Genomic DNA, 125034 nt, shown 5'->3' on the forward strand with positions numbered 1-125034 from the left:
GAACAGATGATGGAACCAGTTGCCCAGCAGGCGACTGGCGGGAGACTTTGTGTTGGGCACACTTTGGGCAAGAGGCAATAAACTCCATGACGTCCTTATTCAGAGTTGGCCACCAATAGGACCTAGAGATAAACTCAAGGGTTTTCTGGATGCCTGTATGTCCGGAAAAACGGGAAGCATGGGCCCAATGCATGAGCTTCTTCCTTAACACCGGTTTTACAAAACTTTTCCCTGGTGGAGGCGTAGAGTCCATCCCTACCGTGGAGAATGCCAACGGATTAATAATAGGATGCTTGTCCGAAGACTCTGACTCATTTTCTTGCTCCCATGAGCGGGAAAGGGCATCGGCCTTGCGATTCTGAGAACCCGGACAGAACTGGAGTTTAAAGTCAAACCTGGAAAAGAAAAGTGCCCATCTGGCCTGACGAGGGTTAAGACATTGTGCGCTTTTCATATATAAAATATTTTTGTGGTCGGTAAGTATAGTGACTGAATGGGAAGCTCCCTCTAACAGATATCTCCATTCTTCCAGAGCGAGCTTGATGGCTAGCAACTCCTGGTCGCCAATGGCATAGTTGCGCTCAGCTGGGGAGAACTTCCGGGAGAAGAAACTGCAAGGATGTAGATGACCATCTTTAGCCCTCTGGGATAACACCGCTCCTACTCCAACGGAGGAGGCATCTACCTCAAGGATGAAAGGAGAGTCGATGTCGGGCTGTTTCAGGACTGGTGCAGTGATGAAGCGTTGCTTTAATAGATAAAAAGCTTGCGTAGCTTCTTCAGACCACTTAGACGGGTTAGCACCCTTCTTGGTAAAAGCAGTGATAGGCGCCACAATGGTGGAAAAGTCTCGTATAAACTTTCTGTAGTAATTGGCGAACCCTAAGAACCTCTGGACCCCTTTGAGGGTTAGGGGAATCGGCCAATTCTGGATTGCTTGTAGTTTCTCAGGATCCATCTCTAGTCCGGAACCGGACACAATGTAACCTAGAAACGGAATGGATTTGACTTCAAAAACACATTTCTCTAATTTGCAATAGAGATGATTGACACGGAGACGGGACAGAACCTCCTTTACCCAGAAGCGATGTTCCTCTAGATTATTGGCAAAAATAAGGATATCATCTAGATAAACCACGACATGGAGGTACAGGATGTCTCTGAAGATTTCATTTACGAAATGCTGGAAAACAGCTGGAGCGTTGCTCAATCCGAAGGGCATGACGAGGTACTCATAGTGTCCATCCCGGGTGTTGAAGGCGGTCTTCCACTCGTCACCCTCACGGATCCGGATGAGATTGTAGGCACCCCTCAAATCCAACTTTGTAAAGATGGTAGCTCCGCTAACTCTATCGAAGAGCTCTGTAATCAAGGTTAAAGGATAACGGTTCTTAACGGTAATGTCGTTCAAACCTCTGTAATCGATGCACGGCCGCAGGCAACCATCTTTCTTTTTAACAAAAAAGAAGCCTGCGCCAGCTGGAGAAGAGGAAGGTCGAATAAAACCCTTCGCCAGGTTCTCTTTGATGTACTCCTCCATGGAATGCGTCTCTGGAAGGGACAACGGATAAGTTCGGCCTCGAGGTGGAACCTTCTCTGGGATGAGATCAATTGGACAGTCCCATTCTCTATGAGGAGGAAGGATATCAGCGGAGGCTTTACTGAACACATCTGTGTAGTCTTGATATGGAGGAGGTGGAACATCAGACGACCTGGGGGAAGAAGAACAAACAGGAAGCACTTTGGACAAACAGGTCTCAGCACAGGAGGGACCCCATGCTAGTATCTGCGTAGTCGTCCAGTCAATCGATGGATTGTGAAGACGGAGCCATGGAAGGCCCAAAACCACTGGATGTGTGGCTCTTGGAATCACTAGAAAGGAAATAAATTCTGAGTGAAGAACTGCTACTCTCAGACGAACTGGTAGAGTCCTTAAAGAAATAACTGCGTCAAAAATCTTACTGCCATCCACGGCAGTCAAGAAAATAGACGTAGAAAGTCTCTCGGTGGGTAGGGACCACCGTTTAACATAAGCTTCGGTTATGAAATTCCCAGCTGCTCCGGAATCAAGCAGGGCAATGACGTTCCTATAACGTTGAGCAATTTGAAGCGAGACTGGGAGATTACAATCATGAGGAGATGGAGAGGAGATCATTACTCCTAGCCGGCCCTCTCCTTGGCGTGCTAGGATTTGGAGTTTCCCGGACGTTTGGGACAAGCATTGATAGCGTGAGACGGAGCTGCACAGTAGAGACAGAGAGACTCAGAGAGACGTCTTCGGCGCTCAGCGGGAGATAGACGGGAACGGCCAATTTGCATGGGCTCATCCTTGGGTGGAGACGGTTGACAAGGAGGAGGAGCGGAAGACTTTGGAATAGATGATCTTCCTCGCTCAGTTGCTCTTTCTCTAAAACGAAGATCAACCTTTGTGCTTAGTGAAATTAGCTCATCCAACTTAGAAGGCAAGTCTCTGGTAGCTAATTCATCCTTGATGCGTTCTGATAAGCCATGCCAGAATGCAGCATACAGGGCCTCGTCGTTCCATGCCAGTTCGGATGCCAGGATTTTGAACTGTATAAGATACTGTCCCACAGTACGTGTTCCCTGGCGTAAACAGAGAATCTCAGATGAAGCAGAGGTTACCCGGCCTGGCTCGTCGAAGATGTGCCTGAATGTAGCTATAAAATCAGTATAGGAAGACAACAGGGTATCATACTTCTCCCATAAAGGTGATGCCCAGTCAAGGGCTGAGCCACAGAGAAGGGAAATAATATAGGCAATTTTAGTACGGTCACTGGGGAAATTGCCAGGTTGTAGCTCAAAATGGATTTCACATTGGTTGAGAAATCCCCTGCAGAGTCTTGGAGATCCGTCAAATTTTGCTGGCGTTGGAAGATGAAGACGTGGAGTAGAAATGGGTAAGGTGGGTGGGGTTACAGCTGGTGTCACTGTGGTGGACGCACCGGACGTGCCAGGTCCACGGAGGGTCGTTTGAATCCCATCCAGTCGGGTAGAGAGATCCTGGAGACAGCGGATGATGTGGCCTTGTGCAGCCTCCTGATGTTCGAGTCTGGCTGCCAGTTCTTGCATCGGCCTGGCCGCTTGATCCTGGTCTCCGACTGGATTCATATGGTCAGTGCTTACTGTCACAACTGAGGGTTTAGGCTGACAGGAGGAAGCCTCAGTTGTAGGGGGTGAAATGAAATTAAACTTGGGAGCTTTAATCAGACCCCTGGACATGTAAGTGTAGAAGGATTACCCGAAGGTGTGACCATGACAACCAGGTTAAAAGTCAATAAAAGTTTTATTAACAGACTCCGTGTAGAAACAACAGTATTCACAGTTGATAAAAGCAAATGGCAAATAATACAGTTCCTGGATCACTTATAACCATGGGAGGTATCACAGAGCACTGGTAGGTTAAGGAATAGGTGTTAAAGTCCTTTGATGGAATAACCTTACTAGGCCTGGCTGTAGTAGTGGAGATAGCCGAGGAACACGCCAGTAGAAGTGTGGCGGCACACCTGGAGACTGCTCGGGGCACACTAGTGTGTATCAGTGAGGTGCAGTGAGGTCGATGGCTAGGGAGGCACTGGCCAGTATCACACCCATGTCACGATCCGGGTAGACTGAGGAGTAGGAGAGGCACTCGCTGCGCTCTCCGGCCCTCGCTGCAAGCAATGTGGTCGGCCCGCAAAAGGACCCCTGCCCGTGGGCCGCAAAAGGATGCGGTAGGGTCGCGAGTTTGACACCCCTGCCCTAGAGTATCAGAATTTGTTTCGCGGCACCCCTAGACCAAAGTTTCTTAATGAGAAATTCAGGAAAAAATATAAAATGAAGTAAATTGTGTTTATAATATGTCATCCTTAGGTTCAGTTATGTGGTGAGGGACTGGTTTTGTCAATTAAATTAAGTATAAATAATTGTAATTGGTCGTGGACCACCAAACTACAGCACCACTGCAAGGCCCCCCTTACCCCCCCCCTCCTTTCCCGAGGCACCCCAGGGTGTCACAGCCCCCACTTTGGAAACTACTGCCATAAAATAATTTCCATATAATACACCTTAGATCTCAGTTCCTATAAGGTTTTAAATCATTGTATACAGTAAACTACACATATTTGAAAAATCCTACACAGGCACAAGTAGTCATTCAGATGTGTTGGGTATGGTTGACCGGCGCCCGGGATCCTGGCGGTCAGCATACCGATATCGGGATCCCGGCCGCCAGAATGCTGACAGGGGGGCGAGCGAAACAAAGCCCCTTGCAGGCTCACAGCATTCTCCACGCTGCATGCTCGGTGGCTTGCTGCACTTGCCACAGGTTCTATTCCCACTCTATGGGTGTCATGGACACCAACTAGTGGGAATAGTCCTCGGCCCCCTGCCGGCATTCTGGTGGCCGGGATTCTGGTGGTGGTATGTTGACCGCCGGGATGGTGACTACATTCCATTTAGATGACTATGTGGGAGTTTTATCATTTTTATCCTATTTGTATGTAAAAAGTGTTGAAAGGGGAGAGCGCTACTGCGCAGATTCCATACTGTTCCTTCAGGGAGGTACCAAGATGGCTGCTGACCTAAATACTGCACATAAGTGCGGTGCCATCTTGTCAATGTCTTAGAGCATCACAGTGGGAGACAGTCGTTTTTAACTTAACTCACTTAACCTGAGATTATCAGAGATCCACAACACTTCCAGTGATCCTGCACTGCTACCTGTTGCATACACCCATCAGCTGGGGAGCCGAATGAAACCCCTCTCGTCTCAACCTCCGCTCAGTGAGAACCAGTGTATAACAGTGATTAAGTGGGATTCATATAAATATTTTATGTAATTCACAATATGAGCTTACCATCTTCAGAGTGTTGGAGAATTATTATACATTTTTCTTTTTTGGACAGATATATATATATATATTTTTATTATTTCAAAATGTAACTAGACCCTCTTTTGTTATTTTCCCCTCAGCTCACTTTAAAATAGTTATAAAAGGGAAAATTATCTAAAAGCAATTATAGAGTAAGACCATTTTCCTTACTGTGTAAGCTGCAAACTAGGTGTCCTGTTAGTTGCTTTTCATTTTACCCTTGTATGCCTTACTGCCATGTTTTACTTATCGCATAGTGTAATCTATGTAGTGCACCCAACATGGCTGCCTCGCCTGGTACTCTCTTGTGTAGAATAAACAATGCAAGGTTCTGAACTCTCCTAATATATGTGTCTCCCCAAATACTGTATGTGTCATATCTTCACCTTTTGAGAGAATGTATTAATAAAGACAACTTCAAGCAAAATATATTTAAAAATTAAATGTCTATTTTTATTTTAAGCAAAATTTAGCCTGTTTTTGTACTTCTTCTTCTTCTTTGTCTTCTTATAATGATGATGATGATGATTATGATGATGATGATGATTATTATTATTTTGTAATTCTTAATATTAATATTTACTCTGCATTCTAAAATAGGGAATTTCAGACTAAGATTGGTCCAGTCATCTTTCAAACTTGTCCTATAAGAGGAACAAGATGGCGGGAGCCTCATGACTCATGAAGAGTCATCCTTCAGCACTCAGGAGAGGAAAAACCCCCTTGTGGAGGAAACCTCTGGGGACCCATGGCTGAAGGACTGTCCGTCCCTCTAGGCATTAAGAGACTATGCAGAGTTTGCCCAGACCACCCGCCCACCAACTAACCTTGCCTAACCCAGTCATCCCTTCTGTCACCTCAAATCTGCTATTTTGACCTATTTACCCGGCCGGAGAAAAACGCACCTGTACATCAATGGTGAGAGAGTGAAAAAAGAGAGCAAGAGATGAGTGGGGGGGGGGGGGGGGGGGGGCAGTCATAACCACCATAGCATTCATTTCTGATGCTAACAGGGATTACAACCGTACAAATGTAGCAGTGACGTGCGGTGAGGTCAGTGGCTGGGGAGGCACTGGCAGCTAACGCCCCCCCCACCCCACCCCATAGAGGGAGGAGAGAAAAAAAAATTCAGTCCCCCACAGGCACCTGTAGTCTACCTGTAAAGAAAATATTAAAATAAAACACCACACTGTCTCAAAAATAAGTTTTATTAGACAGGGTCTTCACCTGGGGGCAGTGGCCTTTAAGCTCTTTTGCATGGCTGCCGCCTTCCCAGGGCTTCCGGCGCCTTCACCTAGAGGGCCGCCGTCTCCCCAGGGTTTCGGGCGTCTTCCTCTGGCGTCTTCACCTGGTGGGCGGCGGCCTTTAAGCTCTTTTGCATGGCCGCCGCCTCCCCAGGGCTTCCGGCGTTTCTTCACCTGTTGGGTGGCACTGTTAAGCTCTTTTGCATAGCTGCCACCCATCCAGGACTTCCTCGGCGTCTTCTTTCTTCAGGAGCTCTTCACTGCTCCACCGCCGTCGGACTGACGCCACTGCCTCGTGCTGACTTGTATAAGTCAGCCGGAGGGGGTGGGGTGATGACGCGGTGAGCAGTGATTGGCTCGTAGTGATTGGCTCGCAGCGGCCATCTTGAATTTAAAAAATGGCGCAGAGGCGCCATTTTTTAAACTGGTACTGCTCCGCTGCCAAACTCTGCAGAAACCAGGTAATACTATTGCGTCCCGCACCTCCGCCGCATCCCGCCGCCCACACCTCCGGCGCATCCCGCCACCCGCACCTCCGCCACACGCACCTCCGCCACGCCCACACAGTGATGACAGCGGATCCAGTGACGGATCTACTGGCCAATTACTGTGGCCTCACTGACAGGGGCATGCTTTTATGGATCCCTGTATGAAAGCGACACCTGAAATGGTGCCGCATTCCAATGCATTTTCAATGGGCTTCTACTGCCCATGGCTTGGCCCCGCCCGTGCCCGCCCATCGCTCCCATACCTTTCCCATTGACAACGGTTGGCACCACGATCGGTGCCTCCCAACCTCATTTACAGAGTAATGATTAACTTAATATAAAGGAGATACGTATGACACAGAATCTGTGTCATAAGTATCTTCTTTGTATTATTTTATTAATTAATGACAGAGGAGGCACTGCCTCCCCTGCCTGCACGTCCCTGAAATGTAGCCATTCTCGTTGTGGCTACATTTTACCACGATTGCGCCCCGTTAGACGCCACCACACCGCGTATGTCTGTACGTCTAAGACGTGTGTGTGCCCCATTCGCATGGATGGGAGCGGCAAATGCCGCAGCTCGGCACGGCTAGGCACAGGTGCGCATAGCAGCGTCGACGGTGCACGTTTCCCTCAGATGTAGCTATGATCAGCATGGCTACATCTGTATATAGTATTAGATAAAAACAAAAGTAATGATTAAAGCACAATATAATTCTCTTACATCTCTGCACATTAATAAAAATGTATCAGCCTGCAACACTGGCACACTGGGATTTAGGCAGGCAGAGAGAGAGGGAGAGAGAGAGAGAGAGTAAAGGATTTAATTTACAACATTATAGGCTCACCAAACAACTCCAAGGAGATGTCATAGAATAGGTGCAGCCACACATAAAGGATTTCATTAGGAACATTATAGGCCCATCTAGACAGCGCGCTTCAAATATCTCCAGTGGCCCATGTGCAGTTGCTTCTGGATGCTAACTAACGGCACTGTCCCAGTAGGTGTGAGATTTTGTTTTTATCCAATACTATGCTATCCCCAGGGTCATAAGTCATATATTATAATACAGGTTGAGTATCCCTTATCCAAAATGCTTGGGACCAGAAGTATTTTGGATATCGGATTTTTCCGTATTTTGGAATAATTGCATACCATAATGAGATATCATGGTGATGGGACCTAAGTCTAAGCACAGAATACATTTATGTTTCATATATACCTTATACAAACAGCCTGAAGGTCATTTAATACAATATTTTTTATAACTTTGTGTATTAGACAAAGTTTGTGTACATTGAGATAACAAAGGTTTCACTATCTCACTCTCACTCAAAAAAATCTGTATTTCGGAATATTTGGATATGGGATACGCAACCTGTAGTCATGCTAAAAGCCTGTCAACGATTGGAACTAAGCTGCTGGTATCTTTGTCCAGTCACTAACCTTCTACCAGTGTGCTATGCCGTGCCAGGCCTCTGGAGACATATGCAAGAGACAGCAGCAGCACAGCCCTGATATAGGCAGTTTCCATTATGACATCACAGCATGACCTCACACACCCCACCAGACCGGCTAAGACTGGTTAATTCTTGGTTGAGGCCCTTTTTTTCTTTTACATGACTGACCTAAGGGAAATGTGATTTCACTTATTATTTAAAACTATTACATTCAGATGAGAACATTGTTATTACTACCATTTGCCCGCAGTGTTGCCCGCTTAGTGGCATCTAATATTGTGATGTATGTTTTATATTGTACACATAGGGCCTGACTCAGGTTGGATCGCAATCGCAATAAGCAATCCAACGGCAAAAATTGATAAGAGGATGCAGGCTCATGCGTAGGGCCCGTCCTGCACATGCGCCCGCATTTTCTGCAGCACCCCGCAGAAAATGCGACCGCCTCTGCCTGACAATAAAGCAGAGACAGTTGCGGTGCGGGGGCGGCGGCAACGTTCCATTTCCAAGGTGGAGACGGAGCATTGCGAGGACGAGGTTTCAAAACAGGGGTGGCATCGGAGAAACAGGGGGCGTAGGCGGGGCAGCTGCGTGACATCACAAGCAGCCGATGCGATCACAAAAATGGCTGCGGGCCTCCTGCAGACTATACCTGTGCTGGGCGTCCCCCCGCATGTCAGAGAATCTGATCGTAGATATGTAAATTCAGCACATTTACGATCAGGTCTGACTCACCCCATGAAACAAAAAAAAGGCCCAAATTATGTGATTTTAGTTGTGTTTGTCAACTTTTGAAAACAAAAAAACAAAACCAGTCACGGCAGTTTGGCAAAAACCAAATACAAAGCCGGATGAGGAATCAGGGCCAAATCCAAATCCAGCAAAAATGGTCCTGTGCACATCTCTAGTAATATTCTAGTATCACATTGAGTTTGCTAGCATTGTATGCCTAGGTATGTGCTGATATGAGACATTCCCTTTTACTCCTGTTTGGAGTATTCAGGGGCAGATGTATTAAGCCTGGAGAGGTGATAAAGCAGTGATAAGTGTAGGTGATAACGCACCAGCCAATCAGCTCCTAACTGTGAACTTACATGTTGAAGCTGATTGGCTGGTGCGTTATCACCTTGCTCTTATCACTGCTTTATCACCTCTCCAGGCTTAATACATCTGCCCCTCAGAGTTTAATGAATTATTCCTGTAGTTTAGCTGGTCATTCAAAACTTGGGATCAGTGCAACCATATGGTCCCTACTGGTCTGCACATGTGCACTGATGTTACTTGCTAACTGGTGGCTGCATTAGAAGTTGTTGCATTCCACAGGAGGATCTAGCTGCATATATCCAGATTTGCGTTCCACATGAGGTGCACAGTTCGGGAGAACCAGTGCCACGTTTTACACATGGTACCCTGAGGTTACCAGCAGAGAGGTACATCTCTGCCTGACCGATTACGTGACTTAAGTGTTGAACAGTGTAATGTTTTTTGCTTTTTTGTTGCACTTTGACCTTTGGGACCTTGTGTTAATATTGTTGCTATAGGAAGTGATACCACTACCAGGCAGGCCATGTGCTCCAAATGTTGGTATAAACATACTTGCCTACGCTCCCTCATTGCACCTTAACCCCATTGTGCAGCTGTTACATTCTCATACCTGCCAACTTTGTCCTGGCCCAAGGAGGGACACATGCGCAGTGAAGCCGCGCGCACGCCCGGAAAAGGGGTGTGGTCTATGCAAAGGGGCGATGCTTTGCAGGAGGACCCATGATCGCAAGCCACGCCCCCGTTTTAGTCACTGAGGGGGCATGCCCAGCGCTCTGTGAGCCGCTGGCATGCCCCCTCTCCTCCTGTCTCCACTTATTTCTGTCGCGAAAATCGGGACAGTTGGGAGGTATGCATAAACCTCACACGTCAGATGCATCCACGCGCCACTCACGCAACTTATATTATAAAATAACGACACCACAACTGTAAATGGCGTGAAAGGGGGTCAGCTTTTATTTTCTGACTGAGAGTAAGGCCTATTAAATACTAACACTAAAATGCAGACTTCCCTCTCTAACTAAGGTGGCGGGGAGAAGAACGGTTAAACATGATAAACATAACATGGGTGAAAAAACATTATAATATGGAAAAAATCAAGCAATAAAAAACATATGTGTGAGGGAGCCTTCTGCCCCCGATGTTCCGGGATCGGCCTCCTGCCTCCATCCCGAACATTGAAAATCAAAAATCCAAGGACAGGGGTCGACCTTCTGCCACTACCCCTGCCCACCAACCGTTGTAGGGACGGAGGTAAGCTCCACCCCTACGGGGTAAAAAATTGGGCCACCGGCCCCGCCATCCACATAATGTTTAGACCAATTATATGGACCCCACTTGGTAAAGTGATGCCCGTAAACTAATTCAACGACTATGAAATTTTCCTAAAAGTACACCCAAACTTCTAACCTTGAACTCATAATTTAAAAATTAATTAACCGTTCCGAAACCAGCCAACTGCCAGGTTACTAACCTGCCACCGCCACCGAACCAAAAAACTAACTAAAAGGACCTAAAAGCAGACAAAAACTAACTAAAGCGACCGGAACCTACCCTAATACGAAGAAAAAAACCCAAAAACGACCATCAAAAGAGAATAACTACCTAAGGGGACCGCAGAACGTGAATGACGTCATCCAAGAATATCACCATGCCAGCTGGCGACAAATGCACCCCGTCAGACCGGTATAGAGTGGGATCCCGGAAGGAGATACCACCATGTGGCATGACCAGGCCGCCATGCTGAAGGACAGCACGACCGACAACCGAATTTACCCGCCTCCGAACTAGGTCAATCGCCCCGGGGTTAAAGGCTCCACGCCAAGACCGCCGAGGGACGATGTCTGACCAGAGGATCAGGCAAAACAGCCAGTCAGCCATGAGTTCCAACAGCTGACGTCAGATCTCGAGGCGAATGTCAAGCCCCGTGCGGCGCACCAAATCATTGCCACCGAGATGCAGGACCAAAAACAGTGGATATCCAAATCGGCCAACTGCCGCCCGAAGCCAGTCCCGCAGGCCGTCCTAGCGGAGGCCTCTATGCCCCAACCAGCGCACAGCCTGCAGCTCCGGAAACCGGGTTGTGTCGCAGGCCAAAGCCGACACGGACAGCCAATAGATGTATGAATGGCCGACAAACCATATAAAGTGCGGATCTAACTGCCGTCCTGCAAAAGAAGGGTGTGACGAAGGTTAATAAAATGAGAGAAAGATGGCATATGTAATTGGACAACCTAACTGCGACCCTAACGGGGAGTGGAGGGGGGGGGGGCACCCAATTTGACTAGAGGCAAAAACAAAACTTCGTTAGCCGGCAAAAGCCGTAAGTAAAACCAATGATAAAACAAAAATTCCTCAAGGCCCCAGCAGTCGCAAAATGCAACTGCGACGAGCGGCTAGTCCTCAAATGGGCGCACTGGGAGGAAAAGGCCCTATATAGCGTCTGACTGCAACAGACCTCCACCTACCCAGTGCCCGGACTTCGACTTCGGACCAACCCGCCGCCGCGGCAGCTGAAGCAGCGCCGATGCGGAAAGAGTGAGTCCCATAGTCGGCCTGGAGAGTGACCCAGGTACAAAAGACAACGTCCCAAAACCGACCGGAATTGATATCTGGTCAACGGGGAACCGTCACAATGGACGAGCCACCCGGGGGCGTTGGAGAGGGACGAATAAGCCAGGGCCGCGGCAACCGGACAAATGTCCTGCGCACGAGCCCGACCCATTCGAACCCACTGCCCCCTGCCGACTACGTCAGTCTTGGAGCGCTGAATCCTGCACCACAAACCGTCGGGGCGTACGACGACGTGGGCTGCCAGCATGGGCGAGGCAGAAGTCCGAAAGACGGCCACCAGCTCGCCCACCCTGAACGCAAAGTGGAAGGCCATCGTAAAGGCCGCCATGAAGAGGCGAACTTCGTATCCCGAGGAGCAAATACTCCGTAGGGATCCCAAAATCCGCCTCAGCAAAGCACCCGTGATCGGCAGGCGAGTATCCGGGAGGGGTGGGAACGCCCAAGCCCAACCTTTCAACACCCGCCGGAGGAAAAAGGACTTCGTAAAATCCGCTTCCCCCCGCAGCTGCAGAAAGTATGAAATACCCGCCAGAATCCTGCTAACAGACGCCCGCAAAATCCCGTCGGAGTACAACATCCAGATGTATTCTAAGAGTAAATCGTGAGAGGTCTTACCATGCTAACCTCTCTCCAGGAGGAAGCGACTCCACCGCTCCCAGGCGGCCCGATAGGCCGTAAAAGTAGCAGGGGCCAACGACCTGTGCGCTAACTCCTCCAATCCGGGTGGATGACCTGCCACACATAAGCAGGACAGGATTCCCCATGGATTAGCGCTGTAGGAGTCAAGCGCCTAAACCGCTGCCAATCCCCCCGAGACAGGGCATCCGCAATTTCAATACGCACGGCAGGGACATGTTTGGCTCGCAACGTAATGTTGTTCACCAAACATAGCAAGACTATCTGCGCAAGGACCCGCAGGACCGCCAAGGACGTGGATTTTTGGCGGTTTATGGCAAAAACCACGCCCAAATTGTCGCACCAGAAGATAACCTGTTTGTTACGCAGGGCATCGCACCACAATTCCAGAGCGACCAAAATGGGAAATATTTCCAGCAACAGCATGTTTGTCGTGAGGCCCTTGCAAAGCCAGGCACGAGGCCAGGGACACGCGCACCAACGGCCTGCGAAATAAGCTCCGAACCCGTAAGCGCCAGAGGCGTCCGTGAAAAGCTCTAGGGATGGGCTAGACACAGGCGCCTCCTGCCAAATACAGATGCCGTTGAAACGAACAAGAAATTCGTCCCAAATCCGCAAATCCCGTCGGATTTCGAGGGACAACCTAATAAAATGATGCGGCCGTCTAACCCCCACGGTAGCCCGTTCCAATTTTCTACAGAAAACCCTGCCCATGGGAATCACCTTGTAAGCAAAGTTAAACAGGCCCAACAGGGATTGAGCCTGTTTGAGGGTAAGCTTGCCCGCAGCCAGCGCATATAGGATACTGTCGTGTAAACGCAACACCTTGTCCGCCGGGAGCCTACACAGACCACCGAACGTATCAATCTGAATCCCGAGGTAAACCAAGGAGGCGGAGGGACCCTCCGTCTTCTCAGGTGCCACCGGAACCCCGAAGTGTGCGAAGAGGGCCAGAGCCCCCTGCAGCAAGAGGAGACAGCGATCCGAGTCTGATGGGCCGATAAAAAGAAAATCATCCAGGTAGTGCGAAATTCCCCATTCGCCCGTCGCCTGCTCGAGACACCAGTGGAGAAAAGAACTGAATCTCTTGAAGTAGGCGCAAGAGATAGAACAGCCCATAGGGAGGCAACGATCGATGTAATAGCCATATCTAGCTTAAAACCCATACACCGAAAGGCGGACGGGTGCAGTGGCAGGAGGCGGAACGCTGACTGGATGTCCAGTTTACACATAACAGCCCCAGGGCCGAAAGCCCGGATGGCGTCTATAGCCGAATCGAAGGATAGGTAAACCACCCTACACTGATCAGAAGGGATGGCATCATTAACCGATGACCCCAAAGGACAGGAAAGATGTTGGATAAGCCGAAATTTTCCCACGGTCTTTTTGGGAACGATGCCTACTGGGGACAAGACCAAATCAGGCAAGGGGGGTTCCCGGAAAGGGCCTATCATTCTCCCTAACGCCACCTCCGCCGCCACCTTCTGCCGGAGCACGTACGGGAACTCCCGGGCCGAACGCAGGTTCGAACCCACCCCGGGACCAACCCAGCCATGTATCGGCAAGGGGAAGCCCGACGCGAAACCCGAGCGTAAGAATTGGGCGTCCGCCGGCCGCGGGTACCGGCGCAGCCAGGGAATGAGCGCCCGGAGTCTAATTGGGGTGGGGGCTGTGGCCAACGCCAGGGGCCGAGAGAGTGCGACTCTGACGGCACTGTGGGCCGGGACCCCCTCCGGTCGCAGGACTGGAACAGTCCTTAATCCCGTGGCCCCCGCCACATCGGATACAGGAGTGACGAAAACGACAGCGGGCGCCCAAGTCGCATTGGGCATTATTAAAAGCGAAGCATTTGCCATGCCCCGCGCGTCCCGAACCGCCGCAAAAGCCGGCAGAATGAGAGGCAGGACGTTTTGTCCAACACCTCGCAGTGCCGCCCTCCTCAGCGCCGGCAGAACCCTGGGTCAGTTCCGAGCACAATTCCACATCTTTCTTACCGAAGTTATAGATCTGCCGCCCGTTGTGCTTCCGCCGAAAATCCTCATCATAACGTTGCCAGGCCGACCCTTTGTACTTATGGTACAGAACATGGATGAGGAATTGATATCGAACTATGTTCATGTGCTCGTCCGACCGGGTCGCTAGGTAACATGCAGCAAAGATCAGCATACAGTGCACCCAATTCGTGTAGGAGCGCAAAGCGTCCTCGCTGCCCTGCCCCTTTTTCTTAGCTGAAAGTAAGGCTTTCCGATCGTCGCTAGTAAGAGCGAAGATATTCACATATTGGCCCTTGCGGATACGGTCCCGAACCCGGGGCCTGAGTCCACGTTGCACGGCCGTATTAGCGCAGTGCACGGTGTCCGATTCCACCGAGACCTGGGAGGCGGACGAGGTTGAATACCGACATTCACGCCGTCTGCGACGCCTAACCCTGTGCAAGCCACCGTCAGAGGAGGACAGCCCCTCCGAGGATGTGGAGGCAAGGGAAGAGTCCGTGCCCCGACGCCTGCGTCTGCGCTTGCTGGAAAGCCTACGCGCACTGCTGCCTGCGCTAGAGGAGCCGGATTGAGTACCCGATCCCAAGCCACTACGGGGTGTAACCGCGCTCCCACGAGACCAGTCGGGGTACCAATGAAGACTCACCAGCACGCGAGGGAACACCGTCTGTCCCAACAGCCACCGGACGACTCGAGGAAGCACCGACAGACTCCATTCCTGGCTCGACGTCCGCGGCTGGAGAAAGAAAAGAGACATGGTTCCCCTGCTCCCCCATCGGACCAACAGCCGCCGGGAGCGGGGCAGGCGTGGAAACCGTCGAGCCAGAGGACAGAAGCGGGGTAAGAGATCGCACAATGCTATCCGCCAAAGAAGCAGCGGGCCGCCCCAGTCCCCCGGGTACGGAGGGACAAGGGCGCCACTGCCGACACCACAGCTGCACAAATGGCGGACAGAACGTTGGTGTCCACCAAGGGAGCCGCCGCAGGGGCAGGCGGAGGGAGATCAGAGCCGCCAAGCGAGTCGTGCGCCCCACGGGAGGTTGGTAAACCTCCCATCGGGAGCAAGGACCCGGATGATCCCTCACTGTCAGGCCTAACGATACCGCTGACCACCTGCGCTGAATCCCGCGCCAACCGCCAGCGCCGTGACCTTCTCCGATCCCGAGCATTGGCCACGGGATTCGAAACCAGTGAGTCCTCACTGCTGGACGGAGGCAGTCCGGCGTCGGAATGAAAGCCGTCCGCAGCGACGGTGGCAGGAGACGACAGGACACGGGGAGGGGCAGAACGGTCGCTCACCGACGGCGCACGTCGCCCACCGATGGGGTGAGTGACCCTGGGAGGACACGCACGGCCACGGGTGGCGGCCGCAGCGCCACACGCCATGCGAGGCAACCGTGAAGGGGCCGGCGCTCCAGGGCCGTCCACGGCAGGAGAGGGCAGGTGGGCCGTCCCGCCGCGGGCGGACGCAGAACGCCCTCGCCCAACAGGCCCTGCCCTTTTCGCAAGCGGCAGAGGGGGACACGCGGTAGTGGAGCGGGGACGACGCCCCGCCCTGTTGGGGTAGGGTGCAGGCTGAACCCGACTGGGTGACAGGGCAGCCAGTGTAGAGGGGTCTGGCCTCATATGGGCCCCCAAGCTGGCAGGGAGAACTGTGGCACGCGCGCGCTGCGGAGACTGAACGGGTCTGGCAGGCGCACGACCCCCCACCCGCCCATCAAAACCCGAAACAGCAGGGGTAGAGGAGGCAAGCCGCTGATCAGCGGGGCGGGAACTCCGTCCCGACCCCACGTGATTGGAGCGGCCACGGTTAGCCACAAGCGGCGGCCTCAGGGACGGCAGGACACCGTCCCCGGCAAGCCGCCGCGTGCGCCCGACATCCCCCTGCACTCCGTCACCCGCAGCGGCTAGCGGCGGTGAAGGAGAGTGCAATCGCGGGGAAGCACGGGCACCTCGAGTCTCCCGCACGGCAGCCGCAGTAGGCCTTCCCCATGCCGGCAGGACTTCAGAGGCGTCCAGGAGCCGGGTGGGGAGGCCAGCAGTGCGGCTGGGGCGGCTTCTAACAGCCATAGAGAGGTAACTGGGGGAGAACAAAGGAAAAGAAGGAAACGAGGAGAGGAGATAAAAAGGGGCAAGGAACAGAGGAGGAGAGAGGAAGAATTAAAAAAAGGGGGGGGGGTGAAGGAGAAATATGAGTGAAAAATAAGGATAGGCAATATAATAAATGAGCAGTACTTGCAGGTCTCACGAAAAAGATCTGGAAGAGAGGCAGGAAGTATCCGATCAGCTGCCTATATACATGACAGGCCAGCCCACTCTCCATGATCCAGCCAATATTCACCCAGGCCTCTCTATACGTTCCTCCCACCACAAAAACATTAACCCCCTCCAGGCCAAGGTGATGCATCGAGCGGCGATGTGGAAGCCCAAACGGTGCGTTTATGCCGCTATGGCAGGCTTGCCTACCCTCCCGCATTTAGCGGGAGGCTCCCGTTTTTTAATAAAGCCTCCCGCTGCCCCGCAAACTCTGCTTGTCCTCCCGGATTTTGCGGTCTCACCGTGAAAAATCAGCACTGCGCATACGTGAGCGCGAAAATGTCAGAGGGTGACATGATGTCATGACGCTTGACATCATGTTACCTAAACGCCGGCCACCGCGGGTTGTCAGTAGCGGTGGCCGTTCTGCAGAGAGAGCCGGGGGCGGGGCAGTCTGTGGAGGAGGAGACAACAGCAGCGGCGGGGTCTGGCTCTGCATGTAGCAGAAGGCAGTAAGAGGAAGGATGTCCCTGCCTCCCTCAAGGAAGTTCCCTGGAGCCCTGCACCTGAGCCCTGACATTCCCCAGTGGGTAAGGAGAGGAGGGGGGTGTCTGTACTCACAGGACAGCCTTTCCTTCGGCTGCCAGAGCAGGGACAGCCTCCAGGCTTCCTCCGTGCAGCCCCAGGAATCAGGACCTCATAGCTGCAGTGCTGTGTCTGCTCTTCTCTCACATTCCGGCTTGTAGCCCCGCCCCCTCCAGCTCCAAGTCGTTCAGAGCTGGACTCTGGCAGAGAGAGGGTAAGGGGACTGGGGCAGGGGTATATATGTGCCAGGGAGCTTAGGTTACTGGGTGCCAGGCTGGGTCATATGGGTGTGAGGGAGGTTGCTAGGTGCAGTACTGGGGCATATTGGTTTAAGGGAGATTGCTGGGCTGGGGCATAATGGGTGTGAGGGAGGTTAGTGGGTGCAGGGCTGGGTCATGTGTGTGAGGGAGGCTGCTGGGTCAGACTTGCCTATCCTCCCAAACTGAAGTGCAGCTCCTGGATTCCACAGTGTGCCCCCCCTCCCCCCAAAGAATATGCATTGAGCATCCGCGAGTACAGAATTAACTGGGTCAGGGCTGGTAGGACTGTGGGAAGGAACGCGGCATGTGGCCCCTCTCCTGTAATAATCACTCACCATGTAGCGCACCAGCAGCTACAGAGATTCCGCAGCTTGGAGTAGCCTGTCCTTCTGATCTGGAACCAGAAGCTCCTCGAGCCACCACTGTGACAGCATGCCCAGCACAACAGTCACACGTAGCAGAGCCACAGCGGTCCCATTATCCAACAGGGCAGGCTCTGTTTGCATAGTGGCTGTTTCCTTAGGCTTTCGCTTTCTCCCCTCACAGCTGTAAACTTCCCCCTTCCCTATCTGCGGCACCTCCGACCCCCTCTCCCCCACACAGATTCCCCACCTGTTCGCTCTCTCCTTACATCCACCACCCCCATGCACAGCGCCCCTAACCCCCCTCCCCACACAGGTTCCCCTCTGCTGCTCACTCTCTCCACACAACCCCCCATCTCATCCACGGCCCCCCCTGACCCCTCCCCCCACACAAGTTCCTCACTCCTGCTCACTTTCTCATCACATCCCCCTCCACGGCACCCCAACCCCCTCTCCCCTCTCCACCCCACCCCACCCCACACAGGTTCCCTTCTCCTGCTCACTCTCTCCTCACATCCCCCCCTCCCATTCACAGCACCACCAACGCCCCCTCCCCTCCTCACACAGGTTCTCCTCTCATGCTCTCTGTCTCTACTCACATCCCCCTCCCCCATCCACGGCACCCCCAATGCCCCCTCCCCTCCCCACACAGGTTCCCCTCTCATGCTCTCTCTCTCTCTCTCTCCTCACAGGGTCCCGACTCCGGCGGTGTCAATTAGGTGAGGGCTGCTGGCAGGAGTGTGGAAGCAGTACACTCATTGCTGTCTCCTCTCCCAGCAAGTGACTCCAGCATGGGCGTGACCTAGCTGCTGAAGTCTGACGCCGGCAACTCCCCACAGCCACCGCCGTGCTGCCTGGTTAGTGTTCTCAGCTGCAGGACCTGATTCCTGTTGGAGTTGGGGGGGGGGGGTTTGAAAGAAGATCTGCCTTCAGATCTCTCTCTGTCTGACACCCCCTCTCTCTCTATCCCTGACACCCTCTCTCTCTTCCCTCTCTATCCCTGACACCCTGTCTCTATTCCCCCTCTCTCTACCTCTGACACCGTCTCTATCTCTCACCCCCCTTTCTCTCTTCCCTCTCTATCCCTGACACCCTCTCTCTCACACCACATTCTCTCTCTTCACTCTCTTTCCCTCTATCCCTGACACCATCTCTCACCCCCTCTCTCTCTATTCCTGTCACCCTCTCTGCCTCAGTCTCTTTATTCCTGACAACATCTCTCATCCCTTTTTCTTTTCCTTCTCTCTCTCATCCCCCTCTTTCTATCCCTGACACCCTCTCACCCCTTCTCTCTCTTCCCTCATACCCCCCTTCCCCCTCTCTCTATCCCTGACACCCTCTCACCCCCTTCTCTCTTTTCCCTCATACCCCCCCTTCTCCCTCTCTCTATCCCTGACACCCTCTCACCCCCTTCTCTCTCTTCCCTCTCACCCCCCTTCCCCCACTCTCTATCCCGGGCAACCTCTCTCTCACACCCTGCTCTCTTTCTATCACTGACACCCTCTCTCTCTAATCACCCTCTCTATCAATGACACCCTCTCTCACCCCCCCTCTCTCTATCCCTGACACCCTCTCTCTCTCTCCCTCTTCTCTCTCTATCAATGACACCCTCTCTCTCACCCCTCTCTCCCTCTATCCCAGACACTCTCGCTCTCTCCTCTCACTTTCTGTCATTCCCTCACTTTCCCTGACATCCCCTCTCATGCTCTCACCCCTCTCTTTCACCCTGACACTTTCTCCTTCTCATTTCCTCACTTTCTCTTACCCACCCTCTCCCTGACACTGGAAAAGATCTCCAACACTTCCATCTCCCCCCCTCCCTTCCCAATGTGGCATGTAAACAATGTAAGAACATTAAAATTTAAACTTAGTAGTTACCACCAGGGCTGGATTAAAGTCTCTCAAATGTATATGTCACATATACTGTATGTGTATGATGATGTGTGATGTCAGTATTATGCTCTGCTGTGTAATTGTGTAAAGTAGGTGCGATGTCAGTATTATGCTCTGCTGTGTATTGTAGGTGCGATGTCAGTATTATGCTCTGCTGTGTAATGTAGGTGCGATGTCAGTATTATGCTCTGCTGTGTAATGTAGGTGCGATGTCAGTATTATGCTCTGCTGTGTACTGTAGGTGTGATGTCAGTATTATGCTCTGCTGTGTAATGTAGGTGTGATGTCAATGTGTAGCTCTGCTGTGTAATGTAGGGGTGATGTCAATGTGTAGCTCTGCTGTGTAATGTAGGGGTGATGTCAATGTGTAGCTCTGCTGTGTAATGTAGGGGTGATGTCAATGTGTAGCCCTCTTGTGTAATGTTGATATGATGTCAGTGTGTAGCCATGTAATGTAGCTGTGATGTCATTGTGCAGCCCTGTTGTGTAACGTTAGTGTGATGTCAGTATGTAGCCCTGCTGTGTAATGTAGCTGCGATGTCAGTGTGTAGCCAGTACTGAGCTTTGTAGTTTGGTTTTCACCTGACACTGCAGGACACACCCCTGATTGACAGCAGATACGCCCATAGGTGGAGATAGACACGCCCCTTGGGTGCAATGTGACACGCCCCCTCAATGGTGCGCCACGCGGCGCATTAGAGTGCGATCTGTAATCTCCCTGAAACTACTTTTCAAAAGTAGGCAAGTATGCGCTATGGTCACATTATGTTCCCGACGCGGTCTTTCTTGGGGGGAGAAAATAAATCACTGATACATACATTCAAATTGGATCATCGGTGCAATTTCCCTGCATTGGTTATAAGACACAATGATCCCTATGGCTACATGCAGTTTAAATAAAGTTTCTCATGGCCACTTACAGTATATGGAACCTCTTGTAAAGCACAATACACGAACAAATTCTGCAAAATATAAGAGTCTTTTCTTCAACAAGTAGAACTTACTAACTATGGAGCTCATTTACATTTGGATGTAAGTCATTTCTATGACACGCCTCTCAGGTGTAGCAGTACACGTCCGCACTGATAGGTGTTTCTTTCACATCTCCCCGAAATGCTTTAATTAGGGTTCTGTTGTATAACCTGGGCAGAGTCACGTTCCGCAGAAGCATGACCGGAACACCAACTGTCAGTGCAGTGCTATACGCTGGAAGTCCAGCTGCACTAAGTGAGTGTAATAATTCCACTCATACTGTATAGTCATTTTGGACGGGTTGGTATTAGGTGACCGGTGGTTGGGAGACTGGCGGTCACCATACCGACGTCGGGATCTCGTCTGTCAGATGGCCAGCGGGGAAGGGGGGTATGGGTGTCAGCCAGCGCAACAAAGCCCCTTGCGGGCTCACTGCGCTTGCCACAGGTTCTATTCCCACTCTATGGGAATAGTCCCTGTTTCTCAGCATGCCAACCGGCGGGCTAGTCAGTGTTCCAGATGCCGGCGCTGGTATTGTGACCGCCGGTCACATAACCGCATCCCTTTTGGTCTTGAGGAGCCTGCACACTGCAAGCGTCTGGTTGTTCATTTATTGGTGGTCATTCCGAGTTGATCGCTCGTTATTTTTTTTCGCAACGGAGCGATTAGTCGCTAATGCGCATGCGCAATGTCCGCAGTGCGACTGCGCCAAGTAAATTTGCTATTAAGTTAGGTATTTTACTCACGGCATTACGAGGATTTTTCTTCGTTCTGGTGATCGGAGTGTGATTGACAGGAAGTGGGTGTTTCTGGGCGGAAACTGGCCGTTTTATGGGTGTGTGTGAAAAAACGCTGCCGTTTCTGGGAAAAACGCGGGAGTGTCTGAAGAAACGGGGGAGTACTGTCTGGGCGAACGCTGGGTGTGTTTGTGACGTCAAACCAGGAACGAAACTGACTGAACTGATCGCAGTGGCAGAGTAAGTCTGGAGCTACTCAGAAACTGCTAAGAAGTGTCTATTCGCAATTCTGCTAATCTTTCGTTCGCAAATCTACTATGCTAAGAATCACTCCCAGTAGGCGGCGGCTTAGCGTGTGCAAAGCTGCTAAAAGCAGCTTGCGAGCGAACAACTCGGAATGAGGGCCATTGTTCATCTCCCTGTGGTTAGATGGAGACCATACATACATACCTCAGTCCTTTTCTAGGTCACTAAGCTATACAATAGTGAAAATGTGATATAAATTCATACAGTCGTTCTTGTGTGATGCCAGAACGTACAGACAGACAGACAGACTGAATTTCACTTTTTTGTTGTCTCAATTGTCCATAAACAGTCCCTAGAAGTATAATTCTCAACAAAAAAAAAGTCTATGTACAGACACAATCCTTACAGTTTTATTATATGTATAGATTTTTTTGTAGGGTTTCCCTATTAATCTTTGGCTATGTAAGGCTTTGTGTGAACCCAATTTCCACTGCACAAACATTATCCGATTGGTCTGATTCCGCATATGCTACAGCAGTGTTTTTCAACCACTGTGCCGTGGTACACTAGTGTGCCCTGAGCAGTCTCCAGGTGTGCCGCCATAGAAGCACAGCCAGGCCCGTCATTGTTTTGCTGCTACTGTAGCCCTGGAACGATCATTACTGGTGGGTTTATGGTTGCAGAGCCAGTTCTAATTTTGGGCCCGGGCAGTGTTGGGCTCTTCTGGCTTTCTCAGATGTGGCTCAGGCGTTACCTATGGAGAAGCTGCGACATGACATCCTAGGACACGCAACTGCATCATGCATCACCATTATATTTGAGTGTGACTTGGCAATATTTAAATCTTGTTCAGTGTGCCGCGAGTTGTAAAAGGTTGAAAATCTCTGCACTAGGGTTACATTTTAACTGCCTAGACCTGGTTTACAGAGAGCATTTTGTCACAAGTGAGTCACTCCATGTAGCAGTAGTGTATAGCCCCACCTACTGTCTAGAAAATGTTTCGGCACTGAATACTAACACAATGCTTACAAAAGCAGGACTAGTTTTCAATACACTGCACAACTTGTGTCAGTAATAATGATCCAGCAATAGCAGATTTTTTTCAGTTCCTAACTCAATTTATAAACCTCTAGCGACTGCACACCTGCCCTGATTTGGTGAGCCCAGGAAAATATGTTTTCATCGACATAGCTCCCGGTATTTTTTTTTCTCTGACGTCCTAAGTGGATGCTGGGACTCCGTAAGGACCATGGGGAATAGCGGCTCCGCAGGAGACTGGGCACAACTAAAGAAAGCTTTAGGACTACCTGGTGTGCACTGGCTCCTCCCACCATGACCCTCCTCCAGACCTCAGTTAGAATCTTGTGCCCGGCTGAGCTGGATGCACACTAGGGGCTCTCCTGAGCTCCTAGAAAAGAAAGTATATTTTAGGTTTTTTATTTTCAGTGAGATCTGCTGGCAACAGACTCACTGCTACGAGGGACTAAGGGGAGAAGAAGCGAACCTACCTGCTTGCAGCTAGTTTGGGCTTCTTAGGCTACTGGACACCATTAGCTCCAGAGGGATCGAACACAGGGCCCGACCTCGATCGTCCGTTCCTGGAGCCGCGCCGCCGTCCCCCTTACAGAGCCAGAAGCATGAAGATGGTCCTGAAAATCGGCGGCAGAAGACTTCGGTCTTCAACAAGGTAGCGCACAGCACTGCAGCTGTGCGCCATTGCTCCCCATGCACACCTCACACTCCGGTCACTGATGGGTGCAGGGCGCTGGGGGGGGCGCGCCCTGAGCAGCAATATTAACACCTTGGCTGGCAAAATAATCACAATATATAGTCCTAGAGGCTATATATGCGAAAAATACCCCTGCCAGGATCCATAAAAAAGCGGGAGAAAGTCCGCTGAAAAAGGGGCGGGGCTATCTCCCTCAGCACACTGGCGCCATTTTTCCCTCACAGCTCCGCTGGAAGGATCGCTCCCAGGCTCTCCCCTGCAGTTTCCAGACTACAAAGGGTAAAAAAGAGAGGGGGGGCACTAAATTTAGGCGCAGCAGTATATATAAGCAGCTATAAGGGAAAATCACTCAGTTATAGTGTTCATCCTTGTGTTATATAGCGCTCTGGTGTGTGCTGGCATACTCTCTCTCTGTCTCCCCAAAGGGCTTTGTGGGGTCCTGTCCTCTGTCAGAGCATTCCCTGTGTGTGTGCGGTGTGTCGGTACGGCTGTGTCGACATGTTTGAGGAGAAGGCTTATGTGGAGGCGGAGCAGATGCCGATATATGTGATGTCACCCCCTGCGGGGTCGACACCTGAGTGGATGGACTTGTGGAAGGAATTACGCGACAGTGTCGACTCCTTACATAAAAGGTTTGACGACATACCAAATATGGGACAGCCGGCTTCTCAGCCTGCGCCTGCCCAGGCGTCTCAAAAGCCATCAGGGGCTCTAAAACGCCCGCTACCTCAGATGGCAGACACAGATGTCGACACGGATACTGACTCCAGTGTCGACGACGATGAGACTAATGTAACTTCCAATAGGGCCACACGTTACATGATTGAGGCAATGAAAAATGTGTTGCACATTTCTGATGTTACCCCAGGAACCACAAAAAAGGGTATTATGTTTGGAGAGAGAAAACTACCAGTAGTTTTTCCTCCATCTGAGGAATTAAATGAAGTGTGTGAAGAAGCGTGGGCTTCCCCCGATAAGAAACTGGTAATTTCTAAAAGGTTACTAATGACGTACCCTTTCCCGCCAGAGGATAGGTCACGTTGGGAAACATACCCTAGGGTGGATAAAGCGCTCACACGCTTGTCAAAAAAGGTGGCACTACCGTCTCCGGATATGGCCGCCCTAAAGGAGCCTGCTGATAGGAAGCAGGAGGCTATCCTGAAGTCTGTATATACACACACAGGTATTATACTGAGACCAGCTATTGCTTCAGCATGGATGTGCAGTGCTGCAGCTGCGTGGTCAGATTCCCTGTCGGAAAATATTGATACCCTAGACAGGGACACTATATTGCTAACCGTAGAGCATATTAAAGACGCAGTCTTATACATGAGAGATGCACAGAGGGACATTTGCCGGCTGGCATCTAAAATAAGTGCAATGTCCATTTCTGCCAGGAGAGGGTTATGGACTCGGCAGTGGACAGGTGATGCAGATTCTAAAAGGCACATGGAAGTTTTGCCTTATAAGGGTGAGGAGTTGTTCGGGGATGGTCTCTCGGACCTCGTTTCCACAGCAACAGCTGGGAAGTCAGCATTTTTACCCCATGTTCCCTCACAGCCAAAGAAAGCACCGTATTATCAGGTACAGTCCTTTCGGCCCCATAAGGGCAAGCGGGTTAAAGGCGCGTCCTTTCTGCCCAGAGGCAGAGGTAGAGGGAAAAAGCTGCAGCATACAGCCAGTTCCCAGGAGCAAAAGTCCTCCCCCGCTTCCTCCAAGTCCACCGCATGACGCTGGGGCTCCACAGGCGGAGCCAGGTACGGTGGGGGCCCGTCTCAAAAGCTTCAGCAATCAGTGGGCTCGCTCACGGGTGGATCCCTGGATCCTTCAAGTGGTATCTCAGGGGTACAAGCTGGAATTCGAGACGTCTCCCCCCCGCCGTTTCCTCAAATCTGCCTTGCCAACAACTCCCTCAGGCAGGGAGGCAGTGCTAGAGGCAATTCACAAGCTGTATTCCCAGCAGGTGATAGTCAAGGTGCCCCTTCTTCAACAAGGACGGGGTTACTATTCCACAATGTTTGTGGTACCGAAACCGGACGGTTCGGTGAGACCCATTTTAAATTTGAAATCCTTGAACACATATATAAAAAAATTCAAGTTCAAGATGGAATCGCTCAGGGCGGTTATTGCAAGCCTGGACGAGGGGGATTACATGGTATCACTGGACATCAAGGATTACCAATTCCAGACGTTGCCGTTTGGTCTGTCCACGGCACCGAGGGTATTTACCAAGGTAATGGCCGAAATGATGATACTCCTTCGAAAAAAGGGAGTTTTAATTATCCCGTACTTGGACGATCTCCTGATAAAGGCGAGGTCCAGGGAGCAGTTGTTGGTCGGGGTAGCACTATCTCGGGAGGTGCTACAACAGCACGGTTGGATTCTAAATATTCCAAAGTCACAGCTGGTCCCTACGACACGTCTACTGTTCCTGGGGATGGTTCTGGACACAGAACAGAAAAAAGTGTTTCTCCCGGAGGAGAAGGCCAAAGAGCTGTCATCTCTAGTCAGAGGCCTCCTAAAACCAAAACAGGTGTCGGTGCATGACTGCAGGCGAGTCCTGGGAAAAATGGTAGCTTCCTACGAAGCAATTCCATTCGGCAGGTTCCATGCAAGGACTTTTCAGTGGGACCTGTTGGACAAGTGGTCCGGATCACATCTTCAGATGCATCGGCTGATGACCCTGTCTCCAAGGACCAGAGTGTCTCTGCTGTGGTGGCTGCAAAGTGCTCATCTTCAAGAGGGCCGCAGATTCGGCATACAGGACTGGGTCCTGGTGACCACGGATGCCAGCCTTCAAAGCTGGGGGGCAGTCACACAGGGAAGAAACTTCCAAGGACTATGGTCAAGTCAGGAGACTTCCCTACACATAAATATTCTGGAACTGAGGGCCATTTTCAAGGCCCTAAGTCAGGCAAAACCCCTGCTTCAAAACCAGCCGGTACTGATCCAGTCAGACAACATCACGGCAGTCACCCATGTAAACCGACAGGGCTGCACAAGAAGCAGGACGGCGATGGCAGAAGCCACAAGGATTCTCCGATGGGCGGAAAATCGCGTGTTAGCACTGTCAGCAGTGTTCATTCCGGGAGTGGACAACTGGGAAGCAGACTTCCTCAGCAGGCACGATCTCCACCCGGGATAGTGGGGACTTCATCCAGAAGTCTTCCAACTGATTGTAAACCGTTGGGAAAGGCCACAGGTGGACATGATGGCGTCCCGCCTAAACAAAAAGCTAGAAAGATATTGCGCCAGGTCAAGAGGCCCTCAGGCGATAGCTGTGGACGCTCTAGTGACACCGTGGGTGTACCGGTCGGTTTATGTGTTCCCTCCTCTTCCTCTCATACCCAAGGTACTGAGGATAATAAGGAGAAGAGGAGTAAGAACTATACTCATTGTTCCGGATTGGCCAAGAAGAGCTTGGTACCCGGAACTTCAAGAAATTATCTCAGAGGACCCATGGCCTCTGCCGCTCAGACAGGACCTGCTGCAGCAGGGGCCCTGTCTGTTCCAAGACTTACCGCGGCTGCGTTTGACGGCATGGCGGTTGAACACCGGATCCTGAAGGAAAAGGGCATTCCGGAGGAAGTCATTCCTACGCTGATTAAAGCTAGGAAAGAAGTTACCGCAAACCATTATCACCGCATTTGGCGAAAATATGTTGCGTGGTGTGAGGCCAGGAAGGCCCCAACGGAGGAATTTCAGCTGGGCCGTTTTCTGCACTTCCTACAGTCAGGGGTGACTATGGGCCTAAAATTGGGTTCCATTAAGGTCCAGATTTCGTCTCTATCGATTTTCTTCCAGAGAGAACTGGCTTCACTACCTGAAGTTCAGACTTTTGTTAAGGGAGTGCTGCATATTCAGCCCCCTTTTGTGCCTCCAGTGGCACCTTGGGATCTCAACGTGGTGTTGGATTTCTTAAAGTCACATTGGTTTGAGCCACTTAAAACCGTGGAATTAAAATATCTCACGTGGAAAGTGGTCATGCTGTTGGCCTTGGCTTCGGCCAGGCGTGTGTCAGAATTGGCGGCTTTGTCATGTAAAAGCCCTTATCTAATTTTCCATATGGATAGGGCAGAATTGAGGACTCGTCCCCAGTTTCTCCCTAAGGTGGTATCAGCCTTTCATTTGAACCAACCTATCGTGGTGCCTGCGGCTACTAAAGACTTGGAGGCTTCCAAGTTGTTGGACGTAGTCAGGGCCCTGAAAATTTATGTTTCCAGGACGGCTAGTGTCAGGAAAACTGACTCGCTATTTATCTTGTATGCACCCAACAAACTGGGTGCTCCTGCTTCAAAGCAGACTATTGCTCGCTGGATCTGTAGTACGATTCAGCTTGCACATTCTGCGGCTGGACTGCCGCATCCTAAATCAGTGAAAGCCCATTCCACAAGGAAGGTGGGCTCTTCTTGGGCGGCTGCCCGAGGGGTCTCGGCTTTACAACTTTGCCGAGCAGCTACTTGGTCGGGGTCAAACACATTTGCCAAATTCTACAAGTTTGACACCCTGGCTGAGGAGGACCTAGAGTTTGCCCATTCGGTGCTGCAGAGTCATCCGCACTCTCCCGCCCGTTTGGGAGCTTTGGTATAATCCCCATGGTCCTTACGGAGTCCCAGCATCCACTTAGGACGTCAGAGAAAATAAGATTTTACTCACCGGTAAATCTATTTCTCGTAGTCCGTAGTGGATGCTGGGCGCCAATCCCAAGTGCGGATTGTCTGCAATACTTGTTTATAGTTATTGTTTAACTAAAGGGTTATTGTTGAGCCATCTGTTGAGAGGCTCAGTTATATTTCATACTGTTAACTGGGTATAGTATCACGAGTTATACGGTGTGATTGGTGTGGCTGGTATGAGTCTTACCCGGGATTCAAAATCCTTCCTTATTGTGTCAGCTCTTCCGGGCACAGTATCCTAACTGAGGTCTGGAGGAGGGTCATGGTGGGAGGAGCCAGTGCACACCAGGTAGTCCTAAAGCTTTCTTTAGTTGTGCCCAGTCTCCTGCGGAGCCGCTATTCCCCATGGTCCTTACGGAGTCCCAGCATCCACTACGGACTACAAGAAATAGATTTACCGGTGAGTAAAATCTTATTATTATTATTATTTTTTTATTTTTTTATTGAAGCAATGAATATTACACTAAAGAACAAATTTAAAGTTTCAGCAGTCCATATTCTTCATATGGAAATAAAGTAACTGGGGTTACCATCAAATATACAATACTTGAAAGTTTGTATAGGATACAGCACAGAGTTTCATAAATACAAAAAAGAAGCATTGAAGTAACATTATACTTATTTGTAAGACACTAATACCAGTGGCGGAACTAGCGAGCGGTGGGCCCAGGTGCAACAAAATGCTGTGTGGACCCCCCCTCTCATCCCGTCCAAGTACACCCACCTCCCCCCAACTCCAAATCAGAGATTCTTTGTATGTTCCCGTATTTTCTCTGACGTCCTAAGTGGATGCTGGGACTCCGTAAGGACCATGGGGAATAGCGGCTCCGCAGGAGACTGGGCACAACTAAAGAAAGCTTTAGGACTACCTGGTGTGCACTGGCTCCTCCCTCTATGACCCTCCTCCAGACCTCAGTTAGAATCTTGTGCCCGGCTGAGCTGGATGCACACTAGGGGCTCTCCTGAGCTCCTAGAAAAAGAAAGTTTATTTTAGGTTTTTTATTTTCAGTGAGATCTGCTGGCAACAGACTCACTGCTACGAGGGACTAAGGGGAGAGAAGCGAACCTACCTGCTTGCAGCTAGCTTGGGCTTCTAGGCTACTGGACACCATTAGCTCCAGAGGGATCGAACACAGGGCCCGACCTCGATCGTCCGGTCCCGGAGCCGCGCCGCCGTCCCCCTTACAGAGCCAGAAGCAAGAAGACAGTCCTGGAAATCGGCGGCAGAAGACTTCGGTCTTCATCAAGGTAGCGCACAGCACTGCAGCTGTGCGCCATTGCTTCCCATGCACACCTCACACTCCGGTCACTGATGGGTGCAGGGCGCTGGGGGGGGGGGCGCCCTGGGCTGCAATATTAAGTACCTTGGCTGGCAAAACTACACATAATATAGTCATAGAGACTATATATGTGTAAAATCCCCTGCCAGGTATACCTACAAAAAAGCGGGAGAAGTCCGCCAAAAAAGGGGCGGGGCTATCTCCCTCAGCACACTGGCGCCATTTTCCCTCACAGCTCCGCTGGAAGGATCGCTCCCAGGCTCTCCCCTGCAGTTTCCAGACTACATAGGGTCAAAAAGAGAGGGGGGGCACTAAATTTAGGCGCAATATTGTGTGTACAAGCAGCTATTGGGAAAATCACTCAGTTACAGTGTTAATCCCTGTGTTATATAGCGCTCTGGTGTGTGCTGGCATACTCTCTCTCTGTCTCCCCAAAGGGCTTTGTGGGGTCCTGTCCTCAGTCAGAGCATTCCCTGTGCGTGTGCGGTGTGTCGGTACGGCTGTGTCGACATGTTTGATGAGGAGGCTTATGTGGAGGCGGAGCAGTTGCCGATAAATGTGATGTCACCCCCTGCGGGGCCGACACCTGAGTGGATGGACTTGTGGAAGGAATTACGTGAAAGTGTCAACTCCTTACATAAAAGGTTTGACGACATAGCAGATGTGGGACAGCCGGCTTCTCAGCTCGTGCCTGCCCAACTGTCTCAAAAGCCATCAGGGGCTCTAAAACGCCCGCTACCTCAGATGGCAGACACAGATGTCGACACGGATACTGAATCCAGTGTCGACGACGATGAGACTAATGTAACTTCCAATAGGGCCACACGGTACATGATTGAGGCAATGAAAAATGTGTTGCACATTTCTGATGTTACCCCAGGTACCACAAAAAAGGGTATTATGTTTGGGGAGAAAAAACTACCAGTGGTTTTTCCCCCATCTGAGGAATTAAATGAAGTGTGTGAAGAAGCGTGGGCTTCCCCCGATAAGAAACTGGTAATTTCTAAAAGGTTACTAATGGCGTACCCTTTCCCGCCAGAGGATAGGTCACGTTGGGAAACATCCCCTAGGGTGGATAAAGCGCTCACACGCCTGTCAAAGAAGGTGGCACTACCGTCTCCGGATACGGCCGCCCTAAAGGAGCCTGCTTATAGGAAGCAGGAGGCTATCCTGAAGTCTGTGTATACACACTCAGGTATTATATTGAGACCGGCTATTGCTTCAGCATGGATGTGCAGTGCTGCAGCTGCGTGGTCAGATTCCCTGTCAGAAAATATTGATACCCTAGACAGGGACACTATATTGCTAACCGTAGAGCATATAAAAGACGCAGTCTTATACATGAGAGATGCACAGAGGGATATTTGCCGGCTGGCATCTAAAATAAGTGCAATGTCCATTTCTGCCAGGAGAGGATTATGGACTCGGCAGTTGACAGGTGATGCAGATTCTAAAAGGCACATGGAAGTTTTGCCTTATAAAGGTGAGGAGTTGTTTGGGGATGGTCTCTCGGACCTCGTTTCCACAGCCACAGCTGGGAAGTCAGCATTTTTACCCCATGTTCCCTCACAGCCAAAGAAAGCACCGTATTATCAGGTACAGTCCTTTCGGCCCCAGAAAGGCAAGCGGGTTAAAGGCGCGTCCTTTCTGCCCAGAGGCAGAGGTAGAGGGAAAAAGCTGCAGCATACAGCCAGTTCCCAGGAGCAAAAGTCCTCCCCCGCTTCCTCCAAGTCCACCGCATGACGCTGGGGCTCCACAGGCGGAGCCAGGTACGGTGGGGGCCCATCTCAAAAACTTCAGCAATCAGTGGGCTTGCTCACGGGTGGATCCCTGGATCCTTCAAGTGGTATCTCAGGGGTACAAGCTGGAATTCGAGACGTCTCCCCCCCGCCGTTTCCTCAAATCTGCCTTGCCAACAACTCCCTCAGGCAGGGAGGCAGTGCTAGAGGCAATTCACAAGCTGTATTCCCAGCAGGTGATAGTCAAGGTGCCCCTCCTTCAACAAGGACGGGGTTACTATTCCACAATGTTTGTGGTACCGAAACCGGACAGTTCGGTGAGACCCATTTTAAATTTGAAATCCTTGAACACTTATATAAAAAAATTCAAGTTCAAGATGGAATCGCTCAGGGCGGTTATTTCAAGCCTGGACTAGGGGGATTACATGGTATCACTGGACATCAAGGATGCTTACCTGCATGTCCCTATTTACCATCCTCACCAGGAGTACCTCAGATTTGTGGTACAGGATTGTCATTTCCAATTCCAGAAGTTGCCGTTTGGTCTGTCCACGGCACCGAGGGTATTTACCAAGGTAATGGCCGAAATGATGATACTCCTTCGAAAAAAGGGAATTTTAATTATCCCGTACTTGGACGATCTCCTGATAAAGGCGAGGTCCAGGGAGCAGTTGTTGGTCGGGGTAGCACTATCTCGGGAGGTGCTACAACAGCACGGTTGGATTCTAAATATTCCAAAGTCACAGCTGGTCCCTACGACACGTCTACTGTTCCTGGGGATGGTTCTGGACACAGAACAGAAAAAAGTGTTTCTCCCGTAGGAGAAAGCCAAGGAGCTGTCATCTCTAGTCAGAGGCCTCCTGAAACCAAAACAGGTGTCGGTGCATCACTGCACGCGAGTCCTGGGAAAAATGGTAGCTTCCTACGAAGCAATTCCATTCGGCAGGTTCCATGCAAGGACTTTTCAGTGGGACCTGTTGGACAAGTGGTCCGGATCGCATCTTCAGATGCATCGGCTGATAACCCTGTCTCCAAGGACCAGGGTGTCTCTGCTGTGGCTGCAAAGTGCTCATCTTCAAGAGGGCCGCAGGTTCGGCATACAGGACTGGGTCCTGGTGACCACGGATGCCAGCCTTCGAGGCTGGGGGGCAGTCACACAGGGAAGAAACTTCCAAGGACTATGGTCGAGTCAGGAGACTTCCCTACACATAAATATTCTGGAACTGAGGGCCATTTACAATGCCCTAAGTCAGGCAAAACCCCTGCTTCAAAACCAGCCGGTACTGATCCAGTCAGACAACATCACGGCAGTCACCCATGTAAACCGACAGGGCGGCACAAGAAGCAGGACGGCGATGGCAGAAGCCACAAGGATTCTCCGATGGGCGGAAAATCGCTTGTTAGCACTGTCAGCAGTGTTCATTCCGGGAGTGGACAACTGGGAAGCAGACTTCCTCAGCAGGCACGACCTCCACCCGGGAGAGTGGGGACTTCATCCAGAAATCTTCCAACTGATTGTAAACCGTTGGGAAAGGCCACAGGTGGACATGATGGCGTACCGCATCAACAAAAAGCTAGAAAGATATTGCGCCAGGTCAAGAGACCCTCAGGCGATAGCTGTGGACGCTCTAGTGACACTGTGGGTGTACCGGTCGGTTTATGTGTTCCCTCCTCTTCCTCTCATACCCAAGGTACTGAGGATAATAAGGAGAAGAGGAGTAAGAACTATACTCATTGTTCCGGATTGGCCATGAAGAGCTTGGTACCCGGAACCTCAAGAAATGATCTCAGAGGACCCATGGCCTCTGCCGCTCAGACAGGACCTGCTGCAGCAGGGGCCCTGTCTGTTCCAAGACTTACCGCGGCTGCGTTTGACGGCATGGCGGTTGAACACCGGATCCTGAAGGAAAAGGGCATTCCGGAGGAAGTCATTCCTACGCTGATTAAAGCTAGGAAAGAAGTGACCGCAAACCATTATCACCGCATTTGGCGAAAATAAGTTGCGTGGTGTGAGGCCAGGAAGGCCCCAACGGAGGAATTTCAGCTGGGCCGTTTTCTGCACTTCCTACAGTCAGGGGTGACTATGGGCCTAAAATTGGGTTCCATTAAGGTCCAGATTTCGGCTCTATCGATTTTCTTCCAGAGAGAACTGGCTTCACTACCTGAAGTTTAGACTTTTGTTAAGGGAGTGCTGCATATTCAGCCCCCTTTTGTGCCTCCAGTGGCACCTTGGGATCTCAACGTGGTGTTGGATTTCCTAAAGTCACATTGGTTTGAGCCACTTAAGACCGTGGAATTAAAATATCTCACGTGGAAAGTGGTCATGCTGTTGGCCTTGGCTTCGGCCAGGCGAGTGTCAGAATTGGCGGCTTTGTCATGTAAAAGCCCTTATCTGATTTTCCATATGGATAGGGCAGAATTGAGGACTCGTCCCCAGTTTCTCCCTAAGGTGGTATCAGCCTTTCATTTGAACCAACCTATCGTGGTGCCTGCGGCTACTAAAGACTTGGAGGCTTCCAAGTTGTTGGACGTAGTCAGGGCCCTGAAAATTTATGTTTCCAGGACGGCTAGTGTCAGGAAAACTGACTCGCTATTTATCCTGTATGCACCCAACAAGCTGGGTGCTCCTGCTTCAAAGCAGACTATTGCTCGCTGGATCTGTAGTACGATTCAGCTTGCACATTCTGCGGCTGGACTGCCGCATCCTAAATCAGTGAAAGCCCATTCCACGAGGAAGGTGGGCTCTTCTTGGGCGGCTGCCCGAGGGGTCTCGGCTTTACAACTTTGCCGAGCAGCTACTTGGTCGGGGTCAAACACATTTGCTAAATTCTACAAGTTTGACACCCTGGCTGAGGAAGACCTAGAGTTTGCCCATTCGGTGCTGCAGAGTCATCCGCACTCTCCCGCCCGTTTGGGAGCTTTGGTATAATCCCCATGGTCCTTACGGAGTCCCAGCATCCACTTAGGACGTCAGAGAAAATAAGATTTTACTCACCGGTAAATCTATTTCTCGTAGTCCGTAGTGGATGCTGGGCGCCCATCCCAAGTGCGGATTGTCTGCAATACTTGTATACAGTTATTGTTTAACTAAAGGGTTATTGTTGAGCCATCTGTTGAGAGGCTCAGTTATTATTCATACTGTTAACTGGGTATAGTATCACGAGTTATACGGTGTGATTGGTGTGGCTGGTATGAGTCTTACCCGGGATTCAAAATCCTTCCTTATTGTGTCAGCTCTTCCGGGCACAGTATCCTAACTGAGGTCTGGAGGAGGGTCATAGAGGGAGGAGCCAGTGCACACCAGGTAGTCCTAAAGCTTTCTTTAGTTGTGCCCAGTCTCCTGCGGAGCCGCTATTCCCCATGGTCCTTACGGAGTCCCAGCATCCACTACGGACTACGAGAAATAGATTTACCGGTGAGTAAAATCTTATTATTTATATATATATATATATATATATATATATATATATATATACAGTGATGCAAGTAGAAAAAACAGGATTTTAATACCTACCGGTAAATCCTTTTCTCCTAGTCCGTAGAGGATGCTGGGGTCCACTTCAGTACCATGGGGTATAGACGGTTCCGCAGGAGCCATGGGCACCATAAGACTTTTCCAGAGTGTGAACTGGCTCCTCCCTCTATGCCCCTCCTCCAGACCTCAGTATAGGAACTGTGCCCAGGGAGACGGACAGTCTGAGAAAGGATTTTCTTTAAAGCTAGTGGTGAGATTCATACCAGCTCACACCTCAACCATGTCGCACAACATGGCATTCAACACAACACATGCCAACGAGCATGACCATTTCAGCAATGCTGAAACCAAATTGAAGACAACACTTGTGTAAACTATAACAATAACAACTGCAGGTAAAGTACGCACTGGGTCGGGTACCCAGCATCATCTACGGACTAGGAGAAAAGGATTTACCGGTAGGTATTAAAATCCTGTTTTCTTATACATCCTAGAGGATGCTGGGGTCCACTTCAGTACCATGGGGTTATACCAAAGCTCCAGTATGGGCGGGAGAGTGTGAATGTTCCTGCAGAACCGATTGACCAAACTTTAGGTCATCAGCGGCCAATGTGTCAAACTTGTAAAACTTTGCAAATGTGTTTGCCCCTGACCAAGTAGCAGCTCGGCAGAGCTGCAATGCTGAGACGCCCCGGGCAGCCGCCCAAGAGACGCCCACCCTTCTAGTAGAATGGGCATTCACCGAATTCGGTACCGGCAATCCTGCCGTGGAATGAGCATGCTGAATCGTACATCTAATCCAGCGCGCAATTGTCTGCTTAGAAGCAGAGCACCCAACCTTGTTGGGAACATACAGGACAAACAGAGCCTCTGTTTTCCTAATACGAGCTGTTCTCTTGACATAAATTCTCAAAGCTCTGACCACATCCAGAGACTTTGAAACAGCGGAAGCAGTGGCGTAAGTTCGTCCCAGTCGCCCGGAGGCATGATAAATGTTGGTGCCCCCCTACATATACACACACATACCATATGTAACTATCCGGCACTCAGGGTGAACAGTAGTAGCGTACTCTGGTACCTTTCCCAACAGTAATATAGATACACATAAAAAGTGGACGCACTCCAAGTCAGTCATTACAATAAAAACAGATACCAGCATACTTTTATAGTACACCTACAGTGCTCCCTCACCCGCCAGCAGGTCTCGATGGAGATGCTTTGGCACAGCGGTGTGCCGATATATATAAAAAACACACAAACACCTCTTTCACTTAAACATACACACACGCCGCTTTCACTTTAACACACAAACGCCTTTCACTTAAACACACACATGCCTCTTTCACTTAAAAACACACACATGCCTCTCACACATGCCTCTTTCACTCACACACACACACACATGCCTCCTTTACTTAAAAACACACACACACGCCGCTTTCACTTAAACACACACATGCCTCTCACTTACACACACACATGCCTCTCACTTACACACACACGCCTCACACACACATGCGCACACGCACACACACACGCCTCACACACACACACATTCAGAAATGGACACCCCTTCATATATTTGTAAGGTAGCGTGTAACCAGACCAGGTGTGTGCTCTGTACATAGGTGGTCATTCCGAGTTGATCGCAGCAAGCAACTTTTAGCTGCTGCTGCGATCAATAGCCCACGCCTATGGGGGAGTGTATTTTAGCTTAGTAGGGCTGCGATCGCTTGTGCAGCCCTGCTAAGCTAAAAAATATTAAGCAGAAATAGACCAGCCCTGGACATACTTACCCTGTGCGATGGATCCAGCGATGATGGGCCCGGCTTTGACGTCCCACCTCCGCCCTCCGTTGTACTCACCACTCCCCGAAAACGGTCTCCAATGGTCTGGATCTGCCCTGCCACGCCTCCTTCCTGTCAGTCTTCTTAGCGGTCGGCTCTGCGACCGCTTCCGTCGGTAGGCGCGACGTAACCCGGTGACCTCTTTCACCGGGCAACATCGTGCACGCACACAGCGTCCGCCGCGCATGCGCATTTCGCACCCGTTCACACCGCAGCGAGAAACTGCTGCGTGCGAACGGGTCGGAATGACCCCCATAGTCCTGTAGAAATGCTCAAATGCCTCCTTTAATCCTTGCCTCTCACACAGGTGCCTCTCACTTACACACATACATGCCTCTCACTTACACAGACATGCATCTCACTTACACACACGCATGCCTCTCACACACATGCCTCTCACTTATACACACGCCTCTCTCACACACACACACCTCACTTACACACACACATGACATGCCACTCACTTACACACACATGCCTCACACACATGCCTCTCACTTACACACACATGCCTCACACACACGCCTCTCACTTACACACATGCATGCCTCTCACACACATGCCTCTCACTTATACACACACACACACACACACACACACACACACACACAGCTCACTTACACACACACGCCTCTCACTTACACACATATACACACACGCCTCTCACACACATGCCTCTCACTTACACACACACACACACACACACACACACACACACACACACACACACACACACACGCCTCACTTACACACACATACACACATGCCTCTCACACACATGCCTCTCACTTACACACACACACACATGACTCTCACTTACACACACACACACACACACACACACACACACACACACACACACACACACACACACACACACACATATGCCTCTCACACATGCCTCTCACTTACACACACACATGCCTCTTTTACTTGAACACACAACTTTCCTTAAAAACACACACACACACACACACACACACACACACACACACACACACACACACACACACACACACACACACACACACACACACACACACACACCTCACTTAAAACATGCACACACAAAACACAGTGCTTCCAACATTTATCAAAGCCCCCCCAGCACCCCCAACTACACCTTCCCCACCACAGTGCAGCTTGAGGCCAGTACCTACCTTTGGCTATTATCAGCCTGATGGAGGATCAGAGAGCTTCACTTGGCTGGCTTGCTTAACTGGAAGGGCGCTGGAGGAGCTGCGCTCTGGAGCTCCCCCTAGCTGCAGCCAGTGCCAGCTCTCTGTATATACAGGAAGCAGCTTCCGTGTCACGGACACAGCTCCTCTGTCTGTAAGAATCATTTTAAAAAAAAGTAGCAGCGAGCGATCATCAGCGGGAGACAGTGGAGGAGAAGTGCCCCCTTGAGGTGTGGAGCCCGGCGGCAGCCGACTCCACTGCCTCCCACACAGTGGCAAACGCAGGATTTGCATGGGGGGTTTCCAGAACTGGGTGGAGCCAATCACGGGGGGGGGGGGGGGGGACTGAGGTGACCCAGCATATGCTGGGTCCGTAAAACTAGTATGTCTGTGTGTGTGTGTGTGTGTGTGTGTGTATATATATATATATATATATATACATATACATGCACATATACATATATATACATACACCTATATATATATATTTATGTATATACATACATATACATAGCATATTAAACATGCATACATATATATATATATATATATACACATACAGTACGTATATATATCATATATGTGTGTGTTTATATGTATGTATACACACCCCCTGACGAAGTCTTCCGACGAAACGCGTTGGGCGTGGCCAGCAGGACGAGGTTCAAGGATCCATTGTCTGAAGTGTCAGCGCGTGTGGTCCATTATTCAAGTCCGTGCGGCTAGAAGGATTTAGCGGCTGCTGTTATCCTGTGAGTGACGGGGTTCGTTGGTGCGGTTTTCCGGAGGCTCCACTGATGATCTACATCGCGCTGGTTAACTTTTATTTTAAATGTACGTGAGTGATACTGATGTCAGTAAAAACTTGTAATTCTATACTCACCATTGCGCCCTCCATTATTTCTTCTTTTTTTCACATGTATATACATATGTATATATGTATGCACATGGATATATATGTACTATAATTAAAATAAAGTAAACTTTATTAAGCACTTACAAGTGCCACCAGGAAGACAGCAGGCTGCAGAGGACGCTAGACAGCCATTAGTAATACTCATGCAGCAAAAAAAATAATATTTTTTTTTTTTAGGTGGAAGGGGGTTTCTGGGTGCTCGGAAACCCCCCTGGGTGCGCCACTGCTCCCACAGTTCCGCCCCTGAGCGGAAGTGTCAGTAGCTACTGGCACCACAATAGGTTGGTTCACATGGAAAGAAGAAACCACCTTTGGAAGAAATTGCTGACGAATTCTTAGTTCAGCCCTATCTTCATGGAAGATCAAATAAGGGCCCTTGTGAGACAAGGCCACTAACTCAGACACCCGCCTAGCGGATGCCAAGGCCAACAGCATGACCACTTTCCAAGTAAGAAACTTTAACTCGGCCTCTTGGAGTGGTTCAAACCAGTCCGATTTAAGGAACTGCAACATCACATTAAGATCCCACGGTGCCGTAGGAGGCACAAAAGGAGGTTGGATGTGCAGAACCCCCTTCACGAACGTCTGAGCTTATGGAAGGGAGGCCAATTGCTTCTGAAAGAAAACGGACAAAGCTGAAATTTGGACCTTGATTGAACCCAATCTTAAGCCTGCATCCACACCCGCCTGAAGAAAATGGAGAAAATGTCCTAACTGAAATTCTTCCGTTGGAGCCTTCTTGGTTTCACACCAAGACACATATTTTCTCCAAATACAGTGGTAATGTCTAGACGTTACTCCTTTCCTGGCCTGAATAAGCAAGGGAATGACTTCTCTGGGTATACCCTTTTGGGCTAGGATCCGGCGTTCAGCAGCCATGCCATCAAATGTAGCCGTGGTAAGTCTTGATACACGCACGGCCCCTGCCGCAGAAGAGGAAGAGGCCGAGGATCTTCTATGAGTAACTCCTGAATTTCTGGATACCAAGCCCTCCTTGGCCAGTCTGGGACAATGAGGATCACTCGAACCCCCGTTCTTCTTATGATCTTGAGAATCTTTGGTATTAGCGAAAGTGGAGGGAACACATACACCGACTGAAACACCCACTGGGTCACTAGTGCATCCACTGCTATTGCTTGTGGGTCTCTCGACCTGGAACAATATCTCTGAAGCTTCTTGTTGAGACGAGATGTCATCATGTCTACTTGAGGAACTCCCCAATGACCCGTCACCTCTGCGAAGACTTCTTGGTGGAGGCCCCATTCTCCTGGGTGGAGATCGTGTCTGCTGAGGAAGTCCGCTTCCCAGTTGTCCACTCCCGGAATGAAAATTGCCGACAGAGCTCTTGCATGTCTTTCTGCCCAGAGGAGTATCTTTGTCACCTCTGCCATTGCCGCTCTGCTTTTCGTTCCGCCCTGATGGTTTATGTACGCCACTGCTGTTACATTGTCCGACTGGACCTGTATGGGTTGATCTTGAAGAAGATGCACCGCTTGTAGAAGGCCGTTGTAAATGGCTCTCAACTCCAGGACATTTATGTGAAGACAGGTTTTTAGACTTGACCATCTTCCTTAGAAGCTTTCCCCTTTTGTTACTGCTTCCCAGCCTCGGAGACTTGCATCCATGGTTGCTAGGACCCAATCCTGATTCCCGAACCTGTGCCCTTCCAGGAGGTGAGAACTGTGAAGCCACCACAGGAGCGAAATTCTGGCTTTGGATGACAGGATTATCCTCTGATGCATGTGTAAATGGGATCCGGACCACTTGTCCAATAGGTCCCACTGGAATACTCTGGCATGGAATCGGCCGAACTGTAGGGCCTCGTAGGCCGCTACCATCTTTCCCAACAACCGAATGCATTGATGAATCGACACCCTTGTTGGTTTTAGAATTTGTTTGACCATTCTCTGGATTTCCAAAGCCCTTTCCACTAGAAGAAATACCCTCTGTACTTCTGTGTCCAGTATCATCCCCAGAAACGATAATCTTGTCGTCGGTTCCAACTGTGACTTTGGAAAATTTATGAGCCAACCGTGCTATTGAAGTCAGTACCATAACTAGACTGTTATGGCACTGACTTCACTGGCGGCAGTGCGCGCAAAAATATATAGGGCGTGGCTTCACGGGGAAGGGGTGTGGCCACAAAATAATACCAATTCAAATAACGGTGCACAGTAGTCTCCATTATTGAAATTACGCCACACAGTAGCGCCAATACACCAGGTAGGGCCCCTTTTTCACATTACGGCAGACAGATTCCCCTTTTTACACAGTACGGCAGACAGAGTCCCCTTTTTACACATTACGGCAGAGTCCCCTTTTTACACATTACGGCAGACAGCGACCCCCTTTTACACATTAAGGCAGACAGCGTCACCCTTTTCACACATTACGGCAGACAGCGTCCCCTTTTTTACACATTACGGCAGACAGAGTCCTCTTTTTACACATTACGGCAGACAGCGTCCCCTTTTTGCACATTAGGCAGGCAAAAGCCCCCTTTTTTACACATTGCAGTAGCAGAGTCCACGCATTCCCCCCTGTTTTGCACGAGAGAGAGGGAGAGTAAATGAGTGAGTGAGTGAGTGTGTGTGTGTCTTCTCTGGAGTGAGTAAGTGTGTGTATGTGTGTGTTCTGTCAGTCACCTGGAGGTGGTTGCAGCATCCAGGCGCAGAGCCTCTCCTGGGGTCCGGGACACATGCTGCTATGAGCAGCATGAGAGCGGGTCCGGGAGCAACCTCCGACAGCGCTCCATACCCCGCCAGCAGCAGACAGCCAGCAGGAGTCCCGTTCTCCTGCACTCACAGCGGGACTCCTGGCGGCAGCGGGACACATGGCAGCTGTTAGCTGATAGATGCGGCTACAGCCGCGTTCCCACTCACCTCACTTGCAGAGGCGGGAGGCAAGCGCCGGCGCCGGCCCGGGACTGTCACTACTGACAGTAGTACTGGCCGTACGGGTAGGTGTGCTGCCAGAGGGTGCGCCTTGCCCACATTTGCCGCCATCACCTTGGTAAATACCCTTGGTGTCGTGGACAGCCCGAACGGTAAAGTTTGAAATTGGTAATGACAATCCTGCACTGCGAACCGCAGATAAGCTTGATGCGGAGGATAGATAGGAACATGTAAGTAGGCATCTTTTATGTCCACTGACACCATGAAGTCCTTTTCCTCCAGACTGGAAATCACAGCCCTTAGAGATTCCATCTTGAATTTGAACCTTTGTAGGTAGAGATTCAGTGTTTTCAGGTTTAGAATCAGTCTAACCGAGCCCTCGGGCTTCGGTACTATGAAAAGGCTCGAATAAAGCCCTTCTCCTTGTTGTGACAAGGGAACCAGGACAATCACTTGATCCTGACATAATCTTCGTATTGCTGCTGTTACCACTTCCCTGTCTGGAACAGAAGCTGGTAAGGCCGATTTGAAAAATCGGCACGGGGGAACATCTTGAACGCCAACCTGTACCCCTGGGACACTATTTTTACGATCCATGGGTCCAGGCCAGATTGAACCCAAATCTGACTGAAGAGCTTCAGACGTGACCCCACCTGAGTGGACTCCCGCGAGGGAGCCCCAGCGTCACGCTGAAGATTTTGCAGAAGCAGAGGTGGACTTCTGCTCCTGTGAACCTGGAGACGCCGTGGACTTTTTTCCCTTTCCCCTTCCTTTACCTGCAAAGAAAGGGGAACCTTTGCCTTTTTTGTATTTATTGGGCCGAAAGGACTGCATCTGAGAATGATGCGTCTTTTTTGCCGGGGCTGGAGAATTAGGGTGAAAAGTTGACTTACCTGCGGTAGCCGCAGAAACTAAGGCGTCCAGCCCATCTCCAAACAAAGCCTCGCCCTTGTACGGGAGAGCCTCCATATTCCTTTTGGAATCCGCGTCTGCATTCCATTGGCAAATCCACAACGCCCTATGAGCTGAAATCGCCATGGTAGCGCTCTTGATCCCAAGTGATATCTTTCATGGCTTCTAGCATGTACGCAGCCGCGTCCTTGATATGATCTAACGTTAGGAGTATCTCGTCTCTATCTATAGTGTCGATGTCTGATGACAAGTTCTCTGACCACTTTTCTATAGCATTACTCACCCATGCACAGGCAATGGTAGGCCTGAGTAGTGTCCCATTGGTCACATAAATAGATTTCAACGTAGTCTCTAACTTGCGGTCTGCCGGCTCCTTTAGTGAAGCCGTCCCAGGCGCAGGGAGAATCACCTTTTTTGTTAACCGTGACAGGGCACTGTCTAAAACGGGGGGTGACCCACCTTTTCCTGTCCTCTGCAGGGAAAGGGTACGCTATCTGAATTCTTTTAGGAATCTGGAACTTCTTTTCAGGATTTGCCCAGACTCCCTCAAATAAACTGTTCAGTTCATGAGATGGAGGAAAAGTTACATTAAGTTTCTTTTCTTTAAAAAAATAGGCCTTCTCCTGTGGTAAAGGAGGGGGCTCTATCACTTCTAATACCTCCTTTATAGCCACAATCATGTATTGAATGATTTTCGCTAATTTTGGATCTATTCTCCTGGATTCACTAGTGTCGACATAGGAATCAGAGTCCGTGTCGGTATCAGTTTGTACTATTTGTGCAAATGGTCTTTTATGTGACCAAGAGGGATCCCCTGTGGATGAAAAAGCAGAACTACTAAAAATCACATCTTCCACGGATTTTCTCCAGGTTTCTGCATGAGACTCAGACTTATCCAATCTCTTACTGATATGATTCACACTATCACGTAATTCTTTCACCCATTCAGGCTCATGGTGTGCCGGCAGCGCCACCACATTACAACTCTGTGTCCCTAAAATGGCTCCCTCCGGGGAAGAGCTCCCTGCCTCAGACATGCCACACACGTGCACAATCACACCACAGATACTCCGGGGCTTATAGGGGACAGACCCACAGTAAAATCTGTCAGAAGGACACAGAAGGACTTGCCAGTTCACAAACTCAGCGCCAATTACTAGAATCCCTGTGCATGTAAAATGTCTACAGAGACTTTTAGCGCTTTTACACTGCCAAATTGTATTATTGAGCACCAATATACACTCTGCCCCCCTTTTTTGCACCCTGATACTTGATTCAGAAGTGGAGGAGGACCAGCGTTTCTTCCCCTGCAGCCTGCCTGGAGAAAATGGCGCTGAGCAGTGTGCTGGCTGACTGAGGAGGAAGCCCCGCCCCCTGTAATGGCACGTTTCTCCTCAGAAAATACCACAATAATTTTTATACTGGTGGGGGCGTAGGACTGAAAGGGGTTTAAGTCTGTCACTACGAATCTTTATGTCAGAATTAAATACAAAGATTTAAAATAAATAATAATAAAAAACCTAAATTGCTCGCCCTCCCTCAATACCAGAAATAACCTCTCCTCTCCTCCATTAAAAGGGGAAAGTCTCAGATCAATTGGCGGATCATTATCCACCATACGGGTCATATACCATATAATAGCATACAGGTCATATACCATGTAGGGGTGGTCTTCAGTATGCCGGCTGTTGGGATCCCGTCGCGCACAGTATACCGGCGCCGGAATCCCCACAACCGGCATACCGACACCGCAAGGGGCTCATTTGCGCTCGCCACACTGTCGGTAAGCCGGCGGTCAGCCTCCCGGCGCCGGTATGCTGGTCGCCGGGAGCCCGACCGCCGGCCTACCATACTACACCCCCATGTAGTACCATACTCCTGCCGTCCCACCTGCAGATCACAGTGTCCTGCGGGCGGGGGGGAAGAGGGACGGGTAGGGCCGGCAACAGAAATCTTGGGGCCCGGTACAGTGATCTATCTGGGTCCCCCTCATATATATATATATGTATGTGCAATGGAGTTTGCTGTGCTTTATAATAAACTAATAAACGTAATAAAAATAAAATAAAATATATATATATATTTATCTATACACATATAAATATGTGTATCTCTCCTTCCTCCCCCACACACCCCACAGTCTGTCTCTCACCAGTGCTGCATTCCCAGCTCCCCCACTCTATCCCAAAGTCCTCACCAATCCTCTTACCCCGAGGAGACACTCACCTGCGCTGCACTCCCCAGTATCCAGACCCAAACACCGCACAGCAGGAACATGCGGGCCTCACACCCCACCAGTAGAGGCCGGCGCAGGGCACGGGAATCCTGGCCAGCGGAGCTGCTGCAATGTCCCATAACTGTCTGCAACAGAGCTGGACAAAGAAAAGCAGATGCACACTGCGCTGCACAGTCACTGTGTGTGAGAAGCTCCTGTCACTCTGAAGCTGCGCTCACACCACCTACAGCTCGCTACCCTATTTGGACAAGACAGCTCACATCCCTTCCGGACACTAAGTGGTGTATCCTTGGGGCCCCTCTGATCCTTGGGGCCCGGTACAGGTGTCCCCTTTGACCCCCCTGTCACCGGCCCTGGGGGCAGTTGGGGGAGCCTTTGATCACCCGCTGCTCTGCAAAGCAGCGAGTGATCTCTGAATACATGCTGTTGGCATGCACAAACCATCGAGGATTATGATTCATCGATGGTCGATAGCGATTTCTATGCAGCAGTAACACAGTATCACACTGAAGCCACTGGCGTATCTATAATGGGTAAATTTTTTTGAATACTCCGGAGTTCACAGCACTGTTAAATCACTGTGAAAATGGTGCAGCAGCCATTTTCACGGAGTTCTGCGCATGCAGTGTGTACTTAGAACAGAGGCTGAAAAATGATATTTCTCTGACGTCCTAGTGGATGCTGGGAACTCCGTAAGGACCATGGGGATTATACCAAAGCTCCCAAACGGGCGGGAGAGTGCGGATGACTCTGCAGCACCGCATGAGCAAACTCAAGGTCCTCCTCAGCCAGGGTATCAAACTTGTAGAACTTAGCAAACTTGTTTGACCCCGACCAAGTAGCAGCTCGGCAAAGCTGTAAAGCCGAGACCCCTCGGGCAGCCGCCCAAGAAGAGCCCACCTTCCTTGTGGAATGGGCTTTCACCATTTTGGATGCGGCAATCCAGCCGCAGAGTGAACCAGCTGAATCGTGCTATAGATCCAGCGAGCAATAGTCTGCTTCGAAGCAGGAGCGCCAACCTTGTTGGATGCATACAGAATAAACAGCGAGTCAGACTTTCTGACTCCCGCCGTTCCGGAAACATAAATTTTCAAAGCCCGGACTACGTCCAGCAACTTGGAATCCTCCAAGTCCCTAGTAGCCGCAGGCACCACAATAGGCTGGTTCAAATGAAACGATGATACCACCCTAGGGAGAAATTGGGGACGAGTCCTCAATTCTGCCCTTTCCATATGGAAGATCAGATAAGGGCTTTTACATGACAAAACCGCCAATTCTGACACACGCCTAGCCGAAGCTAAGGCCAATAGCATGACCACTTTCCACGTGAGATATTTTAGCTCCACGGTCTTAAGTGGCTCAAACCAGTGGGATTTCAGGAAATCCAACACAACGTTAAGATCCCAAGGTGCCACCGGTGGCCCAAAAGGAGGCTGAATATGCAGCACCCCCGGAACAACGTCTGAACTTCAGGCAGTGAAGCCAGTTCTCTTTGAGAGAAAATGGATAGGGCCGAAATCTTGACCTTTATGGATCCTAATTTTAGGCCCATAGTCACTCCTGACTGTAGGAAGTGCAGGAATCGACCCCGCTGGAATTCCTCTGTAGGGCCTTCCCGGCCTCACACCAAGCAACCTATTTTCGCTATATACAGTGAAAAAGTCTTGCTGTCACGTCTTTCCTAGCCTTTATCAGCGTAGTAATAACTGCATCCGGAATGCCCTTTTCCGCTATGATCCGGCGTTCAACCGCCATGCCGTCAAATGCAGCCGCGGTAAGTCTTGGAACAGACAGGGCCCCTGTTGCAACATGTCCTGTCTGAGAGGCAGAAGCCCTGAGTCCTCTGAGAGCATTTCTCTGACGTCCTAGTGGATGCTGGGAACTCCGTAAGGACCATGGGGAATAGACGGGCTCCGCAGGAGACTGGGCACTCTAAAGAAAAGATTAGGTACTATCTGGTGTGCACTGGCTCCTCCCTCTATGCCCCTCCTCCAGACCTCAGTTAGAATCTGTGCCCGGCCAGAGCTGGGTGCTTTCTAGTGGGCTCTCCTGAGCTTACTAGTAAAGAAAGTATTTATTAGGTTTTTTATTTTCAGTGAGCTTCTGCTGGCAACAGACTCACTGCTACGTGGGACTAAGGGGAGAGAAGCAAACCTACCTGCTTGCAGCTAGCTTGTGCTTCTTAGGCTACTGGACACCATTAGCTCCAGAGGGTTCGAAAACAGGCACCTGTCCTCGATCGTCCGTTCCCGGAGCCGCGCCGCCGTCCCCCTCGCAGAGCCAGAAGAACAGAAGCTTGAAGACGACGAAATCGGCGGCTGAAGACTCCTGTCTTCATTAAGGTAGCGCACAGCACCGCAGCTGTGCGCCATTGCTCCCAGCACACTTACACACTCCGGTCACTGTAGGGTGCAGGGCGCTGGGGGGGGGGGGGGCGCCCTGGGCTGCAATTGAAGTACCTTTTGGCATAAAAATACATATATACAGTCTGGCACTGTATATATGTAAAAACCCCCGCCATTTTTTCACACAGAAAGCGGGACAGAAGCCCGCCACTGAGGGGGCGGGGCCTTCTTCCTCAGCACACCAGCGCCATTTTCTCTTCACAGCTCCGCTGGAAGCAGCTCCCCAGGCTCTCCCCTGCAGTATCCAGGTACAAGACGGGTTAAAAAGAGAGGGGGGGCACATACATTTAGGCGCAAATAAGACATATAAAGCAGCTATTGGGTAAATCACTTATTATCAGTGAGAATCCCTGTGTTATATAGCGCTGTGGTGTGTGCTGGCATACTCTCTCTCTGTCTCCCCAAAGGACTTTGTGGGGTCCTGTCCTCAGTCTGAGCATTCCCTGTGTGTGTGCGGTGTGTCGGTATGGCTGTGTCGACATGTTTGATGAGGAAGGTTACGTGGAGGCGGAGCAAGGGCAGATAAGTGTGGTGTCGCCCCCGTCGTGGCCTACACCTGATTGGATGGATATGTGGAAGGTCTTAAATGACAATGTAAACTCCTTACATAAAAGGTTTGATGACGCAGCAGCCTTGGGACAGCCGGGGTATCAGCCCGCGCCTGCCCAGGCGACTCAGAAACCGTCAGGGGCTCATAAACGCCCTCTATCTCAGATGGTTGACACAGATGTCGACACGGAGTCCGACTCCAGTGTCGACGATGATGAGGCACATTTACAGTCTAAAATCACCAAGGCCATCTGATACATGATTATTGCAATGAAAGATGTATTACACATTTCTGAGATTAACCCTGTTAATACCAAGAGGGTTTATATGTTTGGGGAGAAAAAGCAGCCAGTGACTTTTCCCCCATCTGATGAATTAAATGAATTGTGTGAAGAAGCATGGAGTTCCCCTGATAAGAAATTAGTGATTTCTAAGAGGTTACTGATGGCGTACCCTTTCCCGCCAACGGACAGGTTACGTTGGGAAACATCCCCTAGGGTGGACAAGGCACTGACACGCTTATCTAAAAAGGTGGCCCTGCCGTCTCAGGATACGGCCGCCCTAAAGGAGCCTGCGGATAGAAAGCAGGAAGCTATCCTGAAGTCAGTGTATACACACTCTGGTACTCTACTGAGACCTGCTATTGCTTCAGCCTGGATGTGTAGTGCTGTAGCAGCGTGGACAGATACTCTGTTAGACGACATAGATTCCCTCGACAGAGATACTGTTTTGCTAACCCTGGGCCATATCAAAGACGTCGTCTTATATATGCGGGATGCTCAGAGGGACATTTGCCTGCTGGGCTCTAGAATTAATGCTATGTCCATTTCTGCCAGGAGGGTCTTATGGACTCGGCAATGGACAGGAGATGCTGATTCTAAAAAACACTAGTGATGAGCGCCTGAAATTTTTCGGGTTTTGTGTTTTGGTTTTGGGTTCGGTTCCGCGGCCGTGTTTTGGGTTCGACCGCGTTTTGGCAAAACCTCACCGAATTTTTTTTGTCGGATTCGGGTGTGTTTTGGATTCGGGTGTTTTTTTCAAAAAACCCTAAAAAACAGCTTAAATCATAGAATTTGGGGGTCATTTTGATCCCATATTATTATTAACCTCAAAAACCATAATTTCCACTCATTTTCAGTCTATTCTGAATACCTCACACCTCACAATATTATTTTTAGTCCTAAAATTTGCACCGAGGTCGCTGGATGACTAAGCTAAGCGACCCTAGTGGCCGACACAAACACCTGGCCCATCTAGGAGTGGCACTGCAGTGTCACGCAGGATGTCCCTTCCAAAAAACCCTCCCCAAACAGCACATGACGCAAAGAAAAAAAGAGGCGCAATGAGGTAGCTGTGTGAGTAAGATTAGCGACCCTAGTGGCCGACACAAACACCGGGCCCATTTAGGAGTGGCACTGCAGTGTCACGCAGGATGTCCCTTCCAAAAAACCCTCCCCAAACAGCACATGACGCAAAGAAAAAAAGAGGCGCAATGAGGTAGCTGTGTGAGTAAGATTAGCGACCCTAGTGGCCGACACAAACACCGGGCCCATCTAGGAGTGGCACTGCAGTGTCACGTAGGATGTCCCTTCCAAAAAACCCTCCCCAAACAGCACATGACGCAAAGAAAAAAAGAGGCGCAATGAGGTAGCTGTGTGAGTAAGATTAGCGACCGTAGTGGCCGACACAAACACCGGGCCCATTTAGGAGTGGCACTGCAGTGTCACGCAGGATGTCCCTTCCAAAAAACCCTCCCCAAACAGCACATGACGCAAAGAAAAAAAGAGGCGCAATGAGGTAGCTGTGTGAGTAAGATTAGCGACCCTAGTGGCCGACACAAACACCGGGCCCATCTAGGAGTGGCACTGCAGTGTCACGCAGGATGGCCCTTCCAAAAAACCCTCCCCAAACAGCACATGACGCAAAGAAAAAAAGAGGCGCAATGAGGTAGCTGACTGTGTGAGTAAGATAAGCGACCCTAGTGGCCGACACAAACACCGGGCCCATTTAGGAGTGGCACTGCAGTGTCACGCAGGATGGCCCTTCCAAAAAACCCTCCCCAAACAGCACATGACGCAAAGAAAAAAAGAGGCGCAATGAGGTAGCTGACTGTGTGAGTAAGATAAGCGACCCTAGTGGCCGACACAAACACCGGGCCCATTTAGGAGTGGCACTGCAGTGTCACGCAGGATGGCCCTTCCAAAAAACCCTCCCCAAACAGCACATGACGTAAAGAAAAAAAGAGGCGCAATGAGGTAGCTGACTGTGTGAGTAAGATAAGCGACCCTAGTGGCCGACACAAACACCGGGCCCATTTAGGAGTGGCACTGCAGTGTCACGCAGGATGTCCCTTCCAAAAAACTCTCCCCAAACAGCACATGACGCAAAGAAAAATAAAAGAAAAAAGAGGTGCAAGATGGAATTGTCCTTGGGCCCTCCCACCCACCCTTATGTTGTATAAACAAAACAGGACATGCACACTTTAACCAACCCATCATTTCAGTGACAGGGTCTGCCACACGACTGTGACTGATATGACGGGTTGGTTTGGACCCCCCCCAAAAAAGAAGCAATTAATCTCTCCTTGCACAAACTGGCTCTACAGAGGCAAGATGTCCACCTCATCATCATCCTCCGATATATCACCGTGTACATCCCCCTCCTCACAGATTATCAATTCGTCCCCACTGGAATCCACCATCTCAGCTCCATGTGTACTTTGTGGAGGCAATTGCTGCTGGTCAATGTCTCCGCGGAGGAATTGATTATAATTCATTTTAATGAACATCATCTTCTCCACATTTTCTGGATGTAACCTCGTACGCCGATTGCTGACAAGGTGAGCGGCGGCACTAAACACTCTTTCGGAGTACACACTTGTGGGAGGGCAACTTAGGTAGAATAAAGCCAGTTTGTGCAAGGGCCTCCAAATTGCCTCTTTTTCCTGCCAGTATAAGTATGGACTGTGTGACGTGCCTACTTGGATGCGGTCACTCATATAATCCTCCACCATTCTTTCAATGGGGAGAGAATCATATGCAGTGACAGTAGACGACATGTCCGTAATCGTTGTCAGGTCCTTCAGTCCGGACCAGATGTCAGCATCAGCAGTCGCTCCAGACTGCCCTGCATCACCGCCAGCGGGTGGGCTCGGAATTCTGAGCCTTTTCCTCGCACCCCCAGTTGCGGGAGAATGTGAAGGAGGAGATGTTGACAGGTCGCGTTCCGCTTGACTTGACAATTTTCTCACCAGCAGGTCTTTCAACCCCAGCAGACTTGTGTCTGCCGGAAAGAGAGATCCAAGGTAGGCTTTAAATCTAGGATCGAGCATGGTGGCCAAAATGTAGTGCTCTGATTTCAACAGATTGACCACCCGTGAATCCTTGTTAAGCGAATTAGGGGCTCCATCCACAAGTCCCACATGCCTAGCGGAATCGCTCCGTGTTAGCTCCTCCTTCAATGTCTCCAGCTTCTTCTGCAAAAGCCTGATGAGGGGAATGACCTGACTCAGGCTGGCAGTGTCTGAACTGACTTCACGTGTGGCAAGTTCAAAGGGCAGCAGAACCTTGCACAACGTTGAAATCATTCTCCACTGCGCTTGAGACAGGTGCATTCCACCTCCTATATCGTGCTCAATTGTATAGGCTTGAATGGCCTTTTGCTGCTCCTCCAACCTCTGAAGCATATAGAGGGTTGAATTCCACCTCGTTACCACTTCTTGCTTCAGATGATGGCAGGGCAGGTTCAGTAGTTTTTGGTGGTGCTCCAGTCTTCTGTACGTGGTGCCTGTACGCCGAAAGTGTCCCGCAATTCTTCTGGCCACCGACAGCATCTCTTGCACGCCCCTGTCGTTTTTTAAATAATTCTGCACCACCAAATTCAAGGTATGTGCAAAACATGGGACGTGCTGGAATTTGCCCATATTTAATGCACACACAATATTGCTGGCGTTGTCCGATGCCACAAATCCACAGGAGAGTCCAATTGGGGTAAGCCATTCCGCGATGATCTTCCTCAGTTGCCGTAAGAGGTTTTCAGCTGTGTGCGTATTCTGGAAAGCGGTGATACAAAGCGTAGCCTGCCTAGGAAAGAGTTGGCGTTTGCGAGATGCTGCTACTGGTGCCGCCGCTGCTGTTCTTGCGGCGGGAGTCCATACATCTACCCAGTGGGCTGTCACAGTCATATAGTCCTGACCCTGCCCTGCTCCACTTGTCCACATGTCCGTGGTTAAGTGGACATTGGGTACAGCTGCATTTTTTAGGACACTGGTGACTCTTTTTCTGAGGTCTGTGTACATTTTCGGTATCGCCTGCCTAGAGAAATGGAACCTAGATGGTATTTGGTACCGGGGACACAGTACCTCCAACAAGTCTCTAGTTGGCTCTGCAGTAATGATGGATACCGGAACCACGTTTCTCACCACCCAGGATGCCAAGGCCTCAGTTATCCGCTTTGCAGTAGGATGACTGCTGTGATATTTCATCTTCCTCGCAAAGGACTGTTGGACAGTCAATTGCTTGGTGGAAGTAGTAAAAGTGGTCTTACGACTTCCCCTCTGGGATGACCATCGACTCCCAGCAGCAACAACAGCAGCGCCAGCAGCAGTAGGCGTTACACGCAAGGATGCATCGGAGGAATCCCAGGCAGGAGAGGAATCATCAGAATTGCCAGTGACATGGCCTGCAGGACTATTGGCATTCCTGGGGAAGGAGGAAATTGACACTGAGGGAGTTGGTGGGGTGGTTTGCGTGAGCTTGGTTACAAGAGGAAGGGATTTACTGGTCAGTGGACTGCTTCCGCTGTCACCCAAAGTTTTTGAACTTGTCACTGACTTATTATGAATGCGCTGCAGGTGACGTATAAGGGAGGATGTTCCGAGGTGGTTAACGTCCTTACCCCTACTTATTACAGCTTGACAAAGGGAACACACGGCTTGACACCTGTTGTCCGCATTTCTGTTGAAATAGTTCCACACCGAAGAGCTGATTTTTTTGGTATTTTCACCAGGCATGTCAACGGCCATATTCCTCCCACGGACAACAGGTGTCTCCCCGGGTGCCTGTCTTAAACAAACCACCTCACAATCAGAATCCTCCTGGTCAATTTCCTCCCCAGCGCCAGCAACACCCATATCCTCCTCATCCTGGTGTACTTCAACACTGACATCTTCAATCTGACTATCAGGAACTGGACTGCGGGTGCTCCTTCCAGCACTTGCAGGGGGCGTGCAAATGGTGGAAGGCGCATGCTCTTCACGTCCAGTGTTGGGAAGGTCAGGCATCGCAACCGACACAATTGGACTCTCCTTGTGGATTTGGGATTTCGAAGAACGCACAGTTCTTTGCGGTGCTACTGCTTTTGCCAGCTTGAGTCTTTTCATTTTTCTAGCGAGAGGCTGAGTGCCTCCATCCTCATGTGAAGCTGAACCACTAGCCATGAACATAGGCCAGGGCCTCAGCCGTTCCTTGCCACTCCGTGTGGTAAATGGCATATTGGCAAGTTTACGCTTCTCCTCCGACAATTTTATTTTAGGTTTTGGAGTCCTTTTTTTACTGATATTTGGTGTTTTGGATTTGACATGCTCTGTACTATGACATTGGGCATCGGCCTTGGCAGACGACGTTGCTGGCATTTCATCGTCTCGGCCATGACTAGTGGCAGCAGCTTCAGCACGAGGTGGAAGTGGATCTTTATCTTTCCCTAATTTTTGAACCTCAACATTTTTGTTCTCCATATTTTAATAGGCACAACTAAAAGGCACCTCAGGTAAACAATGGAGATGGATGGATACTAGTATACAATTATGGACGGACTGCCGAGTGCCGACACAGAGGTAGCTACAGCCGTGGACTACCGTACTGTACTGTGTCTGCTGCTAATATAGACTGGTTGATAAAGAGATGTAGTAGTATGTATGTATAAAGAAGAAAGAAAAAAAACCACGGGTAGGTGGTATACAATTATGGACGGACTGCCGAGTGCCGACACAGAGGTAGCTACAGCCGTGAACTACCGTACTGTACTGTGTCTGCTGCTAATATAGACTGGTTGATAAAGAGATGTAGTAGTATGTATGTATTGTAACACTGTAGGGGTGCAAGGTGCCTTTTCCTGGGGAATATGGCAGCACGCAGCAGCTGAGGAACAACACAAGTCCAGTTTCTGGTACAACTGACCCCGGCCAGTTTTATTGAAACAGAAAATAAAACAAACCCCAAATTAAAAATACCTTGCCTGTCCGGCACTAACTAAACATAAGATATTCCTAACTGTCACTAAACAAAACACAGAGTTCTTCAGTACATACTGTATAGCTCACTTGCATCAGAAAGCGTGTCTCTCACACACAGATCCTGCAGCCTTCCCAGGCAGTCTGCCCATACTAATCAGGTTAGAAGCACTATATCACTCTTACACAGCTGAAACCCTGATTAGCCCTCTGTGAGGCCAAAGACCCGAACTGGGCCCAATGTCTAGAACTCGCCTTATCTCTCTCTCAGAGCCTTTACCCAGCTTTTACAGCAAACTGAAAAGGTTCAGACAAAACAAAAAGCATTTTTCCTAGAAGTTAACATTTTCTCAAACATGTAAGACAAGAACCTGGGACAAATATACCTGCCCTCAAACACTATCCCAGTGTTCTTGTCACATATCCCCCTCCCCTGTTTCGACCTAGGGGCCGGAACACTTGTAGCCCCCAAACAGAAGATGCGAGACAATGCATCTGCGTTGGCCAATTGTGTTCCCGGTCTATGTTCGACAGTAAACTTAAAGTCCTGCAACGCTAGAAACCATCTAGTTACACGAGCATTCTTGCCTCTATTTACATACATCCATTTTAAAGGGGCATGGTCTGTCACTAGTCTGAATTGTCTACCCAAGAGGTAATATCTCAAGGTATCTAGTGCCCACTTAATGGCCAAAGCCTCCTTTTCCACAATGGCATACCTTTTTTCATGCTCATTGAGTTTCCTACTCAAATAAATGATAGGGTGTTCGTCCCCATCTCTGGTTTGGGACAGCACAGCACCTATCCCTACCTCTGAGGCATCTGTCTGTACCACAAATTCTTTTGAAAAATCTGGTGTTATCAACACCGGTTGTGAACACAAAGCCACTTTTAACGCTTGGAACGCCTTTTCTGCATCAGGGTTCCATTTCACCACATTTGACTGCTTCCCTTTGGTAAGGTCTGACAACGGCACCGCTGTGGTCGCAAAATTAGGAATAAACCGTCTATAGTACCCAGTAATTCCCAAAAAAGCCCTTACCTGTTTTTTATTCACTGGACGAGGCCAGTTTTGAATAGCATCAACTTTATTCAATTGGGGCCTAATCAGACCTCTGCCTATGGTGAAGCCCAAGTATTTGACCTCCTCCATTGCGAGGCAGCACTTCTTTGGGTTAGCAGTTAACCCTGCCTCTCTGATTGAGTCCAGTACTGCTTGTACTTTAACCAAATGGGACCCCCAGTCTGTACTGTGAATTACCACATCATCCAAATAGGCAGCTGCATATTTTCTATGGGGCCTCAAAATTTTATCCATCGCCCGTTGAAAGGTTGCTGGAGCCCCATGCAACCCAAAGGGTAACATCTTATACTGGTACAGCCCCTCCGGAACCGAAAAGGCTGTTTTTTCTTTGGCGCTATCAGATAAAGGTATTTGCCAGTAACCTTTGGTCAGGTCCAATGTGGTGAGAAACCTGGCTGTTCCCAGCCTTTCTACAAGCTCATCCACACGGGGCATGGGGTATGCGTCAAACTTGGACACCTCATTTAACTTACGAAAGTCATTACAGAAGCGTATGCTACCGTCGGGCTTCGGGATGAGCACTATGGGACTGGACCACTCACTGTTAGACTCCTCTATGACTCCAAGTTCTAACATGGTTTTAACTTCCTTAGAAATAGCTTCTCGCTGAGCTTCAGGAATCCTATATGGCTTTAAATGAACCCTGACCCCTGGTTCTGTGACAATGTCATGTTTTATTATGGTCGTTCGGCCAGGCAGCTCTGAAAATACCTCCCTATTTTGGATGAGAAATTCTTTAACCTGATTGTTCTGATCAGCTGATAATGTCTCTGACACCTTCACTGCGGGAAGCAACCGGGGTGAAGACACCGAAGGGCAAGGCTCCGCTGACAGAGACAACCTATCTTTCCAGGGTTTGATTAAGTTAACATGGTAGATCTGTTCGGGTTTTCTCTTTCCCGGCTGGTATACTTTGTAATTAACCTCATTCACTTTTTCCCTAATCTCAAATGGACCCTGCCATTTAGCTAGGAATTTGCTTTCCACAGTGGGTACCAAAACAAGAACTCTATCTCCAGGAGCAAATTCCCGTATCTTGGCACTCCGGTTATAGACCCTCTGTTGAGCACTTTGGGCCTGTTCCATGTGCTCTCTGACAACAGGTACCACGGCTGCAATCCTATCCTGCATTTGTGTTACATGCTCAATAACGCTTCTATAAGGAGTGGGCTGTCCTTCCCACGTCTCTTTGGCAATATCCAACAGCCCTCTGGGGTGTCTACCATACAACAAATCAAATGGAGAAAACCCCGTAGAGGACTGAGGAACTTCTCTGATGGCCATTAACAAGTAGGGCAACAAACAATCCCAGTTTTTCCCATCTCTCTCAACAACCTTTTTTAACATACTTTTTAATGTTTTATTAAACCTTTCCACCAACCCGTCTGTTTGGGGATGGTAGATGGACGTCCTGAGGTGAGTGACCTTAAATAACTTGCACAATTCTTTCATGATCCTTGACATAAATGGAGTACCTTGGTCAGTCAAAATTTCTTTTGGTATTCCCACTCTACTAAATACCTGCACCAGCTCCCTAGCTATCGCCTTGGTTGTGATAGTGCGTAAAGGGACAGCCTCAGGATATCGAGTGGCATAGTCCATAATTACCAGGATATACTGATGGCCCCGAGCAGACTTTAACAAGGGCCCCACGAGATCCATGGCTATTCTGTCAAACGGGACCTCTATAATAGGCATGGGAACTAGTGGGCTCCTGAAATGGGGTCTAGGGGCATGATACTGGCATTCAGGACAGGAAGAACAATATTCAGACACTTCTTTATAAACCCCTGGCCAAAAGAACCTTTGTAAAACTCTTTCAGTAGTTTTTTCTGCCCCTAAATGTCCTGCGGTAACGTGACTATGAGCTAAATCTAGTACCGTTCTCCGATAAGGCTGGGGAACTACCAGCTGTTCCACCACATCCTCACCCCTTTTGACAATGTGGTACAAGAGCTCATTACAGATGGCCATGTGGGGATACGTAACCCTGTCACCTGGTACCACAGGTTCCCCATTAACAATCTTAACATTCTCTCTAGCCTTTATTAAGGTAGGATCCTTTAACTGTTCAGACGCAAACAGATCCTTCTTTACCTCCAGGTCAGGCACGCTTTCAGTTCTAACTACTATGTCTCTGTTCCCGGCAAGAGGGTCCTCACTGGACTCCCCATCTGTCACTTCCCCAGCCAAACTAGCAAAAGGCAAAGGGCCAGAAAGTTCCGAAGACCCACGTACATCCATAAAATCACCGGTATTATCAACTGGCTTTTTACTTCTCACATCTGTTGATAACCGTGATTCCCACAGTTTCCAAAAATGAGGAAAATCCCTCCCTATTATGGCCTCATGCACCAAGGTAGGGACCAGTCCCACTTTAATCATTGCTGACCCACAACAAGTTTCTATATTCACCTCAGCAGTGGCATAATGTTGGGTATCCCCATGTATGCAAGTTACCCCAATAGGTATTTGCTGGACCTTTAAGGGGTTCACTAACCCAGCTTTCACGAGGGTAACTAAACTTCCTGAATCTAGCAAGGCCTCTACCCGGTTACCTTCTAAGAACACATCACACATTTGTTTTTCCAGCTCAGGTGAAGGTACCACAGTACAGGCTAACCTAGCAAAGAAAGACATTCTGCGACATTCAAAGGCAGCATCACATTGCATGGGTTCTTGCGTGACTGGGCAATTGGCAATAACATGACCTGGCATACCACACCTAAAACATTTAACCACACGATTATCAACCCATTTGGGCAGCATAGACCGTTCTAGCCCCATTGGCCTGTTTCCAGGGCCAGTGTTTACAGTCTCTCCAGCCTTGCGTTCTCTTAACCGCCCAGCAACGTTTTCCCACGGAACAGTCTTACCAGTCTTTACTGAAGGGCGCTGTCGAGGATCTATGGGTTGCTGGGTGGTCATCAGTAGTTCCTCTGCTGCCAAATACCTCTCTACCATGTCCACTAATTGGTCAGCAGTACCCGGGTTCCCATGGCTCACCCACTTGCGCAGGACCATGGGCAAAGATCTCAAGTAGCGGTCCATGACGACTCTTTCCACCATCTGGGGACCAGTTAATGTCTCTGGGTGTAGCCATTTTTTTGTTAGCTGAATAAGGTCGTGCATCTGGGAGCGCGGAGGCTTCTCCATGGCGTACAGCCAACGGTGCACCCGTTGTGCTCGTACTGACAGCGTGACTCCCAGGCGGGTCAGGATCTCAGTCTTTAGTTTATCATAGTCCCGAGCCTCAGCAGGGCTTAAATCAAAGTAAGCTTTTTGGGGCTCACCTGACAGGAAAGGTGCCAGCAGACTGGCCCACTGTGCTTTCGGCCAGTTCTCACGCTCGGCAGTCCTTTCAAACGTGGTCAGATAGGCCTCCACATCATCAGCCTCTGTCATTTTCTGCAGGAAGTGACTGGCTCGTATAGAACTAGAGCTGGTTGGAGCACTGACGGCCACATCTCCAACCCGAGCTGCAAGTCTCTGCACCACTTCTGCTAAGGCCTCTCTATCCTGACGCTGTTGCCTGTAAAGTTCATCAACAACTGCCTGCTGTTGTCTCTTATTTTCCTCCATTGCCACCTGCTGCTGTCTTATATTTTCCTCCATTGCCACCTGCTGCTGTCGGTTGGCCTCCTGCTGAGCCGCTGTAGCTTGCAGCAAGGCTTTAAGCAGATCCTCCATGTCAACAGATTTTTCAGGCGGCTTTGTAGCTGCTTTCACCCAGGACATATATCAAACCCTCAGGGGTGAGTCTCAGTAACTTCACACTGGGCTGTATCTGCATAAACCACCGTTTTCTGCAGGCCTCACAAAGCTGCTGCTTTCACTTATGCGCAGAACGGCCTGCTCGCATTCTCCACCAAGTTGTAACACTGTAGGGGTGCAAGGTGCCTTTTCCTGGGGAATATGGCAGCACGCAGCAGCTGAGGAACAACACAAGTCCAGTTTCTGGTACAACTGACCCCGGCCAGTTTTATTGAAACAGAAAATAAAACAAACCCCAAAATAAAAATACCTTGCCTGTCCGGCACTAACTAAACATAAGATATTCCTAACTGTCACTAAACAAAACACAGAGTTCTTCAGTACATACTGTATAGCTCACTTGCATCAGAAAGCGTGTCTCTCACACACAGATCCTGCAGCCTTCCCAGGCAGTCTGCCCATACTAATCAGGTTAGAAGCACTATATCACTCTTACACAGCTGAAACCCTGATTAGCCCTCTGTGAGGCCAAAGACCCGAACTGGGCCCAATGTCTAGAACTCGCCTTATCTCTCTCTCAGAGCCTTTACCCAGCTTTTACAGCAAACTGAAAAGGTTCAGACAAAACAAAAAGCATTTTTCCTAGAAGTTAACATTTTCTAAAACATGTAAGACAAGAACCTGGGACAAATATACCTGCCCTCAAACACTATCCCAGTGTTCTTGTCACAGTATAAAGAAGAAAGAAAAAAAAACCACGGGTAGGTGGTATACAATTATGGACGGACTGCCGAGTGCCGACACAGAGGTAGCTACAGCCGTGGACTACCGTACTGTACTGTGTCTGCTGCTAATATAGACTGGTTGATAAAGAGATGTAGTAGTATGTATGTATAAAGAAGAAAGAAAAAAAAACCACGGGTAGGTGGTATACAATTATGGACGGACTGCCGAGTGCCGACACAGAGGTAGCTACAGCCGTGGACTACCGTACTGTACTGTGTCTGCTGCTAATATAGACTGGTTGATAAAGAGATGTAGTAGTATGTATGTATAAAGAAGAAAGAAAAAAAAACCTCGGGTAGGTGGTATACAATTATGGACGGACTGCCGAGTGCCGACACAGAGGTAGCTACAGCCGTGAACTACCGTACTGTACTGTGTCTGCTGCTAATATAGACTGGTTGATAAAGAGATGTAGTAGTATGTATGTATAAAGAAGAAAGAAAAAAAAACCACGGGTAGGTGGTGTACAATTATGGATGGACTGCCGAGTGCCGACACAGAGGTAGCTACAGCCGTGAACTACCGTACTGTGTCTGCTGCGACTGGATGATAAATAATGATATAAAAAATATATATATATCACTACTGCAGCCGGACAGGTATATATTATATAATGACGGACCTGCTGGACACTGTCTGTCAGCAGAATGAGTTTTTTATAGAATAAAAAAAAAAACACCACACAAGTGAAGTCACACGACGAGTGTTTAACTTTTTCAGGCAATCACAATATAGTATACTACTAACTATACTGGTGGTCAGTGTGGTCAGGTCACTGGTCAGTCACACTGGCAGTGGCACTCCTGCAGCAAAAGTGTGCACTGTTTAATTTTAATATAATATGTACTCCTGGCTCCTGCTATAACCTATAACTGGCACTGCAGTGCTCCCCAGTCTCCCCCACAATTATAAGCTGTGTGAGCTGAGCACAGTCAGATATATATACATAGATGATGCAGCACACTGGGCTGAGCAGTGCACACAGATATGGTATGTGACTGAGTCACTGTGTGTATCGTTTTTTTCAGGCAGAGAACGGATATATTAAATAAAACAAAACTGCACTGTCTGGTGGTCACTGTGGTCAGTCACTAGTAAACTCTGCACTCTCTACACTTCTACAGTACTCCTAAGCTCCAGTAAATCAGGTCAATCTCTCTCTCTCTCTCTTCTAATCTAAATGGAGAGGACGCCAGCCACGTCCTCTCCCTATCAATCTCAATGCACGTGTGAAAATGGCGGCGACGCGCGGCTCCTTATATAGAATCCGAGTCTCGCGAGAATCCGACAGCGTCATGATGACGTTCGGGCGCGCTCGGGTTAACCTAGCAAGGCGGGAGGATCCGAGTCTGCTCGGACCCGTGAAAAAAACCATGAAGTTCGGGCGGGTTCGGATTCAGAGAAACCGAACCCGCTCATCTCTAAAAAACACATTGAGATTTTGCCTTATAAGGGTGAGGAATTGTTTGGGGACGGTCTGTCGGACCTCGTGTCTACAGCGACAGCTGGAAAGTCGACTTTCTTGCCTCAGGTTTCCTCACAGCCTAAGAAAGCATCGTATTATCAAATGCAGTCCTTTCGTTCCCAAAAAGGCAAGAGGGTCAGGGGCGCATCCTTTCTTGCCAGAGGCAGGGGTAGAGGTAAGAAGCTGCACCATGCAGCCAGTTCCCAGGAACAAAAGTCCTCCCCTGTTTCCACTAAGTCCACCGCATGACGTTGGGGCTCCACAGGCGGAGCCAGATGCGGTGGGGGCGCGTCTCCGAAACTTCAGCAACCAGTGGGTTCGCTCACAGGTGGATCTCTGGGCTATACAAATTGTATCTCAGGGATACAAGCTGGAATTCGAAGCGACTTTCCCCCGCCGTTACCTCAAATCAGCCTTGCCAGCTTCCCCCATGGAAAGGGAGGTAGTACTGGCGGCAATTCACAAGCTGTACCTCCAGCAAGTGATTGTCAGGGTCCCCCTCCTTCAACAGGGAAGGGGTTACTATTCCACAATGTTTGTGGTACCGAAACCGGACGGTTCGGTGAGACCCATTCTGAATTTAAAATCCTTGAACACTTATATAAAGAAATTCAAGTTCAAAATGGAATCGCTCAGAGCGGTTATTGCAAGCCTGGAAGAGGGGGATTTTATGGTGTCGCTGGACATCAAAGATGCTTACTTGCACGTCCCCATTTACCCACCTCACCAGGAGTATATCAGGTTTGTGGTACAGGACTGTCATTACCAGTTCCAGACGTTGCCGTTTGGCCTGTCCACGGCACCGAGAATATTTACCAAGGTAATGGCCGAAATGATGATACTCCTTCGGCAGAAGGGAGTTATAATTATCCCGTACTTGGACGATCTCCTCATAAAGGCGAGGTCCAGGGAGCAGTTGTTGATCAGCGTAGCACTCTCTCAGGAAGTGTTGCAACAGCACGGCTGGATTTTGGATGTTCCAAAGTCGCAGCTGATTCCTACGACGCGTCTGCTTTTCCTGGGCATGATTCTGGACACAGAACAGAAGAAGGTGTTTCTCCCGGTGGAGAAGGCCCAGGAATTAGCATCTCTGGTCAGGGACCTCCTGAAACCAAAACAGGTATCGGTGCATCACTGCACGCGAGTCCTGGGAAAGATGGTGGCTTCATACGAAGCCATTCCCTTCGGCAGGTTCCATGCGAGGATCTTTCATTGGGATCTGTTGGACAAGTGGTCCGGATCGCATCTTCAGATGCATCGGCTGATCACCCTGTCCCCAAGGGCCAGGGTGTCTCTTCTGTGGTGGCTGCAGAGTGCTCACCTTCTCGAGGGCCGCAGGTTCGGCATACAGGACTGGGTCCTGGTGACCACGGATGCAAGCCTCCGAGGATGGGGGGCAGTCACTCAGGGAAGAAACTTCCAAGGGCTGTGGTCAAGTCTGGAGACTTCTCTACACATAAATATACTGGAACTAAGGGCCATTTACAACGCCCTGAGTCAAGCAGAGCCCCTGCTTCGAAACCGGCCAGTACTGATTCAGTCAGACAACATCACGGCGGTCGCCCATATAAACCTCCAGGGCGGCACAAGAAGCAGGATGGCAATGGCGGAAGCCACAAAGATTCTTCGGTGGGCGGAGAATCACGTGCAAGCACTGTCAGCAGTGTTCATTCCGGGAGTGGACTACTGGGAAGCAGACTTCCTCAGCAGACACGACCTCCACCCGGGAGAGTGGGGACTTCATCAAGAAGTCTTCACACAGATCGCAAAGCGATGGGAACTGCCACAGGTGGATTGCGCCAGGTCAAGGGACCCTCAGGCGATAGCTGTGGACGCCCTAGTGACACCGTGGGTGTACCAGTCGGTATATGTGTTTACTCCTCTTCCTCTCATACCCAAGGTACTGAGAATAGTAAGAAAGAGAGGAATAAGAACAATACTCATTGTTCCGGATTGGCCAAGAAGGACTTTGTAACTGCAAGAAATGCGCACAAAGGACCCATGGCCTCTGCCTCTCAGACAGGACCTGCTGCAACAAGGGCCCTGTCTGTTCCAAGACTTACCGCGGCTGCGTTTGACGGCATGGCGGTTGAACGCCGGATCCTAGCTGAAAAAGGCATTCCGGATGAAGTTATTCCTACTCTGATAAAGGCTAGGAAAGACGTGACAGCAAAGCATTATCACCGTATATGGCGAAAATATGTTGCTTGGTGTGAGGCCAGGAAGGCCACTACAGAGGAATTCCAGCTGGGTCGTTTCCTGCACTTCCTACAGTCAAGGGTGACTATGGGCCTAAAATTGGGGTCCATAAAGGTCCAGATTTCGGCCCTATCCATTTTCTTTCAAAAAGAACTGGCTTCACTGCCTGAGGTTCAGACGTTTGTTAAGGGAGTGCTGCATATTCAGCCCCCTTTTGTGCCACCAGTGGCACCCTGGGATCTTAATGTTGTGTTGGATTTCCTGAAATCCCACTGGTTTGAGCCACTTAGGACCGTGGAACTAAAGTATCTCACATGGAAAGTGGTCATGCTGTTGGCCTTAGCATCGGCTAGGCGTGTGTCGGAATTGGCGGCTTTGTCATGTAAAAGCCCATATCTGATCTTCCATATGGACAGGGCAGAATTGAGGACTCGTCCCCAATTTCTCCCAAAGGTGGTATCATCGTTTCATTTGAACCAACCTATTGTGGTGCCTGCGGCTACTCGGGACTTGGAGGACTCCAAGTTACTGGACGTAGTCAGGGCTTTGAAAATATATCTTTCCAGAACGGCTGGAGTCAGGAAGACTGACTCGCTGTTTATCCTGCATGCACCCAACAAGCTGGGTGCTCCTGCTTCAAAGCAAACTATTGCGCGCCGGATCTGTAGCACGATTCAGCTAGCTCATTCTGCGGCTGGATTGCCGCATCCAAAATCAGTAAAAGCCCATTCCACAAGGAAGGTGGGCTCTTCTTGGGCGGCTGCCCGAGGGGTCTCGGCTTTACAGCTTTGCCGAGCGGCTACTTGGTCGGGTTCAAACACATTTGCAAAGTTCTACAAGTTTGATACCCTGGCTGAGGAGGACCTTGTGTTTGCTCATTCGGTGCTGCAGAGTCATCCGCACTCTCCCGCCCGTTTGGGAGCTTTGGTATAATCCCCATGGTCCTTACGGAGTTCCCAGCATCCACTAGGACGTCAGAGAAAATAAGAATTTACTCACCGGTAATTCTATTTCTCGTAGTCCGTAGTGGATGCTGGGCGCCCGTCCCAAGTGCGGACTTTCTGCAATACGTGTATATAGTTATTGCTTAAATAAGGGTTATTGTTATGAGCCATCCGTTGAGTTAGGCTCAGTTGTTGTTCATACTGTTAACTGGGTAAGGTTATTACAAGTTGTACGGTGTGATTGGTGTGGCTGGTATGAGTCTTACCCTGGATTCACGTTTCCTTTCCTTGTAATGTCAGCTCGTCCGGGCACAGTTTCCCTAACTGAGGTCTGGAGGAGGGGCATAGAGGGAGGAGCCAGTGCACACCAGATAGTACCTAATCTTTTCTTTAGAGTGCCCAGTCTCCTGCGGAGCCCGTCTATTCCCCATGGTCCTTACGGAGTTCCCAGCATCCACTACGGACTACGAGAAATAGAATTACCGGTGAGTAAATTCTTATTTTTATTTTTTATGTGTGTTTTAAGGTTGTTTAATTTGTTTTTGTTCCACTACAAGAAACCTTTATAAAATAGTTGTTTATCAATTATGTGGAGCTATAAACAGTACCCAGGTATTATTAAACTATTAGTTTAAATCTAATATACACCACAGGCTTGTTGACATTCAGACTGAGCCAGGTCGACTGAACAGAGAGCGCAGCTATGAAAAAGGGGGGTCTATGAAAAAGGGGTGATCCGGGGGCGTGGATACGCAATTGTGTCAAAGCAGCCACACCCTCTGCTATGCAATGCCCACATTAGCGCATTGCAAAGCAAGAGGGCGGGGCTACAATGATGCCATTCACCCAGTGGCGTAACTACTGCCACTGATTTACAGCAGACTGACATGCGGACGAGCGTCCGCTTGTCAGTCTGCGGTCTCCTTCCCTCCGCCGCTTGTTGGAGGGACACGGAGGGCACAGCGCACCTCCCTGTGTCCCTCCTGCATCATCTCCGGCGGCCGCGGGTCTAATAGGGGGAAGTGCCGTCCGTGGGCTCTAATTGGCTCACGAACCGGCACTTCCCCCTATTAGACCCGCGGCCGCCGGAGATGATGCAGCAGGAGGGACACAGGAGAGGCGAGCTGTGCCCTCCGTGTCCCTCCAAAAAGCAGCAGCGGCACGGGGGGGGGGGGAATATCTGGCACTGGGGCATATATGGCACTGGGGGGGGGGATAACTGGCACTGGGGGCATATATGGCACTGGGGGGGAATATCTGGCACTGGGGGCATATATGGCACTGGGGGGGAATATCTGGCACTGGGGGAATATCTGGCACTGGGGGGGAATATATGGCACTGGGGGAATATGTGGCACTGGGGGGGTATATGTGTACCTGGCACATGGGGGGGGGCTATATTTGGCACTGGGGCATGTGAGTACCTGGCACCGTGGGGGAATATCTGGCACTGGGGACATATGTGGCACTGGGAGCACAGCCCTAGCAACAAGGACTACCTCCTGACACCCATGACACCCAGTGCATGACACCCAGTGCATGAAACACCTGGCAACGAGCATGACACCCAGTGCATGAAACACCTGGCAACGAGCATGACACCCAGTGCATGAAACCCCTGGCAACGAGCATGACACCCTGAGCATGAAAACCCCTGGCACCGTGCATAGAACCAAGAGCATGAAACCCCTGGCAACGAGCATGACACCCAATGCATGAAACCCCTGACAACGAGCAGGTAATTGAAAAGTAATTAGAAGCCTTACTGTAGGACTTAATGTGTAATGGGCATTACGGTGTGTGGCATAATGTATCACGGACATTGCGGTGTGTGTCATAATGTGTCACAGGCATTACGGTGTATGGTATACTATATCGCGGGCATTGTGATATGTGGTATAATGTCTCAGGGTCATTGCAGTGTGTGGCATAATGTATCACGGACATTGCGGTGTGTGTCATAATGTGTCAGGCATTACGGTGTGTGGTATACTATATCACGGGCATTGTGGTATGTGGTATAATGTCTCAGGGTCATTGCAGTGTGGCATAATACATAACTGGCATTGCGGTGTTTGGCATAGGGTATAACGGGCAGGGCATTGCGGTATGTGTCACAGGCATTACGGTGTATGGTATACTATATCACGGGCATTGTGGTATAATGTCTCAAGGTCATTGCAGTGTGTGGCATAATGTGTCACAGGCATTGTATGTGCTATAATGTATCGGGCATTGCAGTGTGCGGCATAATGTATCACGGACATTGCGGTGTGTGTCATAATGTGTCACAGACATTGTATGTGCTATAATGTATCAGGGGCATTGCAGTGTGTAGCATAATGTATAACGGGCATTGCGATTCCTGTCATAATGTGTCACAGGCATTACGGTGTGTGGCATAATGTGTCACAGGCATTACGGTGTGTGGCATAATGTGTCGGGGGCATTACAGTGTGTGCATATTGTGTCATGTGCATTATTGTGTGCGGCATAATGTCTAAGGGCCATTGCAGTATGTGGCATAATGTATACTGGGCATTACTATAAGGAGGAAAAATAACAAATAATGTAAGGGGCATGAATCAGGATTATTTTTCTTTCCTGTGGTGGCCAACGTATGGGCGTGCAGGTTGCAAAACTGGGGTATAAGGTAGTCTTTTCCTGCAATGCCACGCCCCTTTATGCGAAACCACGCCCATTCCAACAAAACCACACCCCTTTTTTATTTTCGGGAGTATCAAGTAGGATACACCATTGGTTTAAATGTAATATAAACAATCCATACCATCCAACATGTACCCATTCCAGGGACAAAGTGCTCTCTATCTGAACTTCCCTCTTAATTTATGATTGCCATCACTTGTATTAAAATACCTTTATTATCAATTAACTAGTCAACACAGGTAACACCAATCATATATTCAGAAGCATTTTGGCCCTCCTGGAATGGGTCATGTTGGGAGCTATGCACAATCTGATATATGCACCCCCCCCCCCCCCCCCCCCCCCCACCCACCCATCCTTCCTTCAGGCCTCCCTGTCTTAAGTGTCCCAGGCCCGGGAGCAAAATGGCGATGCTGTTCCACCTCTGTGCATTTTGTTGGGCCCCACTTCATCTGTGCGCTTTGGACAGAACATAGCCACACACCCATGTGTGGCCATGCCACCCCTGGTATTGGATCCTTGCCAGTATCTTGAAGGCCCTTGTAGCCATCAAGTTGTTGGTGCTGTACCCGAACACCCAGCTCACACAACAGGGCAGCACACACACACACACACACACACACACACACACACACACACACACACACACACACACACACACACACACACACACACTTACATATACGAGTCTCCCACTATGAGCACATGTTGAATGCTGAAAGTTTTATTTAAAAAAAACTTGACAGGTTTCCATAAGAACATTCAGACATTAGGAGAAAGACATTAAATGTACAGGCATGAATGCAGCATGAGGAGGTTAGCAAATCTCATGGGACAATAACAGAATAAAGAGGAGACGGGATACATAGAAGTGAGAGGAAATTAAATGATGGGCAGTTGAATGATGTACATCAGATGTGACAGATCCAGCAGTACAATGGCTGTATTTATAAAATGGTACTGTAGTAACCAATCAGGTGTCAGTGTTTGCCAGCCCGGTGTATTCAGACTAATAAATGTGACCATTGGATTGGTTGGTGTGGATTGTGGTATGGACACGCCCCCTCTCAATCTCAACATCCCAGCACATTTTACATCGGCCCAACCGGCAGAGCAAGATGGTTTTTATCAAGATGCAGTTACCTGCTCTGTTTTCCTCTGCTCCCATTTCAGCCTCCCTGTGTGGTGGTAACAATATGTTGTTTGTATGTGTGTAGTTAGCAGATACAGGGCTATCTATTGTAGAAGGGAAATGACATTGGGCATAATGATTGTACAAATGGCTGGCCTTGCATTTACAGTATATGTGTGTTCTAGGCTTCGTCAGCAGTCGTTTAGTACCTGGAAATAACAGGTAGAATGCTGGCAGAGTGTGCCCAAATATGTAGATAACATGGTATGACGATATGTTGGCATGCCAGGTATAGAGGCTGTACATGTAGGTTACATAGTATGGCAGTGTCTGGGAAGGGCAGGTAGAGGAGTACTGTACGTAGGACACATATCATGGTCAAACTTTACACTGGATGCCTGTGTGACAGCAACGGGAGAGTCCATTAAGTCCAGTACACAGGCAGATCCCCGCACAGCACACGGATGGTAATGCCCAGCAGAGAAGGGTCGCTCACCAGCTTAAGGGGGTCACTCTGTCTGGCAGCCTCAGATCCAACCTGGATAAGGGAGATGGAATATATGGGATGGAGTGATGAAACAGGAAGACAATGTAGTGCAGACATACTATTATAATAAGCACGGCCAGGCTACTCTATGTACTAAAGGATTAATCCACTGTGGTTCTCTTTTAGGGGTTCTGTGTGCACAATAGAACCAGAGGGTCTATTTCCTTTCTTATGTAAAGTGTATGATGCTTGTCGCTGGCCTAATGGCTTTAGAAAAAGGTGCCGGGTTCTAATTGTAGACAGCACACAACTGCCCAACAGAGATGGAGATGCTGCAGTAAAGATGTTAGATACACATTTTAAGAGAGTTTATCTAACAAATTATTTACCATAGGATAGGTATTATATTTGCAAAATAGAGAATTTAGGGACAAGCCCACAAAATATTCCCATTACACGATTCTGCAACTCCTATCACGTATAGGGACACTACATACGTATACTTTAGCTTTTGCAGTCTACATACTACAGAAGGGGTTGTTAGTCAGGGGTAAATGTACCTCATGGGGTGTGAAACTCTCAAGCAGGGGGTACAAGAGACATCTCCAGTCCCCATGGTGTTTATTATACACTGTCATCCTTACACATACACTACATGTTCCATACGTGTGCCCACCATTGTAGTGTGCCTTACACATTATGCCCACCGTAGTAGTGCCCCATACATATTATGCCCACTGTTGTAATGCCCCATACACATTATTCCTACTATTGTAATGCCCCATACACATTATGCCCACCGTATTATTGCCCCATACACATTATGCCCACTGTTGTAATGCCCCATACACATTACGTCCACTATTGTAATGCCCCATATACATTAAGCCCACCATAGTAATGCCCCATACACATTATGACCACCATAGTATTGCCCCATACACATTATGCCCACTATTGTAATGCCCCATACACATTATGTCCACTATTGTAATGCCCCATAGACATTATGACCACCGTAGTAATGCCCCATACACATTATGCCCACCATAGCATTGCCCCATACACATTATGCCCACTATTGTAATGCCCCATACACATTATGTCCACTATTGTAATGCCCCATACATATTATACCCACCCTTGTAGTGACCCTTACATATTAATTTCTGGCCAAAATATTACCTTAATGCCCCTTGTGCACCAGGAAGAGACTTGCAGAGCAGGCAGTGTGTACTACAGTACTGTGAATAATCTAAAAATAAAATAAACTACCGCTACCAGCAGTAGTCTGTCTGCAATCCGTCGGCAATGACTTCTGGGAGCGGTAGTTTAGTAGTTTATTTTGTGTGTACAGTACTGTGAAGAAAAGAAACTCAAGAGAAACTACAGTTTCTAGCAGCCCTTGCTGTCCAGCAGCAAGGGCTTCTGGGAGCGGTAGTTTCTTTTGCGTTTCTTCACGGTACTGTAGTGTGGTGTGCTGCCGGACACAGTAAGATCTGGGTGCTTTCCTTGCTAAAGGCAGAGCTCGGTGATGTGTACTCCTACCAAGTCATGTTTTCTAGATTTATTGAGTAAATCTATTTTGTTGGGTCAGTAATTATCTCACCTGTTTTCACAGATAGAAATCTTGAAAACATGACCTGTTGGGGGTACTTCAGGACCGTTGTCTTAGGGTCAAGTTCCATGTGTCAACCAATGCTGACCAGTCATGTCTGAATGGTTTATTTATGAAGGTGTGGCAGGGATTATGATTATAGAAAATTAATTGTTGCCGAAAGTTACTAATTAAAATGGCTTTCACAGCGCACAGTGGACTAGAAGCCAGGATTTGGGCCAAGTTTCACTTTTGTTTCAAATTGAAAGTAAAATAAATAAAAAATTAAAAACATAAATCTGTATGTCATTTATTTATTTATTTTCTTTTAAATGTATTATTTTAATAAAACATTTTTTTTTCTTTTCTGTGTGATTCCCCTGTTATCGCCATTCTGAGGTGGCAAGAGAAAGAAGAGGATCCCTCTTAAATAGGCATGGGGAAGCTATCACCAGAGAAACTTAACTCACTTTAGGGGTGTATTTACTAAGCTTTGGATGGTGATAAAGTGGATGGAGATAAAGTACCAGCCAATCACCTCCTAACTGTCATTTGTCAAACCTAGCCTGTGACATGGCAGTTAGGAGCTGATTGGTTGGTACTTTATCTCCAAGTCATAGTAAATAGACCCTTAGAATTCTTCTGGAAGGGGGTTTCACTGGTGACCCTTTAGTAGGTAGGGGAAAGCCCTAATTCCTAACAACTCATTTTCACCAGAGAAAGGGGCTTATATAGCTTTAATAAACAGCAGACAGCCAGCCAGCCAGTAGATAGATAGATAGATAGATAGATAGATAGATAGATAGATAGATAGATAGATAGATAGATATCTCACCTTGCTCAGCACATTTTCTGCAATACTCTGAAGACTTTGTATGCGTTCTGGTTCCATATGTGTGATGTAACACGCGTGTCCGGGACGTGGGCGCATGCAGATCAGCAGCTATATAGAGAGGATATAAACATTTACATTTCATGTCAATACTTCATTGAATTCTCATCTGCCAATCTTAGGTGTAGCTGCCATGGTTGCCGGGGTAGGGGTTGCTATGGGCCCGTCCAATCCATTTTGAAAGCGTCACTGTATATGTTTTTTTCACACTTGGGTGTTACACGGTCGCCCTTACAAAATCTTTCCACAGATTTCCATTTGGGCCACTACTGGCAAATATCATGTCACGCTCAGTCCCAGTCAATACCTTGCTGTAGTCATAGACAACACTGGCTGAAGTATTGATGCCTGTGTCCAGGTGAAAGGTCGCAACCCCACCAGCTCGCAGCCCAGTATCTTCTCTGTCATGCAGGGACATCTGGAAAATCTATGAGTGCAGAGACACTGATCAGGGGAGAAGAGAATCCATACTATGTACAACCTGTGTTATCGGGAGTGTGATCGCATGTGAACACATTTGCTACAAAAATGCACACATGAATGTGGTCACCCAATACAACAGCACAATAACATGTATAAGCTGATTTGTATGTTAAATACGTGATAATGCATAAAGTACGTTGGTGTACCTGAAGGAGAAGGTGTGCGAGAGGCGGAGCCTGCTGTGAACTTGGCCCCGTGGGTCATGTCTGCCCCAAGGAGTGTATGTGTGTGTGTGTGTTTCAAGGGGGCAATCTGTGACCTTAAATGATGGTTTTGTTTCGCAGAGAATGTAACTGATACGTTTATTTGGATTTACTCACGTTTTTGTGCTCAGTTTAGAATGTGGAATGCACAAGAATGCAAGAGCTTTTGGCAGGAATCATTTTCCTGTATGTTTGTAATTATCAGAAAGGTTGTGTCAGGGAGCTGGCAGGGCCTCTGCTATAGCAGCAGCTCTGCATCACTAGGGGATAACTAACTGATTCACTACCGATTGCAAATATAAGATTGTACGCAGTGAGCGATTATTGGCAGACTGCACATACACTGTGAACGCACTGCGCATCCAGCCTAATTATAAAGATTACGCACTTCATTTGACAGGAAGTGACCATTCGTGGGTGGTAACATGGCGTTTGTGGGGAGTGGTTGGGAAAACACAGGCACGTCGTGGCCGTTTTCATGGCGTGTATCTGACGTCATATGCGAACACTGCATTCAAAAACATGGGGCCCAATGCAACTGTATTCTCATCGATTTGAGTATGCTGGGGTCAGCCGCAAATGTCGATGGTGTTAACTTTTGGCATATGCTTTGCGAATCCGCATACGCATCTTTGAGAAAGCATTGGTGGAGAACTTTTCTCCTTCCCGGGCGGCTCCTCATATGTGAATTTTAGCAATAGCAGATGTGTGACCATCGCGATCTCAGCCTCAATAGCGATCCGTAATGAGTCAGACCCTATGTTAGCAGAGAGCTGCCACACTGCTGTACTGCTAACTGGGGTGGAAGCTGTCTGCCAAGGGCTGTACAAGTGACGGGCTGGGGATTCTAGCTGGTTGCTGTATTCTCATATGCCATTGATACTGTATATCAGGGGAAATCTGTAGCTCACAAGATAAAAACACATTTATATACAGCTAAGTTTCCATCAGAAAGCAATAGAACGGTTATGTTCATTTTGCTCCATTGGTGACTCCACTCCAGGCATTTACCTGTGGATATCACAAGTTGCTTAGTATTGAAAATTGTTAAAAATATAACTGCAATATGCTGATTTATGAGGATTCTTACCGTCTCCGTGTGTTTCTGGCTCAAATGCAGTCCCATCAAGAGCACCCCAAGGAGAACCACAACCAGTACCACCACCACCAGTACCACGCACAGAAGCTTCTTAAGACCACCGCCAAGACATGGGATACGGGGGAGAGGCAGCAGCTCTGAGTACACCTAGTACAAGGATAGAAAGCTGGGTGAATGAGAAACCTTACCAAATATCACTTTACCAAGGGATCCGCAGGGGATCTATCTGTCATAGTGTCAGCAAATGGTCTCTTTACAGTTAGATCAGGAGAGGATCTCTCTACCATGGGATCAGCAGAGGATCTCTCTACCATGAGATCAGGAGAAGATCTCTCTACCAGGGAATTAACAGAAGAATATGCCACCACCTGATTTTTTGGGGCATTGAGCAGTAAAAGGGGCTCTTTCAAATGTTGCTATGGAGTCCACAAATTACTAATTATGCCCTTATCTCTAGAATGAATTTAGCAGCGCAACAACTGAATTAACCCCTTCCCAGCCACCCAGAGAAACTGAATTATCACTCTGTTTCCCATCATATAGCTCTGCTGATTGGTCTTTGTGGCTGGCTAAGCTTCTACATCAGCCTGGACAACCTGTGTCTCTCCAGGTGTTGGTAACTACAAGCCCCACCATACCCTGATAGCTATCACTTGGCAGAGCATGCTGGGGCTTGTAGTAGAGCCACAAGTTGCCAGACCTGCCCTCCATTACTCACAGGTGGGGTGTCCAGCAGCACACTCTTGCTCTGGTCCATGGCTGTGAGTTCTCTCTGATATCAGCATGCAGTATGTGTATTACAGAGCAGCTCCGATATATATACCTGCACCTGAATCACGTAATTACTGTGAAGGGCTCCTAAGACTCCGTACTGAGTGTTTACACATACACTAAGAATATTTAAGGATCAGGGACACTTATAACATGAAGAGGTCTCAGTAAAACATTTTCTGCCAGAGATTTGCAAATCATTACTTTGCTAATGCCTAGCCAGCAGTCAGCCTGCAGAGCATCCCAGTCAGCCTGCAGAGCATTCCTTTCATAACTATTTGCCTGCTTTTAATATGCAGTAGATACAGGCAATCTGTTTTCCTTTTTTTGTGGAGCTATTGGCCCTCATTCCGAGTTGTTCGCTCGCAAGCTGCTTTTAGCAGATTTACTCACGCTAAGCCGCCGCCTACTGGGAGTGAATCTTAGCTTCTTAAAATTGCGAACGACGTATTCGCAATATTGCGATTACACACCTCGTAGCAGTTTCTGAGTAGCTCCAGACTTACTCGGCATCTGCGATCATTTCACTGCTTGTCGTTCCTGGTTTGACGTCACAAACACACCCAGCGTTCGCCCAGACACTCCTCTGTTTCTCCAGCCACTCCCGCGTTTTTCCCAGAAACGGTAGCGTTTTTCCGCACACACCCATAAAACGGCCAGTTTCCGCCCAGTAACACCCACTTCCTGTCAATCACACTACGATCACCAGAACGATGAAAAAGCCGTGAGTAAAATTCCTAACTGCATAGCAAATTTACTTGGCGCAGTCGCACTGCGGACATTGCGCATGCGCACTAAGCGGAAAATCGCTGCGATGCGAAAAAAAATACAGAGCGAACAACTCGGAATGACCCCCATAATGCAGAGCACTACTTGCCATAGCTCACGTCATTGTCCACTTACCAGCTATTAATGTATAAGCGAGGTTGATAACTTGTACTTCTTCAGTTGTAGAACTAGAAGTCTCAGCATGCACTGCAAAACAAAGGTTCGTAGACACTGTCTATCTATCAACCCACACCCGTTATTAATCCACACACAGACAACATAGGAAAGAACAATGGGATGAATCAATGGTTCCATGAAACCCTCTCTAGACTAGAAATAGTACTTAATATATGAGAGAAGATTGGTGCTGTTCCTTTCTTATGAAGCGGCATGGTGACTTACAATAGATGAAGATAAGTTATATCCTTCCCCAAGCGTCTATATGTGCTTCAATCTCTTCCTATTCTTCTCACCATACAGATGTCCAACTGATTAATGCCATCTTCATGGTTTCTCTGGAAGGGTGAATTTCAATGAGGAAACTGTACCATGTACTAAGCCTTGGAGAGAGATAAAGTGGACAGAGATAAAGTACCAGCCAATCAGATCCTAACTGCCATGTTACAGGCTATGTTTTAAAAATTACAGGAGCAGATTGGCTGGTACTTTATCGCCGTCCAATTTCTCACTCTCCAAGTCTTAATACATAGACCCCTAAATCAAATTTCACCAATATAGCTGCTACTGTCATGCTGCTATTTTGCGTTAGCTGCGGGACTGGTGGCAGGGCAGCAGTACGTGTGCTCCTACCTCCCTGCAGGACAACGTTCTCCCTGGCAGGGATATTACCTCCCTCCCCCCTCTCATCATATTTAAAAATAAAAGCATCACTTCCGGTGGGTGGACCGCACTGCATGGCCGCTGGCTTACTGAGCTCCCCGCTGACTCCCGGCTCGGCTGACACCTGCTAGCGGTAGAGTGCGGGAAACCCCGGACACCATCACCCCTGGCGCCTGTAAGAGTCCTGGGATCGGCTGCGGGGACTCACCATCTCCCCGCTTCCCAGAACACCGGATCTTCAGCCCTGCTTCTGCAGGGCGCTGCCGTGGCCACCATCTTGGGTAGGCCTGGTGCTGCTGCTGCAGCGGTTCTCTCCCCTCTCTCTGCCTCAGCCGCACTGTGGCTTCTCTCTCCTTACCACCCCTCTGCTACTGAAGGAAATAGGGTGTGGGGGTGAGTGCCTGACAACCCCCCTGTTATCTATACATCGCTGGCAGGCCAGCGTTCTCACAGCTGCATTAAGTACTACAGGGGCTATCTCCCTCTAAACCACAAGCTGCTGTATCCTATTGGGGCTGTTGCTAGAGGCACACTACATTAAAGGTCTCCTTGCTCCCCCAACACACTGACTATATTTGTCATTGGAGATTTGCTACTTATCTCCTCATACTGCTTATGCTCTTATATTGGCATTGTTCAGATTTCTTACCGTCTTATTATATCAGACTGCCTGGCTCTGATTTTCCCCTACTGCAGCTCTCATGGATAAGTTTGTGGCAAAGCCTGTACGGGGCCTTAGGGGTAACCAGACTGGGAAGGGACGTGGTAAGGAACTTTCTGCTCCTGGCTCTCCTGCATCACCTGCCGCAAGTTCCAACAGTAGCCCTAAACGACCGTAATTGATTGCTCCCATCTCGGAGACGGTTATTTCATTTCCCACACAAGAACTTACCCACCTTCTTGCTACTTTGCTTGATCAAAAATTGGTCCCCATACAAAATTCATTGGACTCTGCCCTTACTCAGCTCACACAACATGAACAACGTTTATCTGAGGCAGAACAAAGGATTTCGGACTTAGAAGATGAGCTGACCACTGTGCACACACTACCATATCTAACCATGAAAAAGCTGTAGCCTCCATGCAAGATAAGCTGGAGGACTTGGAGAATAGAAATATATCAAACAATGTCCGCATCATCGGCCTTCCAGATTCGGTGAAACCTGCAGAACTCATTAAACTGGTTTCGGATTGGCTCTCACAGGAGCTAGGCACCAACTTTAATACTGGCTCGCTGATTGTGGAATGTGTCCACAGGATCGGTTCTGACAGACAGGCCTGTCGTGATAGACCCTGTCCTGTAATAATGAAGTTGCTAAACTTTGTGTCTTTTTCCTGGCCTAGGGCAGGTATAGGCTGATATGGCAAATTCCTACAATAATTCCACCAGGGTGCAAAAAATTCTTACATTTGCGTCATGGAATGTGGAGGGGTTAAACTCTCCGATCAAGAGGCATAAGGTTTTGATTCATCTTAAATGTCTAAAACCTGACGTGGCATTTCTTCAAGAGACCCGCTGGGATGTAAAAGATCCTAACGTTTTACGAGATAAATAGTTGGGTGATTACCGGGCCGCCTCATTTATGGCCAAACGTAGGGGAGTCCTTATCTTGTTTAGAAAACATTTACAGTTTACTATTCGAGATACGTGGATTGACACTGAGGGTCGCTTTTAATTTCTTAAGATAATGCTATGTGGCTCATTGCATACTTTAGCTACTATTTATGCCCCTACTACCCTGAATGATCTTTTCTTTACTGAACTATTTGTAAAACTGCAGTGTTGGGTCCTTCAATAATGTGCTTTCCCTAGGTTTGGATAGATCCTCTACTACTCATGGTGATAGACGTACATATGCACCTTCCTTACAGCTATTATTTGACTCCCTACAGCTCTGTGATCCCTGGAGGTGCCAACATCCTACCGTGCGTGAATATTACTTTTATTCCCACATCCCCATCACAGATCCTCATGTATAGATTTTTGGTTGATCTCTCTCTCTTTATATCAACATGTAGCAGACTCGGGTATAGCACTTATTGATATTTCTTACCATGCCCCTGTTTGGTTCACCCTATTATTAGAAACCCCCCTCTTGACATCGTACAATTGGAGAATCCCTAGCTATCTCCATAAGTCAACTGATTTTTGTGATCATATCGAGCAGACCTTTTTGAATTACATGAATGACAATGCCATCCATTTAGATGATATTAATTTGTTTTGGACAACGTCGAAGCCAGTGATCCGTGGCCAGATTATTGAGTATGTGTCCAGGAAACGCAAATTACTGACTGCTAAACTCGATGAATTGAGCCGTGACTTGGCAAAAGTTTATGACACACTGCTGCTTAATGAATCCTCAGATAATCGACAAACTTATCTTCCCGCGAAACATGCGTATGATACCCTATGCACGGAACGTGCTCAATACGCGCACAATGCTCAGCGTAATAGATACTTCAGGGGATTTAATAAACCTGGTAGGTTGCTGGCCAATCTGTTGAGAATATATAATTCACCTTCTTACATCCTACAGCTCAATACAGATTCCCAAGCCCCTATTACAGATGCCTCGCTTATCTCAGAACACTTCCTATGTTATTATCAGGAGCTTTATACGGCCCCTCCAGACTCTCCTACTCTGGGTATGCAATTTACTACCGCTGCACAACTTCCTACGCTAACTGATACGGAGAGAGACTCTCTGGTTATTCCGGTTACGAAATATGAACTCCATCTGTGCATAATGTCCGGACGCTGCTCGCGGCTATGATAAGTAATAAATATTCTGACAACAAAAAGGCCATAGTGGTCAGCTGGGACGCAGATAAAGCGTTCGATGATCATGTTTCCTGGTCACATATCCTACGTGTGTTACATGTCCAACAGTTTGGGCCGCGGTTCACTGGTATTTTTCGTATGCTCTATGCCCAGCCGACTGCTTGCTTAACTATTAATGGTGTTAATTCCCCCTCTTTTACAATACAGAGAGGCACACGGCAGGGATGCCCCCTCCCTCCACTGCTTTTCAGTCTATCCCTTTATTCGTACATTTCTTAGGGAAACTACATGGAGAGGCATTCTTGTTGGTATATATAAGATTAAATTATCGGCCTTTGCCGATGACTTACTTCTTTATTTCAATGACCCACAAACTGCCTTTCCATCGTTGTTGAACACTTTGAAGCTATTTAATGATATCTCTGGGTTCTTAATTAACTTTGTCAAGACTGAAACCCTGGCCTTATATGATGCTACCAAATTAGGTTGGGGGTCCAGTTTTCCCTTTCGTTGGGCTCGTGATTGTATTGTTTATCTAGGTTTACGCATACCCTCTGCGCCGTCAGACTTGTATTCGGTGAATGTACCCTTTTTTATTGCTCAAATGTTGGCTGACTTTGAAAAGTGGAAGCATCTCCTGCTTTCATATCTAGGACGGTGTAATTTATATAAGATTATTTTTTCCCCTCGTTTGCTCTATCCAGTCCAGATGCCTCTGTTCACCTTTTTGAAGAGAGATGCAAACATTATTAATGCTGCCTTATCTAAATTTATTTGGGCTGGAAAACGTCCCAGAATTTCCTTGTTTTAACTGCAGCAGTCATTATCTTTGGGTGGAATTAACTTACCTTGCATACAAGATTATGTCCTAGCGGCAAATTATCGGTTTGCTCTGGACTGGATAGGAGGACGAAATGTTTATACTGACACAACCCTGGATCAAGCATTTAGCCCTGATTGTAATTTAGTGACCTTATTACATAGATCCCACATGTCTATTACCCCGTCGATCAAGACCAACCCTTTACTTAGTACTCCTTGTCATGCTTGGCGTATGCTGCGGAAAAGACATGCTCTTTCCCCCTCCTGAACCGTATTTCTCCCGCTGCTGCATAATTATGATTTTCAACATGGCAAATCTGATAGGGCAGTGGTTCTCAAACTCGGTCCTCAGGACCCCACACAGTGCATGTTTTGCAGGTAACCCAGCAGGTGCACAGGTGTATTAATTAATCACTGACACATTTTAAAAGGTCCACAGGTGTGGTTGTGATTCTGTGAGGAGACCTGCAAAACATGCACCGTGTGGGGTCCTGAGGACCGAGTTTGAGAACCTGTGTGATAGGGTGATTAGACTATGGCACCTCCAGAGTTTACTTATGCTATATCAATTCTTGGACAAAGATTTCTCCTCTATTCTTTCTCTGGCTGTCATTCTGACCCGATTGCAGCATGCTTTCGTTCGCACAGCTGCGATCGGATCACTACTGTGCACACGCGGGGGCCGTAATGCGCACGCGCATCGTTGCCCCGCGACGGGCGTAGCCAGGCAATGACGCTGACAACGAAGAAAACGGCCGCAGCGGCAACCGCAAGAAGATTGACAGCGGAGAGGCATTCCTGGGCGGATATTCACCGTTGGATACCATTTTTGGGGAGTGGTCGGCCGAATGCAGGCGTGTCCAGGCGAACGGAGGGCAGATGTCTGACGTCAAAGCCGGGACCTTCGTCGCTGGATCCGTCGCACATGGTAAGTAGCTCCAGCCTTACTCTAAACTTGCACAAAACTTTTTTAGCTAAGCTGGGCTGCACAAGCGAACGCAGCCCTGCTAAGCTAAAATACACTCCCCCATAGGCGGAGATTAGTTGATCACACCAGCAGCAAAAAGTTGCTTGGTGCGATCAACTCGGAATGAGGGCCTCTATCCTTACCTCAAGAACGCTTCCCCGACTTACACTTCCCCCTATTTGTCTATTTTCAAATTTGCAGCTACATTACTAAACTATTATCCCAATTGACTGTTGCCGACAGGTCTAATGTCTTAGATTCTATAACATGGACTGAATCAGGTTCCCCAGCTCCTACCTCCCTTATTTATATGCACACCAGGAGGACTTTATATATTTCTACCTTTACTACCGGCATGGCCAAATGGTCAGTCACATTCCCAGATATTCCCCTGAAAACTATTATAGCATCATGCACCACATTGAATAAGCAACTGGTCTCTGCATGAATTATAAATAGTTTCACAGGGCATATAACACCCCAAGACTTCGCCTTTTGACGGGTGCTTCAGACACCTCCAATTGTTTCAAATGCTCTACGCCGGAGGCGGACCTGATCCACTGTATGTGGTTGTGTGATTTAGTACAAACCTTATGGAATAATGTGGGATTCTATCTTAATGATGTATTGCATATTCCTCTTACGATTCATAAGGCCTGGGCTCTGTGGAGCTACTATCCTTCTTATACTCCTCTTTCTATTTCTAAAGGTAATCGCCTGCTATTGGCTAGGGTTGCTGCAGCGTAAAAAAAACTATCCTATCACAGTGGATTAGGCCTGAACCTGTTTCTTTCTCTCCTATGATTCCTCGCCTTCTTTACTACTACCAGGTGGACTGGTCGGAGTGTTTTCTGGATATTGAATCTAAAGAAGATTTTTTTTATATTTGGGTTCCATTCGTACGCACCTTACCCTATTTGACCAAAGAGTCGGTACGGATCGCTGTAAGACTGTCCACTTGGTACAATTTAGAACTCCTGGACAAAGGTATGCCTCCCTTTTAGCTATTTGGAATTCAGTCTCCCTCCTTTTATAATATATATTTTTGACCATGTACCCCACTTACTTGTTTTCCCACATTACTGAGTCTGAGGTTTAGTGGTCTTCACCTCTACATATGGATTATGATCCTCTTGCTTTGTACCCTGATATGCTTATCTTGCCAATGTTTACCATTTTATTTTATGTACTGTTCTCTATGCCTGTAATGTTGACTATTTTCATGATTTTCTTGAATAAACACATTTAAAAAAATAAATAAAAATAAATAAAAGCATCATTTTATGGCTACCTGTCTATGGGGTCCATTTATCATTGATCGCATTTGCAGTGCGATCTGGGTGTGCTATTAGCGCCCAAGATCACATTGCAGAATGGAATCATACGGGGTAAATGTATCATCCGGCACAGGCAGGGACAGGCGTGAGTGCGGTGCCGGAGCTCCTGCGCATGTGCGTGGGGCTTCTGTGCATGTGCGGTTCCTGAGGAACCCGTCCGGAACTACAGCTGCGATGTGTAGCCTATAGGCTATAACGGGCTACTGATATCTGTACATGACAGCAGCTGCGGGAGCCAATGTTGTGAATTTTTTGCATTCTAGATACTGAAAAATATTGCAGCATCGCATCTCCCATGGAAACCTATGGGGGCTGCAGCTGCAGGTGAGAATGGAGCGATCACAGCAGTTATCGGAGAAGCCTGCTGCTATCCCTCCTTCACACATTCTGATGATACCTAATATTATGGCTAACCCCTAAAAACACCAAATAGCCATAAATCTTGGTTGATAAATGGGCCCTGAAATGTGTAAGGCTGGGTACACACTTGCCGATGTGCACCCAATATGTCATCTGGACCGGCGGATCGGACGATATATCATATACATTGGCAAGTGTATACCCTGTATGGTTAACGATGCACGCCCCCGCGGGTCATTAATGAGGTACAATATCTTTGTTTTCAGCTTGAAATCTAAAGATATTGTATGAGCCACTGACAAGATGCAAATGACATCGAAGTCTATTCCCAAATAATAGCGCTGAGGCTGATAATGCAGTGTCATATTTGTACATAGTAATTGGCCTTCATTATTTAAACATGTGATTTATTTATATTTTGCCCGAGCAACAAATAAATTGATGATAAGCATAATTCCTGATTTGTGTTCTGACTGGTTTTCTTGGAGTTTCTGGAACTTTACATAGTAGGATCTAGGGGCAATTGAGTTCTAAGTCGTCTAATGGAAAAGAGACTACTATAGGTAGAATACAATTACATATCCTGCGTCTCTGCAAATGGTTTGGATATCAGACATTGGGGGTCATTCCGAGTTGTTCACTCTGTATTTTTCTTCGCATCGCAGCGATTTTCCGCTAACTGCGCATGCGCAATGTTCGCACTGCGACTGCGCCAGGTAAATTTGCTATGCAGTTAGGTATTTTACTCACGGCATTACGAGGTGTTTTCTTCGTTCTGGTGATCGTAGTGTGATTGACAGGAAGTGGGTGTTACTGGGCGGAAACAGGCCGTTTTATGGGTGTGTGTGAAAAAACGCTACCGTTTCTGGGAAAAACGCGGGAGTGGCTGGAGAAACGGAGGAGTGTCTGGGCGAACGCTGGGTGTGTTTATGACGTCAAACCAGGAACGACAAGCACTGAACTGATCGCAGATGCCGAGTAAGTTTGAAGCTACTCAGAAACTGCTAAGAAGTGTCTATTCGCAATTCTGCTAATCTTTCGTTCGCAATTTTGAGAAGCTAAGATTCACTCCCAGTAGGCGGCGGCTTAGCGTGTGCAAAGCTGCTAAAAGCAGCTTGCGAGCGAACAACTCGGAATGACCACCATAGCTTTCTAACCCTAATTTAGGGGTAAAATTACTAAGATGGAAGCTCTATTTAAGATGGGATCAAGGGCGTAGCTACCATAGGTGCAGGTAGTGCAGTTGCTATGGGGCCTAGAGCTGAGAGGAACCACCTTCCCTGTCAAAGTTACATGTGTTGTATACATTTTCAACCATTGGGTGGTACATAGGGGCCCTTACAAACTTTTGGCTTTCATCCTACAATATATCTGGTTACAACTCCTGGACCTGTTCATTTTACTGTGGTATAAAATTAACTGGTGGGCATTATAATGTTACATACAGTAATATGAACTGGGGTACTGTAATGTAGAACAATATGAGGTGGAGGCACCATAGTGTGGCATAATATGAACTGGGGGCTCTTTAATGTGGCATAATATGAACTGTGGACACTGTATATTGTGTGAACTAGGGGTACTGTATTGCATAATGTGTACTGGCATCCATACTATGGTCTATAAAATAAACAAGGGCAGTTCTATGTGGGATAACATTAACTAAGGCACTACTATAGTTCAGTAAGTAAACTAGGGCACTATTATGGGGCATACAATAAACAACTGCTGCAGGTAGCTGTCTCTAGAAGCATTGGGACAGGGGCCCCTTAAAAACATTGCTATGGGGCCCACAAATTTCTGGCTACGCCCCTGGATGGGATGTTGCCCATAGCAACCAATCAGATTCTACTTATTTATGGTGAATGTAGTAAGCAAAACCAGTGCTGGTGGCCGCCAGTCATAAAATACTTGGTGAAACAGAAGCCAATCCTGTCCCTCACCACACACTTGAACCTAGGGATAACATATGAACACAATTGATTTAATTTAATATTTCTTTCTAAATGTCTCAATAAGAAACTTTTGACCCTGGAGAGCCATGAAAATAAATCTGATACTCTAGGCAGGGCCGGATTCAGGGGCGGCGAACAGGGCGAACGCCCCCCCCTAACATAGTCATAGCCATACCCACTTTGCTGCTCTCCACACTATCCAGTGGGCAGGCAGCCCAGTATGTATATATGAGTGTTGCGCACACACACGCGAGCTAGGTGTAGTGGAGCCGGTGCGATCATTCACCAGCTGGGTACTGGCGCTCTGGTGCTGGCAGGTCATGCATATGACCCCTGTTGCTTCAGCTTGGGTGGGTAGCATCTAGAGCGGGTGCATATGGCCCGCAGCTGACATTCCAGGGAATGGGGCGGTAGTCAGTGACTGAGCAGCAGTGGCGGTGAGGCGGGAGGGACACGGTCTTTGACGCGGCAACTCCCTTCCTATCAGTTTTGTGTCACAGTGTAAGGAATATTACAGGGTGATATTATAGAGCTGTTGTGCTGTGTGCATCAGACAGAGTCTGATTACACTGCAGAGGGCACTGGGCTGGGAAAACATGGGGCATTAGTATACAGTAATTAACCACTTAAGGTGAGCTGTGTATCAAACCTTGGATCCCATCCCCACCCCCCCACCCCCCACCCCCCACCCCCCTCTCTCTCTCTCTTCTGATCTCTATCGGACAGTTAGGATGGGAAGTGGGAGCAGTAATGAGTGGAGGGGGAGGAGTCAGAAATAATTAATAAACTGGAGCCCTAAAAGAAAAGTCTATATCTGGATTAACAAAAAGTTTGGGAACCACTGGTCTAAACAACAAATTGAAAATGAATGTCACTAAGAGGCCCATTTACTAACATTATTTTTACTAAAATAATGTGAAAAGGGATGTTTTCACACCCTTTTCACATTATTTTAGTATCACTCCAATGTATTAAAGGGCATTTGGAGCAGTCTTCAAACCCTTTAATTCACTTTTTCCATACTTATAATGGGAAATGTGATGTGGCCAAATTTACTACAAAAAATACTGCAGTGTGCCTTGTGATAATCTCGCCAGCTCAGGCTGGCGAGATCACAGGGCAGCACTGCAATAGGGAGGCATTTGCCCAACTTTATCGCCCCCTGGCAGAGAAAGCTGAGCGGGACCCAGCGCCAGAGATCAGCTATGTGTGTCCGATGGACACACAAGCTGATCAAAGTGTAAAAAAAATAAGAATTTACTTACCGATAATTCTATTTCTCATAGTCCGTAGTGGATGCTGGGGACTCCGTAAGGACCATGGGGAATAGCGGCTCCGCAGGAGACTGGGCACATCTAAAGAAAGCTTTAGGACTAACTGGTGTGCACTGGCTCCTCCCCCTATGACCCTCCTCCAAGCCTCAGTTAGGATACTGTGCCCGGACGAGCGTACACAATAAGGAAGGATTTTGAATCCCGGGTAAGACTCATACCAGCCACACCAATCACACCGTATAACTTGTGATCTGAACCCAGTTAACAGTATGATAACAGAGGAGCCTCTGAAAAGATGGCTCCCAACAATAATAACCCGATTTTTGTAACAATAACTATGTACAAGTATTGCAGACAATCCGCACTTGGGATGGGCGCCCAGCATCCACTACGGACTATGAGAAATAGAATTATCGGTAAGTAAATTCTTATTTTCTCTAACGTCCTAAGTGGATGCTGGGGACTCCGTAAGGACCATGGGGATTATACCAAAGCTCCCAAACGGGCGGGAGAGTGCGGATGACTCTGCAGCACCGAATGAGAGAACTCCAGGTCCTCCTCAGCCAGAGTATCAAATTTGTAGAATTTAGCAAACGTGTTTGCCCCTGACCAAGTAGCTGCTCGGCAAAGTTGTAAAGCCGAGACCCCTCGGGCAGCCGCCCAAGATGAGCCCACTTTCCTTGTGGAACGGGCTTTTACAGATTTTAGCTGTGGCAGGCCTGCCACAGAATGTGCAAGCTGAATTGTACTACAAATCCAACGAGCAATAGTCTGCTTAGAAGCAGGAGCACCCAGCTTGTTGGGTGCATACAGGATAAACAGCGAGTCAGATTTCCTGACTCCAGCCGTCCTGGAAATATTTTCAGGGCCCTGACAACATCCAGCAACTTGGATTCCTCCAAGTCCCTAGTAGCCGCAGGCACCACAATAGGTTGGTTCAGGTGAAAACGCTGGAACCACCTTAGGGAGAAACTGAGGACGAGTCCTCAATTCCGCCCTGTCCGAATGGAAAATCAGATAAGGGCTTTTACAGGATAAAGCCGCCAATTCTGACACGCGCCTGGCCCAGGCCAGGGCCAACAGCATGACCACTTTCCATGTGAGATATTTTAACTCCACAGATTTAAGTGGTTCAAACCAATGTGACTTTTGGAACCCAAACTACATTGAGATCCCAAATTGCCACTGGAGGCACAAAAGGAGGCTGTATATGCAGTACCCCTTTTACAAACGTCTAAACTTCAGGGACTGAAGCTAGTTCTTTTTTGGAAGAAAATTGACAGGGCCGAAATCTGAACCTTAATGGACCCCAATTTCAGGCCCATAGACACTCCTGTTTGCAGGAAATGTAGGAATCGACCCAGTTGAATTTCCTCCGTCGGGCCTTACTGGCCTCGCACTACGCAACATATTTTCGCCAATTGCGGTGATAATGTTTTTGCGGTTACATCCTTCCTGGCTTTAGATCAGGATATGGATGACTTCATCCGGAATGCCTTTTTTCCTTCAGGATCCGGTGTTCAACCGGCATGCCGTCAAACGCAGCCGCGGTAAGTCTTGGAACAGACAGGGTCCTTGCTGGAGCAGGTCCCTTCTTAGAGGTAGAGGCCACGGATCCTCCGTGAGCATCTCTTGAAGTTCCGGTTACCAAGTCCTTCTTGGCCAATCCGGAGCCACGAATATAGTGCTTTCTCCTCTCCATCTTATCAATCTCAGTACCTTGGGTATGAGAGGCAGAGGAGGGAACACATACACTGACTGGTACACCCACGGTGTTACCAGAGCGTCTACAACTATTGCCTGAGGGTCTCTTGACCTGGCGCAATACCTGTCGAGTTTTTTAATCATGTGGACGACTTCTGGGTGAAGTCCCCACTCTCCCGGGTGGAGGTCGTGCTGAGGAAGTCTGCTTCCCAGTTGTCCACTCCCGGAATGAATACTGTTGACAGTGCTATCACATGATTTTCCGCCCAGCGAAGAATCCCTGCAGCTTCTGCCATTGCCCTCCTGCTTCTTGTGCCACCCTGTCTGTTTACGTGGGTGACTGCCATGATGTTGTCCGACTGGATCAACACCGGCTGACCTTGAAGCAGAGGTCTTGCTAAGCTTAGAGCATTGTAAATGGCCCTTAGCTTCAGGATATTTATGTGAAGTGATGTATCCAGGCTTGACCCTAAGCCCTGGATATTCCTTCCCTGTGTGACTGCTCCCCAGCCTCGCAGGCTGGCATCCGTGGTCACCAGGACCCAGTCCTGAATGCCGAATCTGCGGCCCTCTAGAAGATGAGCACTCTGCAACCACCACAGGATGGATACCCTTGTCCTTGGTGACAGGGTTATCCGCTGATGCATCTGAAAATGCGACCCGGACCATTTGTCCAGTAGGTTCCACTGGAAAGTTCTTGCGTGGAATCTAACGAATGGGATTGCTTCGTAGGAAGCCACCATTTTTACCCAGAACCCTTGTGCATTGATGCACTGAGACTTGGTTCGGTTTTAGGAGGTTCCTGACTAGCTCGGATAACTCCCTGACTTTCTCTTCCGGGAGAAACACCTTTTTTCTGGACTGTGTCCAGGAACATCCCTAGGAAACAGAAGACAAGTCGTCGGAACCAGCTGCGATTTTGGAATATTGAGAATCCAATCGTGCTGCCGCAACACTACCTGAGATAGTGCTACACCGACTTCCAACTGTTCCCTGGATCTTACCCTTATCAGGGAATCGTCCAAGTAAGGGATAACTAAAATTTCCTTCCTTCGAAGGGATATCATTTCGGCCATTACCTTGGTAAAGACCCGGGGTGCCGTGGACCATCCCTACGGCAGCGTCTAAACTGATAGTGACAGTTCTGTACCATAACCTGAGGTACCCTTGGTGAGAAGGGTAAATTTTGACATGAAGGTAAGCATCCTTGATGTCCCGAGACATCATGTAGTCCCCTTCTTCCAGGTTCGCAATCACTGCTCTGAGTGACTCAATCTTGAATTTGAACCTCTGTATGTAAGTGTTCAAAGATTTTAGATTTTAGATTTAGATTTAGAATCGGCCTCACCGAGCCGTCTGGCTTCGGTACCACAATAGTGTGGAATAATACCCCGTTCCCTGTTGCAGGAGGGGTACCTTGATTATCACCTGCTGGGAATACAGCTTGTGAATGGCTTCCAAAACTGCCTCCCTGTCAGAGGGAGACGTCGGTAAAACCGACTTTTGGAAACGGCGAGGGGGAGACGTCTCGAATTCCAATATGTACCCTTGAGATATTACCTGAAGGATCCAGGGGTCTACTTGCGAGTGAGCCCACTGCGCACTGAAATTCATTGAGAACGGGCCCCCACCGTGCCTGAGCTTGTAAGGCCCTAGCGTCATACTGAGGGCTTGGCAGAGGCGGGAAAGTGTTTCTGTTCCTGGGAACTGGCTAATCTCTTCAGCCTTTTTCCTCTCCCTCTGTCACGAGCAGAAAAGAGGAACCTTTTGTCCGCTTGCCAACAAAGGACTGTGCCTGATAATACGGCGTCTTATTTTGAGAGGCGACCTGGGGTACAAACGTGGATTTCCCAGTTGTTGCCGTGGCCACCAGGTCTAAAAGACCGACCCCAAATGTCCCTTTTCAAAGGCAATACTTCCAAATGCCGTTTGGAATCCGCATCACCTGACCATTTTACCGGTAGAATTGGACAACGCACTTATACTTGATGCCAGTCGGCAAATATTCCGCTGTGCATCATGCATATATAGAAATGCATCTTTTAAATGCTCTATAGGCAATAATATACTATCCTTATCTAGGATATCAATATTTCCAGTCAGGGAATCCGACCATGCCAACCCAGCACTGCACCTCCAGGCTGAGGCGATTGCTGGTCGCAGTATAACACCAGTATGTGTGTGAATACATTTTTGGATACCCTCCTGCTTTCTATCAGCAGGATCCTTAAGGGCGGCCATCTCATGAGAGGGTAGAGCCCTTGTTCTTACAAGCGTGTGAGCGCCTTATCCCCCCTAGGGGGTGTTTCCCAACGCACCCTAACCTCTGGCGGGAAAGGGTATACACCAATACTTTTTAAGAAATTATCAATTGTTATCGGGGGGAAACCCACGCATCATCACACACCTCATTTTATTTCTCAGATTCAGGAAAACTACAGGTAGTTTTTCCCTCACCGAACATAATACCCCTTTTTGGTGGTACTCGTATTATCAGAAATGTATAAAACATTTTCCATTGTCTCAATCATGTAACGTGTGGCCCTACTGGAAATCACGGTTGTCTCTTCACCGTCGACACTGGAGTCAGTATCCGTGTCGGCGTCTGTATCTGCCATCTGAGGTAACGGGCGCTTTTGACGGCCTATGAGACGTCTGGACAGGCACAAGCTGAGTAGCCGGCTGTGTCATGTCAACCACTGTTTTTTTTTTATACAGAGCTGACACTGTCACGTAATTTTCAACAGTACATCCACTCAGGTGTCGACCCCTTAGGTGGTGACATCACTGTTACAGACACTCTGCTCCGTCTCCACATCATTTTTCTCCTCATACATGTCGACACAAACGTACCGACACACAGCACACACACAGGGAATGCTCTGATAGAGGACAGGACCCCACTAGCCCTTTGGGGAGACAGAGGGAGAGTATGCCAGCACACACCAGAGCGCTATATATATATACAGGGATAACCTTATATAAGTGTTTTTCCCCTTATAGCTGCTGTATGTTTTAATACTGCGCCTAATTAGTGCCCCCCTCTCTTTTTTTAACCCTTTCTGTAGTGTAGTGACTGCAGGGAAGAGCCAGGGAGCTTCCCTCCAACTAAGCTGTGAGGGAAAATGGCGCCAGTGTGCTGAGGAGATAGGCTCCGCCCCCTTTTCGGCGGCCTTATCACCCGTTTTTCTGTATATTCTGGCAGGGGTTAAATGCATCCATATAGCCCAGGAGCTATATGTGATGTATTTTTTGCCATGTAAGGTATTTTTATCATGTTTTATTGCGTCTCAGGGCGCCCCCCCCAGCGCCCTGCACCCTCAGTGACCGGAGTATGAAGTGTGCTGAGAGCAATGGCGCACAGCTGCAGTGCTGTGCGCTACCTTATTGAAGACAGGAACGTCTTCTGCCGCCGATTTTTCCGGACCTCTTCGCTCTTCTGGCTCTGTAAGGGGGCCGGCGGCTCGGCTCCGGGACCCATCCAGGCTGGGCCTGTGATCGTCCCTCTGGAGCTAATGTCCAGTAGCCAAGAAGCCCAATCCACTCTGCACTCAGGTGAGTTCGCTTCTTCTCCCCTTAGTCCCTCGATGCAGTGAGCCTGTTGCCAGCAGGTCTCACTGAAAATAACAAACCTAAACTAAAACTTTCACTAAGAAGCTCAGGAGAGCCCCTAGTGTGCACCCTTCTCGTCGGGCACAGAAATCTAACTGAGGCTTGGAGGAGGGTCATAGGGGGAGGAGCCAGTGCACACCAGTTAGTCCTAAAGCTTTCTTTAGATGTGCCCAGTCTCCTGCGGAGCCGCTATTCCCCATGGTCCTTACTGATAAAGCTAAATATTTATCTTACTTAAAACCCTTTAAGAGGTCTAAGAACACTGTACGCTATTAGCGTATGGAATACCGTAAGGGTACGCACGTTGCGTAACAATCGCTTAGCCGTAGTCGAGACGCTCAAGCGTTACGTTCGCTCACGGCCAAGAGATCACAGGCAGGCCCGCTATTGGCTGCCGACTAACGTAATGATTCGCTATAGCGTAGCGGACGCTCGGGACCACGAGGAGATCACCAGCGGCGCAGACGCTCACAATGTTAAACCTTTGTAACTATACCATAAAACAGTGTATTATGCAGTAAACCTTCTTACAATGGGACGAATGAACCCAAGTCTCTCTCTCGGCAACCTTCAATGCTGTAGTGCTAGTCAATAAGACTTGGTATGGTCCTTCCCATCTGTCAATAAGGCAACCTGAGCGTAGAAAATTCCGTATCATTACATAATCCCCAGGTTCAATGTCATGACAATTACTAACTGGTAAATCAGGAATCACCAACTTCAAATTATCATATTGATTCCTTAGCTGTTTACTCATGTTAATCAAGTATTTTACAGTCACTTCATTGTTACACTTTAAATCATCCTGAGGGTTAATCATAACATGCGGTTGTCGACCAAACAAGATTTCAAAGGGAGACAGATTAAGAGGGGACCTGGGAGTGGTTCTGATGCTGTATAGTACAATGGGTAAAGCTTCTGGCCATGTCAATCCTGTTTCTGCCATAACTTTGCTCAGTTTATTTTTAATAGTGCTGTTCACTCTTTCCACCTTCGCACTCGCCTGTGGACGGTATGGAGTGTGCAGCTTGCTATCAATTCCCATCAACTTACACATTCCTTGAAAGACATCACCTGTAAAATGGGTACCCCTATCACTTTCAATTATTCTAGGGATACCATATCTACATACAAATTCCTGCACAATTTTCTTAGCAGTAAACATAGCGGTATTTGTGGCCGCAGGAAATGCTTCGACCCAATTTGAAAACACATCTATACAAACAAGTACATATTTCAAATTTCGACAAGGGGGCAATTGGATAAAGTCAATCTGTATTACCTGAAAAGGTCCGCCTGTAGGTGGGATATGAGATGGTTCTGTTGGTATTGCCTTTCCGATATTCTTTCTCAAACAGGTAAGGCATGACATTGCTCTCTTACCTGCATGGGATGAAAATCCTGGGGCGCACCAATATGCTCTTACCAACTTACACATTCCCTCCTTGCCCAGATGAGTCAGCCCGTGTGCTGCCTGAGCTAAACATGGAAGATATGCTCTGGGGGCCACTGGTTTACCTTGTCCATCCGTCCAGAGTCCTGAGGACTCCTGGCCATATCCTTTTGCCTTCCAGACTGCCTTTTCCTGTGTGGAACACAAATTTTGCATCTCACACAACTTCTGTGTGTTGATGGTATTGAATACCATCAATTGTGTGGTGTCTGTCTGTCTGGGGGTACCAGCTGCTAACTTAGCAGCTTCGTCTGCTCGGCTGTTACCAAGTGATACTGGGTCCTGGCTATATGTGTGTGCTTTACACTTGATAACAGCCACTCTGTCGGGTTCCTGTATCGCTGTTAGAAGCCTTTTGATGTGAGCTGCATGCGCTACCGGTGTACCAGCTGCTGTCATGAAATTTCTGAGGCGCCATAGGGCTCCGAAATCATGAACTACCCCGAATGCGTATCTAGAGTCGGTGTAGATATTGGCTGATTTGCCCTTAGCCAATTCACACGCTCTGGTCAGGGCGACCAGTTCAGCAACCTGGGCTGAGTGAGGTGGGCCTAGCGGTTCTGCTTCTATGGTGCCTTGGTCATCTACGACTGCGTATCCAGTACACAAGTCTCCCGAGTCCGACTGTCTGTGACAACTACCATCCGTGTAGAAGGTCAGATCTACATCTTCCAGTGGGTTGTCACTGATGTCAGGCCTTGCGGTGAAATTTTGGGTCAAATATTCCATACAATCATGTGTGTCCTCCTTTGTATTAAATTCTCCTTCCCCACCACTCTCATCCTCCACCCTATGTGCCTGTCCAGGCACACCTGGGAGATATGTTGCAGGATTTAATGCACTGCATCTCCTTATGGTGATGTTTACGGGGGCCATTAGTGCCAATTCCCATCTTGTAAACCGCGCTGATGAGACGTGCCTGGTTTGGGCAGAATTTAGCAAGGCTGACACTGCATGTGGTGTATGAATTGTGAGGTTGTGACCTAGCACTACATCTTCGCTTTTCGTTACTAGCAATGCTATCGCAGCAACGCTTCGCAAGCATGTGGGGAGGGATCGCGCTACCGTATCTAGCTGAGCGCTGTAGTATGCTACTGGCCTGCTGGCATCACCGTGCTTTTGGGTTAGGACGTCTGCCGTGCAACCAGCACTTTCTGTTCCGTACAGCTCAAAGGGTTTCCCATAGTCTGGCATACCTAATGCTGGTGCCTGCGTTAGGCACTGTTTAAGTCTCTCAAATGCCATCTCGGACTCGTCTGTATGCGAAATCCGATCAGGTTTGTTTGAGGAGACCATTTCCTGCAAAGGTAACGCTAGAATGGAAAACCCTGGGATCCAGTTACGGCAATACCCACACATTCCTAAAAATGGTCTGATCTGTTGCTGGGTTTGTGGCAGAGTCATGTCTCTAATTGCTTGAATTCTATCAGCGGTCAGGTGTCTCAGTCCTTGTGTTAGACAGTGTCCCAAATATTTTACTTTAGTTTGGCATAATTGTAACTTGTCTTTGGAAACCTTGTGTCCTGTGTCTGAAAGATGAAACAGGAGCTGTTTCGTATCCTTCAGGGATGCTTCCAATGAATCAGAACACAGTAGTAAATCATCCACGTACTGTATCAATACTGATCCACTCTCTGGTTGGAAAGACTGTAAACAATCATGCAAAGCCTGGGAAAATATACTTGGACTGTCTATGAAACCTTGTGGTAATCGAGTCCATGTGTATTGGACTCCTCTGTATGTAAATGCAAACAAATATTGTCTGTCAGGGTGCAGAGGTACCGAGAAGAAAGCGGAGCAGAGGTCAATAACAGTGAAAAATTTCGCAGTGGGAGGGATTTGCATAAGGATGACAGCTGGATTTAGCACTACGGGGAACTGACTCTCAACTATTTTGTTAATCCCCCTTAGATCCTGCACTAGCCTGTAACCCCTCCCCCCACTCTTTTTCACAGGGAAGATGGGACTATTGGCAGTGCTGGACGTTCTTACCAGAATGCCCTGTTGTAGCAAGCGCTCTATTACTGGGTATACTCCTAACTCCACCTCTGGCTTCAGAGGGTATTGTGGGATTTTTGGAGCTATCCTACCATCTTTTACTTGCACAACTACTGGAGCTACGTTTGCCATCAATCCAGTGTCTTGTCCGTCTTTAGTCCAAAGTGACTCTGGTATCTGGGATGTCATTTCTTCTACTTGGGATGGAGTCCTATTTGTCATAATTGTATGTGACAGTAATTTTGATGGGGAGTCTAACATGTCTCGCACTTCCTGAGCGTGATTCTCAGGTATGTCCAAGAATACACCTTCAGGAGTACAATAAATGACGCACCCCATTTTACACAATAAGTCTCTTCCCAGGAGATTAGTCGGTGCCGATGCAGCCAGCAAAAAGGAATGCTTGGTATGTAAAGGCCCTATTGTAATCTCGGCTGGTTTGCTAACAGGGTAATGCTGGACTACTCCCGTTACTCCCATGGCTGGAATTGTCTTACCAGTGGTTCTCATGCCCACTGTCGAATTTATCACTGATTTGGCCGCCCCCGTATCTACAAGAAAGTTTAATGATTTACCAGCTACATTAATTGCAATTTCGGGTTCACTACCAAGACTTGCAATCAATTTTACTGGCTGCAGATTACAGGTATGGCCACACCCCTATTGGGTATGGTGACCTCCCTGAATCCCGCTGGCAGCAACTACTTGTGAAGGGGTTAAATGGGAACTACCAGAGGCTTGCCAGTCTCTGTTCGGGGGGTATCTTTTTGTTTCCCCTGCATGTGGCTCATAACTCCGTTTCTGCGGACCCTGCTCCCAATGTCGTGTGTCGTGTCGTTGTCTAGGAGGTTGATAAGACTTCTGTATGTTTCTCGATTTACAGTCTCGTGCAAAGTGTCCCTCTCTATGACAGTAATAACAGGTTACCACATTTGACTTACCCACAGGGTTTGGTGATCTATACAAAGGCTGCCTTGTGGTCAGGGCCTGTATACTTACGGCCATTAACTTATCACCTTGTAATTCCCTGTGTCTGGTGATATTCCGATCGTGATCCACAGCTGCCTCTCTCAAAGTAGCCACCAACAGACCTCGCCAACATGGTTGCGTGGTCTGTACCCTTGTCTTTAATGCCTCTTTTAAACCATCCATTAGTACAGATACTGCTACTTCTCGATGGTTTATGTTTGTTTTAATGTCCTCTATGCCTGTGTATTTTGCCATATCTAGTAATGCCCTGTGAAAATACTCTGCAGCTGTTTCTGACTCTTTTTGTTTAATGGAGAAAATCTTGTTCCATTTAACTACTGCTGGAAAATACTCTTTTAACTGTAAACTTATCCTTTTTACATTGTCTTTGTTGTACACATCTGTAAGAGGTACATCCTGATCCAATCCACAGTCAGCTAAAAATTGAGCCGAGTCGACATTGGAGGGTAAACAAGCCCTCAGCAATACCTGCCAGTCTTTGTTATTGGGCTCTAAAGTGTTCCCTAGGTCTCTGATGTATTTCTGGCTAGCAACTAAGTCTTTCCTAGGGTCAGGGAATTCAGACACTATGGTTCTTAATTCCATTCGGGAAAACGGGCTGTACATGGCAATGTTTCTGATAGGAGTGACTCCTGTGGTGTCCGTTTTCCCATTGGGAACTGCGATTACCCTAACGGGAGCAAGTTTAATAACATCGTTCTGTGTAGATTCTACGGCCTATGGTGAAATGGTTTCAGCATAGTGTATGGTGCCGTACTTACCCGTAGATACGACCTCACCTGTCCCTCTGCTAGGGGCCTTTGTTACTAATCTTAAGGGTTGGGCCGTGCCTACTGTTGTTTCTGATATGGTGGCTGCTAGAGAGAGCGCCGATATTGTTGCCGATTCGTCCTCTTGATCACACTCCTGGGAAAAGTTCAAAACAGGGTACAACTTGCACGGGTTAATACTTGCATTGGTTAACTTATTAACATTTACACAGTTGCTAAGTGTTTGTTTGTTACACCCTAATGCGTCATTCTCCGCAACCAATTTCTCTCCTGATATGTATGGTGGCGGCGGGGCCGTGGCTATCAGTTTCTTGATAGGATTAGATCCCGCCGCCTGAGCCAATCCTCTCTGTATTTCACCCTCCTGTTGCCATAACTGCAAATAATCATAATGTTTGATTCGTCTCTTTGTTGATTTAATGAGACATATCCTCCTCCTTAGATTTTGTAACACTTCTGGGCTAAAGCTGCCTACTCTTGGGAACTTCTCCCCGTCATGCACAGTCATTCTCTCCCATTCATCACATAAAACCTCTGTGTGTGAACCGTATTTTTCACACTTTCACATTACGTACCTTGCCGACCCGATTGGTCGGTTTACTGAATCATCCCGAACCGAGGTTGATCGCCCCCTACCTGAACAATTGGCCAATTGCTTTCACCACCTCTGACCTTCAATCAGGGTCTTCAGCGAACCCTTACAAAAACCAAAACGTTCACGATAGGCTGACGGTGGCGGTTTACCGAGTACCCCACTCACTCGCCCACGCCGACCAATACGACCTACACACTGCCCTAGTGCTGGCGTACTCGACCAAGGGCCCCTGTGAACCTTCGTTTACTGGAACATGTGAGTGTGTTCCGCAGAGCATTGACCCTTTCCAGTAACTGTTGGCTGTTGGATAATTCCTGAGTGACCAGCGAACTTCCCTTTAGAAAATAAAAAATTACACAAATCACGTCAGAATGTACAAATAGTGTTTGTGACCCGTTTCGTACACAAATGGTACTGGTCAGATTAACTAATGCACACAATTACGTGCGGTACAATCGTTCAGCACATAAGCAACTAATCTTATGTGCGGAGCGACCAGTGGAATCGAAAATTGCGGCTGCGAATTCCTTCAGCATGAGCTTTATTGGCCTATATGGGTTCTGCACCAACCCCCTGGGTTGTGCTCTTTTCTCTATTTATAGCGGACTTCCTAGTCTGCTGTACTTGGACCTCCTGGTCAATTCCGGACCTCCTGGTCTGTGCTACAATAGACCTCCTGGTCTGCTGTACTCTAATGCTCAGATTTTATGTTTAACAAAGGATGCCTCCCTTGCCACCATGCACGTCACTTACATGTATGTACCCTGCGAGAACTCGACTTCCTGTGGTTCAAACCTCAAAAATTGTATAAACTTATATATGCAAACACTCACTCACCACATGTACACTTTTGTTTCTATTTCTATTTCTGCGCAGAAATTTTCTTTCCTTTAGACCAGATGTGTTGTAAATTTGGAGAAGGATCTGTTAGTCTAAATTTCGGACACTAAAATAGATTTGCGCTATTTATCGCGTTGCCACCTTTTCGCCTGTTACAATAACACTAGCGTGTGATTTGAGTTACGTGGGCGTACCTGGACGCTCCGTTGCGTAATATACGCTGCGTGCGTCGGCCTTTGAGTTGCGTACGCGAGTCTCACCCTTTGTTAGAGACACGTGTACACAAAGCAACTATCCACCGTAACACAATGTACACGTTTGTCAATGTAGATGATCCTCGATCATCTACCGAACACCACACCAATCTCTCCTTGTATCTTAGGCAGAGCTGCGTGTGTGCTTTGCAATTTATCTCTTAATGTATTACTTTTATACTTTAACTATGAAATAGCGGCAAATCTCTCTTAGCACGTTTATCAATTATAGAATGGCAAACAGGAGAGTGATATATGAAAATTCACGAATGAAAAGAAATGCAGATATGTGCGTGCGTGCGTACGCAAGACAGAAATAAACAGTTTTTAAAGACACTAGCGTGTTGTTCTTACCTCCGGTTCCGGATTCCCTCAGCACCCTTTACTAAGTGAAGCAGACGCTTATCCAGACAGCACTGCGAGGAATATGATCTCCCGCCCTTTGCTGATGGATAATGTCTGCTGAAATTACCTAGCAGAGATATGTGAAGGACGGACGAGCCGCCAATTGATAAAGCTAAATATTTATCTTACTTAAAACCCTTTAAGAGGTCTAAGAACACTGTACGCTATTAGCGTATGGAATACCGTAAGGGTACGCACGTTGCGTAACAATCGCTTAGCCGTAGTCGAGACGCTCAAGCGTTACGTTCGCTCACGGCCAAGAGATCACAGGCAGGCCCGCTATTGGCTGCCGACTAACGTAATGATTCGCTATAGCGTAGCGGACGCTCGGGACCACGAGGAGATCACCAGCGGCGCAGACGCTCACAATGTTAAACCTTTGTAACTATACCATAAAACAGTGTATTATGCAGTAAACCTTGGTGTAGTGATAAGATGAGAATGCAACACAGTGTAAGATGGCTTACACTAAAGCTGTTTGAGCGATAGAGACGCTCCTATTACCCACTGCAATATAATGAACACACAATACCGGTCTAAGGGTCTAACGCCTTTTAAGGAAATGAATGAACATTCAAAAAGAATAATACAATACAAGTCATACACTACCAATATAACATAGACTACCTAACCAGATAACTACACATGAAATACAATATCAGTACAATAACTATATAAGAGAAACGAGAGAGAAAGAGAAGAGAGAGAGAGAGATATGTATATGGCTCAGAATAACAAGAAAGACAATATGATTGCGGAGAAAACTTACGCACAAAGGAACGATCGCATGCGCCTCTGGATATCCAGCTCCCGATTATCAGCAATGAGAACCGTTGAAGAGTGAGAGCTGGATATGATCGGCTTGTCTATTTATGCCCCACACACAATACAATTCAGAGGTCCCTACAATCTTATTGTTCATTGGACACAGGAATTCGTCTTTGCACTAAAACAAAAGGTCATAGGTTGATTCATACAGGTGGGCTGTGTCTACTTCCAACTGCTCAGGTGGGTGGGAAACTAGGTTTCCCGCCGCATGGATAAGTAAGTGCAAATAATAGTAAATGGACATAAACTTCTTATGTCCATAACTATTCGCACAAGCGATTAATCTGCTCCAAACCAACACCGGAATATTGCTAATTAAATACTCTTCCGATGGATACTAAACACCACTATATAATCCTTGTCTGACCCCTTGTATCAGAAAAAGAGGGATCTCTCTGTCCATGAACATGCTACATTAACTAAACTTTCAGAATCTATCAAAGGGACCATAATCTACAAAATACATTATATGGTTGAAATATATATCGATTGAGTCGCCCGCTAGACGCATACAAACTCTACCGTAAATCCGCATATCGTGCGCCTGCGGGTGCACGCGAAGGCGAGTATGCGCACGTACGGGAGAGCTCTTGCACGCGCAGCGGGAGCTCGCATGAGGTGCAAATATGGCAGTGTGCATAGTGATATTTTTCTGACTTTGACATTACGGAGTCCCCAGCATCCACTTAGGACGTTAGAGAAAAAAAAAAAAAAAAAACATACTCACCTGTCCAGGGAGCCGGTGTCCACTGCTCCAGTGAGCGCTGCCGGGAGCCAGGTCCCCCATATGCTGCACTGTAATCCCGTTGCAGTAAAGTGACACTGCAAAGCGGCAGCACACTTAACATCACCGGGGGTCACCGCAGCACACAGGATCCGGCGCCCGGCAGCCTAGCAGGAGCAGCGTGGACCAGCTCCCTGGACAGGTGAGTATATTAACCTGCTGGGGGGGGAGGGGGTCTGTGGTGCATGGTGACAGTCGCGATGTGGGAGAGGGGTCGGTCAACCAGGCAGTGGCGGTAGCGTCGATGACGGTGGAGGCAGCGCATGCGCAGCAGGACATCGTAAAAAATACCCAGATGATGCTGCGGAGTGTCATCGCAGGGACAGAGCTTGAACACAAGCTCTGTTACTGCATATGATAATTTATACATCCATGTGATGTACTCAGTGCGAGTTGGGTCGAGTTTATCAGCTGTCATCCGCATCCAAGGATGCGGATGGTGATAAATAGGCCCCTTAATATTTTACAGGTATAGGGATAGTCTATTAGATGGAATACATAAGCACTTCCTATAATCAACCAGCTTTTCTATAGCTTTGAAACTACAAATCCCAGCATACCCTGTAGAGACAGAATATCTGGAGAGCAATTAGTTGCCTAAGGCTTCTCTAAAGTGTCAAACATTATCTCAGTACTTTCTGTCACTGACCTCCAGCTTACACAACACACGCTAAGTGCTACACAAACAACACACAAGTGTTTTAAACGACTATAAGTGCAGAGCAAACACACAACGAGGTCTCAAATAGGTTTTGTGACTTCTAAGGTGACTCTTCAGGGCGACAATCTCCCCCTTTAAGTATTAATCTGTGCTCTCTAATCCTAGTGCACCTGACAATGGAAAAAGCATCACACGCAGAAAAGTCAACACAAATGCTCTTTCCTCATTCACCCGTGCCTCATATGCTTCAACTGTATACTCATTTTACATTTAACAACCCGCTACCAGGGCTTCTGAGTGGAACTTGAACTTGAACATGATGATGATGATGATGGTGAGAATCAAAGAGAGGCTTTGCCACCTACCTGAACTACAATGAAAATAATTTCTACCTGATCCAAATATAGAAATACTCAGTTCTACAGGTCTGTGGTGGAGGCAATTTAGGGGGTCATTCCGAGTTGATCGTAGCTGTGCTAAACTTACCACAGCTACGATCAGGCACCCAGACATGCGGGGGGACGCCCAGCACAGGGCTAGTCCGCCCCGCATGTCAGTGCCGCCTCCCCCCCCCCCCCACTGCGGTGATGCTTATGTATTTCAGGAGTAATTCCCGGCCAGCGCAGCTCCTACGGCTGGCCGGGAGAACCTCTTCGCTGCCCGGGTCGCAGCGGCTGCGTGTGACGTCACCTGCGTTGGCCGGACCGCGCCCCCTCCCGCCCAGCGACCGCCTCTGCCTGTCAATCAGGCAGAGGCGATCGCCACAGTACAAAGGCCTTCGGCCATCCAGCGTACGCCGGCGCACTGCGGCGCCGGTGCATGCACAGATCCGACCCTAGCGCTGCGATAAACTGCAGTGAGCGATCGGGTCGGAGTGACCCCCTTAGTTCTATGCGATATGTGGTCAGGAACGTCACATCGCAACAACTAACTTCACAGATTTTGCCTGCCCCCCTATTAAGGCATGCAGGAAAGCAATGTGTGTATTCCACATCGCAACGAAATATCACCCCGAATTGAGCTGTCCCCTTTGTGTCTTCCTGATGGTTACCTTGGAAATAGTGCCCTTGATCACTGCAATAGTCCCTGTGATTTATCATTGTCTTATTACCTGAATGATGCTCAGCTGCAATTGTGGAAAGTGGCCCTCATTCCGAATTGTTCACTCGTTAGCTGCTTTTAGCAGCATTGCACACGCTAGGCCGCCGCCCTCTGGGAGTGTATCTTAGCTTAGCAGAATAGCGAATGAAAGATGAGCAGAATTGCGAATACATTTTTCTTAGCAGTTTCTGAGTAGCTCGAGACTTACTCCTACACTGCGATCAGCTTTGACCCAGTGGATGTAAAGGACACTGCTGAAATTGCTCGGATTTTGCGTCCCACCACCTGTGGCCTGGACCCAGCCTCAACCAAGCTTCTAATAGGTTGTACGGATATAATCGGTCCTGTCTTTGCAAAAATTGTTCAATGCTCTTTGCAGACAGGCATTTTTCCTGGACCCCTAAAGGAAGCAATTGTTAGACCACTTCTTAAAAAACCTAATTTAGATCCCGACTGCATGTCCAACTACAGACCGGTATCAAACCTTCCTTTCCTAGGAAAGGTTATTGAGAAAGTGGTTGCAAATCAACTGGAAACTCGCCTGACAACCCATGATATTTATGATCCATTTCAATCAGGATTCAGGAGAAGACATAGCACTGAAACAGCCCTGGTGTGTGTGTTAAATGATCTTCTGATGGCAAAAGACAGAGGTGACTGTTCAATATTAATCCTTCTGGATCTCTCGGCAGCATTTGATACCGTGGACCACGGGCTTCTGATTGAGCGACTGATACACTTCTGTGGTCTGGATGGCACAGTCCTAAACTGGTTCAAATCATTTCTCACAGGCAGGTCACAGAGAGTATCATCTGGATTATACTCATCACCACCAGTGCCATTGCCATGTGGTGTCCCACAAGGTTCTATACTATCCCCCATGCTTTTTGCAGTATACATGCTCCCATTGGGCGAAATAATCAGGCGCCATGGCCTGGTCTACCACTGCTATGCAGATGATACACAACTGTACTTGTCCTTTGCTCCGGGCACTGATAACCCAGTAGCAACCCTGAATGGCTGTCTAGCTGAACTACAGGAGTGGATGAGCGCCAGTTGGCTGCGACTGAACCCGGATAAAACAGAGGTCCTTATAATACGACCGCAACATCAAAGGACAAGACTGCAGCATAGCCAACCAACTGGACTTACACTCGGGGATTCAGAATTACAGACCAGTGATCATGTGCGGAATCTTGGCGTTGTCCTGGATGATGGCTTGACACTTAAACATCAGATATCAGCCACAATCAAATCCTCATTCTTTCACCTGAGGAACATAGCCAGAATCAAGCACCTAATTCCCTCAGATGATATGCCAAAAGTCATACATGCATTTGTATCATCTCGATTAGACTACTGTAATGCCCTCTACCTTGGTCTACCAGCAAAAGAATTGCAACGCTTACAGCTGGTGCAAAACACAGCTGCCAGGCTGTTAACCAACCAGCCCCGTTCCAGCCACATAACACCCATCCTCTACTCCCTTCACTGGCTGCCTGTAAGATGGCGAATCCTCTTCAAGATTGGCTTACTGAGTTTCAAAGCATTACATGACCAAGGCCCAAGGTACCTGAAACAGCTTCTGATCCCATACTGCCCCACTCGATTACTGCGATCTGTAGATGAAGGACTTTTAGCAGTACCTAGAATCTACCGTAATTCATCTGGGGGTCGAGCTTTTAGTCATGCGGCTCCGACTCTATGGAACTCACTTCCCAGCACAGTGCGAGAGGCCCCAACTATAGAATCCTTCAAAAGTAGACTCAAGACTTTCCTGTTTACTCAAGCATTTCCATAGTGTCTCTTTTAGTATCTTCATGCTTCTGTATTTTATGAAAAATGTACTTCATTATTTTTCTGTACTATATTATGCTGTGTATCTGTTAAGCGCCTTGAGTCCTATTGGAGAAAGAGCGCTATATAAATAAAATTATTATTATTATTATTATTATCACTTTAAGCTTCTGGTTCCACTATAGTTCCACTATTTCTCTTACGTCCTAGAGGATGCTGGGGTCCACATTAGTACCATAGGGCACAGACGGGTCCACTAGGAGCCATTGGCACTTTAAGAGTTTGAGAGTGTGGGCTGGCTCCTCCCTCTATGCCCCTCCTACCAGACTCAGTTTAGAAAATGTGCCCGGAGGAGCCAGTCACAGCTAGGGGAGCTTCTTTAGTAAAGTTTATTTTAGAGTTTATTATTTTACAGGTAGGCTGCTGGCAACAGCCTCCCTGCATCGTGGGACTAAGGGGGGGAGTAGTGTCCGCCCTGCGGGGTCTGAGCCACTATTTCCGCTGACAGGACACTGAGCTTCTGAGAGGATAGAACGTTCCCCGCCACAGGGGATCACTCACCCCAGCAGCATGCCGCCAACCCCCTTACAGAGCCAGAAGATCAGTGGCGAGTGAGTCACCGCCCCCCCTAACAAGCGGGGAGCCAGAGTGAAGATGGCGGCAACAGGGTATGGGGCACAGTACTAACTGCGCTCCGGGGCTCAGTGGTACATAGTGCGACGCTGTGAGGGGCGCCCTGAGCCAGCGCCTACACTGACCTCTCAAGCCTGTCAGGGTCCTGGGATCGCTGCCAGCACAATTCCTCAGGCCAGTATAATGTCAGAGGTAACAAGAATCATCCTCTGGGCGGAAAAACACGCGTTGGCGCTGTCAGCAATCTTCATTCTGGGAGTAGACAACTAGGAAGCGGACTTCCTCAACAGACATGATCTGCATCCAGGAGAGTGAGGCCTCCATCCGGAGGTGTTCACAGAGGTGACAAGTCTTTGGGGTGTACCTCAAATAGACATGATTGCCTCTCGTCTCAACAAGAAGCTTCGGCGGTATTGTTCCAGGTCGAGGGACCCGCAAGCCGTGGCGGTGGACGCCCTAGTGACTCCGTGGGTGTACGTGTTTCCTCCACTTCCACTCATTCCAAGAATTAAAAAAATCTACTGGTAGAAGAGCCGAGGCCTCTTCCTCTTCGGGGGGGACCTGCTGTAGCAGGGGCCGTTCGCTTATCAAGACTTACCGTCTTACCGTGTTTGACAGCATGGAGGTTGAACGCCAGATACTAGCTCGGAAGGGCTCACACTCACAAAAATCCTGGGATGATGCGCATTCACGTGTAATATCCGGGGATTTTTCTGCGAGTGTAAAAGGGGTATAAGTTAGCATTAGCACATGTGTACATATACAGTATATTAGTGTTAGCACGTGTGTGTGTGTCTGTGTGTGCATATATATATACACACACATATATATCACATATATATATATATATATATATATACACACACACATATATACAGTATATATATATAGGAGTTACTAGTTATTAGCTCATGTGTATGTAGGGGTATATATATATATATATATATATATAATTATTAGCAGCACAGTATATATACATAGTCAGTGGCACACCTGAGCAGGAAGGCCGCCAGCAGCAGCAGCAGCAGGGACAAGGCGGCCAGTCTCCGGCGCTGCTCCCGCCTCAATCGCTCCGGCTCCAGCTGCCGCCCCAGCACCGATGAGTGACCGGGATCAGCGCCGCCTGGTTACCGCGGCAACGCCACGCTGTCTCCTTCCGCCCCTCCCCACACAGCAATGCCGGGCACTGATTGGCTGCTTCACAGGGAGACACGGCGTAGCTCCGCCCCCAAAATCTCAGCTGCTGCTGCTGTGTCCATCTCCCGACCAAGTGTCACAGCGGCGGTCGGCTGGCTGACAGCAGATCCTGGGCTCATCCACGTCTGGAGGAGTAGCAGCGGCAGGCAGCATGGGGCGAGCGGGCCGTGCCGGTGGCGCCCCCTTCTGCTGGGGCTGCCACGGCGCCCAGGGCACATGCCCTGCTCGCCCCATGCTAGTAACGCCTCTGCCCGTGGGCTTGTAGAAACCGGACCGTCATATCCAGATGATGCAGGAGAAGATCTGGGGAATTTGCCAGGATTAACAAGTCGTCCAGATACGGCAGTATCCTGACCCCTTGACGGCAGAGTACCACCGTCATCACTCGCGGAGCCGTTGTTAAACCAAAAGGTAATGCCCGAAACTGGTAATGGATGTTGCTAATAGCAAACCTCAGGTATTGTTGATGTGACACTGCTATAGGAATATGCAGGTAAGCATCCTGTATGTCCAGGGAGACCATGTAGTCCCCAGGTTCCAAGGCCAGAACTATAGAGCGAAGGGTTTCCATACGGAACTTGGAAATCTTCACAAACCTCTTCAATGCCTTGAGGTTGAGAATGGGCCGGGATGACCCATTTGGTTTCGGGACTAGAAACAGCGGAGAATAGTACCCCCGGCCCCTCTGACCAAGAGGCACTTGTACTACGACTCCTGTATCCAGGAGGGTCTGTACCACCGAGTGTAGAGTTTTTGCCTTTGTCTGGTCCAAAGGGACGTCTGTCTGGCAAAATCGATGAGGGGGTCGGTTTTTGAAGGCTATGGCGTAACCTCGTGTGACGACTTCCCGTACCCAGGCATCTGAAGTGGTCTTCAGCCATTCCTGGGTATTTCCTAGAAGCCCCCCTTCCCCCCCCCCCCCCGTCTAGCGGCAGGCTTATCGGTCTTGGCAGCTGGCTGACGGGCAGCCCAGGCTCTTTTGTGGTTCGGCTTAGCAGGTTTGGAAGTGCAGGCCTGCTTATGGTACGCCTGACCTTTTGCTTTACCTGAAGGACGAAAGGGGCGAAAGGACGTACCTTCAGCCTTTGACACAGAAGGAGCGGTATTAGGCAGACAGGCAGTTTTGGCAGTAGCCAAGTCAGCCACTATCTTATTTAAGTCTTCCCCAAACAGAATATCTCCCTTGAAAGGGAGTACCTCCAGGGTTTTTCTAGAGTCCAGATCCACAGACCAGGATCTCAGCCACAATATCCCGCGAGCCAGGACTGACGTAGTAGAGGCCTTGGCTGCTAGGATACCGGCATCAGAAGCCGCCTCTTTAGTATATCGAGAAGCTGTGACAATATATGACAAGCATTGTCTAGCATGGTCAGAAGAGATTTCAGCTTCTAACTCCAAGGCCCATGCTTCAATAGCCTCTGCAGCCCATGTAGCTGCAATAGTGGGCCCTTGTGCAGCACCCGTGAGGGTGTAAATCGCTTTCAGACAACCCTCCACACGTTTATCCGTAGGCTCTTTTAGAGACGTGACGGTAGTGACAGGCAGAGCTGAGGAAACCACCATCCTAGCCACATGTAAGTCCACTGGAGGAGGCGTTTCCCAATTTTTACACAGCTCTGGCGCGAGGGGATAGCGAGCAAGCATCTTCTTTTGAGCAGAGCCGGCCCTAACCAATATGATGCCCTAGGCAAGATTTTGGCTGGTGCCCCCTAGCACCACCGCGGATTCCGCCTCTGACCTTGCACCTCTTTCCCAGCCCCATCACCCCTCACCCATAACAGTCCTCATTTTGGTGTTTGTACCCCCTATATTTTAAATAGGAACAATTCGCACATTTGGCACACAACCCAAAAAGGGGTGTGTTTTTGCTGGCAAGGGGCATGGCCACACAATAGTAACCCCAATTCAAATTATGCCACACAGTACTGCAACTTTATTCACATTTGATCATGCGATAGTGTCCATAATTCACATTACATCCCACAGTAGTATCACTGTACCTTATAAACATTACTCCTCACAGTAGAGCTCCTTATTCACATTACATCACACTGAATTGCTCCTTATTCACATTACACCACACCCTATTGCTCTTTATTCACATTAGACGACACAGTAGTGCCCTTTCTATATGCAACGCCACATAGTAAAGCACCTTATACACATAATGCTACACATTAGTAATGCATTTATACACATAATTCCACACAGTAATGCCCCTTACACATACAGGGGTATATTCAATTAGCAGTGATAACGGACTTTTCGCGTGAAAAGTCCGGTTTTCGCGCGAAAAAACTGACTTTTCCCGTGAAACGCAATTACAGCCTATTCAATTTTCCTGGAAAATTTATCGGTGATAATTTTTTCACTAATTCACTTCACCTACTCTGAAGCAGGTGAAAAGTTGGGAAAAGTCACTAATTTAAGGTAAAAATGTTTGGATATGGGCCCTCATTCCGAGTTGTTCGCTCGCAAGGCGAATGTAGCAGAGTTACACACGCTAAGCCGCCGCCTACTGGGAGTGAATCTTAGCTTCTTAAAATTGCGACCGACGTACGCGCAATATTGCGATTACAAACGAGTTAGCAGTTTCAGAGTAGCTCCAGACTTACTCTGCCTGTGCGATCATTTCAGTGCTTGTCGTTCCTGGTTGACGTCACAAACACACCCAGCGTTCGCCCAGGCACTCCCACCGTTTCTCCGGCCACTCCTGCGTTTTTTCCGGAAACGGTAGCGTTTTCAGCCACACGCCCCTGAAACGCCGTGTTTCCGCCCAGTAACACCCATTTCCTGTCAATCACATTACGATCGCCGGAGCGAAGAAAAAGCCGTGAGTAAAAATACTTTCATCATAGTAAAGTTACTTGGCGCAGTCGCAGTGCGAACATTGCGCATGCGTACTAAGCGGATTTTCACTGCGATGCGATGAAAAATACCGAGCGAACAACTCGGAATGAGGGCCATGGTACAGAACTCCTGGGACACCCCCCTTAATGACTAATTAGGCACATTGAGGTTTTTAATTATTTTTCATTGGCCAATAATGACATGTCATTTTTGGGGCGAAAAAGTACAAAGTGATGGAAATTGGGGTTCAAGGTATGGGACAGGTATATTGGGGTGCTTTATGAGTGGGACAGGTGTTTTTTAGGCTTGCAGATGGGAGTAATCGGTCTGTTTCCACTTTTTTTTTAAAGTACCCTAAAATGACCCAAACATATACTTATACCCATTTTCATGTACCCCAAATTTAATGAGAGCATTTATTTTGCTAAAAAAAACTTGCTTTCTATAATTTTTTTGCATTTTTAAAAAAAATGCATATAACAGCCATTTCACACAATTTAAGTCCCCAAAAACTCTCTAATGTGATCTCTAACACACTTCTCTTACGTTTTCCTATGTTAGTTTAGCATTTTTTGGGGTACAGGCTGATTTCCCCATTTTCACCTGCACTTTTCACTGCAAGAATTTTCACGTGAAACCCGTTTGGAATAGAATAGGTCGAAAAACGGAGCGTTTTCGCGGCAATTTTTGCCCGATTGCCGCATGCCTATATACTGTGTGAGACTGTGGCTGTATCTGCATATAAAATGCTACACACAGAATATAGGCATGCCGCATATCATTTTAATCAGCAGAAGCTGCTGATGCCCCTAAGCATATCAAATGCCCTAGGCAATTGCCTAGTTTGCCTATGCCTATGGCCGGCTCTGCTTTTGAGGCACAAACTTCGTACCCGGGTTTCCCCAGGGTTCCTGACGTATATCCACTAGGTGGTCAGAGTGAGGTAAAACTTGTTTAACGACCTTCTGACGCTTGAACCTATCTGGTTTCTTAGGAGGGACGGATGGCTCGGGATCATCCGTAAATCTGCAGAATTAACTTAATAGCCTCCACAAGATGAGGAACATCCATATGTGAACTACCCTCCCCATCAGCCGTATCGGAGTCAGAACCTGAGGGGTCAGTATATGTGCCGTCTTCATCAGACGAGGTGTCAGTGACAGCAGTGGATTGTGAGGAGATAAGCGCTCGCTTAGAGGACCTCTTGGATTTAGGCGAGCGTTGGTCAGACTTTTTAGTAGTCAAGGACTGGTTCAACTTCTTTAATTGAGCAGATAAATCATCGGGTTAGCTGTAGGGACCACATACGGTTGTACCGGCATTGGGGGTCCCATAGGGGGTGTTAGTTTATGAACTAGCGTATGCAGAAGCATGGAAAAAGTGGCCCACGGCGGGTCATTATTTGCCCCCGTTGCCACCGTCCCACTGGGGGGCAAGGAGCCCCCAGAACCAGAGCCCAAAGCTGCTATATTCTCCTCATAGTTATCTCTGGCTTCAGCAACACCGGCAGTGTGTTCAGCCCCAGAACCGTTACCCTCAAAAGCAGACATGATATAACTTGCAGTATGAGATAACACAGTACAATTATTAGCAGCACTATATCTCTAAACCCAAACCCCTGCGCAGTGTAGTCAGCACTAGCAGAGATAAAGGAGAGATATGGTGACTAAATCACAGAGAAAAATACGTAATACAGTATATCTTTGTGAAAATCCTATATTAGATAACACCTGACGCACCAAGCCCCCTCAGGTTATGGAATATAGGGATAGCAGGTTGAGTGAAAGACACGAAATGGACACCACTCAGCTATCAAATGCACACACAGAAAGTCACAGTTTGTACAATGCAGAGGTTATTACTGACAATAATACTGCACTGGACTAGCTTACACAGCTATATAACAATAGATATAACAGTACACAGTAAGAACTGGATGTATATCACAGGGTAATTGTACTATAAAACCCTGACTAAATGCACTCTTTCTTAACTATCACTGTCTAAAAAGGCAGGTAGAATATAACTTAAGTGTCATGTAAAATCACAGCGCTGACAACCAGGCGGCTTTACATAGGAGGATTTACCCAAGCAGTCCCAGGAACAGTGAGCTGAGGGATAATGGCGCCGCAGACACTGACAGGGAGTGAGGAAAAGACAGAGATGCAGCTCCAGGGCGGGAACACTTGCTAGAAATGGCGCCCTGTGGCTGGGGGATGGGCTTCAGGTCTAAGCCTTATCCCCTCTGCTGGCAAAACCACCGGGTACTGTGGGCGATATAAGAATTGGTTTAGAGAGAAAACCTGACCTGCGCCCATGCCCTGGTGATCTAGTGGGATCGCCTGTACTGCCACAGCGTCCACTGCCAGCGCGCGCGGCCCGCCTCCCACTGACCGCGCCGGATCGCGATAAAGACAGGGGCCCGCAAGCGGGACACACTTACCACCTCCCAAAGCGCGGCCACGCAATCCTGTAGTGTGTCTAACATGAAGAAAACCGGAGCCTCCGCTGTAGGTACTCGGCAACCAGGGCTCGGGAGTGTACAGCGCCGCTGGGGAGAGCTGGAGCTGCAGCAGTGAATGTCACAAGACATTTACCACCGCTGCTGCCCTTGAAGTCTTCACTTTTTACATCATAAAAAGCTTTTCTTAGGGCTGCTTGGAGCAGCCCCTCTGTTCAGTGCCTGCTTACTGCAGCACCAACTTACAAAACTGAGCTCCTGTGCTGGGAGGCGGGGTGATATAGGAGGCGGCGCTGTGCATTCTGGGAACAGTCAAAGCTTTGAGCCTGTTGGTGCCTCGGATCAAGATCCTACTCTACACCCCATTGTCCATTCCTTGTTGAGCCCAGTGTACCCCGCAGCAGAAAAAAACAGACACCCAACTGACTTTTCAAACAATTGAACATCCCCCACTAAATGTTATCTTCACTTTTCAGAACATGCACCTTCCTTTAAAATAACTTAAAAACAATGATGTGGGAGGGAACATGTTGTTCCTTGTGACATGGCTCCTTCCCGAGTTCCAAAGCTTGGCATCAGTGCCTTGGATTACATATGTAATCTTGCCGGGCGGGATGCTGAATGTCAGTATCCCGACAGCGTCATCCCGCCCGGCATTCTGCCCGGCAGCGGGGCGAGTGGTATGAGTCCCCTTGAGGGCTCGCTGCGCTCGTCATGCTGAGGGCTCGGGTTCTTTTCCTATGCTATGGGTGTCGTGGACACCCACGAGTGGAAAAAGCCCCTATGCGCCGGTATTCTGGCTGGCAGCATTTCCGGCTGGCGGGATTCCGGCAGCGGCATCCTGTCCACCGGGATCCCGACAGCCGGCAAATTGAACGAATCCCAGTGCATTATATGTTGCCCTATTTCACAGAAAAAGAGCTGACTCAGAATAGACACTTATAGAACTAGAGTCATGAATAAATGTGTAATAATAATAAGATGTCGAATATTTATAAATCAATGTTTATTACAGCTATTTGTAAGGGAGCAGCATTTGGAAGGCTTGCTGTTCCTTGTAGTGCTAATGGGATATCCTGGGGGTGGCTCCCAGGTAAGCTAGCCCTCTGTCTGGATGTGTTTTAGTATGAGCCTTTATCATGTGGCCTTACTGTAGACCAGTGTTTTTCAACCGGTGTGCCGCCAGCGGTTGTCATATGTCCCGCCACCAGAGATGCCTGCTGCCCGGACCCGGCTGCTGTTGTCTGCACTGTATACACTGGCGTGCCCGCTGAAGAGCTGCCTGAGCTGCCCAATAGTGATACTATATGCTTATAGTATCACTATCGGGCAGTGCAGGCAGCTCTTCCGCAGCCCTGCCAGTGACACCTATGATGTGGTGTCTCATAGGTCACATACACCACGTCGCCATCCCGCCCGTGCTGCTCCGCTTCTCACTGCTCCCGCAGCTCTCACCGCTCAGGGAAAGAAAAAACACATTAAAAGGTTTGGACCTGTGCTTTTTTTTTTTTTTTTTTTTTACTATGGAGCTAGTGCTTTTTCACTATGGCAGACAGTGTGTGTGGTGGCATTACTAGTACTACAGGGGGACAGTGTGTGTGTGGTGGCATTTCTAAAGGGGGACAGTGTGTGTGGTGGCATTACTACAGGGGGACAGTACGTGTGTGGTGGCATTACTACAGGGGGACAGTGTGTGTGGTGGCATTACTACAGGGGGACAGTGTGTGTGTGGTGGCATTACTTCAGGGGGACAGTGTGTGTGTGGTGGCATTACTACAGGGGGACAGTGTGTGTGGTGGCATTACTACATACTACAGGGGTACAGTGTGTGTGTGTGTGTAGTGGCATTACTACAGGGGGACAGTGTGTGTGTGTGTGTGTGTGTGTGTGTGTGTGTGTGTGTGTGTGTGTGTGTGTGGTGGCATTACTACAGGGGGACAGTGTGTGTGTGGCGGCATTACTACAGAGGGACAGTGTGTGTGTGGTGGCATTAATACAGGGGGACAGTGTGTGTGGTGGCATTACTACAGGGGGACAGTGTGTGTGTGTGGTAGCATTACTACAGGGGGACAGTGTGTGTGTGGTTGGCATTACTACAAGGGGACAGTGTGTGTGCTGGCATTACTACAGGGGACAGTGTGTGGTGGCAATACTACAAGGGGACAGCGTGTGAGGTGGCATTACTACAGGTGGACAGTGTGTGTGTGTGTGGTGGCATTATTACAGGGGGACAGTGTGTGTGTGTGTGTGTGTGGTGGCACTACTACAGGGGGACAGTGTGTGTTTGGTGGCATTACTACACAGGGACAGTGTGTGTGTGTGTGTGTGTGTGTGTGTGTGTGTGTGTGTGTGTGTGTGTGGTGGCATTACTACAGGGGGGACAGTGTGTGCGGTGGCATTACTACAGGGGGACAGTGTGTGTGTGGTGGCATTACTACAGGGGGACAGTGTGTGAGGTGGCATTACTACAGGTGGACAGTGTGTGTGTGTGTGGTGGCACTACTACAGGGGGACAGTGTGTGTTTGGTGGCATTACTACACAGGGACAGTATGTGTGTGTGTGTGTGGTGGTATTACTACAGGGGGGACAGTGTGTGCGGTGGCATTACTACAGGGAGACAGTGTGTGTGTGGTGGCATTACTACAGGGGGACAGTGTGTGTGGTGGCATTACCATGGGTGGCAATGTGTGGAATTACTGTTGCAGACAGTGTGTTTAATTACTGTGGGGGCCAGTGCATTATTTTAATTACTGTTGGGGACAATGGGGGTCATTCAGAGTTGATCGCTCGCTAGCAACTTTGTTCGTTGGGAGGCTTGCCACGTAGAAACAGCTGGTGGGATAGGTGCAAGCCTCCCTGACGAACGCTGGAAAGGTACAGTGAAAGAAAACTTTCACTTACCTTTCCACAGCCTGGGGGGAGCGGGGACAGAGCCGCGGGTAGCGCCCGCTCCGGGACCCATTCGCGCGCATCGCACGCGTCACGGGAGCGCGCGCGCACCGCCAGGCATGCGCGCGCACGCTGGGCACGTGCGCACGCACCCTATAAGGCGCTAGGCCCCGCCCCCAAAGTTAGATTTTACCTCAGCGCTGCAGGATGGAGGACACAGTGTCTGTGTCAGCCACAGACACCCTGATAGTGTCCCCAGAGTGCAGCAAAAGAGGCAGGCAGCCTTCTAGGAAGAGCCTAGAAAAAGCTGCTGACACAACAACTTCCTCAGATGAGGATATTATATTTAAAAGAAGAAAAATTATTAACCCTGTCAGGTCGGATGACAATAGGGACAGCTCTGAGGAGGGAGAAGTCAGTCAGAATGCTGAGACTCCTTCTCCTCCTGTATATTCTCAGAGTGGTAAGAAAGTGCACAAGCAAAAAGAAACACACTGACCATGTTTCTTCTAGAGATTCCTGTTCATGTAAAAATATCTCTTTCCCAGGTATTGCCAGTGCTTGGAATACCTCTAAGGGCCATAGCAGACCTCCCTCTCCTGCCCACAGCCGACATACATTCCCTGTCACTGATCGGCAACCTGCACAGGACCGCGCTCATAAGGGGACTAGTCATAGTCATACAACCCCCCTTTCCCACGCATTTAGGGAAACTGGTTACCCTCCAGTAGACTGGGAATCAGAGGAAGTAACCAGGACTAGCGCATCCTCTCGCAGAGGCGAATATAGTGACTTGCAGATGGCCCGTGTAGCCTTAGCGGGTAGAATGCCACCTTCTAAAATATGTTCAGCCCACTGGGCTCTGAGCGAGTGCTCCCAAGTATACAATTTTGCCCAGTTAGCCTTTAGAAAGGCACTAGTTAAGGAGGATGATATGGTTCTCCGTAACCACACTGGCATCCCAGATATTCCGGCCCTATTTGCCCCAGACATCGATCCAACCTTAACTTCACTCGTGGGGGAAAATGTCCAGAGTGACACTATGGATAAATTGCTAAGGAAAATTCAATTTAAGGTTTCAGATGCCGCCGGTCCTTTATTATTTGTCCTTGACAAAGCAGAAAAAGAAGGCGTCTCAGGGGGCTCCCTAGATTCCCTGGTAGCTTCCAAAATGGCTATTAGTAGGGCTACCTTAATAATTGGTCAGACATTTGATTTCATATCGAACTCACGTAGAACTCGCTGGCTTGCTAATGCAGGGCTAACTAACCTAGCACCCAGACCAGTAGATGTCCCCAATGTGATAGATTCTGACCTTTTCGCACCCGATTTCATAGACGAAGTGAAGGTCCGCTATAAAGCTCGCAAATCCTTCGCACACCTTAAAGGACCTCAGCCTTCCAGGCAGCCCTTTCATCAGGAGGGTCGTCCTGCGGGAGCCAGCAGCTCGACCCGAGACTACAGAGGCGCTCCCAGAGCTCACAGAGGTGGCCCTTCCCGAACACAGACCGCAAGAGGCACAGGGTCCGGCGGCACATACGCCCCCAGGAAAGACAGAGGACACGGTAAGTCACTTTACTTTGCAACCTCCTCGTCTTTCCCAAGCAATAGCCTCCTGGAGGCAGATCACCACAGACAGGTGGTTGCTAAGAATCGTGGAAAAAGGTTTATCCCTCCCTCTTTAACATTTTCCACGACAAATTTTCCCCTGTTCAAAAAACGCCAGTCCGTTATTAGATGGAGTCCTATCCCTTGCCCTACAGTTAGGCAAGATAGAGTTGGCAGACACTTCCACAAGAGGCTGGGTCAGTCACCTTTTTCCCGTCAGGAAACAGGACGGTTCATACAGACCAGTCTTAAATGTCAAATCTCTCAACCGACACATAAAACCTCGCTCTTTCTGTATGGAGGGCTTAGCCGACATACCTTTCCTACTAACAAGGAACGATTTCTGTATCAAAATATACCTCAAGGAGGCCTTTCACACAATTCAAATGCCACCAAACCACAGAAGACTTCTAAGGTTCCTGTGGAAAGACGTTCTCTATCAGTGGACCGTCATGGTTTTCGGCCTTTCCAACGCTCCCTACACATTCACTCGTCTTATGAAAGCAGTGATCTCTCACCTGCGCCAGCAAACGATCCGTTGTATAATCTACCTAGCCGACTTGTTAGTAGTCCATGTGTCACAACTGAGGGCCTGAGCTGACGGAAGGCAGCCTCAGTAGTAGGGGCTGAGATGTACCGGAACCTGGGAGGTTGTATCAGACCCCTGGACATGTAAGTAACATGAAGAGAAACCGCCCGAAGGCGTGACCACGACAACTTGAGTAAAAGTCAATGATATTTATTTATGACAAACTCCATGCATCACAGTAGCAGTAAAAAGTAACATAAAAATCAGCAGAGAAATAATAATACAGTTCCTGGGTACTACAGGGTGGCAGGGGCCACAGAGCTCTGGTGGTATGAGACAGTTCTTATTATCTGCAAGTTGGAAAGTCCTTACCAGGCTCAACTGTAGCAATGAGGAAAGCCCAGGGTCGTACCAGCTGGTGTTCCAGGGAAAGCTGGACTGCTGTAGATAAAATGCTGCTGTGGGTACTGGTTAGAACCAGACAGGTGTTGGCACGGAGTGGATACTGGCTGGAACCAGTTAAATAATAAATAAAGCTTGAGAGCGATGCAATGTAGATGAAATGTAGAATTTGAGAGCGGAGAAATAATAATACCGGTGGAGAGTGGTAAACTGCAGAAAGGACACCGGCCCTTTAAGAGAAGCTGTACACTGCTGGAAGCTGAGCTGGAAGCAGGTGATGTTGTAGCTGGAAACAGGTGAGTCCAGTATGGATCGGAGAGTCAGGCTACACCGCAAATGGAATGCTGGTGCGGGTCTCTATAGCAGAAGTCTGGAGACAGGAGCTGGAACCTGGAAGACATTCACAGAAGAGAGACAAACTGGAACTAGGTTTGACAACCAAAGCACTGACGCCTTCCTTGCTCAGGCACAACCTATTTATACCTGCAGCAAGGAAGGCATTGGCTAGGCAATTATGCAAATTAATAATACAGACAGCAGATTGGTGAATATGATCAGATGACAGAATCCAAGATGGCTGCGCCCATGCAGACACTTGGAGGGAAGTTTGGTTTGTAATCCATGTGGTCTGGAAAACAGTAATGGCGGCGCCGGCCACCGGAGACAGGAGACGCCAGGCTGACAGGTGCACATCCAACCACGCGGACACAGCGGAGGCCGCGGCTGACGTAATCGCCACTCTGAATGCAGAAGCTCAGGAACGGCGGCGGAGGCCGCGGGAGACGCCATGCCAGATGTATAAGGCGTTACTGTGACAGCGTCCAGAGAGACAGGAGAGGATGCGGGAATATGCACATCAGGATAACAGATGGGATCCGGTCCTGGAGCACTGAGCCAGCCTTAGGAGGCATCTGATGGGTAAGAAATGGCGTCCAGATACCCGGATCGTGACAGCACCCCCCCCTTTAGGAGTGGCCCCAGGACACTTCTTTGGCTTTTGAGGAAACTTGGAATGGAATCTCCGGACCAAGGCAGGAGCATGGACATCAGAAGCATTGGTCCATGAACGTTCCTCAGGGCCATAACCCTTCCAGTCAATAAGATACTGAAGTCGACCGTAACGATGACGTGAGTCCAGGATCTTGGCCACTTCATACTCAACGCCTCGTTGAGTTTGGACTTTCGGAGTTGGAGGAAGTGAGGAATGAAACCGATTCAAGATTAACGGTTTCAACAGGGAAACATGGAATGTCCTGGGTATTTTTAAGAAAGGAGGTAACTGGAGTCTGTAAGCAACAGGATTGATGACTTGATCAATTTTAAAAGGACCGATGAAGCGAGGTGCAAACTTCATACTGGGAACTCTCAACCTCAAATTCTTCGTGGATAACCATACCCGATCACCCACCTTGAGAGCAGGAACTGCTCGACGCTTCTTATCCGCAAACTTCTTGTACCTGAACGATGCCTTGAGCAGAGCTGATCGTACGCTCTTCCAGATATTGGCAAACTGATGCAAGGTGATATCCACTGCGGGAACAGAAGTTGCTGGAAGCGGTTGGAACTCAGGGACTTTAGGGTGGAATCCAAAGTTGGTGAAGAATGGTGTTGAAGAAGATGAAGAATGATACTGGTTGTTATGACAGAACTCGGCCCAGGGAAGTAATTGAACCCAGTCATCTTGAGAGGAGGACACATAGATGCGGAGGAAGGACTCCAAGTCCTGATTCACCCTCTCAGTCTGACCATTGGTCTGAGGATGGTAAGCCGTGGAAAACTTTAGCTTGACTTGGAGGACTTGACATAAACTTCGCCAGAATTTGGCTGTGAATTGAACTCCTCGATCTGAGATAATTTCTTCTGGAAGACCGTGGAGTCGGAAGATCTCTTGTATGAATACTTGAGCCAACTTGGAAGCTGACGGAAGACCGGTGAGAGGAATGAAGTGTGCCATCTTGGTGAACCGGTCAACTACCACCCAGATGGTATTGAACTTGTTGCACATGGGCAAATCTGTAATAAAATCCATCGACAAATGGGTCCATGGTCGACGGGGAACAGATAGTGGAACCAGTTGCCCCGCAGGCGACTGGCGGGATACTTTATGTTGAGCACACTTTGGGCAAGATGCAATAAACTCCAAAACGTCCTTTTTCAGAGTTGGCCACCAATAGGACCTAGAGATAAACTCCAGGGTTTTTTGGATACCTGTATGTCCGGCAAAGCGGGAAGCATGGGCCCAATGCATGAGCTTCTTCCTTAGTGTCGGCTTCACAAAACTTTTCCCTGATGGGGGCGTAGAGTCCATCCCTACCGTGGAGAATGCCAACGGATTTATAATAGGATGCTTGTCTGAAGACTCTGACTCATTTTCTTGCTCCCATGAGCGGGAAAGGGCATCGGCCTTGCGATTCTGAGAGCCCGGACAGAACTGGAGTTTAAAGTCGAACCTGGAAAAGAAAAGTGCCCATCTGGCCTGACGAGGATTGAGACATTGTGCGCCTTTCAGATATAGAAGGTTCTTGTGGTCTTTAAGGATGGTGATTGAATGAGAAGCTCCCTCCAACAGATATCTCCACTCCTCTAGAGCGAGCTTGATGGCTAGCAACTCCTGGTCGCCAATGGCATAGTTGCGTTCCGCTGGGGAGAACTTCCGTGAGAAGAAACTGCAAGGATGTAAATGGCCATCTTTAGCCCTCTGAGATAACACCGCTCCTACTCCAACGGAGGAGGCATCCACCTCTAAGATGAAAGGAGAGTCGATGTCAGGCTGTTTCAGGACAGGTGCAGAGATGAACCTCTGTTTTAAAAAATGAAAAGCTTGCATGGCTTCTTCAGACCACTTGGACGGGTTAGCACCCTTCTTGGTGAAAGCAGTAATAGGCGCCACAATGGTGGAAAAGTCTCGTATAAACTTTCGGTAATAATTGGCGAACCCTAAGAACCTCTGGACCCCTTTGAGGGTTAAGGGTACCGGCCAATTCTGGATTGCTTGTAGTTTCTCAGGATCCATCTCTAGTCCGGAACCGGACACAATGTACCCTAGAAACGGAATGGACTTGACTTCAAAGACGCATTTCTCTAATTTGCAATAGAGATGATTGACACGGAGATGGGACAGAACCTCCTTTACCCAAAAACGATGTTCCTCTAAATTGTTGGCAAAAATGAGGATATCATCTAGATAGACCACGACATGACGGTATAGAATGTCTCTGAAGATCTCATTGACGAAATGCTGGAAGACAGCTGGAGCATTGCTCAATCCGAAGGGCATGACGAGGTACTCATAATGTCCGTCACGGGTGTTAAATGCGGTCTTCCACTCGTCACCCTCACGGATCCGGATGAGATTGTATGCACCTCTCAAGTCCAGCTTTGTAAAGATGGTAGCTCCGCTAACTCTGTCAAAGAGCTCAGTAATCAGGGGTAAAGGATAGCGGTTCTTGATGGTAATGTCGTTCAAACCTCTGTAGTCGATGCACGGCCGCAGACCACCATATTTCTTTTTTACAAAAAAGAAGCCTGCGCCGGCTGGAGAAGAAGAAGGTCGAATGAACCCCTTTGCTAGGTTCTCTTTAATGTATTCCTCCATAGAATGCGTCTCAGGCAGAGACAACGGATAAGTTCGGCCTCGAGGTGGAACCTTCCCTGGAACGAGATCAATCGGGCAGTCCCATTCTCTATGAGGAGGAAGGATATCAGCAGAAGCCTTACTGAACACATCCGTGAAATCTTGATATGGAGGAGGTGGAACATCAGACGACCTGGGGGAGGAAGAACAGACAGGCAACACTTTAAACAAACATGTCTCAGCACAGGAGGGACCCCATGCCAGGATTTGCGTAGTCGTCCAATCAATTGTAGGATTGTGAAGACGGAGCCATGGAAGGCCCAGGACCACAGGATGTGTGGCTTTTGGAATCACTAAAAGTGAAATAAGTTCGGAATGAAGAACTCCCACTCTCAGACGAACTGGTAGAGTCCTTAGAGCAATAACTGTATCAAAAATTTTACTGCCATCCACGGCAGTTAAGGAAAAGGAGGAAGGAAGTCTCTCGGTGGGTAGGGACCACCGTTTAACATAGGCTTCGGTAATAAAGTTCCCAGCTGCTCCGGAATCAAGGAGGGCAATGACGTTCTGATAACGTTGAGCAACTTGAAGCGAGACTGGGAGATTACAATCTTGAGGGGATGGAGAGGAGATCATTACTCCTAGCCGGCCCTCTCCTTGGCGAGCTAGGGTCTGGAGTCCAGGACGTTTGGGACAAGCATTAATGGTGTGAGACGGAGCTGCACAATAAAGACAGAGAGACTCGGAGAGACGTCTTCGGCGCTCAGCAGGAGTTAAACGGGAACGGCCAATTTGCATGGGCTCATCTTTAGTTGGTGACAGTTGGCGAGGAGGAGGAGCAGAAGATTTTGGAGCAGATGATCTTCCACGCTCAGTTGCTCTCTCTCTGAAACGTAAGTCAACTTTTGTACAAAGTGAGATTAGCTCATCTAACTTGGAGGGTAAGTCTCTGGTAGCTAACTCGTCTTTAATACACTCAGATAAACCATGCCAGAATGCAGCATACAGGGCCTCGTTGTTCCATGCCAGTTCGGATGCCAGGATCTGGAACTGTATAAGATATTGTCCTACAGTATGTGATCCCTGGCGTAAACGGAGAATCTCAGACGAAGCTGAAGTTACCCGGCCTGGCTCGTCGAAGATGCGCCTGAATGTTGACACGAATGCAGTGTAAGAAGATAGCAGGGTGTCGGACCTCTCCCATAACGGTGATGCCCAGTCAAGGGCTGAGCCACTGAGAAGAGAGATGATGTAGGCAATTTTTGTACGGTCACTGGGAAAATTGCCAGGTTGTAGCTCAAACTGAATCTCACACTGGTTGAGAAATCCCCTGCAGAATCTTGGAGATCCGTCAAATTTTGCTGGCGTTGGAAGATGAAGACGTGGAGCAGAAACGGGTAAGGTGGGTGGGGTTATAGTTGGAGTCACTGTGGTTGACGCCCCAGATGCGCCTGATCCACGGAGAGTTGTCTGAATCCCATCCAGCCGAGTAGAGAGATCCTGGAGACAGCGGATGATGTGGCCCTGTGCAGCCTCCTGATGTTCAAGTCGGGCTGCCAGTTCTTGCATCGGCCTGGCCGCTTGATCCTGGTCTCCGGCTGGATTCATTTGGTCAGTGCTTACTGTCACAACTGAGGGCCTGAGCTGACGGAAGGCAGCCTCAGTTGTAGGGGCTGAGATGTACCGGAACCTGGGAGGTTGTATCAGACCCCTGGACATGTAAGTAACATGAAGAGAAACCGCCCGAAGGCGTGACCACGACAACTTGAGTAAAAGTCAATGATATTTATTTATGACAAACTCCATGCATCACAGTAGCAGTAAAAAGTAACATAAAAATCAGCAGAGAAATAATAATACAGTTCCTGGGTACTACAGGGTGGCAGGGGCCACAGAGCTCTGGTGGTATGAGACAGTTCTTATTATCTGCAAGTTGGAAAGTCCTTACCAGGCTCAACTGTAGCAATGAGGAAAGCCCAGGGTCGTACCAGCTGGTGTTCCAGGGAAAGCTGGACTGCTGTAGATAAAATGCTGCTGTGGGTACTGGTTAGAACCAGACAGGTGTTGGCACGGAGTGGATACTGGCTGGAACCAGTTAAATAATAAATAAAGCTTGAGAGCGATGCAATGTAGATGAAATGTAGAATTTGAGAGCGGAGAAATAATAATACCGGTGGAGAGTGGTAAACTGCAGAAAGGACACCGGCCCTTTAAGAGAAGCTGTACACTGCTGGAAGCTGAGCTGGAAGCAGGTGATGTTGTAGCTGGAAACAGGTGAGTCCAGTATGGATCGGAGAGTCAGGCTACACCGCAGATGGAATGCTGGTGCGGGTCTCTATAGCAGAAGTCTGGAGACAGGAGCTGGAACCTGGAAGACATTCACAGAAGAGAGACAAACTGGAACTAGGTTTGACAACCAAAGCACTGACGCCTTCCTTGCTCAGGCACAACCTATTTATACCTGCAGCAAGGAAGGCATTGGCTAGGCAATTATGCAAATTAATAATACAGACAGCAGATTGGTGAATATGATCAGATGACAGAATCCAAGATGGCTGCGCCCATGCAGACACTTGGAGGGAAGTTTGGTTTGTAATCCATGTGGTCTGGAAAACAGTAATGGCGGCGCCGGCCACCGGAGACAGGAGACGCCAGGCTGACAGGTGCACATCCAACCACGCGGACACAGCGGAGGCCGCGGCTGACGTAATCGCCACTCTGAATGCAGAAGCTCAGGAACGGCGGCGGAGGCAGCGGGAGACGCCATGCCAGATGTATAAGGCGTTACTGTGACAGCGTCCAGAGAGACAGGAGAGGATGCGGGAATATGCACATCAGGATAACAGATGGGATCCGGTCCTGGAGCACTGAGCCAGCCTTAGGAGGCATCTGATGGGTAAGAAATGGCGTCCAGATACCCGGATCGTGACACCATGCAGACCAGAAAACGCTTCTGCTTCACAAAGAACTAATTCTTTCTCTCCTCCAGAACCTAGGGTTTACAATAAATTACGACAAGTCCATATTAACACCCACCCAGTCAATTGTTTTTCTGGGTTTCTTACTAGATACCCCTTCTTTCTCGATAGCAGTTCCCCCAGACAAGTGGAGAGACATTCAAGACTTCGTAACTCGAACCCTGAAACACCGTTTCTCGCTGAGAGACTTGGCCAGAGTCATAGGAAAAATGAGATCTTTAGATCCTGGATTTATCCACGCTCCCCTTGTCTGCAGACACTCTCAGATTCTTCTTTCAGCTCTCCTTCGTTGGGGATGGACTTGGTCAGACAAAATCATCTTGACACCCTTAGTTCTCAAAGAGATTCGCAGTTGGAGGGACCTTCGGCTACCATCCCCCAGACCTCTCCTACCTCCTCCTCCAGACATTGTCATCACATCAGATGCGTCCCTCTCGGGTTGGGGAGCATTTACAAGCGACCGAGCCGTAAGGGGAAGATGGTCCACTCAAGAATCGACAGCGCACATCAATCTGTTGGAATTGAGGGCGGCAAAGTTAGCACTTTCCTCTCTAGTTCCCCCAACCTTCCAGAACAACTCAGTTCTCCTATGTCTAGACAACAGGACTGCAGTGTCCTACCTCAACAGAATGGGGGGTACTCGATCCCTGACACTCTGTCAAGAAGCTATAGACATCTGGAACTGGGCGGTGGAAAGATCCATACTCCTCTCTGCAACATATGTCCCAGGAGAGCTAAACGAGTTAGTCGACTCCTTATTCAGGCAGAAATTAACACTGGATCGGGCGACTCTGAGACCGGAAATTTTCACCAGTATCGTGAAAACCTTTGGTCAACCGCAAGTAGACCTGTTTGCAATTCCATCGAACACACAGGTCCCAACCTTCGTGTCCAAAATCTGGACTCAAGGGGCTCTCCACTCGGACGCAATGTCCTTTCCGTGGACAGATCTAGTTCTCCCATATGCTTTCCCTCCCCCAGCTATGCTACTGAAGGTACTTCACAAGATCAAGACAGACAGAGTACCTCAACTCGTCTTGGTTTACCCCGTTTAGCCTTCCCGAGTTTGGTTCCCCTTGATCAACCTCTTCGCAAGGGACCCAAGCTTCCCCTAGGCATGTCCAAGGATTGTTTCCAAGGGACTCCTGACCTCCTTCAGGAACTTCCACATTGCATGTGGATAGCGACATTACTCGGTTGCTGACCACTACTAACCTCTCGACCGCATCAGTAACCTTGATTAATGCTTCCCTTAGACCCAGAACAAAATCCAGGTACCAGTCCATCATAAATGAGTTTATGTCTTGGCAAGCTTCTCAAAATCTTCCTTCGGCTTCTCTTTCCGAACCTAACTTAGCGATAGACTTCCTAGCCGTTAAGTTTGAGTCAGGCCTGGCATCCGCCACCATACAGTCTTATGGCTCAGCCCTAGCTCTTCTCATTCCAGGGCTTACAGAAAACAAGATGTACCATAGATTACTCAAAGGTATCTTCTTGTCTAGGCCTCCATGTCCGCGATACTCTTCCACGTGGGACATTAATCCTTTCTTAAATTATTTAGCCACAATACCTTCAGATTCCGACATCTGCAATCTTTCAAGAAAACTGGCTTCTCTACTAGCACTAGCTTTCGCAGCCAGAGGAGCCGAACTTTCCTTAATAGACACATCCGAACCCTGGATGACAACCACACCAATGGGGTTCCATATCGTCCTTAAAGGTCACACAAAAACCAGTTCCATTCAAAACCCTTTGGTAGAGTTTGACCTAGTCAGTGACCAGTCAGACACGGATCTTTGCATAGTTGAGTGCTTTTCCGCTTATCTCACAACAACAGCTCCATGGAGAGATAACATTTCTAACCTTTTTATCACATGCCAAAAGCATTTTCGTCCGGCCAGAACCTCTACAATCAGGGTATGAATAGTTTCTGCCATGCAAAGCTCAGGAATAGATACCTCCATTTTCAAGGGACACTCCATCCGCGAAGCTGCCGTCACATTGGCAGCGGCGAGAGGCTTAACCTTACAATCCATAATGCAGGCCGCACGTTGGTCGTCCACTCATACCTTCGTGAAACATTATTGAAGGCCTTCTGATACTCAGAGGATAGAATTCCTTAGAGCAACCACCAGGTATGTGGTAGTCTACCCACCAGCTGTTGCTAGGTGGCAAGCCTCCTCACGAACAAACACTAGTTTTCAGGAATCTATGACCTGCAACTCTCTTTGTTCTAGGGAATAGGATTGCCACCTAGCAACAGCTCCCACCCTACCCACCCTATACCTTGCTAGGTCTGTTGGTTGCAATCTCTAACAACAGTCATTAATTATGCCTGTTTATCTCTTTGAATTTCAGGTGCTCCAAAAGGTCCGAAGAAGCAGACGCAGCAACCTAAAGAACAAAAATAGCCTTACAAATATCTTTGATAAGCTCTACAAGTTGCAGGAGTTTTGCTTATATGCTAATTTCACAGCAGCATAACAGTTCTTTCTTGGCCATCGCCAGTTGTTTTTTCTTATCACTTTATTACTGTTGAGGGGTTTCTAGTAAACACATTTCGTTTCTGCATATATATATATTCTCCCGTGTCCTTTGTTACTAAGTTACAGGAGCTAGGGTGATCTTACCCCTTAAAAAATGTACTCTCTTGGTCTAGTTGGGATTGCCATCTGTAAGCTTCCATAAAATCTAACTTTGTGGGCGGGGCCTAGCGCCTTATAGGGTGCGCACGCACGTGCCCAGCGTGCGCGAGCGTGCCCGGCGGTGTGCCCGTGCTCCCGTGACGCGCGCAAAGGGGTCCCGGAGCGGCCACTACCCGCGGCTCTGTCCCCGCTCCCCCCAGGCTGTGGAAAGGTAAGTGAAAGTTTTCTTTCACTATACCTTTCCAGCGATCGTCAGGGAGGCTTGCACCTAACCCACCAGCTGTTGCTAGGTGGCAATCCTATTCCCTAGAACAAAAAGAGTTTGCAGGTCATAGATTCCGGCAAACTAGTAATCAGGTTAAATCTCAGCAAAATTGCGCATGCGTATGCAACGCAATGCGCAGGCACGTCGTACGGGTACACAGAGGATCGGTGCTGGGCGATGGATTTAACGAAGAATCCATTCGCACAGCCGATCGCAAGGTGATTGACAGAAAGCGGGCGTTTGTGGGTGTCAACTGACTGTTTTCCGGGAGTGTTTGGAAAAACGCAGGCGTGTCCAAGTGTTTGCAGGGCGGGTGTCTGATGTCAATTCCGGGACCAAAAAGACTGAAGTGATCGCAGTGGCTGAGTAAGTCCAGAGCTACTCAGAAATTGCAAAAAACTTTTTTGTGCCGTCGGCTGCAACAGCGTTCGCACACTTGCAAAAATACACTCCCCCATAGGCAGCGACTATCTGATTGCAGCGCTGCAAAAAGTTGCTAGCGAGTGATCAACTCGGAATGACCCCCAATGTGTGTGTGTTTTTCCCCTTAGGGACCAATATATGTTTGTTTTATTTCCCCGTGTGTGTGTTTTGTTTTTCCGTGGGGTACTGATGGTGTGCCTTGGCAATTTTCAGATCTTGTTCGGTGTGTCGCTAACTGAAAAAGGTTGAAAATCACTGATCTAGGAAGTAAGAGAAATGGGGGATACGAAGCTGTCAGATTTACCAAGCTATCAATACTGATCTGTTTCTGCTGATTATTGCTGCGTAGCGGCGCGCTTTTATCAATTGGTCATTACAGAGTATAAGGCCTGATTCAGAGGGGTCCACAAATGTCGTCCTCATACCTCCCAACATTCTTGACCCGCAAAAAGGGGTGTGGCATTGTGGGAA

The 125034-nt window shown here is 48.6% G+C and overlaps 1 protein-coding gene and 1 long non-coding RNA gene across 2 annotated transcripts; one reads left to right on the forward strand and one right to left on the reverse strand.

Annotated features, from left to right (window-relative positions):
- The first annotated feature begins 17018 nt into the window (after window positions 1-17018).
- LOC134936654 (uncharacterized) lies at window positions 17019-80588 on the forward strand. Its single transcript, XR_010180531.1, has 3 exons — window positions 17019-17155; window positions 18465-18629; window positions 80221-80588. It is a non-coding gene; the product is annotated as an uncharacterized LOC134936654 (long non-coding RNA).
- SFTPC (surfactant protein C) lies at window positions 67248-73229 on the reverse strand. The gene is made up of 5 exons (XM_063930337.1): window positions 73156-73229; window positions 72429-72584; window positions 70960-71079; window positions 70596-70703; window positions 67248-68214 (listed from the first exon to the last, which is right to left on the reverse strand). The coding sequence occupies exons 1-5, from the start codon at window positions 73192-73194 to the stop codon at window positions 68101-68103; spliced, it is 537 nt and encodes a 178-aa protein (XP_063786407.1). The 5' UTR covers window positions 73195-73229; the 3' UTR covers window positions 67248-68100.
- Window positions 80589-125034: the final 44446 nt, after the last annotated feature.

This window comes from Pseudophryne corroboree, chromosome 6, assembly GCF_028390025.1.
Source record: "Pseudophryne corroboree isolate aPseCor3 chromosome 6, aPseCor3.hap2, whole genome shotgun sequence".
In the NCBI taxonomy this organism is placed as follows: Eukaryota; Metazoa; Chordata; class Amphibia; order Anura; family Myobatrachidae; genus Pseudophryne; species Pseudophryne corroboree.

Excerpts from the sequence above, each read along its gene's own strand:
- SFTPC (XM_063930337.1), bottom strand. The coding sequence starts at position 73,194 with ATGGACCAGAGCAAGAGTGTGCTGCTGGACACCCCACCT. Across the intron at positions 71,080-72,428 it reads GCCAGAAACACACGGAGACG|ATTTTCCAGATGTCCCTGCA; the intron begins GTAAGAATCCTC and ends CTGCACTCATAG. Across the intron at positions 68,215-70,595 it reads CAGAAAATGTGCTGAGCAAG|GTTGGATCTGAGGCTGCCAG; the intron begins GTGAGATATCTA and ends TCCCTTATCCAG.